General features: G+C 39.5%; 1 protein-coding gene and 6 long non-coding RNA genes across 11 annotated transcripts; 6 read left to right on the forward strand and 1 right to left on the reverse strand.

The window, feature by feature from the left end:
* Positions 1-65,005: 65,005 nt before the first annotated feature.
* LOC146300683 (uncharacterized) lies at positions 65,006-66,026 on the forward strand. The gene is made up of 3 exons (XR_014729669.1): positions 65,006-65,624; positions 65,718-65,791; positions 65,893-66,026. It is a non-coding gene; the product is annotated as an uncharacterized LOC146300683 (long non-coding RNA).
* Positions 66,027-67,281: 1,255 nt separating this feature from the next.
* LOC146300684 (uncharacterized) lies at positions 67,282-68,150 on the forward strand. The gene is made up of 3 exons (XR_014729686.1): positions 67,282-67,776; positions 67,870-67,943; positions 68,046-68,150. It is a non-coding gene; the product is annotated as an uncharacterized LOC146300684 (long non-coding RNA).
* A 2,711-nt stretch (positions 68,151-70,861) lies between these two features.
* On the forward strand, positions 70,862-72,642 carry LOC146300685 (uncharacterized). 2 transcript variants are annotated; one of them, XR_014729671.1, is made up of 4 exons: positions 70,862-70,896; positions 72,051-72,240; positions 72,334-72,407; positions 72,509-72,642. It is a non-coding gene; the product is annotated as an uncharacterized LOC146300685 (long non-coding RNA). The 2 variants fall into 2 exon arrangements; XR_014729670.1 differs by lacking the exon at positions 70,862-70,896 and having other exon boundaries at positions 71,654-72,240.
* A 2,731-nt stretch (positions 72,643-75,373) lies between these two features.
* Positions 75,374-77,148, forward strand: LOC146300686 (uncharacterized). 2 transcript variants are annotated; one of them, XR_014729673.1, is made up of 4 exons: positions 75,374-75,408; positions 76,557-76,746; positions 76,840-76,913; positions 77,015-77,148. It is a non-coding gene; the product is annotated as an uncharacterized LOC146300686 (long non-coding RNA). The 2 variants fall into 2 exon arrangements; XR_014729672.1 differs by lacking the exon at positions 75,374-75,408 and having other exon boundaries at positions 76,248-76,746.
* A 2,927-nt stretch (positions 77,149-80,075) lies between these two features.
* Positions 80,076-81,850, forward strand: LOC146300687 (uncharacterized). 2 transcript variants are annotated; one of them, XR_014729676.1, is made up of 4 exons: positions 80,076-80,110; positions 81,259-81,448; positions 81,542-81,615; positions 81,717-81,850. It is a non-coding gene; the product is annotated as an uncharacterized LOC146300687 (long non-coding RNA). The 2 variants fall into 2 exon arrangements; XR_014729675.1 differs by lacking the exon at positions 80,076-80,110 and having other exon boundaries at positions 80,950-81,448.
* Positions 81,851-84,778: 2,928 nt separating this feature from the next.
* Positions 84,779-86,368, forward strand: LOC146300688 (uncharacterized). 2 transcript variants are annotated; one of them, XR_014729685.1, is made up of 4 exons: positions 84,779-84,813; positions 85,777-85,966; positions 86,060-86,133; positions 86,235-86,368. It is a non-coding gene; the product is annotated as an uncharacterized LOC146300688 (long non-coding RNA). The 2 variants fall into 2 exon arrangements; XR_014729684.1 differs by lacking the exon at positions 84,779-84,813 and having other exon boundaries at positions 85,547-85,966.
* A 24,402-nt stretch (positions 86,369-110,770) lies between these two features.
* On the reverse strand, positions 110,771-117,856 carry tbx20 (T-box transcription factor 20). The gene is made up of 8 exons (XM_084669424.1): positions 117,457-117,856; positions 116,041-116,275; positions 115,395-115,559; positions 114,987-115,095; positions 113,393-113,551; positions 112,858-112,934; positions 111,423-111,535; positions 110,771-111,264 (listed from the first exon to the last, which is right to left on the reverse strand). The coding sequence occupies exons 1-8, from the start codon at positions 117,581-117,583 to the stop codon at positions 110,921-110,923; spliced, it is 1,329 nt and encodes a 442-aa protein (XP_084525550.1). The 5' UTR covers positions 117,584-117,856; the 3' UTR covers positions 110,771-110,920.
* Between the last annotated feature and the right edge of the window lie 26,323 nt (positions 117,857-144,179).

Below are 144,179 nucleotides of genomic sequence, written 5' to 3' on the forward strand. Positions count from 1 at the left end.
AAAAAGGTCTCCAAATCCTGACACATTGACAGTACAGGCCAAGAGTAACTACCACACTTTACCCAAAGCCCATGTGGATCCTGTTGGTATTGCATTTCCGATTTTATATGCAATGGTAAAAAGTTTTTAAAATCCTGAAACATTAATAGTATAGGCCAAGAGTAACTACCACACCACAAATGGTCCACCATTACCCATAGGTGGCGCTACAGGCCACGCCTTAATGCATAAAGATACAAGGCTTTCTGGAATGGATAAGCTCACCAAGCCCCCTTCCTTCACTTACTGGCTTGAAATAAAGGCCCTTGTGGATCTTGATGGTATTGCATTTCAGATTTGGTATGCCATTGGTAATTCTGCAGCATACATTTTTCTATACAGTTACAATTTGTCAAAAATAAACATTTTTCAATGGTTCGCAGTGTTTGGAGGAATCCGCCATTACTGCTTGCAGTTATATTTAGGATTCCTCCGTAAGGAGGAAACCTATTGTTATTGGTGGTTTTATTATTTGTAATTCTTGTACCATGGGAGTCAATGGCAGCCCCTAGACCCCATCGACAACTTTTTGTGAAATTTGGCACACTCATTAAGGACAGTTTCTTCTATACCTACACCAAGTTTCATGTCTCCCATTAGACCACTCTAGCGCCACCAATGGGTCAAAGTTGGACTTGTGTTTACACACGCAACTTTTGAACCGTATGACTCATTTTCAAAAATGAGGTACCATTGGATTCCCTGGATCAAGCCGAGTTCAACGCACACCATGGCGTTAATTTCCGGTTATATAGATTTCCCGCCATTTCCGGTTTTATCAAAAACCTTTGAAAGCCTACTCCTCCTACAATTTTTGTCATATATTCTTCAAAATCACCAGAGATGATCTTCAAACCAAGCCTCACAAAAGTTATCAAAGGAATTTTGATCCTCATAACCGTCTGTCCGGTACAGCCAATCAAATTCATCAGAAAAGCCGCCAAACAGGATGTGAAGTCATGTCTCAGCAAATCTTTGAGATATCAACACTAAACTTGGTAGATCGGAGGAAGACACTACAACATATTACCATGTGCAAAGGCAAATTCATATCTCTAAAAATGATTGATATAAATCAAATTGAACTTATCGCTAACGCTAAAATAATGCTTTGCACATCAGCCAGTCAAAAACTGATACTCTGATTCAATCACAAGTTCATATGAAGACTCTTGAGAATGTTCATAACACAAATCTGTGAAAAAGTTGACTGTAAGATGAAAGGTCGATTTTTGGTGAATATTTGAAACATGCTTGCTTGGCTAATTTCTAGGCAAATTTCCAATGAATGTCTCCCCTGCTCCTCCCCGCGCGTGCTCCAAAATCTCACACACACTCAGCCTTCCCTTGACACACGCGCGGCCAAGACGCACACGCAACATTTCAGGAGAGTGTGGGCTGACCAAGCCCCCACTCATTCCTTGGTCTTTAGCAAAGGCCCATGTGGCTCTTGATGGTATTGCATTTCCGATTTTGTATGCAATGGTAAAAAGGTCTCAAATCCTGAAACATTGATAGTGTAGGCCGAGAAACACTTTAACAAAAGCCCATGTGGATCTTGTTGGTATTGCATTTCCGATTTTGTATGCAATGGTAAAAAGTTATAAAAATCCTGAAACATTGATAGTATAGACCAAGAGTAACTACCACACCACAAATGGCCCACCATTACCCATAGGTGGCGCTACAGGCCACGCCAAAAAGCACAAATATACAAGGCTTTCTGGAATGGATAGGCTCACCAAGCCCCCTCCCTTCACTTATTGGCTTGAAAAAAAGGCCCATGTGGCTCTTGATGGTATTGCATTTCCGATTTTGTATGCAATGGTAAAAAGGTCTCAAAATCCTGAAACATAGATAGTATAGGCAAAGAAACACTTTAACAAAAAGCCCATGTGGATCTTGTTGGTATTGCTTTTCCGATTTTGTATACAATGGTAAAAAGTTATAAAAATCCTGAAACATTGATAGTATAGACCAAGAGTAACTACCACACCACAAATGGCCCACTATTACCCATAGGTCTTCCCTTGACACACGCGCGGGCTTGGCAAGACGCACACGCAACATTTCAGGAGAGTGTTCCTTGGTCTTTTGCAAAGGCCATGTGGATCTTGATGGTATTGCATTTCAGATTTTGTTTGCCATGGTAAAAAGTTATCCAAATCCTGAAACATTGATAGTAAAGGCCAAGAGTAACAACAACACTTTAACAAAAGCCCATGTGGATCTTGTTGGTATTGCATTTCCGATTTTGTATGCAATGGTAAAAAGTTAAAAACATCCTGAAACATTGATAGTATAGGCCAAGAGTAACTACCACACCACAAATGGCCCACCATTACCAATAGGTGTCGCTACAGGCCACGCCCTAAAGCACAAAGCACTTCACTTCTTGTGAAGATTAAAGCGCTTCACTTCTTGGCTTGAAATAAAGGCCCTTGTGGATGTTGATGTTATTGCATTTCAGATTTGGTATCCCATTGGAAATTCTGCAGCATTGATTTTTCTATACAGTTACAATTTGTCAAGAATATACATTTTTCAATGGTTCGCAATGCTTTACACGTAAGCCAGTCAAACAAGTTCATATGAAGACTCTTGAGAATGTTTAGTACACAAATCTGAGAAAAAGTTGACTCTAAGATGAAAGGTCGATTTTTGGTGAATCTTTGAAACATGCATGCTTGGCTAATTTCTAGGGAAATTTACAATGAAATGTGTCCCCTGCTCCTCCCCGCGCATGCTCCAAATTCTCAGACACTCATTCTTCCCTTGACACGCGCGGGCTTGGCAAGACACACACGCAACATATCAGGACTGTGTGGGCTGACCAAGCCCCCACTCATTCCTTGAATATCAGCATAGGCCCTTGAGGACCTTGGTGTCATTGCATTTCCTACTTTGTATGCAATAGTAAAAAGGTCTCCAAATCCTGACACATTGACAGTACAGGCCAAGAGTAACTACCACACTTTACCCAAAGCCCATGTGGATCCTGTTGGTATTGCATTTCCGATTTTATATGCAATGGTAAAAAGTTTTTAAAATCCTGAAACATTAATAGTATAGGCCAAGAGTAACTACCACACCACAAATGGTCCACCATTACCCATAGGTGGCGCTACAGGCCACGCCTTAATGCATAAAGATACAAGGCTTTCTGGAATGGATAAGCTCACCAAGCCCCCTTCCTTCACTTACTGGCTTGAAATAAAGGCCCTTGTGGATCTTGATGGTATTGCATTTCAGATTTGGTATGCCATTGGTAATTCTGCAGCATACATTTTTCTATACAGTTACAATTTGTCAAGAATAAACATTTTTCAATGGTTCGCAGTGTTTGGAGGAATCCGCCATTACTGCTTGCAGTTATATTTAGGATTCCTCCGTAAGGAGGAAACCTATTGTTATTGGTGGTTTTATTATTTGTAATTCTTGTACCATGGGAGTCAATGGCAGCCCCTAGACCCCATCGACAACTTTTTGTGAAATTTGGCACACTCATTAAGGACAGTTTCTTCTATACCTACACCAAGTTTCATGTCTCCCATTAGACCACTCTAGCGCCACCAATGGGTCAAAGTTGGACTTGTGTTTACACACGCAACTTTTGAACCGTATGACTCATTTTCAAAAATGAGGTACCATTGGATTCCCTGGATCAAGCCGAGTTCAACGCACACCATGGCGTTAATTTCCGGTTATATAGATTTCCCGCCATTTCCGGTTTTATCAAAAACCTTTGAAAGCCTACTCCTCCTACAATTTTTGTCATATCTTCTTCAAAATCACCAGAGATGATCTTCAGACCAAGCCTCACAAAAGTTATCAAAGGAATTTTGATCCTCATAACCGTCTGTCCGGTACAGCCAATCAAATTCATCAGAAAAGCCGCCAAACAGGATGTGAAGTCATGTCTCAGCAAATCTTTGAGATATCAACACTAAACTTGGTAGATCGGAGGAAGACACTACAACATGTTACCATGTGCAAAGGCAAATTCATATCTCAAAAAATGATTGATATAAAGCAAATTGAACTTATCGCTAACGCTAAAATTATGCTTTACACATCAGCCATTCAAAAACTGATACTCTGATTCAATCACAAGTTCATATGAAAACTCTTGAGAATGTTCATAACACAAATCTGTGAAAAAGTTGACTGTAAGATGAAAGGTCGATTTTTGGTGAATATTTGAAACATGCTTGCTTGGCTAATTTCTAGGCAAATTTCCAATGAATGTCTCCCTTGCTCCTCCCCGCGCGTGCTCCAAAATCTCACACACACTCAGCCTTCCCTTGACACACGCGCGGCCAAGACGCACACGCAACATTTCAGGAGAGTGGGGGCTTGGTCAGCCCCCACTCATTCCTTGGTCTTTAGCAAAGGCCCATGTGGCTCTTGATGGTATTGCATTTCCGATTTTGTATGCAATGGTAAAAAGGTCTCAAATCCTGAAACATTGATAGTGTAGGCCGAGAAACACTTTAACAAAAGCCCATGTGGATCTTGTTGGTATTGCATTTCCGATTTTGTATGCAATGGTAAAAAGTTATAAAAATCCTGAAACATTGATAGTATAGACCAAGAGTAACTACCACACCACAAATGGCCCACCATTACCCATAGGTGGCGCTACAGGCCACGCCAAAAAGCACAAATATACAAGGCTTTCTGGAATGGATAGGCTCAACAAGCCCCCTCCCTTCACTTATTGGCTTGAAAAAAAGGCCCATGTGGCTCTTGATGGTATTGCATTTCCGATTTTGTATGCAATGGTAAAAAGGTCTCAAAATCCTGAAACATAGATAGTATAGGCAAAGAAACACTTTAACAAAAAGCCCATGTGGATCTTGTTGGTATTGCTTTTCCGATTTTGTATACAATGGTAAAAAGTTATAAAAATCCTGAAACATTGATAGTATAGACCAAGAGTAACTACCACACCACAAATGGCCCACTATTACCCATAGGTCTTCCCTTGACACACGCGCGGGCTTGGCAAGACGCACACGCAACATTTCAGGAGAGTGTTCCTTGGTCTTTTGCAAAGGCCATGTGGATCTTGATGGTATTGCATTTCAGATTTTGTTTGCCATGGTAAAAAGTTCTCCAAATCCTGAAACATTGATAGTAAAGGCCAAGAGTAACAACAACACTTTAACAAAAGCCCATGTGGATCTTGTTGGTATTGCATTTCCAATTTTGTATGCAATGGTAAAAAGTTAAAAACATCCTGAAACATTGATAGTATAGGCCAAGAGTAACTACCACACCACAAATGGCCCACCATTACCAATAGGTGTCGCTACAGGCCACGCCCTAAAGCACAAAGCACTTCACTTCTTGTGAAGATTAAAGCGCTTCACTTCTTGGCTTGAAATAAAGGCCCTTGTGGATCTTGATGTTATTGCATTTCAGATTTGGTATCCCATTGGAAATTCTGCAGCATTGATTTTTCTATACAGTTACAATTTGTCAAGAATATACATTTTTCAATGGTTCGCAATGCTTTACACGTAAGCCAGTCAAACAAGTTCATATGAAGACTCTTGAGAATGTTTAGTACACAAATCTGAGAAAAAGTTGACTCTAAGATGAAAGGTCGATTTTTGGTGAATCTTTGAAACATGCATGCTTGGCTAATTTCTAGGGAAATTTACAATGAAATGTGTCCCCTGCTCCTCCCCGCGCATGCTCCAAATTCTCAGACACTCATTCTTCCCTTGACACGCGCGGGCTTGGCAAGACACACACGCAACATATCAGGACTGTGTGGGCTGACCAAGCCCCCACTCATTCCTTGAATATCAGCATAGGCCCTTGAGGACCTTGGTGTCATTGCATTTCCTACTTTGTATGCAATAGTAAAAAGGTCTCCAAATCCTGACACATTGACAGTACAGGCCAAGAGTAACTACCACACTTTACCCAAAGCCCATGTGGATCCTGTTGGTATTGCATTTCCGATTTTATATGCAATGGTAAAAAGTTTTTAAAATCCTGAAACATTAATAGTATAGGCCAAGAGTAACTACCACACCACAAATGGCCCACCATTACCCATAGGTGGCGCTACAGGCCACGCCTTAATGCATAAAGATACAAGGCTTTCTGGAATGGATAAGCTCACCAAGCCCCCTTCCTTCACTTACTGGCTTGAAATAAAGGCCCTTGTGGATCTTGATGGTATTGCATTTCAGATTTGGTATGCCATTGGTAATTCTGCAGCATACATTTTTCTATACAGTTACAATTTGTCAAAAATAAACATTTTTCAATGGTTCGCAGTGTTTGGAGGAATCCGCCATTACTGCTTGCAGTTATATTTAGGATTCCTCCGTAAGGAGGAAACCTATTGTTATTGGTGGTTTTATTATTTGTAATTCTTGTACCATGGGAGTCAATGGCAGCCCCTAGACCCCATCGACAACTTTTTGTGAAATTTGGCACACTCATTAAGGACAGTTTCTTCTATACCTACACCAAGTTTCATGTCTCCCATTAGACCACTCTAGCGCCACCAATGGGTCAAAGTTGGACTTGTGTTTACACACGCAACTTTTGAACCGTATGACTCATTTTCAAAAATGAGGTACCATTGGATTCCCTGGATCAAGCCGAGTTCAACGCACACCATGGCGTTAATTTCCGGTTATATAGATTTCCCGCCATTTCCGGTTTTATCAAAAACCTTTGAAAGCCTACTCCTCCTACAATTTTTGTCATATCTTCATCAAAATCACCAGAGATGATCTTCAGACCAAGCCTCACAAAAGTTATCAAAGGAATTTTGATCCTCATAACCGTCTGTCCGGTACAGCCAATCAAATTCATCAGAAAAGCCGCAAAACAGGATGTGAAGTCATGTCTCAGCAAATCTTTGAGATATCAACACTAAACTTGGTAGATCGGAGGAAGACACTACAACATGTTACCATGTGCAAAGGCAAATTCATATCTCAAAAAATGATTGATATAAAGCAAATTGAACTTATCGCTAACGCTAAAATTATGCTTTACACATCAGCCATTCAAAAACTGATACTCTGATTCAATCACAAGTTCATATGAAAACTCTTGAGAATGTTCATAACACAAATCTGTGAAAAAGTTGACTGTAAGATGAAAGGTCGATTTTTGGTGAATATTTGAAACATGCTTGCTTGGCTAATTTCTAGGCAAATTTCCAATGAATGTCTCCCTTGCTCCTCCCCGCGCGTGCTCCAAAATCTCACACACACTCAGCCTTCCCTTGACACACGCGCGGCCAAGACGCACACGCAACATTTCAGGAGAGTGTGGGCTGACCAAGCCCCCACTCATTCCTTGGTCTTTAGCAAAGGCCCATGTGGCTCTTGATGGTATTGCATTTCCGATTTTGTATGCAATGGTAAAAAGGTCTCAAATCCTGAAACATTGATAGTGTAGGCCGAGAAACACTTTAACAAAAGCCCATGTGGATCTTGTTGGTATTGCATTTCCGATTTTGTATGCAATGGTAAAAAGTTATAAAAATCCTGAAACATTGATAGTATAGACCAAGAGTAACTACCACACCACAAATGGCCCACCATTACCCATAGGTGGCGCTACAGGCCACGCCAAAAAGCACAAATATACAAGGCTTTCTGGAATGGATAGGCTCACCAAGCCCCCTCCCTTCACTTATTGGCTTGAAAAAAAGGCCCATGTGGCTCTTGATGGTATTGCATTTCCGATTTTGTATGCAATGGTAAAAAGGTCTCAAAATCCTGAAACATAGATAGTATAGGCAAAGAAACACTTTAACAAAAAGCCCATGTGGATCTTGTTGGTATTGCTTTTCCGATTTTGTATACAATGGTAAAAAGTTATAAAAATCCTGAAACATTGATAGTATAGACCAAGAGTAACTACCACACCACAAATGGCCCACTATTACCCATAGGTCTTCCCTTGACACACGCGCGGGCTTGGCAAGACGCACACGCAACATTTCAGGAGAGTGTTCCTTGGTCTTTTGCAAAGGCCATGTGGATCTTGATGGTATTGCATTTCAGATTTTGTTTGCCATGGTAAAAAGTTATCCAAATCCTGAAACATTGATAGTAAAGGCCAAGAGTAACAACAACACTTTAACAAAAGCCCATGTGGATCTTGTTGGTATTGCATTTCCGATTTTGTATGCAATGGTAAAAAGTTAAAAACATCCTGAAACATTGATAGTATAGGCCAAGAGTAACTACCACACCACAAATGGCCCACCATTACCAATAGGTGTCGCTACAGGCCACGCCCTAAAGCACAAAGCACTTCACTTCTTGTGAAGATTAAAGCGCTTCACTTCTTGGCTTGAAATAAAGGCCCTTGTGGATGTTGATGTTATTGCATTTCAGATTTGGTATCCCATTGGAAATTCTGCAGCATTGATTTTTCTATACAGTTACAATTTGTCAAGAATATACATTTTTCAATGGTTCGCAATGCTTTACACGTAAGCCAGTCAAACAAGTTCATATGAAGACTCTTGAGAATGTTTAGTACACAAATCTGAGAAAAAGTTGACTCTAAGATGAAAGGTCGATTTTTGGTGAATCTTTGAAACATGCATTCTTGGCTAATTTCTAGGGAAATTTACTATGAAATGTGTCCCCTGCTCCTCCCCGCGCATGCTCCAAATTCTCAGACACTCATTCTTCCCTTGACACGCGCGGGCTTGGCAAGACACACACGCAACATATCAGGACTGTGTGGGCTGACCAAGCCCCCACTCATTCCTTGAATATCAGCATAGGCCCTTGAGGACCTTGGTGTCATTGCATTTCCTACTTTGTATGCAATAGTAAAAAGGTCTCCAAATCCTGACACATTGACAGTACAGGCCAAGAGTAACTACCACACTTTACCCAAAGCCCATGTGGATCCTGTTGGTATTGCATTTCCGATTTTATATGCAATGGTAAAAAGTTTTTAAAATCCTGAAACATTAATAGTATAGGCCAAGAGTAACTACCACACCACAAATGGTCCACCATTACCCATAGGTGGCGCTACAGGCCACGCCTTAATGCATAAAGATACAAGGCTTTCTGGAATGGATAAGCTCACCAAGCCCCCTTCCTTCACTTACTGGCTTGAAATAAAGGCCCTTGTGGATCTTGATGGTATTGCATTTCAGATTTGGTATGCCATTGGTAATTCTGCAGCATACATTTTTCTATACAGTTACAATTTGTCAAAAATAAACATTTTTCAATGGTTCGCAGTGTTTGGAGGAATCCGCCATTACTGCTTGCAGTTATATTTATTATTATTATTCTTAAGACTGGGTGTCTATGGCAGGCCCTAGAAGCGCTTGGTCGAAAGTTTTGAAATTTGGCACACTCATTGGGGACAGTCCCCTGGTCCAATTCACAAAGTTTCATGTCCTATACTTTGGCACTCTAGCGCCACCAACGGGTCAAAGTTGGAGTTGTGTTTACACACGCAACTTTTGAACCGTATGTCCCATTTTAAAAAATTAGGTACCATTAGATTCCCTGGATCAAGCCGAGTGCAATGCACACCATGGCGTCAATTTCCGGTTATATCGATTTTCCGCTATTTCCGGTTTTATCAAAAACCTTTAAAAGCCTACTCTTCCTACAAATTTTGTCAAATCTTCTTCAAAATTCCCAGACATGATCTTCAGACCAAGCTTCACAAAAGTTATCGAAGGATATTTAATTTTCAAAACCGTTTGTCCGGTACAGCCAATCAAATTCTGCAGAAAAGCAGCCAAACAGGAAGTGAAGCCATATCTCAGCAGTTCTTTGAAGCCGTGACACCAAAGTTGTTAGGCCTACTCGGAACTTTATTCTAAGGATGTTCTCCAAAAATGGTGTCATGTGACTAAAAGGGGGCGTGGCCGGAAGCATAAACGTGTTTTGGCTAATAACTATGGAAGTGTTTACCTTAATAAAGTAATTTCTTTGTCTCTTGATGTCTTGTGAGATATCAAGCCTGGCCATTGATAATATTTCATAATAACCGAATTGACGCGGCCGCCATTTTGGATTTCATGGAAAAGTGTAAAAACCTTTTGCACGCCCCAAATGTTGTCCAATGTTGACTAAATTTGGCACAGATGATCTTCAGACCAAGCTTCACAAAGGTGTTGCATGGATTTTCCATTTTCAAAACCGTTTGTTCGTTAGAGCTGATCAAAGGCGGCAGCGAAGCTGCAAAAGACACGTGAGAGCATAACTCAGCAAAAATGTGTCTGATCATCACCAAACTTCGGTTCCTTCGTTCCCATGAGGAGCAGAGGAGGTCTGTGGTGTTATACCAGAAAAAAATAAAAATTTGAACACTCAGTACTCTTGAACGCAAACAGATATTTCAACCAAACTTGGAGTGTTGCATGAGTGCAACAGGTTACTGTGACTTCATTGTTGCGCATGTGCTATGGAGGCCTTGTCCTGCTCTGGACTGCTTGGCCCCTCCATTGCTGCTTGCAGCTATATTTAGGATTCCTCCGTAAGGAGGAAACCTATTGTTATTGGTGGTTTTATTATTTGTAATTCTTGTACCATGGGAGTCAATGGCAGCCCCTAGACCCCATCGACAACTTTTTGTGAAATTTGGCACACTCATTAAGGACAGTTTCTTCTATACCTACACCAAGTTTCATGTCTCCCATTAGACCACTCTAGCGCCACCAATGGGTCAAAGTTGGACTTGTGTTTACACACGCAACTTTTGAACCGTATGACTCATTTTCAAAAATGAGGTACCATTGGATTCCGTGGATCAAGCCGAGTTCAACGCACACCATGGCGTTAATTTCCGGTTATATAGATTTCCCGCCATTTCCGGTTTTATCAAAAACCTTTGAAAGCCTACTCCTCCTACAATTTTTGTCATATCTTCTTCAAAATCACCAGAGATGATCTTCAGACCAAGCCTCACAAAAGTTATCGAAGGAATTTTGATCCTCATAACCGTCTGTCCGGTACAGCCAATCAAATTCATCAGAAAAGCCGCCAAACAGGATGTGAAGTCATGTCTCAGCAAATCTTTGAGATATCAACACTAAACTTGGTAGATCGGAGGAAGACACTACAACATGTTACCATGTGCAAAAGCAAATTCATATCTCAAAAAATGATTGATATAAAGCAAATTGAACTTATCGCTAACGCTAAAATAATGCTTTACACATCAGCCAGTCAAAAACTGATACTCTGATTCAATCACAAGTTCATATGAAGACTCTTGAGAATGTTCATAACACAAATCTGTGAAAAAGTTGACTGTAAGATGAAAGGTCGATTTTTGGTGAATATTTGAAACATGCTTGCTTGGCTAATTTCTAGGCAAATTTCCAATGAATGTCTCCCCTGCTCCTCCCCGCGCGTGCTCCAAAATCTCACACACACTCAGCCTTCCCTTGACACACGCGCGGCCAAGACGCACACGCAACATTTCAGGAGAGTGTGGGCTGACCAAGCCCCCACTCATTCCTTGGTCTTTAGCAAAGGCCCATGTGGCTCTTGATGGTATTGCATTTCCGATTTTGTATGCAATGGTAAAAAGGTCTCAAATCCTGAAACATTGATAGTGTAGGCCGAGAAACACTTTAACAAAAGCCCATGTGGATCTTGTTGGTATTGCATTTCCGATTTTGTATGCAATGGTAAAAAGTTATAAAAATCCTGAAACATTGATAGTATAGACCAAGAGTAACTACCACACCACAAATGGCCCACCATTACCCATAGGTGGCGCTACAGGCCACGCCAAAAAGCACAAATATACAAGGCTTTCTGGAATGGATAGGCTCACCAAGCCCCCTCCCTTCACTTATTGGCTTGAAAAAAAGGCCCATGTGGCTCTTGATGGTATTGCATTTCCGATTTTGTATGCAACGGTAAAAAGGTCTCAAAATCCTGAAACATAGATAGTATAGGCAAAGAAACACTTTAACAAAAAGCCCATGTGGATCTTGTTGGTATTGCTTTTCCGATTTTGTATACAATGGTAAAAAGTTATAAAAATCCTGAAACATTGATAGTATAGACCAAGAGTAACTACCACACCACAAATGGCCCACTATTACCCATAGGTCTTCCCTTGACACACGCGCGGGCTTGGCAAGACGCACACGCAACATTTCAGGAGAGTGTTCCTTGGTCTTTTGCAAAGGCCATGTGGATCTTGATGGTATTGCATTTCAGATTTTGTTTGCCATGGTAAAAAGTTCTCCAAATCCTGAAACATTGATAGTAAAGGCCAAGAGTAACAACAACACTTTAACAAAAGCCCATGTGGATCTTGTTGGTATTGCATTTCCGATTTTGTATGCAATGGTAAAAAGTTAAAAACATCCTGAAACATTGATAGTATAGGCCAAGAGTAACTACCACACCACAAATGGCCCACCATTACCAATAGGTGTCGCTACAGGCCACGCCCTAAAGCACAAAGCACTTCACTTCTTGTGAAGATTAAAGCGCTTCACTTCTTGGCTTGAAATAAAGGCCCTTGTGGATCTTGATGTTATTGCATTTCAGATTTGGTATCCCATTGGAAATTCTGCAGCATTGATTTTTCTATACAGATACAATTTGTCAAGAATATACATTTTTCAATGGTTCGCAATGCTTTACACGTAAGCCAGTCAAACAAGTTCATATGAAGACTCTTGAGAATGTTTAGTACACAAATCTGAGAAAAAGTTGACTCTAAGATGAAAGGTCGATTTTTGGTGAATCTTTGAAACATGCATGCTTGGCTAATTTCTAGGGAAATTTACAATGAAATGTGTCCCCTGCTCCTCCCCGCGCATGCTCCAAATTCTCAGACACTCATTCTTCCCTTGACACGCGCGGGCTTGGCAAGACACACACGCAACATATCAGGACTGTGTGGGCTGACCAAGCCCCCACTCATTCCTTGAATATCAGCATAGGCCCTTGAGGACCTTGGTGTCATTGCATTTCCTACTTTGTATGCAATAGTAAAAAGGTCTCCAAATCCTGACACATTGACAGTACAGGCCAAGAGTAACTACCACACTTTACCCAAAGCCCATGTGGATCCTGTTGGTATTGCATTTCCGATTTTATATGCAATGGTAAAAAGTTTTTAAAATCCTGAAACATTAATAGTATAGGCCAAGAGTAACTACCACACCACAAATGGCCCACCATTACCCATAGGTGGCGCTACAGGCCACGCCTTAATGCATAAAGATACAAGGCTTTCTGGAATGGATAAGCTCACCAAGCCCCCTTCCTTCACTTACTGGCTTGAAATAAAGGCCCTTGTGGATCTTGATGGTATTGCATTTCAGATTTGGTATGCCATTGGTAATTCTGCAGCATACATTTTTCTATACAGTTACAATTTGTCAAAAATAAACATTTTTCAATGGTTCGCAGTGTTTGGAGGAATCCGCCATTACTGCTTGCAGTTATATTTATTATTATTATTCTTCCGCCATGGGTGTCTATGGCAGCCCCCATAAGCGCTTGATCGAAAGTTTTGAAATTTGGCACACTCATTGGGGACAGTCCCCTGGTCCAATTCACAAAGTTTCATGTCCCATGCTTTGGCACTCTAGCGCCACCAACGGGTCAAAGTTTGAGTTGTGTTTACACACGCAACTCTTGAACCGTATGACCCATTTTCAAAAATGAGGTACCACTGGATTCCCTGGATCACGCCGAGTTCAATGCACACCATGGCGTCAATTTCCGGTATACAGATTTTCCGCTATTTCCTGTTTTATCAAAAACCTTTGAAAGCCTACTTCTCCTACAATTCTTGTCGAATCTTCTTCAAAATTGCCACAGATGATCTTCAGACCAAGCCTCACAAAATTTATCGAAGGATATTTGATTTACCAAACCGTTTGTCCAGTACAGCCAATCAAATTCTGCAGAAAAGCCGCCAAACAGGAAGTGAAGCCATATCTCAGCAGTTCTTTGAAACAGTGACACCAAAGTTGTTAGGCCTACTCGGAACTTTATTCTAAGGATGTCCTCCAAAAATGGTGTCATGTGACTAAAAGGGGGCGTGGCCGGAAGCATAAACGTGTTTTGGCTAATAACTATGGAAGTGTTTACCTTAATAAAGTAATTTCTTTGTCTCTTGATGTCTTGTGAGATATCAAGCCTGGCCATTGATAATATTTCATAATAACCGAATTGACGCGGCCGCCATTTTGGATTTCATGGAAAAGTGTAAAAACCTTTTGCACGCCCCAAATGTTGTCCAATGTTGACTAAATTTGGCACAGATGATCTTCAGACCAAGCTTCACAAAGGTGTTGCATGGATTTTCCATTTTCAAAACCGTTTGTTCGGTAGAGCCGATCAAAGGCGGCGGCGAAGCCACAAAAGACACGTTAGAGCGTAACTCAGCAACCATTTTAGCGATTGTCACCGAACTTGGGTTCCATCATCCCCAAGAGGAGCAGAGGAGGCCTGTGGTGTTATACCAGAAAAAAAAACACTTTAAACACTCAGTACTTTGGAACGCAAACAGATATTTCAACCAAACTTGGTGTGTTGCATGAGTGCAACAGGTTGTTGTGACTTAATTGTTGCGCAAGTGCTATGGAGGCCATGTCCTGCTCTGGACTGCTTGGCCCCTCCATTGCTGCTTGCAGCTATATTATTTATTTGTAATTCTTGTACCATGGGAGTCAATGGCAGCCCCTAGACCCCATCGACAACTTTTTGTGAAATTTGGCACACTCATTAAGGACAGTTTCTTCTATACCTACACCAAGTTTCATGTCTCCCATTAGACCACTCTAGCGCCACCAATGGGTCAAAGTTGGACTTGTGTTTACACACGCAACTTTTGAACCGTATGACTCATTTTCAAAAATGAGGTACCATTGGATTCCCTGTATCAAGCCGAGTTCAACGCACACCATGGCGTTAATTTCCGGTTATATAGATTTCCCGCCATTTCCGGTTTTATCAAAAACCTTTGAAAGCCTACTCCTCCTACAATTTTTGTCATATCTTCTTCAAAATCACCAGAGATGATCTTCAGACCAAGCCTCACAAAAGATATCAAAGGAATTTTGATCCTCACAACTGTCTGTCCGGTACAGCCAATCAAATTCATCAGAAAAGCCGCCAAACAGGATGTGAAGTCATGTCTCAGCAAATCTTTGAGATATCAACACTAAACTTGGTAGATCGGAGGAAGACACTACAACATGTTACCATGTGCAAATCTAAAAATGATTGATATAAAGCAAATTGAACTTATCGCTAACGCTAAAATAATGCTTTACACATCAGCCAGTCAAAAACTGATACTCTGATTCAATCACAAGTTCATATGAAGACTCTTGAGAATGTTCATAACACAAATCTGTGAAAAAGTTGACTGTCAGATGAAAGGTCGATTTTTGGTGAATATTTGAAACATGCTTGCTTGGCTAATTTCTAGGCAAATTTCCAATGAATGTCTCCCCTGCTCCTCCCCGCGCGTGCTCCAAAATCTCACACACACTCAGCCTTCCCTTGACACACGCGCGGCCAAGACGCACACGCAACATTTCAGGAGAGTGTGGGCTGACCAAGCCCCCACTCATTCCTTGGTCTTTAGCAAAGGCCCATGTGGCTCTTGATGGTATTGCATTTCCGATTTTGTATGCAATGGTAAAAAGGTCTCAAATCCTGAAACATTGATAGTGTAGGCCGAGAAACACTTTAACAAAAGCCCATGTGGATCTTGTTGGTATTGCATTTCCGATTTTGTATGCAATGGTAAAAAGTTATAAAAATCCTGAAACATTGATAGTATAGACCAAGAGTAACTACCACACCACAAATGGCCCACCATTACCCAAAGGTGGCGCTACAGGCCACGCCCAAAAGCACAAAGATACAAGGCTTTCTGGAATGGATAGGCTCACCAAGCCCCCTTCCTTCACTTATTGGCTTGAAAAAAAGGCCCATCTGGATCTTGATGGTATTGCATTTCCGATTTTGTATGCAATGGTAAAAAGGTCTAAAAATCCTGAAACATAGATAGTATAGGCAAAGAAACACTTTTACAAAAAGCCCATGTGGATCTTGTTGGTATTGCTTTTCCGATTTTGTATACAATGGTAAAAAGTTATAAAAATCCTGAAACATTGATAGTATAGACCAAGAGTAACTACCACACCACAAATGGCCCACTATTACCCATAGGTCTTCCCTTGACACACGCGCGGGCTTGGCAAGACGCACACGCAACATTTCAGGAGAGTGTGGGCTTACCAAGCCCCCACTCATTCCTTGGTCTTTTGCAAAGGCCTTGTGGATCTTGATGGTTTTGCATTTCAGATTTTGTTTGCCATGGTAAAAAGTTCTCCAAATCCTGAAACATTGATAGTAAAGGCCAACAGTAACAACAACACTTTAACAAAAGCCCATGTGGATCTTGTTGGTATTGCATTTCCGATTTTGTACGCAATGGTAAAAAGTTAAAAACATCCTGAAACATTGATAGTATAGGCCAAGAGTAACTACCACACCACAAATGGCCCACCATTACCAATAGGTGTCGCTACAGGCCACGCCCTAAAGCACAAAGCACTTCACTTCTTGTGAAGATTAAAGCACTTCACTTCTTGGCTTGAAATAAAGGCCCTTGTGGATCTTGATGTTATTGCATTTCAGATTTGGTATCCCATTGGACATTCTGCAGCATTGATTTTTCTATACAGTTACAATTTGTCAAGAATATACATTTTTCAATGGTTCGCAATGCTTTACACGTAAGCCAGTCAAACAAGTTCATATGAAGACTCTTGAGAATGTTTAGTACACAAATCTGAGAAAAAGTTGACTCTAAGATGAAAGGTCGATTTTTGGTGAATCTTTGAAACATGCATGCTCGGCTAATTTCTAGGAAAATTTACAATGAAATATGTCCCCTGCTCCTCCCCGCGCATGCTCCAAATTCTCACACACTCATTCTTCCCTTGACACGCGCGGGCTTGGCAAGACACACACGCAACATATCAGGACTGTGTGGGCTGACCAAGCCCCCACTCATTCCTTGAATATCAGCATAGGCCCTTGAGGACCTTGGTGTCATTGCATTTCCTACTTTGTATGCAATAGTAAAAAGGTCTCCAAATCCTGACAAATTGACAGTACAGGCCAAGAGTAACTACCACACTTTACCCAAAGCCCATGTGGATCCTGTTGGTATTGCATTTCCGATTTTATATGCAATGGTAAAAAGTTTTTAAAATCCTGAAACATTAATAGTATAGGCCAAGAGTAACTACCACACCACAAATGGCCCACCATTACCCATAGGTGGCGCTACAGGCCACGCCTTAATGCATAAAGATACAAGGCTTTCTGGAATGGATAAGCTCACCAAGCCCCCTTCCTTCACTTACTGGCTTGAAATAAAGGCCCTTGTGGATCTTGATGGTATTGCATTTCAGATTTGGTATGCCATTGGTAATTCTGCAGCATACATTTTTCTATACAGTTACAATTTGTCAAGAATAAACATTTTTCAATGGTTCGCAGTGTTTGGAGGAATCCGCCATTACTGCTTGCAGTTATATTTGTTATTCTTGTACCATGGAAGTCAATGGCAGCCCCTAGAACCCTTCGATAACTTTTTGTGAAATTTGGAACACTCATTAAGGACAGTTACTTCTATACTTACACCAAGTTTCATGTCTCTCATTGGAGCACTCTAGCGCCACCAACGGGTCAAAGTTGGACTTGTGTTTACACACGTAACTTTTGAACCGTATGACCGATTTTCAAAAATGAGGTACCATTGGATCAAGACGAGTTCAACACACCCTATGACGTCAATTTCCGGTTATATAGATTTTCCACCATTTTGAATTTTAAGGAAACACGTTTTTTCGCTTCAACTACTTCTATTTTTTTCAAATCTTCCCCAGAATTGGCACACATTATCATCAGACCAACCCTCACAGAAGTCATCAAAGGATATTCGATTTTCAAAACCGTTTGTCCGGTACAGCCAATCAAATTCGGCAACAAAGCAACCAAACAGGAAGTTGGGTCATATCTCAGCTAATCTTTGAGAAATCAACACCAAACTTAATATGATGACTCGGAACTCTCTTCTGAGGCTGTCCAATCAATTTGGTGTCATGTGATCACTGTGCGTGGCCGCAGGAAGCAAAAATGTGTTTTGGCCAATAACTGTTGATCTGTTTGCTTTTATTATGTGATTCTTTTGTCTCATGATATGTTGGGACATCCCTATGTGATACATGATAACTTGTGATAATAGCAGAATTGATCCGGCTGCCATTTTGAATTCATTGAAAAACGTTTTTTCTTTACTCCTCTTACACATGTTGTCCAATCTTCACCAAATTTGGCAGAGAGTATCTTCAGACCAAGCCTCACAAAGGGTTTCACATGATGTTTTGAGAACCGTTTGCCCGGTACAGGCAGTCAAAATTTGCCATTAATCCAGCCAACAGGAAATTGGGTCGTATCTCAGCAAATCTTTGATGGATTCACACCAAACTTGCTGCATGCACTCGGAAACCTGTTCAGAGGATTTCTAAAGTGTTTTATGGGTCATTTGACTGCTTGGCCACCACATTGCTGCTTGCAGCTATATTTCAAATTCAAATTCTGCCTTCATATCCACAATAAAAATTATACATATATGAAATATATATTACTGTACACTATTTACATATTGTTCTCTGCTTTAAAGCTCATTTCTGAAGTGTTTTGCGAGCACCCGTTTATGGCATTTTCAGTATGGAATTACGCCTTGACCTTCATCAATTGCCTGTCAATCAAAATGTGACATCCTTGGTTACGGCGCTGACAAGTGACGTCCATTGTTTTAGAAGTTGGTGGTAAGTAACCAGCTTAAGGTAGACGTGTTTTTAAGCCTGCCGGTAGAGTCGTATTTTCGACCGCACAGACATATAAAGGACATCGCTGGTTTCGGCAGAGTCTTGGGTCTCGGACAATATCCATATTTTGTGGATTGGACGTATAGTTTTGCGTCTAGGTTAACTTGTTTGAGGTGTGGATGCTAGGTAAATGTTGGTTATTTTCTGCCCTCAGCGTGTTAGCAATCATAGCTGCACCATCCCCGTGGCAACCAAACAAACAAGCAAGAATATTCTCTCTGCCCAGCTCGTTAGCGAGTACAGCTGCTCCATTGCAGTGGCAACCAAACAGACACGCACCATGAAAGCAGAATTGGGTAACGTTTTGGAAACTGCAAAAAGAGTTGTATTTCTGACCGCACAGACACATACAGGATATCAATGGTTTCGGCAGAGTCTTGGGTCTCGGAAAATATCCTTATTTTTTGGATTGGACGTGTAGTTTTGCGTATAGGTTAACTTGTTTGAGATATGGATGCTAGGCAAATTTCTGTTATTCTCAACGAACCAATAAAGTTCATCATTCATCAAACCCGACTAGCAATTGTCGGTTAATTAAAAATTTAGCTCCTTCTTGATTTTTATGATTGAGCTGCTCTTTTTCTGATATTCAACTAAATTGTCAACAAATTCCTCTGACGTTCATATAGTTTAACTTACAGAAACAAGTTATACCTTAAAATGTAGGAAAACGTGTCCTCTTTCAGCCAATGTAACTACTAAAGAGCTCACATTGACAGATTTTCAGCTTTGAGCCTTGAAGTGAGAGCAGCCTTTCAAATTCTCTCACTAACTTCAATGGAGAGGTGGGTAAAATTCGTCAGAGAATTTCGAAAGTAGACGTGTTTTTAAACTGCCGGTAGAGTCGTATTTCTGACACATATAAAGGACATGTCTGGTTTCGGGAGAGTCTTGGGTCTCGGAAAATATCCTAATTTTGGGTAGAAATTGGGTAACGTTTTGGAGACTGCAGGTAGAGTCGTTTTTCTGACCGCAGAGACATATAAAGAACTTCTCTGGTTTCGGCAGAGTCTTGTGTCTCGGAAAATATTCTTATATTTTGGATTGGACGTATAGGTTTGCGTCTAGGTTAACTTGTTTGAGGTGTGGATGCTAGCTAAATGTGTCATTCTCTCTGCCCAGCTCGTTAGCGAGTACAGCTGCTCCATTGCCGTGGCAACCAAACAGTAGCGATGGGGGAAACGAAGCTTTTCGAAGCAACAAGCTATTTGACACAATTGTCTCGAAAAAATATCGCTTTTTCGAAGCGTTAGATACGTCTTCTCCACAGGGACATCTGCTGGTCAGTTTATGGTATGGCGACTGTATCGAGCGAAGGAAGGAATCAAGTGACGTCAAGTCCTCGAGACGTCAGTCTCATAATCGTCATTGACAACTTGATAAATAAAGGTTATGTGACAAATGTTTCGATTTGCAAGTGTCAAAAATATGTTATCATATATCTTGTTGTATTATAAACAACATAACGTCTTTGCTACTTTACGTTTATGATATTCATATTTAGGTTCTTCTAACATTAATTACACATCTTCTTCAACTGAGTATGGCCTCATGGTAAGAGCGCAACCCTTCACTCAAAAGTAGTAAGATCGCATCCCCTTACCCTATTTTAGTAGAAGTATATGCTAAAAGAATATATTACTAGATGATAATGTAAGCTAGCGGTTAAGGTTTTGGAACATGCTTTTGCAACCGGGAAAGGGATGGCCACATTTGAAGGCTGGTAAAACTAGAGAAAGATGTAGGCTATGTGCTTGTGTACAATGTTGTGGAAAAAAAACACCATACTGTTGTAATTATGAAGATGGTTAATGATTATTTATTATTCAATGAAACTTGTGATCACCTTTGTAGTACATGCTATATTATTGGAAACCAGATGCAAAGCTGTTGGCTGATTATTGTTATCCCTAAACAATGGTAGGAGACATGAAGCCCAAAATATAAGGTTTAAATAATTAAAGGATGAGTGGGGGAGAGGAGCATGTGTATGCTTTCATAAAGGACCAGGATGCACAGCTGTAACTTATGAGACATATTTGTGGCCTTACGCCCAGAAGCCTAATGCGGCTGGCTGTTCAAGGTCAGAAAGAGCCTAATTGGAAGAAGTGTCTATGTAGGAAAGTACCTGTTTTGAATCCCCTTAGACAAGGGATCCGCTTTGTAGGATTACCTAATGTCTACGAAACCAACAAAATATCGTACCATATTAACATACAATGGGGAGAAGACTATATAAGTTAAATTGTCCGGAGAAAACTTCAGTCTGATCCCGGGATCACGCTCAAGTTCTATTGGCAATCTTTGTTACCTGAGAACCAATAAAACACTTTGCATCAACCCTGCTGAGTTCCAGTGCTGTTTTTAAATTTTGAGAAGTGACTGAAGACGTACAGAACTTTTGTTTCATCAATTGGCGAGCCAGCCAGGAGAAGCTTGAGAGATCCACCACGGGCCTGTGGGAGGAGAGCACCTCGGAACACGCCTTGGCCAAACAAATTTATAAGGTAAGCAGAGTTTTATATACATCTGCTTAAATTCTGTGTGTGTCCGAGGTGTGAGCCCACCCTGCAGGCCAAGTAAACTGGTGCAATCTCTTCTTCAAAAGAACCTATTTCTTTTATTTAAAGTAATAAAACTATCAGAACACTGAAACCCAGGTTTGATGCAAACATATTTTATGTTTGTATGTATTTTGTATGTGAAATTATATGTGGTATGAATGGTCTCCTGAGAAAGTGTATCGAAGGCAGACAAAGGGCAGGAGTGAGTTGTACAAGTGTACATAAACTTGGTGCCCTCACAGAGCAAGTGTAGCTCTGTTATAAGCCGGCAGACTCTCTTAGGGTAGGGAGTCAAAGTACTTTGTCAATTAGATAACAACTGCGCGCATCGCTGGAATAGCGATAGATAACATCATTGGCCAGAACTTAATGCTTGTGAATATGCTTTTGTATCAGAATGAGTAGATATTGGACATATAAAGGACTGTAATTTACTGTAAATAGAGAAAAACACACACAGCGAAGTCTGCACATGCACCAGGAACATTAACATTAAATGTGGTAGAGTAAGGAAAGACAAGAGGCTACAAATTGTCTGCTGGGCTGGGCGATAGCCAGATCTGCGTATTGCTCCTGGAACTCCGCGCCTTCACCTAAACCGTGATAGACGTGGCCGGCAGAGACAAGTGCAGCCTGGTTGTCGATTGGGCAGCGGGTGATAAAAAAAAGAAAAAAAAAAAGAAAAGCCTGTACATCTCTGTGAGCCCGTAAGGCTTGACAGAGAAATGAACCACTAATAACCTGGGCACTCCAACCAGGAATAAAGTGGGGTTGTTACGGAAAGAGGCCCGAAAAAATATATAAGTAAATAGCCACACTTATTCTGCCCAAGACAGAAAACCACATAGTTATAGATAAAGATAAAAACTGTTTTGTAAGCCGATGGCAAGCTCAACTCCAATGTTTCATGATTTTCTTGGATCCTAAGTTGTGAGACATGCAAAGTTGTTGGTTGAACATATCCCTGAATCATTGATATTTGTGGATGGTTAGAAACAGTTATAAGTGATTAGAAAAAATGTGTGATATTTAGAAGGATCAGCGGATCATATCTCATAGACTCTTTTTCTCTCTCCCTCTCAAACACGTACACTCACATTCTGTCTGTCTCTTTTCACTCCCTCACACACACACACACAGTCACTCACTCCCAGTTCCATATACATACATCCACAAAACACGCATCGCACTCACACACACACGCACATTCTCATTACACACACACACATAACCACTGAAAACACACACACATTCACATCCTCTCAGTCTTTGTCTTTTCTCCCCGTTTCAAAAACCTCCACCCTGTCTCTATCTCTCTCTCTCTCTTCTTCTCTCACACACACAAAAACACACACACACACACTCATTCCCAGTCACACACACACACACGCATATATCCACAAACACTTTCACACACACCCACCCACTCATTACACACTCACGTACACACACGTCCACAAACACCCACTCTCATTCACGCACACACATACATTGACAAACACTCTTCAAACACACACACATACACCCACTCATTCCCAGTCACACACACACATACACACACACACACATATATCCACAAACACTAACACACACACACACACACACTAACGTACACACTTCCACAAACACTCACTCTCATTCACGCACACACATACATCCATATACACTCTTACACATATTTAAACTAACGACCGTCTCAGACACACACACACACATACACACACACACACATATATCCACAAACACACCCACACACACACACTCACGTACACATACTTCCACAAACACTCACTCTCATTCACGCACACACACACAAACATTCATTCTCGTTCCCTGCCACACACTTTCGCACCCTCTCCCTGTGTCTCACTATTCCTTGTTGTTACTCGCTGAGTTGTGTTTGAGTTACCGAACGATAGACACAGGCTTGGCGGGGAGTAGCGCCACCTGCAAAAGATAAAAGAACGACTGCTCTCATAACTAGAAGCAAGGTTGTGTGAGCATGAAGCAGGAAGCGGCTCCATAGAGAGACAGGAAGAGAGGCACTAGAGATTGTGTGTAATACTGACGGCAATCAGAAGTATCAGGGGACTGTGATTATTGTAAAGTGCACACAGAACTGAATGAACAAGTAAAGTTATTGTCGAACACATTAAGGATCCCAGAGTTCCAGTTTTGAATACGGTGTGACATTTTATAAATTGGCATATTAGATAACAGTAATATAATATACTACTTCTTACTTATTCTACTTTGATTAATGTACACAGACACAGTAGTATTTTGGATTTTTTTTTTAAACACACATTTGGAAAAGCTGAGAATTGACAGAATGCTCAGCTGTTAAACTTAAAAATTTGGCAGATTGCCTAATAACAAATTCTGCCCTAGAAGAGAATTTTCCCCTGACGTGTCTTAACAGTAACACAATTGGCTCAACTCTACAGGTTGGAGCAGACCACAGTAGCCACTATCTTAGTGACTTTTGTTTAAAAGTGCCAGTAGGGCACACAATAGTAGTACGGGACAGGCCAGCCACACATCCATCTCTCAGTATCATTGTTGTTCCCAGTGGGCTAAGTGGAGATAGGAAGCAACCAGACCTCCATAAACAATAGACAAAAGAGGCTGGTGTAGGACCCCAACTTAGCTCCAGTGAGCTAACTGGGACAACTAATGAGCTATTTTGTAGAAATTAAGAAAACGGACGACCAACCAGAGTTTCCCAGGTCCTTGGTCAGCAGAAAACAACACATTTATACTGGGATCATTCACGGGAAAAACTGTGGGAAGGCTTTGGACAGCCAGGTGACAGCTCCAATGGAGGTAATAAAAAATAAAGATGCCACCCAGACGACAAAAAGTTAATTAAACAGTTCATGACGAAATGGCATGCTCACAATTCAGTTTGGCCGAAAAGAGGATCCTTTGATTTAGCGTGCTGTGAGGAGGTGGAGGTCAACATAAAGCCCCATAAATCTAAAGATTTGAAAGAAGACGAGGGAAAAGGAAGTGCTAGGTTGGTTTAGAAAGGAAGGACACAGACGCCAGCAGATGGCAAGAAAAAGACGGAAAATACGAAGTGATGAAAGAAGACAGAGAAAATAACCAATCCAACAGAGACAGGAATAAAGGAAGCACAGGGACAGAGCCCCACCGCACCAGTGTGGCCATTGGAGCCACCCCCATATTTAGACTAACCCATTCAGAGTAGGACAGTATCATGTATTCATGAACACAGGTCCTGAAGGAGAGACAATGACAGGTCAGCTACAGGGAGATTTCACTTTTAGACAACGGAGGTGGAGCCAACTTAAGAGGGTCTTATCATTGGGACAACATGACCATCCAGACGTCCAACCTAAGGAGTGTGAGGAAACTGACCCAGAACCTTCAATGCAACCATCAACAGATTACACATTAGGGGCATGCCCCAAACAAAGTAGCAAAGAGCAATCGCTGGAAGGGGACAACATCAATCAGAAAAGTCAAGACTGGGAGGAGTCAATACAAAGGATGGAGTATGAAATAAACAACCTGAAGACAAAATTACAAAACCGCAGTGACAAGATGTCCACAACCTGGCTAACACCTGAAGTCAGACCAAACGAGAACCCCCACAGCGCATGGCAACAGGTCAGCGGCAGAGGGGCCGTGCACTCAAGTCATGAAGAACAAAAGCAGCACTGGGTGAGAGATGGAGGAAGACTTGGGAGAAGATCCAGGCTAACCAACAACCTAGATGTGAGGAGAACAGAGGATCCAGATGACCTGATCCAGCATTGCGCACTGGTGGTAAAAGGACCAAATGCACAACTGCCAAGAGTGGTGACCGGAAATCAAGTGGACGGCGTAGGGTTCGGAGGTCACCGCAACCAATTATGGGCAGAGCTAAGGAAACACTACCCAGAGAAGATGGATCCCTCCAAGCTAGACGGCGAATTGCTGAAAGATGACCAATGTCCATCTAAGGTTCTGCATGCTTTTCAACGCAAGTGGAGAATTGAGACTGGGAGTGCCTGGAACACAAACAACACCACACAGAGACTGTTTATGCTAAGGATGATAGAGGCATTGCTTCAAGATGTACAAAAGTGTCTAGACGGTATGGTAGGCCTGATGAGAATGGACTGGCCAAAACACATTCCAACAGTCCATCACGTCAGTAACTGCGGAAAAGAAAAACAGGAAGTGGAGGCCCAGGTTCCCGAGAACCCAACACCCCAGGCCCCAGTGACGTTCCAGCCACAGCCCCAACCTCCTGCTCCACCAGGACCAGTGATGTTCCAGCCACAGCCCCAACTTCCTGCTCCACCAGGACCAGTGATGTTCCAGCCACAGCCCCAAACTCCTGCTCCACCAGGACCAGTGCAGGCAGCACCAGTCAACCCCCCAGATACCACACTGCCTACGATCCAAGTGCATGGCGGCCCCTCAGATGACAACTATCGGTCCTGGAAGGGAAGAGGTGGACCTATGCAATGTGGAGGGAGACCCCGTGGGGGAGGAGGACAAGGCCAACCCCCACAGCAAGATGGACAAACACACCCCAATCTGACGAACAATCAGCCACAAAATGCATGGAGGTGCTGGGGATGTGGACAACAAGGACATTACAAACGAGACTGTCCAACAAACCCGCCTGTGGGGCCAGCGGCAGGCTGGCAATAGAGGTGCCCAGAGAAGCCTGAGGGGGAAACAATGTTGCCAGTTATCTCACTACAACCACGTGAAGAACCCACCCTATCAGTTATAGTGAAAGGACCAGAATATGCCTTCATGATGGACACAGGAGCGACGTACTCATGCATTGGAAAAAATGTCTTCAATCTCCCCCTCTCAAGTTCATCTATCCGAACTGTAGGCTTTTCTGGGAAAACACAAGTGATTCCACTTACGGAGCCACTCACAATGAAAATTGAAGGAAAAACTATTGTAGTGCCTCTACTGTACTTAGCGCATACTCCCATCAATCTATTAAGAAAATACATTCTTTGCATATTAAAAGCCAATATCGTGTGCACCCAAAGCGGCCTCTGCGAGTGGAGTTCCAAGAAGATCCCTCGGCAAACCAGATGATGCCACTGACGGTTGAAAAAAGGAACTACAACATGTCTTAAGTCCACTAATGAATGTAAATACTCAAAAATCCCCAGAGCCAGACACCACCACTAGCGTACTGGCTATAATTGTGGCCCCACAAGAATCTTCATTGATCCAGTCATGGGAAGAATGGGAGCCATGGATCCAAGCACTAGTAGGGAAACCAAGACCACAACAAATGCCGCTCCACTCTTCTATATGACAAACATCAAAGTCAAACGGACTATTTCATTTAATTTATTCATTTATTTTGCAGGGACATAGCGCACCAATCAACAGCAAAACTAAAGAGGCTAATGTTCATCTGCTGTCCCCTGCCAGATGTTTGAAGGCAGCCTAAAATTATGCCGACTGTTGGAATAGAGTTGATAATTATAAAAAAAAAAAAAAGTACTCTATCAACAACCAGGATATCTTTGTAGGCCCCGAAGGAGCTGCCACAGCTTTAACACTCCCACCAGAAAAAAAAATAAAAATAAAAAAAATTATATTAAATACAGGATTCTGCCCCTGCGTTACATTAATGACAATCTTGCGAATTAGGACCAATACTAAGAGTATCTTTACAGGAATTAGAATGGAGGCCCACAAATAATACACATATCCCCTGACACACGTTATTATAGAATTTCAGTAAAGTTAGGGACAGCCTAGACAGTGGTAGTGAATATAAAAACATCAACAAAACTATTTAAATGTAAAACTATAATGTAATGTCAGCTTTGAGAGCATTTGTTAGAACAGAAACCCCCCACGTTATGATTAAAACATAAGACAGATGTAGGTTATATAAAGGAAGCAGAACCCATACATGTAAAAGTAAAGCAAGGAGCAAGATTACCCTACCAGAGACAACACCCTCTCCGACACCACGCTATAGACAGGATTAGATCCACTATTAAGGATTTAGTGAATGCAGGAGCCCTAGAAACAAAAAGCTCCTGTAAAACACCCATCTTTCCAATAAGAAGCCACACTCTAATGATTATCGATTGGTACATGATCTGCGATCTATTAACTCCATTGGAGACGTTCCAATGGGGATTGTTCCTGATAACCACACCATACTATCCAACATTCCGCCAGGCACCAAATGGCACACAGTTGTTGACCTGTGCTTTTTTCTGTTTCCGTACATTCAGACTCACAACACCTGTTTGCTTTCACCTTTGAAGGTAAACTAATTACTTACCACCGATTACCCCAGGGATTCCTGGACAGTCTAGCTGTGTTTCATCAATGTTGGCCCAGGACTTGCAGAATCTGCAGGTTACCAGTACCGTTATCTAGTAGGCTACATAACGTAAGTAGGGACAAGTTATAGTTTGTGTCAGACAACAGTTGATTTTCTGGGCAGGTGGCTTAGTGGGTACAGGAGGAGACAGATAGCCCTGTCACAGATTGACACCATAGCCAAGGCTCCGAAACATCAGACGATAGGGTAAATGCTTACCTTGTTGGGAATGACGGGATACAGCAGACTATGGATTTGTGATTATGCCCTCAAATCAGCACCTTTGCGAGCCCTTACTAGGGCTGCAGGGCAGGCAAGTAATGCTGCTACATTGCAGTGGACCGATGAGGCGGAGGGAGACTTTTTGGCCCTTAAAAGTGACATGCAGTCCACCCTCACCCTTGGCAATCCCGTTTACTCAAAACCATTTGATCTATATTTTGCAGAACGATCTGGATATGCTACTGCTGTGTTGTTGAAAGACACGCCCATGGGGAAACAACCATTAGCCTATTACAGTACAGTGAAATTGGCATTAAAACTGTTAACAATCAAACAAGGTCTGGCAGTGTTTATCATCCCCAGTCACAAGGGACAGTCGGGAGAGCCAACTGTACCTTGAAAACCAAGGTAGCAAAGATCATGGCTGATGGTAAGTTAAACTGGGTAGGCCTACAGACCTTACCGCCGGCACTAATGATAATGCACCCGAGTACTAACCGCCTGAAAACCAACCGCCTGAATACTAACCACCTGAGTACTAACCACCTGACATTTATAACACCGCATGAGATGACTACGGGAAGACTTCTTCCAGTTCCTTATTTAAGAGGACCCATTGAGGGTCCCTCACTTGAAGGAATTGGGAAGGGAGGTAGTGTTTCAACAGGCGAAAGGTGTCAACAAGGAAAGGGAAGCAGAGATTCCAGAGAACCAGCAGACGGTTGCACCTGGAGATTGGGTCTACGCGAAGATGAACATGGAAGACGATCCCAACCGGCTGACTGACCAACAACCCAGACCGCCAGCAGAGACCCATCTCCACCAGCCCCACTGGACCAAGCCCCGGTGTGGCCACCACCTTTCAGCTCACCAGGACCATCACACCGGATCCAGCGGCTCGATGACCCAGGAACCACCAGGCTACGATCCAATGACCAACCACCACCTCCAGGAGTCCAGACCATGGAAGTTGAAGCAGAGGATCCAACGGGAGGAGAATCCCAGATGGAGACATGGATGAAGACACGACGACCTGCTCACTGGACCCTGGACCGCTGAGACCACACGGCGGACTGGAGACCTGTCACTGGCTAAGTTTAAGAGCCTCCAGAGACGGGTGTCCAAAAAGATAACACAATGTTTCAATACTGCATGACGGAGAGGACGAGTACTACAATGGCGGAGGCGTCATTGGAAAAGAGCGTCAGAGAGATGAGGTGATGGCATTTCAGCACCGGAATCAGGTGCTGACTCGCGAGAATGAGAGGCTGAAGATGACGCTGGAGAGCTTGCAGCAACGTTGGGGCAACTACAAACGCATATACCCACTGGGCCCGCCATTACAAGATTATTACACCTAAAAGTAGTTGTACTAGTTCTCCTTCACCACTTAGTAGAAGTCACATTGATTCCCAGTTGCGCAGCTGTTTTATGGCGTGTGAAGAGGTCTGTCCCTAAACCAGTGATCAGTTAACAACAATTAAAGAAAATGACTACCCTATTATTTCTCTACTGTTTAGAATGTTCTGAATATAATAAACAGTGTTTGATCTATACCAAGCAAAATTAAGCTCATGAGCACATAACCCTTGGTCTTATCTATTAATTATGTTTCTTGTATCATCGATGAATTTATATTATTCTATAGTTGTATTATGCCTGCATAGCCATAAGTTGGGTCTATGTAAGGTGGTGTGACTATGAAAGGCCTGTGTAAATGAGACAAGTCAGAGGTCACAATATTTCCAAAGTGTATTATGCCATGCAACTTTGTACGAGGAAAATAGAAGGAATGACAAGGCCATTTCTGGGAGCCCTATCTAAAGACCTAAACAAAAGCTATCTAGCATACAATGTCCTTTTCAGTGCCTGCAAAGGCTATGTTAATCATTTTAGCAATTGGGTATAAGGTAAACGTCTTCAAGTGCATGAAATTACACATCACAAGATCAATTAAAAATGTATGCCATATCCTAGTTTCTGTTCCCCTTTTTGTTTTGTTGTCACCATATTGTATTTGTTTTGCTGTCGTTGCAGCATTTTTGTATTGATGTCATTGTTCGTTTTGTTTGTCTTGTATACTGTTCAGAGATGCCCTTAAAGTTTAGGCCCTCAGCACAGGGATGCAGGGTTATGAGGGATGGGTGGAGGTGTTATTGTTAATTGCAACTTACTTCTGCAGGGTGCAGCAATGATGCATGACCCAGTTGCTCACTAGCCCATCATATGACCAACAGTTCTTGTGTGAGAGATATTTCAGTCATAATGAAACGTAACACACGCTTATGCTAAAGAAACGGACCAATTTTTTAGAGTAGTAGGACCTCAGTGCTAAGCTTCTCAGTGTGGCCGGTGGAGGAGCAGGAAGCTAGCGATGACTCGGTTTGTCTTATATACTCAGGTAATGATGGGAACAGGTGTTCATGTCACATTATGAGCATAGTTTACCCTGATGACTCGCAGTATGTGTGTCATTGGGGCTACGAGGAGTTTCTAGTTACCCCAAACCCTTTTACTTAACACCCCGCTATGCATTGCAATAAATTGATAGCTCAATCGAGTTTTGGAAAGTCGAAAAGTCCACCAGGCTGCCACGGTTTAGCTTTGCACATGATGACATGTTTATGTATTAGATTGAAATTAATAATACCCTGTTCTGTATTTCTGATGGTTCTACTGTAACAATGCACAATTGGGAAGTCTATGATTTTTTTGCCTAAGGTGTTTTTGAAAGTTTTGTGTTCTATCAGAACTTATGTTCGTCCAGTATTGTTTCTGTTGAATAATTACAGTAGTGTTTCCAGTAGGGTTGTGATGGGACTTTGTAAGTCCCACAGGGGGGAATGATCACCTTTGTAGTACATGCTATATTATTGGAAACCAGATGCAAAGCTGTTGGCTGATTATTGTTATCCCTAAACAATGGTAGGAGACATGAAGCCCAAAATATAAGGTTTAAATATTTAAAGGTTGAGTTGGCGGAGAGGAGCACAGCTGTAACTTCTGAGACATATTTGTGAGATTTACGCCCAGAAGCCTAATGCAGCTGGCTGTTCAAGGTCAGAAAGAGCATAATTGGAAGAAGTGTCTATGTAGGAAAGTACCTGTTTTGAATCCCCTGAGACAAGGGATCCGCTTTGTAGGATTACCTAATGTCTACGAAACCAACAAAATATCGTACCATATTAACATACAATGGGGAGAAGACTATATAAGTTAAATTGTCCGGAGAAAACTTCAGTCTGATCCCGGGATCACGCTCATGTTCTATTGGCAATCTTTGTTACCTGAGAACCAATAAAACACTTTGCATCAACCCTGCTGAGTTCCAGTGCTGTTTTTAAATTTTGAGAAGTGACTGAAGACGTACAGAACTTTTGTTTCATCAACACCTACTATCTCATATCTGTATCTATCTCTGTCTATCTAGTTCTGGCAATCTATCTGTATCTCTGGTTCTGTCAATGAATGTAGTGTCCTTAAATAGGCCTATGTCTCCTCTTTATAACCTACGAATATTAGTGATGTCTGATGTCTTGTAAGCGTTTGAATAAAACGCCGTTTGTCTCAGCTGCTCGTGTGACGTCCGATGCTTCGGATGTTTTTGCCCATTTGAAGCCACGCTCGACACGTTTGTATCGGTACAAATTGTTTCGAAAGGTTGATACCGCTTCGTGAGCACGGTATCGAGCGTAACATCACTACCAAACAGACACGCACCATGAAAGCAGAATTGGGTAACGTTTTGGAAACTGCAAAAAGAGTTGTGTTTCTGACCGAACAGACACATAAAGGATATCAATGGTTTCGGCAGAGTCTTGGGTCTCTGAAAATATCCTTATTTTTGGGATTGGACGTGTAGTTTTGCGTCTAGGTTAACTTGTTTGAGGTATGGATGCTAGGCAAATTTCTGTTATTCTCTACGAACCAATAAAGTTCATCATTCATCAAACCCGATTACTAGCAATTGTCGGTTTATGCCAATAATACAATTACTCCGTTTACATGTGTAATTAGTTATGCGATTACTCAATAAACACGTCTACACAATTCTTTTTTATTAATCATTGTATGCTTCACGGACGAAACTTGCACCATCATCCTTCTGCAACAAAGTGTCGCCATGTCTTCTTGTATTGGCCCTACTGCTGTATGTTTGAATCCTACTAAGAAAGCCGAGTAAATGCACTCAATGGTAGGCTACATCTGCTACTGCTATTACTATCTCAACTATAATTTCAGCTGTTAAAACAATAATATTTTTGTTATGACTAGCTAGCCTACTACTTCTCTGTTTAACAGTTCAGCTTTCAGCTTCTCCCGCATTGTAGGCTATTTTAGCTCTTAGCTTTGTTAGATCATGCAGTTCAGCTTCCACATGCCTCTTTTGTGTGACTCACACATTTTTGAAATTCATTTCAGCTTGCGGGTATTTTCTAATTTCTGTATTTTCAGCAATAAAAAAAATTATATATATATATATATATATATATATATATATATATAAAACGTTCAGCTCCTTCAGGAGATGTGTGCTGTGTTTTGGTATTTCTCCCTTTTATACTTAAAAAAATGTTAAGGTTTTTGTGCAAATTATTCTCCCTTTAAAAGTAATGGTAAATCCTTTCAAATCATTAAAAAAGTTTCCTCTTTCAAACTTAACTACTTCAGCATACTTTCAGTCCTCCTCTTTCAAACTTAACTACTTCAGCATACTTTCAGTCCTCCTCTTTCAAACTTAACTACTTCAGCATACTTTCAGATAGAGACACCATTCAACCTTTAAAATGTTCACAAGACATTCAGCTTATAACTTTCTACAACATTTTCACTATTTTCAGCTTTTTTAGCATGGTCAGCTATCCCCATTCAGGTTTTCAGCATTCTCACTGCTGTTTCACAGGAACAGCCTTTTCTAGTTATTCCAACTCTTAGTTCTTCCGCCGTTTTTTGGCCTTTAACTAGTCCAGCATACATTCACCGATTCCTACAATTTTGGTATTAAAACGCAGGAGATGACTTTTGGTATTTCTCACTTTTATACTTTTTAGACAATTAAGGTTTTTGTGCAAATTATTCTCCCATTAAAAGTAATGGTAAATCCTTTCAAATCATTAAAAAGCTTCCTCCTCTTTCAAACTTAACTAGTTCAGCATACTTTCAGCTAGAGACACCATTCAAACTTTAAAATGTTCACAAGACATTCAGCTATTCCCAAATGATTCAGCTTTTTCAAATATTCAGCCAAGTTTGAATCGTGACAGTTTTAAATACATGAAAAATTTAGCTCCTTCTTGATTTTTATGGTTGAGCAGCCAGCAGAGTGGCACACCCTGCTGGCTGCTCTTTTTCTGATATTCAACTAAATTGTCAAACAAATTCCTCTGACGTTCATATAGTTTATCTTAGAGAAACAAGTTACACCTTAAAATGTAGGAAAACTTGCCCTCTTTCAGCCAATGTAACTACTAAAGAGCTCACATTGACAGATTTTCAACTTTGAGCCTTGAAGCGAGAGCAGCCTTTCAAATTCTCTCACTAACTTCAATGGAGAGGTGGGTAAAATTCGTCAGAGAATTTCAAAAGTAGACGTGTTTTTAAACTGCCGGTAGAGTCGTATTTCTGACTGCACAGACATATAAAGGACATGTCTGGTTTTGGGAGAGTCTTGGGTCTCGGAAAATATCCTCATTTTTGGGATTGGACGTACAGTTTTGCGTCTAGGTTAACTTGTTTGAGGTGTGGATGCTAGGTAAATGTTTGTTTTTCTCTTATAATCGAGCTAGCGCGATATGGCTCTCCATTCGACTTTTTCTTCAACTACAGTATCGACCAAATTGGCCTAACAAGGTATGTACATTGAGCTTAAAGTGTACATAATCTAGCTAGATCGTTTTTATTTTAGCAAGTTTCACAGAAATCTGCAAAAATCGAGGCTCAAGACAGTCATAGCTGACCGTCACGAACAGACAAACCAGGGCTGGGGTATGTGTTTGCTGCAGCTGGCGTGAATCCTACGAACAAACGCATCGTAACTGGAAAGTTTTTACTTTTAATTGACGATATTTAACACAGATGTAAAGTAACTTGTCTTTACTCTAAATATCTTCTCCGTTTTCAATTTGAAGTAGTAGATCTAGTTTATGTAGTAAATCTTCATTGCATCCTTTCCATAGCTTCACGCCTTTGGTTATTATTCAAGCCTACGGTGTTAATACCACTTTGACACACTTGCAAGAAATGATCCGCTGGTTAGATGTAGCATGATATTATTATTGACGTATAAAAAACTCACCAGGGACAATGACAACATCGGCAACCCTGCACTATGGAGTATTATTTTGATGTCATCATAAATTAAGTGTCTGAACAGGACTGGGTGTGCAGGCACGCATTATAAGTTTCTCCTCGTCTTGAACCTGAAACCTAGATTCTATTTAAAAATGTTGCCAGTCTGGTGCCATTGGCCAACGGTTGCTACGTTTTTCCAGCAAGTTCAAGTCATTCCAGTGTTGTCCTTTTACCTTCAAATTAGTTCAAACCAGACTTCAGCAACTGTTTTTCTGCTAAATTTTCACATTTTCCTGCAGCTCATCTTTCTGAATTGTTCCCTTTTGTTTAGCATTTTTCTTATTTTCTTTTCTCTTTTCTGCCTTCATCTTGCTCCAGGTCCTTTCAAAAATACCTTTCACAGCAGTACCTTCCAACTGCCAGTACTTTTGCATTTTTCTTCTCTTTTCTGTAATTTTTCTGCCATCATCTCGCTGTAGGTTCTTTCTAACATACATTTCAGGGCTTCTAAAACTCCAGCAAATAATTTTCTCCTACATTTTCACATTTTTATGCATTGTTTCTCTCCTTTCAGATTTTTTTCACTTTTTGTTTTGCATTTTTCTTCTCTTTTCTGTAGTTTCATGCCTTCGTCCAGCTCCAGCCCCTATTTAAAATACCTTTTGGGCGCATTGAAGCTTCAGCTTATAACTTTCTAGACATTTTCACGTTTTTCAGCTTTTTTAGCATGGTCAGCTATCCCCATTCAGGTTTTCAGCATTCTCACTGCTGTTTCGCAGGAACAGCCTTTTCTAGTTAGTTATGCAATTACTCAACAAACACGTCTACATTATTATTTTTTATTAATCGTTGTATGCTTCACGGTAGGGGTGGGCGATATGGCCGAAATCTTCTATCACGGTATGAGTAATTGTATATCACGGTTACGGTTAGGGGTGTCACAATACCAAAAATTCAGTAGTCGGTGCCGATACCAGTAAAATAACACGATTCTCGATGCCAATTTCGATACCATGGTAAAAAAAAAGGATTTTCTAAGACTCCATGTACTTGAACTTGAAACATGAACTTAATTATACAAATATTTGGAAAAATAGCAAAATGTCATAAGACATACAAAACTTGTGCAACAGAGCATAGCACAACATAATACAGTGCAATTTAGCCATTCAGCTAACAACATAAACATGAGTTTACTTTCTAACCAAGGTAGGCTATACGCTAAGTTAAAACTACAGCATAGCTAACCTAAACTATGTAGGCTACACAACATAAGCCATTGTAACTGTAGTGCCCACCATCTCAAACATCGTGTAACGTGTATGACAGGTTAAAAAAACAGAGAGTGCATTTTTGTGATGTATTCAGAACTTTGCCGTGACCATAACGAACATTGATTTATTTGGTATGATGCCAGTTGTTAGCATCGGTGCTGCGCCTCATCTGGAACGGCTCACCTTGAATTCTTTAAACAAATCCGGATGAATATCTTTCAGTTGCTTAGTTAAATTGGAAGTATTACCTCCCTTGATCTGAAGAACACGGTAGCATCTTCTGTATAGTGGCTTCTGCAGATTAATTATAACGCCACGGTCATCTACCTCAAACGCAAAGTACGCTATTTCCAACCACAACTTTTTGTGCCTATGTTGTAAACAAGTCGAGATGGGGCGATCGCTGCAGCTGCAGTTGCTATCTTGGTTTTCTGAATGTAAACGTCGCCTGGAACATTCCTGAATACTGCCCCCAACAGTTCCAGAAGAGGCGCAGCACCGATGCTAACATCTGGCATCGGCGCTTACGGTGCTTTAAAAAAATGGGCATCGTCGGTGTATTGTTATTTTAGTATCGAAAGGTATCGTAAGTATCGGTTCTCGTGACATCCCTAGTTACGGTATATATCACGGTATAGTAATTGTTCTGTAAATTCTATTAAGAAATGGTACAAAATAACCATACCGTACTTCATCATCACACTCGATTATTCATTACAAACAAAATCAACTGCCTCACATGAGACTTCAGTTAAAAACAAATGACTCAAAAAAGTTACGAGTAGCGTTCCGATTGGCTGATGCGCAGTCATGCCATCCGCGTGGTTACCTACCGACAGCTCAATACGGATCCGTAATGTCCTCCAACGAAAAATGAGCGAAAGCGAAGAAGAGTTTTACTATCCATATAACTTTTCGGCGTATCAACCTTGTTAAAGCTCGGTCGATACGTTAAAGCTCAGTTTGATGTTTCCTGGCATGACCTCACTCTCAGTTAGTAAGTAGTTAGCCTTCACCAGTCATCCTAGATTAAGAATGCTAGCAACGCCACCAGTGTAATTTTACAACAATAATTTTACAGCATGAGACATAAATCTTGAACAACAAATCGAATTGGTTACCTGCAGAATGGGTCATCAAATATATAATTAATTCGCATCGGCATGAATGTGGTCCGCTTAGACAAAATACACTCCACATCGAAAATTCCGTTAGACCAACGCAAATGTGCTTCAGGTCAAACGAAAATAGCAAATCAAATAAAAGGTAAACTTCAATTCTAAATATCGCAAGAATGTGATTTATATGATGGCTTATATACAATACAACAACCAGACATTTAATTGACACGTGTAATACAAAAATATAGTATAAAAGTATACCGCGGTTGAAACAGTATAGCCGAATCTCTCTCGGTAGACACATTTCTACCGTCGCACGGTATATACCGTCATACCGCCCAGCCCTACTTCACAGACGAAACTTTCACCATCATCCTTCTGCAACAAAGTGTCGCTGGTCTTATTGTATCGGCCCTACTGCTGTATGTTTGAATCCTACTAAGAAAGCCGAGTAAATGCACTCAATGGTAGGCTACATCTGCTACTGCTATTAGTATCCCAACTATAATTTCAGACTTTCCATTTCTTATTGCAAATATAAGACACTCAAAGCTTCTGCTGTTTTGAGATGCTGTGAACTATGGCTTACACGCAGCGTTCAACGTTCAAATTGGTGCTAACAATAAGTTTATGACTTCCATGCTTCTGTGTCTGTATATATATTGAAAAGGTGTTTTGAGAAGATGTTTAGCCCTTAAATTCACTTTTTGAGACTTTCCATTTGTTATTGCTCTAAAGTACTTTTCAGCTCCTGAATAGCGTTTCCAATGCATTTACAAAGTTTGGCATGTAACTTCTGGCTGGATGGTTTTCTTGATGTTTGAAGTGTTATACAATGCTTCTGTGGCAGTTTAGACATGGAAAAGGTGTTTTGTGAAGATGTTTAAACCTCAGATTCACGTTTTGAGACTTTCCATTTTGTATTGCACTAAAGTGCTTTTAAGCTCCTGAATAGCATTTTCAATGCATTTACAAAGTTTGGCATCCAACTTCTGGCTGAATGGTTTTCTTGATGTTTGAAGTGTTATACAATGCTTCTGTGGCAGTTTAGACATGGAAAAGGTGTTTTGTGAAGATGTTTAGCCCTTAGATTCACTTTTTGAGACTTTCCATTTTGTATTGCACTAAAGTGCTTTTCAGCTCCTGAATAGCATTTTCAATGCATTTACAAAGTTTGGCATCTAACTTCTGGCTGAATGGTTTTCTTGATGTTTGAAGTGTTATAACATGCTTCTGTGGCTGTATATATATTGAAAAGGTGTTTTGTGAAGATGTTTAGCCATTAGATTCCGTTTTTGAGACTTTCATTTGTTCATTGCTCTAAAGTGCTTTTCAGCTCCTGAATAGCGTTTTCAATGCATTTACAAAGTTTGGCATGTAACTTCTGGCTGGATGGTTTTCTTGATGTTTGAAGTGTTATACAATGCTTCTGTGGCAGTTTAGACATGGAAAAGGTGTTTTGTGAAGATGTTTAGCCCTTAGATTCATGTTTTGAGACTTTCCATTTTGTATTGCACTGAAGTGCTGTTCAGCTCCTGAATAGCATTTTCAATGCATTTACAAAGTTTGGCATGTAACTTCTGGCTGAATGTTTTTCTTGATGTTTGAAGTGTTATAAAATGCTTCTGTGGCTGTATATATATTGAAAAGGTGTTTTGTGAAGATGTTTAGCCATTAGATTCTGTTTTTGAGACTTTCATTCGTTCATTGCTTTAAAGTGCTTTTCAGCTCCTGAATAGCGTTTTCAATGCATTTACAAAGTTTGGCATGTAACTTCTGGCTGAGTGGTTTTCTTGATGTTTGAAGTGTTACAACTTGCTTCTGTGGCAGTTTATACATGGAAAATTTGTTTTGTGAAGATGTTTAGCCCTTAGATTCACGTTTTGAGACTTTCCATTTCTTATTGCAAATATAGGACACTCAGAACTTCTGCTGTTTTGAGATGCTGTGAACTATGGCTTACACGCAGCGTTCAACGTTCAAATTGGTGCTAAAAATAAGTTTATGACTTCCATGCTTCTGTGGCTGTATATATATTGAAAAGGTGTTTTGTGAAGATGTTTAGCCCTTAGATTCCGTTTTTGAGACTTTCATTTGTTCATTGCTCTAAAGTGCTTTTCAGCTCCTGAATAGCGTTTTCAATGCATTTACAAAGTTTGGCATGTAACCTCTGGCTGAATGGTTTTCTTGATGTTTGGCTTCTCTGGGTATTTATATATGGTAAAAGGGTTTTGTGAAGATGTTTAGCCATAAGATTCAGTTTTTGAGACTTTCATTTGTTCATTGCTTTAAAGTGCTTTTCAGCTCCTGAATAGCGTTTTCAATGCATTTACAAAGTTTGGCATGTAACTTCTGGCTGAGTGGTTTTCTTGATGTTTGAAGTGTTATAACATGCTTCTGTGGCAGTTTTTACATGGAAAATTTGTTTTGTGAAGATGTTTAGCCCTTAGATTCCCGTTTTGAGACTTTCCATTTTGTATTGCACTAAAGTGCTTTTCAGCTCCTGAATAGCATTTTCAATGCATTTACAAAGTTTGGCATCTAACTTCTGGCTGAATGGTTTTCTTGATGTTTGAAGTGTTATACAATGCTTCTGTGGCAGCTTAGACATGGAAAATTTGTTTTGTGAAGATGTTTAGCCCTTAGATTCCCGTTTTGAGACTTTCCATTTTGTATTGCACTAAAGTGCTTTTCAGCTCCTGAATAGCGTTTTCAATGCATTTACAAAGTTTGGCATGTAACTTCTGGCTGAGTGGTTTTCCTGATGTTTGAAGTGTTATAACATGTTTCTGTGGCAGTTTATACATGGAAATGTGTTTTGTGAAGATGTTTAGCCCTTAGATGTTTAGCTTTTTTTTGTGAAGTGCTTTTCAGCTCCTGAATAGCGTTTTCAATGCATTTACAAAGTTTGGCATCTAACTTCTGGCTGAATGGTTTTCTTGATGTTTGAAGTGTTATAACATGCTTCTGTGGCTGTATATATATTGAAAAGGTGTTTTGTGAAGATGTTTAGCCATTAGATTCCGTTTTTGAGACTTTGATTTGTTCATTGCTTTAAAGTGCTTTTCAGCTCCTGAATAGCGTTTTCAATGCATTTACAAAGTTTGGCATGTAACTTCTGGCTGAGTGGTTTTCTTGATGTTTGAAGTGTTATAACATGCTTCTGTGGCAGTTTATACATGGAAAATTTGTTTTGTGAAGATGTTTAGCCCTTAGATTCACGTTATGAGACTTTCCATTTTTTATTGCAAATATAAGACACTCAAAGCTTCTGCTGTTTTGAGATGCTGTGAACTATGGCTTACACGCAGCAATCAACGTTCAAATTGGTGCTAACAATAAGTTTATGACTTCCATGCTTCTGTGGCTGTATATATATTGAAAAGGTGTTTGGTGAAGATGTTTAGCCCTTAAATTCACTTTTTGAGACTTTCCATTTGTTATTGCTCTAAAATGCTTTTCAGCTCCTGAATAGCGTTTTCAATGCATTTACAAAGTTTGGCATGTAACTTCTGGCTGGATGGTTTTCTTGATGTTTGAAGTGTTATACAATGCTTCTGTGGCAGTTTAGACATGGAAAAGGTGTTTTGTGAAGATGTTTAGCCCTTAGATTCATGTTTTGAGACTTTCCATTTTGTATTGCACTGAAGTGCTGTTCAGCTCCTGAATAGCATTTTCAATGCATTTACAAAGTTTGGCATGTAACTTCTGGCTGAATGTTTTTCTTGATGTTTGAAGTGTTATAAAATGCTTCTGTGGCTGTATATATATTGAAAAGGTGTTTTGTGAAGATGTTTAGCCATTAGATTCTGTTTTTGAGACTTTCATTCGTTCATTGCTTTAAAGTGCTTTTCAGCTCCTGAATAGCGTTTTCAATGCATTTACAAAGTTTGGCATGTAACTTCTGGCTGAGTGGTTTTCTTGATGTTTGAAGTGTTATAACTTGCTTCTGTGGCAGTTTATACATGGAAAATTTGTTTTGTGAAGATGTTTAGCCCTTAGATTCACGTTTTGAGACTTTCCATTTCTTATTGCAAATATAGGACACTCAGAACTTCTGCTGTTTTGAGATGCTGTGAACTATGGCTTACACGCAGCGTTCAACGTTCAAATTGGTGCTAAAAATAAGTTTATGACTTCCATGCTTCTGTGGCTGTATATATATTGAAAAGGTGTTTTGTGAAGATGTTTAGCCCTTAGATTCCGTTTTTGAGACTTTCATTTGTTCATTGCTCTAAAGTGCTTTTCAGCTCCTGAATAGCGTTTTCAATGCATTTACAAAGTTTGGCATGTAACTTCTGGCTGAATGGTTTTCTTGATGTTTGGCTTCTCTGGGTATTTATATATGGTAAAAGGGTTTTGTGAAGATGTTTAGCCATAAGATTCAGTTTTTGAGACTTTCATTTGTTCATTGCTTTAAAGTGCTTTTCAGCTCCTGAATAGCGTTTTCAATGCATTTACAAAGTTTGGCATGTAACTTCTGGCTGAGTGGTTTTCTTGATGTTTGAAGTGTTATAACATGCTTCTGTGGCAGTTTTTACATGGAAAATTTGTTTTGTGAAGATGTTTAGCCCTTAGATTCCCGTTTTGAGACTTTCCATTTTGTATTGCACTAAAGTGCTTTTCAGCTCCTGAATAGCATTTTCAATGCATTTACAAAGTTTGGCATCTAACTTCTGGCTGAATGGTTTTCTTGATGTTTGAAGTGTTATACAATGCTTCTGTGGCAGCTTAGACATGGAAAATTTGTTTTGTGAAGATGTTTAGCCCTTAGATTCCCGTTTTGAGACTTTCCATTTTGTATTGCACTAAAGTGCTTTTCAGCTCCTGAATAGCGTTTTCAATGCATTTACAAAGTTTGGCATGTAACTTCTGGCTGAGTGGTTTTCCTGATGTTTGAAGTGTTATAACATGTTTCTGTGGCAGTTTATACATGGAAATGTGTTTTGTGAAGATGTTTAGCCCTTAGATGTTTAGCTTTTTTTTGTGAAGTGCTTTTCAGCTCCTGAATAGCGTTTTCAATGCATTTACAAAGTTTGGCATCTAACTTCTGGCTGAATGGTTTTCTTGATGTTTGAAGTGTTATAACATGCTTCTGTGGCTGTATATATATTGAAAAGGTGTTTTGTGAAGATGTTTAGCCATTAGATTCCGTTTTTGAGACTTTCATTTGTTCATTGCTTTAAAGTGCTTTTCAGCTCCTGAATAGCGTTTTCAATGCATTTACAAAGTTTGGCATGTAACTTCTGGCTGAGTGGTTTTCTTGATGTTTGAAGTGTTATAACATGCTTCTGTGGCAGTTTATACATGGAAAATTTGTTTTGTGAAGATGTTTAGCCCTTAGATTCACGTTATGAGACTTTCCATTTTTTATTGCAAATATAAGACACTCAAAGCTTCTGCTGTTTTGAGATGCTGTGAACTATGGCTTACACGCAGCAATCAACGTTCAAATTGGTGCTAACAATAAGTTTATGACTTCCATGCTTCTGTGGCTGTATATATATTGAAAAGGTGTTTGGTGAAGATGTTTAGCCCTTAAATTCACTTTTTGAGACTTTCCATTTGTTATTGCTCTAAAATGCTTTTCAGCTCCTGAATAGCGTTTTCAATGCATTTACAAAGTTTGGCATGTAACTTCTGGCTGAATGGTTTTCTTGATGTTTGGCTTCTCTGGGTATTTATATATGGTAAAAGGGTTTTGTGAAGATGTTTAGCCCTTAAATTCACTTTTTGAGACTTTCCATTTGTTATTGCTCTAAAGTGCTTTTCAGCTCCTGAATAGCGTTTTCAATGCATTTACAAAGTTTGGCATGTAACTTCTGGCTGGATGGTTTTCTTGATGTTTGAAGTGTTATACAATGCTTCTCTGGCAGTTTAGACATGGAAAAGGTGTTTCATGAAGATGTTTAGCCCTTAGATTCACGTTTTGAGACTTTCCATTTTGTATTGCACTAAAGTGCTTTTCAGCTCCTGAATAGCATTTTCAATGCATTTACAAAGTTTGGCATCTAACTTCTAGCTGAATGGTTTTCTTGATGTTTGAAGTGTTATAACATGCTTCTGTGGCTATATATATTTTGAAAAGGTATTTTGTGAAGATGTTTAGCCATTAGATTCCGTTTATGAGACTTTCTTTTTTTTATTGCTCTAAAGTGCTTTTCAGCTCCTGAATAGCGTTTTCAATGCATTTACAAAGTTTGGCATATAACTTCTGGCTGGGTGGTTTTCTTGATGTTTGAAGTGTTATACAATGCTTCTTTGGCTGTATATATATTGAAAAGGTGTTTTGTGAAGATGTTTAGCCATTAAATTCTGTTTTTGAGACTTTCATTTGTTCATTGCTTTAAAGTGCATTTCAGCTCCTGAATAGCGTTTTCAATGCATTTACAAAGTTTGGCATCTAACTTCTGGCTGAATGGTTTTCTTGATGTTTGAAGTGTTATAACATGCTTCTGTCCCTGTATATATATTGAAAAGGTGTTTTTTGAAGATGTTTAGCCATTAGATTCTGTTTTTGAGACTTTCATTTGTTCATTGCTTTAAAGTGCTTTTCAGCTCCTGAATAGCGTTTTCAATGCATTTACAAAGTTTGGCATGTAACTTCTGGCTGAGTGGTTTTCTTGATGTTTGAAGTGTTATAACATGCTTCTGTGGCAGTTTTTACATGGAAAATTTGTTTTGTGAAGATGTTTAGCCCTTAGATTCACGTTTTGAGACTTTCCATTTCTTATTGCAAATATAAGACACTCAAAGCTTCTGCTGTTTTGAGATGCTGTGAACTATGGCTTACAAGCAGTGTTCAACGTTCAAATTGGTGCTAACAATAAGTTTATGACTTCCATGCTTCTGTGGCTGTATATATATTGAAAAGGTGTTTTGTGAAGATGTTTAGCCATTAGATTCTATTTTTGAGACTTTCATTTGTTCATTGCTTTAAAGTGCTTTTCAGCTCCTGAATAGCGTTTTCAATGCATTTACAAAGTTTGGCATGTAACTTCTGGCTGAGTGGTTTTCTTGATGTTTGAAGTGTTATAACATGCTTCTGTGGCAGTTTTTACATGGAATTTTTTTTTTGTGAAGATGTTTAGCCCTTAGATTCCCGTTTTGAGACTTTCCATTTCTTATTGCAAATATAAGACACTCAAAGCTTCTGCTGTTTTGAGATGCTGTGAACTATGGCTTACACGCAGCGTTCAACGTTCAAATTGGTGCTAACAATAAGTTTATGACTTCCATGCTTCTGTGGCTGTATTTATATTGAAAAGGTGTTTGGTGAAGATGTTTAGCCCTTAAATTCTCTTTTTGAGACTTTTGATTTGTTATTGCTCTAAAGTGCTTTTCAGCTCCTGAATAGCGTTTTCAATGCATTTACAAAGTTTGGCATGTAACTTCTGGCTGGATGGTTTTCTTGATGTTTGAAGTGTTATAACATGCTTCTGTGGCAGTTTAGACATGGAAAAGGTGTTTTGTGAAGATGTTTAGCCCTTAGATTCACTTTTTGAGACTTTCCACTTTGTACTGCACTAAAGTGCTTTTCAGCTCCTGAATAGCATTTTCAATGCATTTACAAAGTTTGGCATGTAACTTCTGGCTGAGTTGTTTTCTTGATGTTTGAAGTGTTATAACATGCTTCTGTGGCAGTTTTTACATGGAAATTTTTTTTTGTGAAGATTTTTAGCCCTTAGATTCAGGTTTTGAGACTTTCCATTTCTTATTGCAAATATAAGACACTCAAAGCTTCTGCTGTTTTGAGATGCTGTGAACTATGGCTTACACGCAGCGTTCAACGTTCAAATTGGTGCTAACAATAAGTTTATGACTTCCATGCTTCTGTGGCTGTATATATATTGAAAAGGTGTTTTGTGAAGATGTTTAGCCATTAGATTCTGTTTTTGAGACTTTCATTTGTTCATTGCTTTAAAGTGCATTTCAGCTCCTGAATAGCGTTTTCAATGCATTTACAAAGTTTGGCATCTAACTTCTGGCTGAATGGTTTTCTTGATGTTTGAAGTGTTATAACATGCTTCTGTGCCTGTATATATATTGAAAAAGTGTTTTTTGAAGATGTTTAGCCCTTAGATTCACGTTTTGAGACTTTCAATTTCTTATTGCAAATATAAGACACTCAAAGCTTCTGCTGTTTTGAGATGCTGTGAACTATGGCTTACAAGCAGCGTTCAACGTTCAAATTGGTGCTAACAATAAGTTTATGACTTCCATGCTTCTGTGGCTGTATATATATTGAAAAGGTGTTTTGTGAAGATGTTTAGCCATTAGATTCTATTTTTGAGACTTTCATTTGTTCATTGCTTTAAAGTGCTTTTCAGCTCCTGAATAGCGTTTTCAATGCATTTACAAAGTTTGGCATGTATCTTCTGGCTGAGTGGTTTTCTTGATGTTTGAAGTGTTATAACATGCTTCTGTGGCAGTTTTTACATGGACATTTTTTTGTGTGAAGATGTTTAGCCCTTAGATTCCCGTTTTGAGACTTTCCATTTCTTATTGCAAATATAAAACACTCAAAGCTTCTGCTGTTTTGAGATGCTGTGAACTATGGCTTACACGCAGCGTTCAACGTTCAAATTGGTGCTAACAATAAGTTTATGACTTCCATGCTTCTGTGGCTGTATATATATTGAAAAGGTGTTTGGTGAAGATGTTTAGCCCTTAAATTCTCTTTTTGAGACTTTTGATTTGTTATTGCTCTAAAGTGCTTTTCAGCTCCTGAATAGCGTTTTCAATGCATTTACAAAGTTTGGCATGTAACTTCTGGCTGGATGGTTTTCTTGATGTTTGAAGTGTTATAACATGCTTCTGTGGCAGTTTAGACATGGAAAAGGTGTTTTGTGAAGATGTTTAGCCCGTAGATTCACTTTTTGAGACTTTCCATTTTGTATTGCACTAAAGTGCTTTTCAGCTCCTGAATAGCATTTTCAATGCATTTACAAAGTTTGGCATCTAACTTCTGGCTGAATGGTTTTCTTGATGTTTGAAGTGTTATAACATGCTTCTGTGGCTGTATATATATTGAAAAGGTGTTTTGTGAAGATGTTTAGCCATTAGATTCTGTTTTTGAGACTTTCATTTGTTCATTGCTTTAAAGTGCTTTTCAACTCCTGAATAGCGTTTTCAATGCATTTACAAAGTTTGGCATGTAACTTCTGGCTGAGTGGTTTTCTTGATGTTTGAAGTGTTATAACATGCTTCTGTGGCAGTTTTTACATGGAAAATTTGTTTTGTGAAGATGTTTAGCCCTTAGATTCACTTTTTGAGACTTTCCATTTTGTATTGCACTAAAGTGCTTTTCAGCTCCTGAATAGCATTTTCAATGCATTTACAAAGTTTGGCATCTAACTTCTGGCTGAATGGTTTTCTTGATGTTTGAAGTGTTATAACATGCTTCTCTGGCTGTATATATATTGAAAAGGTGTTTTGTGAAGATGTTTAGCCATTAGATTCTGTTTTTGAGACTTTCATTTGTTCATTGCTTTAAAGTGCTTTTCAGCTCCTGAATAGCATTTTCAATGCATTTACAAAGTTTGGCATGTAACTTCTGGCTGAGTTGTTTTCTTGATGTTTGAAGTGTTATAACATGCTTCTGTGGCAGTTTATACATGGAAAATGTGTTTTGTGAAGATGTTTAGCCCTTAGATTCCCGTTTTGAGACTTTCCATTTCTTATTGCAAATATAAGACACTCAAAGCTTCTGCTGTTTTGAGATGCTGTGAACTATGGCTTACACGCAGCGTTCAACGTTCAAATTGGTGCTAACAATAAGTTTATGACTTCCATGCTTCTGTGGCTGTATTTATATTGAAAAGGTGTTTGGTGAAGATGTTTAGCCCTTAAATTCTCTTTTTGAGACTTTTGATTTGTTATTGCTCTAAAGTGCTTTTCAGCTCCTGAATAGCGTTTTCAATGCATTTACAAAGTTTGGCATGTAACTTCTGGCTGGATGGTTTTCTTGATGTTTGAAGTGTTATAACATGCTTCTGTGGCAGTTTAGACATGGAAAAGGTGTTTTGTGAAGATGTTTAGCCCTTAGATTCACTTTTTGAGACTTTCCACTTTGTACTGCACTAAAGTGCTTTTCAGCTCCTGAATAGCATTTTCAATGCATTTACAAAGTTTGGCATGTAACTTCTGGCTGAGTTGTTTTCTTGATGTTTGAAGTGTTATAACATGCTTCTGTGGCAGTTTTTACATGGAAATTTTTTTTTGTGAAGATTTTTAGCCCTTAGATTCAGGTTTTGAGACTTTCCATTTCTTATTGCAAATATAAGACACTCAAAGCTTCTGCTGTTTTGAGATGCTGTGAACTATGGCTTACACGCAGCGTTCAACGTTCAAATTGGTGCTAACAATAAGTTTATGACTTCCATGCTTCTGTGGCTGTATATATATTGAAAAGGTGTTTTGTGAAGATGTTTAGCCATTAGATTCTGTTTTTGAGACTTTCATTTGTTCATTGCTTTAAAGTGCATTTCAGCTCCTGAATAGCGTTTTCAATGCATTTACAAAGTTTGGCATCTAACTTCTGGCTGAATGGTTTTCTTGATGTTTGAAGTGTTATAACATGCTTCTGTGCCTGTATATATATTGAAAAAGTGTTTTTTGAAGATGTTTAGCCCTTAGATTCACGTTTTGAGACTTTCAATTTCTTATTGCAAATATAAGACACTCAAAGCTTCTGCTGTTTTGAGATGCTGTGAACTATGGCTTACAAGCAGCGTTCAACGTTCAAATTGGTGCTAACAATAAGTTTATGACTTCCATGCTTCTGTGGCTGTATATATATTGAAAAGGTGTTTTGTGAAGATGTTTAGCCATTTGATTCTATTTTTGAGACTTTCATTTGTTCATTGCTTTAAAGTGCTTTTCAGCTCCTGAATAGCGTTTTCAATGCATTTACAAAGTTTGGCATGTATCTTCTGGCTGAGTGGTTTTCTTGATGTTTGAAGTGTTATAACATGCTTCTGTGGCAGTTTTTACATGGACATTTTTTTTTGTGAAGATGTTTAGCCCTTAGATTCCCGTTTTGAGACTTTCCATTTCTTATTGCAAATATAAAACACTCAAAGCTTCTGCTGTTTTGAGATGCTGTGAACTATGGCTTACACGCAGCGTTCAACGTTCAAATTGGTGCTAACAATAAGTTTATGACTTCCATGCTTCTGTGGCTGTATATATATTGAAAAGGTGTTTGGTGAAGATGTTTAGCCCTTAAATTCTCTTTTTGAGACTTTTGATTTGTTATTGCTCTAAAGTGCTTTTCAGCTCCTGAATAGCGTTTTCAATGCATTTACAAAGTTTGGCATGTAACTTCTGGCTGGATGGTTTTCTTGATGTTTGAAGTGTTATAACATGCTTCTGTGGCAGTTTAGACATGGAAAAGGTGTTTTGTGAAGATGTTTAGCCCTTAGATTCACTTTTTGAGACTTTCCATTTTGTATTGCACTAAAGTGCTTTTCAGCTCCTGAATAGCATTTTCAATGCATTTACAAAGTTTGGCATCTAACTTCTGGCTGAATGGTTTTCTTGATGTTTGAAGTGTTATAACATGCTTCTGTGGCTGTATATATATTGAAAAGGTGTTTTGTGAAGATGTTTAGCCATTAGATTCTGTTTTTGAGACTTTCATTTGTTCATTGCTTTAAAGTGCTTTTCAACTCCTGAATAGCGTTTTCAATGCATTTACAAAGTTTGGCATGTAACTTCTGGCTGAGTGGTTTTCTTGATGTTTGAAGTGTTATAACATGCTTCTGTGGCAGTTTTTACATGGAAAATTTGTTTTGTGAAGATGTTTAGCCCTTAGATTCACTTTTTGAGACTTTCCATTTTGTATTGCACTAAAGTGCTTTTCAGCTCCTGAATAGCATTTTCAATGCATTTACAAAGTTTGGCATCTAACTTCTGGCTGAATGGTTTTCTTGATGTTTGAAGTGTTATAACATGCTTCTCTGGCTGTATATATATTGAAAAGGTGTTTTGTGAAGATGTTTAGCCATTAGATTCTGTTTTTGAGACTTTCATTTGTTCATTGCTTTAAAGTGCTTTTCAGCTCCTGAATAGCATTTTCAATGCATTTACAAAGTTTGGCATGTAACTTCTGGCTGAGTTGTTTTCTTGATGTTTGAAGTGTTATAACATGCTTCTGTGGCAGTTTATACATGGAAAATGTGTTTTGTGAAGATGTTTAGCCCTTAGATTCCCGTTTTGAGACTTTCCATTTCTTATTGCAAATATAAGACACTCAAAGCTTCTGCTGTTTTGAGATGCTGTGAACTATGGCTTACACGCAGCGTTCAACGTTCAAATTGGTGCTAACAATAAGTTTATGACTTCCATGCTTCTGTGGCTGTATTTATATTGAAAAGGTGTTTGGTGAAGATGTTTAGCCCTTAAATTCTCTTTTTGAGACTTTTGATTTGTTATTGCTCTAAAGTGCTTTTCAGCTCCTGAATAGCGTTTTCAATGCATTTACAAAGTTTGGCATGTAACTTCTGGCTGGATGGTTTTCTTGATGTTTGAAGTGTTATAACATGCTTCTGTGGCAGTTTAGACATGGAAAAGGTGTTTTGTGAAGATGTTTAGCCCTTAGATTCACTTTTTGAGACTTTCCACTTTGTACTGCACTAAAGTGCTTTTCAGCTCCTGAATAGCATTTTCAATGCATTTACAAAGTTTGGCATGTAACTTCTGGCTGAGTTGTTTTCTTGATGTTTGAAGTGTTATAACATGCTTCTGTGGCAGTTTTTACATGGAAATTTTTTTTTGTGAAGATTTTTAGCCCTTAGATTCAGGTTTTGAGACTTTCCATTTCTTATTGCAAATATAAGACACTCAAAGCTTCTGCTGTTTTGAGATGCTGTGAACTATGGCTTACACGCAGCGTTCAACGTTCAAATTGGTGCTAACAATAAGTTTATGACTTCCATGCTTCTGTGGCTGTATATATATTGAAAAGGTGTTTTGTGAAGATGTTTAGCCATTAGATTCTGTTTTTGAGACTTTCATTTGTTCATTGCTTTAAAGTGCATTTCAGCTCCTGAATAGCGTTTTCAATGCATTTACAAAGTTTGGCATCTAACTTCTGGCTGAATGGTTTTCTTGATGTTTGAAGTGTTATAACATGCTTCTGTGCCTGTATATATATTGAAAAAGTGTTTTTTGAAGATGTTTAGCCCTTAGATTCACGTTTTGAGACTTTCAATTTCTTATTGCAAATATAAGACACTCAAAGCTTCTGCTGTTTTGAGATGCTGTGAACTATGGCTTACAAGCAGCGTTCAACGTTCAAATTGGTGCTAACAATAAGTTTATGACTTCCATGCTTCTGTGGCTGTATATATATTGAAAAGGTGTTTTGTGAAGATGTTTAGCCATTTGATTCTATTTTTGAGACTTTCATTTGTTCATTGCTTTAAAGTGCTTTTCAGCTCCTGAATAGCGTTTTCAATGCATTTACAAAGTTTGGCATGTATCTTCTGGCTGAGTGGTTTTCTTGATGTTTGAAGTGTTATAACATGCTTCTGTGGCAGTTTTTACATGGACATTTTTTTTGTGAAGATGTTTAGCCCTTAGATTCCCGTTTTGAGACTTTCCATTTCTTATTGCAAATATAAAACACTCAAAGCTTCTGCTGTTTTGAGATGCTGTGAACTATGGCTTACACGCAGCGTTCAACGTTCAAATTGGTGCTAACAATAAGTTTATGACTTCCATGCTTCTGTGGCTGTATATATATTGAAAAGGTGTTTGGTGAAGATGTTTAGCCCTTAAATTCTCTTTTTGAGACTTTTGATTTGTTATTGCTCTAAAGTGCTTTTCAGCTCCTGAATAGCGTTTTCAATGCATTTACAAAGTTTGGCATGTAACTTCTGGCTGGATGGTTTTCTTGATGTTTGAAGTGTTATAACATGCTTCTGTGGCAGTTTAGACATGGAAAAGGTGTTTTGTGAAGATGTTTAGCCCTTAGATTCACTTTTTGAGACTTTCCATTTTGTATTGCACTAAAGTGCTTTTCAGCTCCTGAATAGCATTTTCAATGCATTTACAAAGTTTGGCATCTAACTTCTGGCTGAATGGTTTTCTTGATGTTTGAAGTGTTATAACATGCTTCTGTGGCTGTATATATATATTGAAAAGGTGTTTTGTGAAGATGTTTAGCCATTAGATTCTGTTTTTGAGACTTTCATTTGTTCATTGCTTTAAAGTGCTTTTCAACTCCTGAATAGCGTTTTCAATGCATTTACAAAGTTTGGCATGTAACTTCTGGCTGAGTGGTTTTCTTGATGTTTGAAGTGTTATAACATGCTTCTGTGGCAGTTTTTACATGGAAAATTTGTTTTGTGAAGATGTTTAGCCCTTAGATTCACTTTTTGAGACTTTCCATTTTGTATTGCACTAAAGTGCTTTTCAGCTCCTGAATAGCATTTTCAATGCATTTACAAAGTTTGGCATCTAACTTCTGGCTGAATGGTTTTCTTGATGTTTGAAGTGTTATAACATGCTTCTCTGGCTGTATATATATTGAAAAGGTGTTTTGTGAAGATGTTTAGCCATTAGATTCTGTTTTTGAGACTTTCATTTGTTCATTGCTTTAAAGTGCTTTTCAGCTCCTGAATAGCATTTTCAATGCATTTACAAAGTTTGGCATGTAACTTCTGGCTGAGTTGTTTTCTTGATGTTTGAAGTGTTATAACATGCTTCTGTGGCAGTTTATACATGGAAAATGTGTTTTGTGAAGATGTTTAGCCCTTAGATTCCCGTTTTGAGACTTTCCATTTCTTATTGCAAATATAAGACACTCAAAGCTTCTGCTGTTTTGAGATGCTGTGAACTATGGCTTACACGCAGCGTTCAACGTTCAAATTGGTGCTAACAATAAGTTTATGACTTCCATGCTTCTGTGGCTGTATATATATTGAAAAGGTGTTTTGTGAAGATGTTTAGCCATTAGATTCTGTTTTTGAGACTTTCATTTGTTCATTGCTTTAAAGTGCATTTCAGCTCCTGAATAGCGTTTTCAATGCATTTACAAAGTTTGGCATCTAACTTCTGGCTGAATGGTTTTCTTGATGTTTGAAGTGTTATAACATGCTTCTGTGCCTGTATATATATTGAAAAAGTGTTTTTTGAAGATGTTTAGCCATTAGATTCTGTTTTTGAGACTTACATTTGTTCATTGCTTTAAAGTGCTTTTCAGCTCCTGAATAGCGTTTTCAATGCATTTACAAAGTTTGGCATGTAACTTCTGGCTGAGTGGTTTTCTTGATGTTTGAAGTGTTATAACATGCTTCTGTGGCAGTTTTTACATGGAAAATTTGTTTTGTGAAGATGTTTAGCCCTTAGATTCACATTTTGAGACTTTCCATTTCTTATTGCAAATATAAGACACTCAAAGCTTCTGCTGTTTTGAGATGCTGTGAACTATGGCTGACAAGCAGCGTTCAACGTTCAAATTGGTGCTAACAATAAGTTTATGACTTCCATGCTTCTGTGGCTGTATATATATTGAAAAGGTGTTTTGTGAAGATGTTTAGCCATTAGATTCTATTTTTGAGACTTTCATTTGTTCATTGCTTTAAAGTGCTTTTCAGCTCCTGAATAGCGTTTTCAATGCATTTACAAAGTTTGGCATGTAACTTCTGGCTGAGTGGTTTTCTTGATGTTTGAAGTGTTATAACATGCTTCTGTGGCAGTTTTTACATGGAAAAATTTTTTTGTGAAGATGTTTAGCCCTTAGATTCCCGTTTTGAGACTTTCCATTTCTTATTGCAAATATAAGACACTCAAAGCTTCTGCTGTTTTGAGATGCTGTGAACTATGGCTTACACGCAGCGTTCAACGTTCAAATTGGTGCTAACAATAAGTTTATGACTTCCATGCTTCTGTGGCTGTATATATATTGAAAAGGTGTTTGGTGAAGATGTTTAGCCCTTAAATTCTCTTTTTGAGACTTTTGATTTGTTATTGCTCTAAAGTGCTTTTCAGCTCCTGAATAGCGTTTTCAATGCATTTACAAAGTTTGGCATGTAACTTCTGGCTGGATGGTTTTCTTGATGTTTGAAGTGTTATAACATGCTTCTGTGGCAGTTTAGACATGGAAAAGGTGTTTTGTGAAGATGTTTAGCCCTTAGATTCACTTTTTGAGACTTTCCATTTTGTATTGCACTAAAGTGCTTTTCAGCTCCTGAATAGCATTTTCAATGCATTTACAAAGTTTGGCATCTAACTTCTGGCTGAATGGTTTTCTTGATGTTTGAAGTGTTATAACATGCTTCTGTGGCTGTATATATATTGAAAAGGTGTTTTGTGAAGATGTTTAGCCATTAGATTCTGTTTTTGAGACTTTCATTTGTTCATTGCTTTAAAGTGCTTTTCAACTCCTGAATAGCGTTTTCAATGCATTTACAAAGTTTGGCATGTAACTTCTGGCTGAGTGGTTTTCTTGATGTTTGAAGTGTTATAACATGCTTCTGTGGCAGTTTTTACATGGAAAATTTGTTTTGTGAAGATGTTTAGCCCTTAGATTCACGTTTTGAGACTTTCCATTTCTTATTGCAAATATAAGACACTCAAAGCTTCTGCTGTTTTGAGATGCTGTGAACTATGGCTTACAAGCAGCGTTCAACGTTCAAATTGGTGCTAACAATAAGTTTATGACTTCCATGCTTCTGTGGCTGTATATATATTGAAAAGGTGTTTTGTGAAGATGTTTAGCCATTAGATTCTATTTTTGAGACTTTCATTTGTTCATTGCTTTAAAGTGCTTTTCAGCTCCTGAATAGCGTTTTCAATGCATTTACAAAGTTTGGCATGTAACTTCTGGCTGAGTTGTTTTCTTGATGTTTGAAGTGTTATAACATGCTTCTGTGGCAGTTTTTACATGGAAAATTTGTTTTGTGAAGATTTTTAGCCCTTAGATTCAGGTTTTGAGACTTTCCATTTCTTATTGCAAATATAAGACACTCAAAGCTTCTGCTGTTTTGAGATGCTGTGAACTATGGCTTACACGCAGCGTTCAACGTTCAAATTGGTGCTAACAATAAGTTTATGACTTCCATGCTTCTGTGGCTGTATATATATTGAAAAGGTGTTTTGTGAAGATGTTTAGCCATTAGATTCTGTTTTTGAGACTTTCATTTGTTCATTGCTTTAAAGTGCATTTCAGCTCCTGAATAGCGTTTTCAATGCATTTACAAAGTTTGGCATCTAACTTCTGGCTGAATGGTTTTCTTGATGTTTGAAGTGTTATAACATGCTTCTGTGCCTGTATATATATTGAAAAAGTGTTTTTTGAAGATGTTTAGCCATTAGATTCTGTTTTTGAGACTTACATTTGTTCATTGCTTTAAAGTGCTTTTCAGCTCCTGAATAGCGTTTTCAATGCATTTACAAAGTTTGGCATGTAACTTCTGGCTGAGTGGTTTTCTTGATGTTTGAAGTGTTATAACATGCTTCTGTGGCAGTTTTTACATGGAAAATTTGTTTTGTGAAGATGTTTAGCCCTTAGATTCACGTTTTGAGACTTTCCATTTCTTATTGCAAATATAAGACACTCAAAGCTTCTGCTGTTTTGAGATGCTGTGAACTATGGCTTACAAGCAGCGTTCAACGTTCAAATTGGTGCTAACAATAAGTTTATGACTTCCATGCTTCTGTGGCTGTATATATATTGAAAAGGTGTTTTGTGAAGATGTTTAGCCATTAGATTCTATTTTTGAGACTTTCATTTGTTCATTGCTTTAAAGTGCTTTTCAGCTCCTGAATAGCGTTTTCAATGCATTTACAAAGTTTGGCATGTAACTTCTGGCTGAGTGGTTTTCTTGATGTTTGAAGTGTTATAACATGCTTCTGTGGCAGTTTTTACATGGAAAATTTTTTTTGTGAAGATGTTTAGCCCTTAGATTCACGTTTTGAGACTTTCAATTTCTTATTGCAAATATAAGACACTCAAAGCTTCTGCTGTTTTGAGATGCTGTGAACTATGGCTTACACGCAGCGTTCAACGTTCAAATTGGTGCTAACAATAAGTTTATGACTTCCATGCTTCTGTTGCTGTATATATATTGAAAAGGTGTTTGGTGAAGATGTTTAGCCCTTAAATTCTCTTTTTGAGACTTTTGATTTGTTATTGCTCTAAAGTGCTTTTCAGCTCCTGAATAGCGTTTTCAATGCATTTACAAAGTTTGGCATGTAACTTCTGGCTGGATGGTTTTCTTGATGTTTGAAGTGTTATAACATGCTTCTGTGGCAGTTTAGACATGGAAAAGGTGTTTTGTGAAGATGTTTAGCCCTTAGATTCACTTTTTGAGACTTTCCATTTTGTATTGCACTAAAGTGCTTTTCAGCTCCTGAATAGCATTTTCAATGCATTTACAAAGTTTGGCATCTAACTTCTGGCTGAATGGTTTTCTTGATGTTTGAAGTGTTATAACATGCTTCTGTGGCTGTATATATATTGAAAAGGTGTTTTGTGAAGATGTTTAGCCATTAGATTCTGTTTTTGAGACTTTCATTTGTTCATTGCTTTAAAGTGCTTTTCAGCTCCTGAATAGCATTTTCAATGCATTTACAAAGTTTGGCATGTAACTTCTGGCTGAGTTGTTTTCTTGATGTTTGAAGTGTTATAACATGCTTCTGTGGCAGTTTATACATGGAAAATGTGTTTTGTGAAGATGTTTAGCCCTTAGATTCCCGTTTTGAGACTTTCCATTTCTTATTGCAAATATAAGACACTCAAAGCTTCTGCTGTTTTGAGATGCTGTGAACTATGGCTTACACGCAGCGTTCAACGTTCAAATTGGTGCCAACAATAAGTTTATGACTTCCATGCTTCTGTGGCTGTATATATATTGAAAAGGTGTTTTGTGAAGATGTTTAGCCCTTAAATTCACTTTTTGAGACTTTCCATTTGTTATTGCTCTAAAGTGCTTTTCAGCTCCTGAATAGCGTTTTCAATGCATTTACAAAGTTTGGCATGTAACTTCTGGCTGGATGGTTTTCTTAATGTTTGAAGTGTTATACAATGCTTCTGTGGCAGTTTAGACATGGAAAAGGTGTTTTGTGAAGATGTTTAGCCCTTAGATTCACTTTTTGAGACTTTCCATTTTGTATTGCACTAAAGTGCTTTTCAGCTCCTGAATAGCGTTTTCAAGCATTTACAAAGTTTGGCATGTAACTTCTGGCTGAGTGGTTTTCTTGATGTTTGAAGTGTTATAACATGCTTCTGTGGCAGTTTATACTTGGAAAATGTGTTTTGTGAAGATGTTTAGCCCTTAGATGTTTAGCTTTTTTTGTGAAGTGCTTTTCAGCTCCTGAATAGCGTTTTCAATGCATTTACAAAGTCTGGCATATAACTTCTGACTGAATGGTTTTCTTGATGTTTGAAGTGTTATAACATGCTTCTGTGGCTGTATATATATTGAAAAGGTGTTTTGTGAAGATGTTTAGCCATTAGATTCCGTTTATGAGACTTTCTTTTTTTTTATTGCTCAAAGTGCTTTTCAGCTCCTGAATAGCGTTTTCAATGCATTTACAAAGTTTGACATGTAACTTCTGGCTGGATGGTTTTCTTGATGTTTGAAGTGTTATACAATGATTCTGTGGCAGTTTAGACATGGAAAAGGTGTTTTGTGAAGATGTTTAGCCCTTAGATTCACTTTTTGAGACTTTCCACTTTGTACTGCACTAAAGTGCTTTTCAGCTCCTGAATAGCATTTTCAATGCATTTACAAAGTTTGGCATGTAACTTCTGGCTGAGTTGTTTTCTTGATGTTTGAAGTGTTATAACATGCTTCTGTGGCAGTTTTTACATGGAAAATTTGTTTTGTGAAGATTTTTAGCCCTTAGATTCACGTTTTGAGACTTTCCATTTCTTATTGCAAATATAAGACACTCAAAGCTTCTGCTGTTTTGAGATGCTGTGAACTATGGCTTACACGCAGCGTTCAACGTTCAAATTGGTGCTAACAATAAGTTTATGACTTCCATGCTTCTGTGGCTGTATATATATTGAAAAGGTGTTTTGTGAAGATGTTTAGCCATTTGATTCTGTTTTTGAGACTTTCATTTGTTCATTGCTTTAAAGTGCATTTCAGCTCCTGAATAGCGTTTTCAATGCATTTACAAAGTTTGGCATCTAACTTCTGGCTGAATGGTTTTCTTGATGTTTGAAGTGTTATAACATGCTTCTGTGCCTGTATATATATTGAAAAGGTGTTTTTTGAAGATGTTTAGCCATTAGATTCTGTTTTTGAGACTTACATTTGTTCATTGCTTTAAAGTGCTTTTCAGCTCCTGAATAGCGTTTTCAATGCATTTACAAAGTTTGGCATGTAACTTCTGGCTGAGTGGTTTTCTTGATGTTTGAAGTGTTATAACATGCTTCTGTGGCAGTTTAGACATGGAAAATTTGTTTTGTGAAGATGTTTAGCCCTTAGATTCCCGTTTTGAGACTTTCCATTTCTTATTGCAAATATAAGACACTCAAAGCTTCTGCTGTTTTGAGATGCTGTGAACTATGGCTTACACGCAGCGTTCAACGTTCAAATTGGTGCTAACAATAAGTTTATGAGTTCCATGCTTCTGTGGCTGTATATATATTGAAAAGGTGTTTGGTGAAGATGTTTAGCCCTTAAATTCACTTTTTGAGACTTTCCATTTGTTATTGCTCTAAAGTGCTTTTCAGCTCCTGAATAGCGTTTTCAATGCATTTACAAATTTTGGCATGTAACTTCTGGCTGGATGGTTTTCTTGATGTTTGAAGTGTTATACAATGCTTCTGTGGCAGTTTAGACATGGAAAAGGTGTTTTGTGAAGATGTTTAGCCCTTAGATTCACTTTTTGAGACTTTCCATTTTGTATTGCACTAAAGTGCTTTTCAGCTCCTGAATAGCATTTTCAATGCATTTACAAAGTTTGGCATCTAACTTCTGGCTGAATGGTTTTCTTGATGTTTGAAGTGTTATAACATGCTTCTGTGGCTGTATATATATTGAAAAGGTGTTTTGTGAAGATGTTTAGCCATTAGATTCTGTTTTTGAGACTTTCATTTGTTCATTGCTTTAAAGTGCTTTTCAACTCCTGAATAGCGTTTTCAATGCATTTACAAAGTTTGGCATGTAACTTCTGGCTGAGTGGTTTTCTTGATGTTTGAAGTGTTATAACATGCTTCTGTGGCAGTTTTTACATGGAAAATTTGTTTTGTGAAGATGTTTAGCCCTTAGATTCCCGTTTTGAGACTTTCCATTTCTTATTGCAAATATAAGACACTCAAAGCTTCTGCTGTTTTGAGATGCTGTGAACTATGGCTTACACGCAGCGTTCAACGTTCAAATTGGTGCTAACAATAAGTTTATGACTTCCATGCTTCTGTGGCTGTATATATATTGAAAAGGTGTTTTGTGAAGATGTTTAGCCCTTAAATTCACTTTTTGAGACTTTCCATTTGTTATTGCTCTAAAGTGCTTTTCAGCTCCTGAATAGCGTTTTCAATGCATTTACAAAGTTTGGCATGTAACTTCTGGCTGGATGGTTTTCTTAATGTTTGAAGTGTTATACAATGCTTCTGTGGCAGTTTAGACATGGAAAAGGTGTTTTGTGAAGATGTTTAGCCCTTAGATTCACTTTTTGAGACTTTCAATTTTGTATTGCACTAAAGTGCTTTTCAGCTCCTGAATAGCGTTTTCAAGCATTTACAAAGTTTGGCATGTAACTTCTGGCTGAGTGGTTTTCTTGATGTTTGAAGTGTTATAACATGCTTCTGTGGCAGTTTATACATGGAAAATGTGTTTTGTGAAGATGTTTAGCCCTTAGATGTTTAGCTTTTATTTTGTGAAGTGCTTTTCAGCTCCTGAATAGCGTTTTCAATGCATTTACAAAGTCTGGCATATAACTTCTGACTGAATGGTTTTCTTGATGTTTGAAGTGTTATAACATGCTTCTGTGGCTGTATATATATTGAAAAGGTGTTTTGTGAAGATGTTCAGCCATTAGATTCCGTTTATGAGACTTTCTTTTTTTTATTGCTCTAAAGTGCTTTTCAGCTCCTGAATAGCGTTTTCAAGCATTTACAAAGTTTGGCATGTAACTTCTGGCTGAGTGGTTTTCTTGATGTTTGAAGTGTTATAACATGCTTCTGTGGCAGTTTTTACATGGAAAATTTGTTTTGTGAAGATTTTTAGCCCTTAGATTCACGTTTTGAGACTTTCCATTTCTTATTGCAAATATAAGACACTCAAAGCTTCTGCTGTTTTGAGATGCTGTGAACTATGGCTTACACGCAGCGTTCAACGTTCAAATTGGTGCTAACAATAAGTTTATGACTTCCATGCTTCTGTGGCTGTATATATATTGAAAAGGTGTTTTGTGAAGATGTTTAGCCATTTGATTCTGTTTTTGAGACTTTCATTTGTTCATTGCTTTAAAGTGCATTTCAGCTCCTGAATAGCGTTTTCAATGCATTTACAAAGTTTGGCATCTAACTTCTGGCTGAATGGTTTTCTTGATGTTTGAAGTGTTATAACATGCTTCTGTGCCTGTATATATATTGAAAAGGTGTTTTTTGAAGATGTTTAGCCATTAGATTCTGTTTTTGAGACTTACATTTGTTCATTGCTTTAAAGTGCTTTTCAGCTCCTGAATAGCGTTTTCAATGCATTTACAAAGTTTGGCATGTAACTTCTGGCTGAGTGGTTTTCTTGATGTTTGAAGTGTTATAACATGCTTCTGTGGCAGTTTAGACATGGAAAATTTGTTTTGTGAAGATGTTTAGCCCTTAGATTCCCGTTTTGAGACTTTCCATTTCTTATTGCAAATATAAGACACTCAAAGCTTCTGCTGTTTTGAGATGCTGTGAACTATGGCTTACACGCAGCGTTCAACGTTCAAATTGGTGCTAACAATAAGTTTATGAGTTCCATGCTTCTGTGGCTGTATATATATTGAAAAGGTGTTTGGTGAAGATGTTTAGCCCTTAAATTCACTTTTTGAGACTTTCCATTTGTTATTGCTCTAAAGTGCTTTTCAGCTCCTGAATAGCGTTTTCAATGCATTTACAAATTTTGGCATGTAACTTCTGGCTGGATGGTTTTCTTGATGTTTGAAGTGTTATACAATGCTTCTGTGGCAGTTTAGACATGGAAAAGGTGTTTTGTGAAGATGTTTAGCCCTTAGATTCACTTTTTGAGACTTTCCATTTTGTATTGCACTAAAGTGCTTTTCAGCTCCTGAATAGCATTTTCAATGCATTTACAAAGTTTGGCATCTAACTTCTGGCTGAATGGTTTTCTTGATGTTTGAAGTGTTATAACATGCTTCTGTGGCTGTATATATATTGAAAAGGTGTTTTGTGAAGATGTTTAGCCATTAGATTCTGTTTTTGAGACTTTCATTTGTTCATTGCTTTAAAGTGCTTTTCAACTCCTGAATAGCGTTTTCAATGCATTTACAAAGTTTGGCATGTAACTTCTGGCTGAGTGGTTTTCTTGATGTTTGAAGTGTTATAACATGCTTCTGTGGCAGTTTTTACATGGAAAATTTGTTTTGTGAAGATGTTTAGCCCTTAGATTCCCGTTTTGAGACTTTCCATTTCTTATTGCAAATATAAGACACTCAAAGCTTCTGCTGTTTTGAGATGCTGTGAACTATGGCTTACACGCAGCGTTCAACGTTCAAATTGGTGCTAACAATAAGTTTATGACTTCCATGCTTCTGTGGCTGTATATATATTGAAAAGGTGTTTTGTGAAGATGTTTAGCCCTTAAATTCACTTTTTGAGACTTTCCATTTGTTATTGCTCTAAAGTGCTTTTCAGCTCCTGAATAGCGTTTTCAATGCATTTACAAAGTTTGGCATGTAACTTCTGGCTGGATGGTTTTCTTAATGTTTGAAGTGTTATACAATGCTTCTGTGGCAGTTTAGACATGGAAAAGGTGTTTTGTGAAGATGTTTAGCCCTTAGATTCACTTTTTGAGACTTTCCATTTTGTATTGCACTAAAGTGCTTTTCAGCTCCTGAATAGCGTTTTCAAGCATTTACAAAGTTTGGCATGTAACTTCTGGCTGAGTGGTTTTCTTGATGTTTGAAGTGTTATAACATGCTTCTGTGGCAGTTTATACATGGAAAATGTGTTTTGTGAAGATGTTTAGCCCTTAGATGTTTAGCTTTTATTTTGTGAAGTGCTTTTCAGCTCCTGAATAGCGTTTTCAATGCATTTACAAAGTCTGGCATATAACTTCTGACTGAATGGTTTTCTTGATGTTTGAAGTGTTATAACATGCTTCTGTGGCTGTATATATATTGAAAAGGTGTTTTGTGAAGATGTTCAGCCATTAGATTCCGTTTATGAGACTTTCTTTTTTTTATTGCTCTAAAGTGCTTTTCAGCTCCTGAATAGCGTTTTCAAGCATTTACAAAGTTTGGCATGTAACTTCTGGCTGAGTGGTTTTCTTGATGTTTGAAGTGTTATAACATGCTTCTGTGGCAGTTTATACATGGAAAATGTGTTTTGTGAAGATGTTTAGCCCTTAGATGTTTAGCTTTTTTTTGTGAAGTGCTTTTCAGCTCCTGAATAGCGTTTTCAATGCATTTACAAAGTCTGGCATATAACTTCTGACTGAATGGTTTTCTTGATGTTTGAAGTGTTATAACATGCTTCTGTGGCTGTATATATATTGAAAAGTTGTTTTGTGAAGATGTTTAGCCCTTAGATTCACTTTTTGAGACTTTCCACTTTGTACTGCACTAAAGTGCTTTTCAGCTCCTGAATAGCATTTTCAATGCATTTACAAAGTTTGGCATGTAACTTCTGGCTGAGTTGTTTTCTTGATGTTTGAAGTGTTATAACATGCTTCTGTGGCAGTTTTTACATGGAAAATTTGTTTTGTGAAGATGTTTAGCCCTTAGATTCCCGTTTTGAGACTTTCCATTTCTTATTGCAAATATAAGACACTCAAAGCTTCTGCTGTTTTGAGATGCTGTGAACTATGGCTTCCACGCTGCGTTCAACGTTCAAATTGGTGCTAACAATAAGTTTATGACTTCCATGCTTCTGTGGCTGTATATATATTGAAAAGGTGTTTGGTGAAGATGTTTAGCCCTTAAATTCACTTTTTGAGACTTTCCATTTGTTATTGCTCTAAAGTGCTTTTCAGCTCCTGAATAGCGTTTTCAATGCATTTACAAAGTTTGGCATGTAACTTCTGGCTGGATGGTTTTCTTAATGTTTGAAGTGTTATACAATGCTTCTGTTGCAGTTTAGACATGGAAAAGGTGTTTTGTGAAGATGTTTAGCCCTTAGATTCACTTTTTGAGACTTTCCATTTTGTATTGCACTAAAGTGCTTTTCAGCTCCTGAATAGCGTTTTCAATGTATTTACAATGTTTGGCATGTAACTTCTGGCTGAATGGTTTTCTTGATGTTTCAAGTGTTATAACATGCTTCTGTGGCAGTTTATACTTGGAAAATGTGTTTTGTGAAGATGTTTAGCCCTTAGATGTTTAGCTTTTTTTTGTGAAGTGCTTTTCAGCTCCTGAATAGCGTTTTCAATGCATTTACAAAGTCTGGCATATAACTTCTGACTGAATGGTTTTCTTGATGTTTGAAGTGTTATAACATGCTTCTGTGGCTGTATATATATTGAAAAGGTGTTTTGTGAAGATGTTTAGCCATTAGATTCCGTTTATGAGACTTTCTTTTTTTTTATTGCTCAAAGTGCTTTTCAGCTCCTGAATAGCGTTTTCAATGCATTTACAATGTCTGGAATATAACTTCTGACTGAATGGTTTTCTTGATGTTTGAAGTGTTATAACATGCTTCTGTGGCTGTATATATATTGAAAAGGTGTTTTGTGAAGATGTTTAGCCATTAGATTCCGTTTATGAGACTTTCTTTTTTTTTATTGCTCAAAGTGCTTTTTAGCTCCTGAATAGCGTTTTCAATGCATTTACAAAGTTTGACATGTAACTTCTGGCTGGATGGTTTTCTTGATGTTTGAAGTGTTATACAATGCTTCTGTGGCAGTTTAGACATGGAAAAGGTGTTTTGTGAAGATGTTTAGCCCTTAGATTCACTTTTTGAGACTTTCCACTTTGTACTGCACTAAAGTGCTTTTCAGCTCCTGAATAGCATTTTCAATGCATTTACAAAGTTTGGCATGTAACTTCTGGCTGAGTTGTTTTCTTGATGTTTGAAGTGTTATAACATGCTTCTGTGGCAGTTTTTACATGGAAAATTTGTTTTGTGAAGATGTTTAGCCCTTAGATTCCCGTTTTGAGACTTTCCATTTCTTATTGCAAATATAAGACACTCAAAGCTTCTGCTGTTTTGAGATGCTGTGAACTATGGCTTCCACGCTGCGTTCGACGTTCAAATTGGTGCTAACAATAAGTTTATGACTTCCATGCTTCTGTGGCTGTATATATATTGAAAAGGTGTTTGGTGAAGATGTTTAGCCCTTAAATTCACTTTTTGAGACTTTCCATTTGTTATTGCTCTAAAGTGCTTTTCAGCTCCTGAATAACAATTTCAATGCATTTACAAAGTTTGGCATGTAACTTCTGGCTGGATGGTTTTCTTAATGTTTGAAGTGTTATACAATGCTTCTGTTGCAGTTTAGACATGGAAAAGGTGTTTTGTGAAGATGTTTAGCCCTTAGATTCACTTTTTGAGACTTTCCATTTTGTATTGCACTAAAGTGCTTTTCAGCTCCTGAATAGCGTTTTCAAGCATTTACAAAGTTTGGCATGTAACTTCTGGCTGAGTGGTTTTCTTGATGTTTGAAGTGTTATAACATGCTTCTGTGGCAGTTTATACATGGAAAATGTGTTTTGTGAAGATGTTTAGCTTTTTTTTGTGAAGTGCTTTTCAGCTCCTGAATAGCGTTTTCAATGCATTTACAAAGTCTGGCATATAACTTCTGACTGAATGGTTTTCTTGATGTTTGAAGTGTTATAACATGCTTCTGTGGCTGTATATATATTGAAAAGGTGTTTTGTGAAGATGTTTAGCCATTAGATTCCGTTTATGAGACTTTCTTTTTTTTTATTGCTCAAAGTGCTTTTCAGCTCCTGAATAGCGTTTTCAATGCATTTACAAAGTTTGACATGTAACTTCTGGCTGGATGGTTTTCTTGATGTTTGAAGTGTTATACAATGATTCTGTGGCAGTTTAGACATGGAAAAGGTGTTTTGTGAAGATGTTTAGCCCTTAGATTCACTTTTTGAGACTTTCCACTTTGTACTGCACTAAAGTGCTTTTCAACTCCTGAATAGCATTTTCAATGCATTTACAAAGTTTGGCATGTAACTTCTGGCTGAGTTGTTTTCTTGATGTTTGAAGTGTTATAACATGCTTCTGTGGCAGTTTTTACATGGAAAATTTGTTTTGTGAAGATTTTTAGCCCTTAGATTCACGTTTTGAGACTTTCCATTTCTTATTGCAAATATAAGACACTCAAAGCTTCTGCTGTTTTGAGATGCTGTGAACTATGGCTTACACGCAGCGTTCAACGTTCAAATTGGTGCTAACAATAAGTTTATGACTTCCATGCTTCTGTGGCTGTATATATATTGAAAAGGTGTTTTGTGAAGATGTTTAGCCATTAGATTCTGTTTTTGAGACTTTCATTTGTTCATTGCTTTAAAGTGCATTTCAGCTCCTGAATAGCGTTTTCAATGCATTTACAAAGTTTGGCATCTAACTTCTGGCTGAATGGTTTTCTTGATGTTTGAAGTGTTATAACATGCTTCTGTGCCTGTATATATATTGAAAAGGTGTTTTTTGAAGATGTTTAGCCATTAGATTCTGTTTTTGAGACTTACATTTGTTCATTGCTTTAAAGTGCTTTTCAGCTCCTGAATAGCGTTTTCAATGCATTTACAAAGTTTGGCATGTAACTTCTGGCTGAGTGGTTTTCTTGATGTTTGAAGTGTTATAACATGCTTCTGTGGCAGTTTTTACGTGGAAAATTTGTTTTGTGAAGATGTTTAGCCCTTAGATGTTAAGCTTTTTTTGTGAAGTGCTTTTCAGCTCCTGAATAGCGTTTTCAATGCATTTACAAAGTTTGGCATGTAACTTCTGGCTGGATGGTTTTCTTGATGTTTGAAGTGTTATACAACTGTGGCAGTTTAGACATGGAAAAGGTGTTTTGTGAAGATGTTTAGCCATTAGATTCTGTTTTTGAGACTTTCATTTGTTCATTGCTTTAAAGTGCTTTTCAGCCTCCTGAATAGCGTTTTCAATGCATTTACAAAGTTTGGCATGTAACTTCTGGCTGAATGGTTTTCTTGATGTTTGAAGTGTTATAACATGCTTCTGTGGCAGTTTTTACATGGAAAATTTGTTTTGTGAAAATGTTTAGCCCTTAGATTCACGTTTTGAGACTTTCCATTTTTTATTGCAAATATAAGACACTCAAAGCTTCTCAATAGCATTGCCAACTCATTGTAAGGCATACTTAAGTTGTTCTGATCGTGGCAGGGGGATACATATTTGTCGTAACAACAAATGTTGTCTTACTAATGCTTTGTATACAACCATTCAAGGTAACGTGTTATTTACATCAATGTTACAGCTAATGTAGAAGAACCACAGTGTATGCCAATCATGTTAACTCTTGTAAACGTGTTTTACTTGTCTTTACTGACAGACACATTACAGGTTATGTTCCAGAAAGATGGAGACATTGGAGGAGAACCAGCGAGAGGCTCTCCTATTCAGGCGACGACAGGGTAAACACGCTAAAGAGGTGCCAGTGATGGACCTACAGGTGGCCCAAACACAGGCTGAACTCCAAGACCTTGAGGAGCACCTTTAGGTGCTGGAGTTCCGAAAGTGTGGTAGGTGTTTTGAGATGCTGTGAACTATGGCTTACACGCAGCGTTCAACGTTCAAATTGGTGCTAACAATAAGTTTATGACTTCTAATTGCAGATGCTGTGATGAAGTGGAAGACGGGACTAGGAGAGAAGGCTGTGGAGCTCTTCAGAGCATAGACACTCAAACACGTATATTATTCTAGATGTGATATTTTAATGACTTGTATAGCCCCTTTCATACGTGCAATTATGTTGATAGGACACTAACTTATTTTGTGCTTCATTGTCAGGGCCAACAGACAGGACCTGTAGCAGGAACTGGCAGAAGATGTTCATTCACTGTTTGGCACTTTGTTTGAAATAAAATTACTGAATGTTACATGGAAATCCTGCCTTGTTTATGATTAGCTTGAGTTAGGCTACACACCACACAAATATAGACCTCCTGAAGTTGGCTATGTAACCTATTATACAAGAACAAGTAGCATTTGGAGCAAATGAGGTCTGCATATGAACCGCCCAAATATAAGCAATAGAATTGAAAAATATAGGTTAGTAATTAACGTCGCAGTTACGGACTGGCAACGTCGGAAAATGTAATTGCTAGGAGGTCGCAGTTACGGATGGGCAACGTAGGAAAATAACGTTGCTAGGTCGCGGTTACGGACGGACAACGTCGGAAAATAACATTGCGACGACGTCGCGGTTACGGACTGGCAACGTCAGAAAGTTACGTTGCTAGGAGGTTGCGGTTACGGACTGGCAACGTCGGAAAATAACGTTGCCACGACGTTGCGGTTTCGGACTGGCAACGTCACAAGATGACGTTGCGGCAACCTACTGGCGCCCCACAGATGCATGGTCCCGCAACGTCGCCAAAGACATTGCGGCAACTTATGTTTGGTCAACGAGTGACGTTGCGGCAACGTAAGGGCAACTTAACTGTGTTAGCTGGGAAATTGCTTTTCAGCTCCTGAATAGCGTTTTCAATGCATTTACAAATTTTGGCATGTATCTTCTGGCTGAATGGTTTTATTGATGTTTGAAGTGTTATAACATACTTCTATGGGTATTTATACATGGTAAAGGGGTTTTGAGTAGATGTTTGGCCATTAGATTCCGTTTTTGAGACTTTCATTTTTTTATTGCTCTAAATGCTTTTCAGCTCCTGAATAGCGTTTTCAATGCATTTACAATGTTTGGCATGTAACTTGTGGCTGAATGGTTTTCTTGATGTTTGAAGTGTTATAACATGCTTCTGTGGCTGTATATATATTAAAAAGGGGTTTTGTGAAGATGTTTAGCCTTTAGATTCCGTTTTTGAGACTTTCCATTTTGTATTGCTCTAAAGTGCTTTTCAGCTCCTGAATAGCATTTTCAATGCATTTACAATGTTTGGCATGTAACTTCTGGCTGAATGGTTTTCTTGATGTTTGAAGTGTTATATAATGCTTCTGTGGTAGTTTAGACATGGAAAAGGTGTTTTGTGAAGATCTTTAGCCCTTAGATTCACTTTTTGAGACTTTCCATTTTGTATTGCTCTACAGTGCTTTTCAGCTCCTGAATAGCATTTTCAATGCATTTACAAAGTTTGGCATGTAACTTCTGGCTGAATGGTTTTCTTGATGTTTGAAGTGTTATAACATGCTTCTGTGGCAGTTTTTACATGGAAAATTTGTTTTGTGAAAATGTTTAGCCCTTAGATTCACGTTTTGAGACTTTCCATTTTTTATTGCAAATATAAGACACTCAAAGCTTCTCAATAGCATTGCCAACTCATTGTAAGGCATACTTAAGTTGTTCTGATCGTGGCAGGGGGATACATATTTGTCGTAACAACAAATGTTGTCTTACTAATGCTTTGTATACAACCATTCAAGGTAACGTGTTATTTACATCAATGTTACAGCTAATGTAGAAGAACCACAGTGTATGCCAATCATGTTAACTCTTGTAAACGTGTTTTACTTGTCTTTACTGACAGACACATTACAGGTTATGTTCCAGAAAGATGGAGACATTGGAGGAGAACCAGCGAGAGGCTCTCCTATTCAGGCGACGACAGGGTAAACACGCTAAAGAGGTGCCAGTGATGGACCTACAGGTGGCCCAAACACAGGCTGAACTCCAAGACCTTGAGGAGCACCTTTAGGTGCTGGAGTTCCCAAAGTGTGGTAGGTGTTTTGAGATGCTGTGAACTATGGCTTACACGCAGCGTTCAACGTTCAAATTGGTGCTAACAATAAGTTTATGACTTCTAATTGCAGATGCTGTGATGAAGTGGAAGACGGGACTAGGAGAGAAGGCTGTGGAGCTCTTCAGAGCATAGACACTCAAACACGTATATTATTCTAGATGTGATATTTAAATTGACTTGTATAGCCCCTTTCATACGTGCAATTATGTTGATAGGACACTAACTTATTTTGTGCTTCATTGTCAGGGCCAACAGACAGGACCTGTAGCAGGAACTGGCAGAAGATGTTCATTCACTGTTTGGCACTTTGTTTGAAATAAAATTACTGAATGTTACATGGAAATCCTGCCTTGTTTATGATTAGCTTGAGTTAGGCTACACACCACACAAATATAGACCTCCTGAAGTTGGCTATGTAACCTATTATACAAGAACAAGTAGCATTTGGAGCAAATGAGGTCTGCATATGAACCGCCCAAATATAAGCAATAGAATTGAAAAATATAGGTTAGTAATTAACGTCGCAGTTACGGACTGGCAACGTCGGAAAATGTAATTGCTAGGAGGTCGCAGTTACGGATGGGCAACGTAGGAAAATAACGTTGCTAGGTCGCGGTTACGGACGGACAACGTCGGAAAATAACATTGCGACGACGTCGCGGTTACGGACTGGCAACGTCAGAAAGTTACGTTGCTAGGAGGTTGCGGTTACGGACTGGCAACGTCGGAAAATAACGTTGCCACGACGTTGCGGTTTCGGACTGGCAACGTCACAAGATGACGTTGCGGCAACCTACTGGCGCCCCACAGATGCATGGTCCCGCAACGTCGCCAAAGACATTGCGGCAACTTATGTTTGGTCAACGAGTGACGTTGCGGCAACGTAAGGGCAACTTAACTGTGTTAGCTGGGAAATTGCTTTTCAGCTCCTGAATAGCGTTTTCAATGCATTTACAAAGTTTGGCATGTATCTTCTGGCTGAATGGTTTTATTGATGTTTGAAGTGTTATAACATACTTCTATGGGTATTAATACATGGTAAAGGGGTTTTGAGTAGATGTTTGGCCATTAGATTCCGTTTTTGAGACTTTCATTTTTTTATTGCTCTAAATGCTTTTCAGCTCCTGAATAGCGTTTTCAATGCATTTACAATGTTTGGCATGTAACTTGTGGCTGAATGGTTTTCTTGATGTTTGAAGTGTTATAACATGCTTCTGTGGCTGTATATATATTAAAAAGGGGTTTTGTGAAGATGTTTAGCCTTTAGATTCCGTTTTTGAGACTTTCCATTTTGTATTGCTCTAAAGTGCTTTTCAGCTCCTGAATAGCGTTTTCAATGCATTTACAATGTTTGGCATGTAACTTCTGGCTGAATGGTTTTCTTGATGTTTGAAGTGTTATATAATGCTTCTGTGGTAGTTTAGACATGGAAAAGGTGTTTTGTGAAGATCTTTAGCCCTTAGATTCACTTTTTGAGACTTTCCATTTTGTATTGCTCTACAGTGCTTTTCAGCTCCTGAATAGCATTTTCAATGCATTTACAAAGTTTGGCATGTAACTTCTGGCTGAGTTGTTTTCTTGATGTTTGAAGTGTTATAACATGCTTCTGTGGCAGTTTATACATGGAAAATTTGTTTTGTGAAGATGTTTAGCCCTTAGATTCACGTTTTGAGACTTTCCATTTCTTATTGCAAATATAAGACACTCAAAGCTTCAGCTGTTTTGAGATGCTGTGAACTATGGCTTACACGCAGCGTTCAACGTTCAAATTGGTGCTAACAATAAGTTTATGACTTCCATGCTTCTGTGGCTGTCGTAAATGGTCATGCCAAGGCAAAATACAGGAACTTCCGTTTCTTCGCTCACTTAGTTGCTTATCACGATATAAACTCTGTATTTTATAAGCCAATGTAATATACACATGGATACCTGTCACAAGACTCACAAGACAAGAGTGTTTTTGATTTAACTGCCAGGGTAAGATACTTACAAACGACTCATGTTTGGGATGTTTGGTGTTGAATGCCAGCGAGTAGGCTAAGCTAACGCTAGATGTGTTTATTGTTGCTAGGTTACGTATTAGTTCAATTGAAACCGTAACTCCATTTGAACATTTTTGAGTGCCGCAAAACAAAGGCAAAGAACCGTAACTGATGTTACAGCATTCTGCATTGGATTTCTAAAGCCAAAGCAGGCTTTTGGAAGGTACGGTGAAGACAACAACCTTATTTTCTCTGAAAAACAGACGAGTTCATTTAAGATATTTGGCCACATGATAAAGCAGACCTTAACTGTTCCGAAAATGAAAAAAAATCATTTTCGACAAAATTGAAGTTACGGTCTTTTGCCTTTGCACGGCAGAATAGACTTCTGCTCATTCTAAGGATTTTAGTTAATACATTTTGGGAAAATAATAAAATAAAATAGATGTAAATACTTAATTATAAAATATGCCATGATTCATTTCTGTGAGTGTACCCTTGAACTCTATCTGCCGTATCCACCGTGGATCCACCTGTCTCTTCTTGATCCCACAATGCAGTGCAGTTCAAGTGCAATTCAAGTTTTACAGTAATGTATTGGGTTATCTCAAAAGATAATTTGAATTGAGTATTTTACTGTGAAATAACCAAACAAAATGCTGTGAAATCCCGGTATCGATTTGTTCACAGTAACTTACTGTGTATACATTGATTTCACAGTAAATTCTACATTACAACATGATATCGTTATTATTACAGTTAAAGCCTGTAAAGTTATAATACAATGATTTATTGTGAAATATTGCAGTTAAATATTGTAAAATCCTGGTAACATTTTACGGTGAGGTTCATGCTAGGGGACGCGAGACCTAGCGCGTCAGCAAATCGTCATCACGTGTCAAGGTACACCCTCCTAATAGGGCGGGGTATATGGCAGGGATCCCAGGTCCTGCATTGCTAGTGCGACACAGACACTCTCGGTCTCCTGCGGCCTCCACCTCCCCGGCCTCCTCCATTTTGTCTGGTTTTTCTTTTTCTTCTTCCTCAGGGGGAATGCGTCGCTGCTCTCTGCCCGGATGTCAAGACGGTGTCTCAGGAGACAGTGTCTCAGTTGGGTGCGGCAGGGAGCCGTTGCGAGCACAACCATACGCCAAATCAAATATTACAATAATGTATTGTAACGTGTAATAATGTATCAAGTAACATAACATTACTGAGTCCTCCTGCCTGAACCATTTTGTATTGCACTAACGTGCTTTTCAGCTCCTGAATAGCATTTTCAATGCATTTACAAAGTTTGGCATCTAACTTCTGGCTGAATGGTTTTCTTGATGTTTGAAGTGTTATAACATGCTTCTGTGGCTGTATATATATTGAAAAGGTGTTTTGTGAAGATGTTTAGCCATTAGATTCAGTTTTTGAGACTTTCTTTTTTTTATTGCTATAAAGTGCTTTTCAGCTCCTGAATAGCGTTTTCAATGCATTTACAAAGTTTGGCATGTAACTTCTGGCTGGATGGTTTTCTTGATGTTTGAAGTGTTATACAACTGTGGCAGTTTAGACATGGAAAAGGTGTTTTGTGAAGATGTTTAGCCATTAGATTCCGTTTTTGAGACTTTCTTTTTTTTATTGCTATGAAGTGCTTTTCAGCTCCTGAATAGCGTTTTCAATGCATTTACAAAGTTTGGCATGTAACTTCTGGCTGGATGGTTTTCTTGATGTTTGAAGTGTTATACAACTGTGGCAGTTTAGACATGGAAAAGGTGTTTTGTGAAGATGTTTAGCCATTAGATTCTGTTTTTGAGACTTTCATTTGTTCATTGCTTTAAAGTGCTTTTCAGCCTCCTGAATAGCGTTTTCAATGCATTTACAAAGTTTGGCATGTAACTTCTGGCTGAATGGTTTTCTTGATGTTTGAAGTGTTATAACATGCTTCTGTGGCAGTTTTTACATGGAAAATTTGTTTTGTGAAAATGTTTAGCCCTTAGATTCACGTTTTGAGACTTTCCATTTTTTATTGCAAATATAAGACACTCAAAGCTTCTCAATAGCATTGCCAACTCATTGTAAGGCATACTTAAGTTGTTCTGATCGTGGCAGGGGGATACATATTTGTCGTAACAACAAATGTTGTCTTACTAATGCTTTGTATACAACCATTCAAGGTAACGTGTTATTTACATCAATGTTACAGCTAATGTAGAAGAACCACAGTGTATGCCAATCATGTTAACTCTTGTAAACGTGTTTTACTTGTCTTTACTGACAGACACATTACAGGTTATGTTCCAGAAAGATGGAGACATTGGAGGAGAACCAGCGAGAGGCTCTCCTATTCAGGCGACGACAGGGTAAACACGCTAAAGAGGTGCCAGTGATGGACCTACAGGTGGCCCAAACACAGGCTGAACTCCAAGACCTTGAGGAGCACCTTTAGGTGCTGGAGTTCCCAAAGTGTGGTAGGTGTTTTGAGATGCTGTGAACTATGGCTTACACGCAGCGTTCAACGTTCAAATTGGTGCTAACAATAAGTTTATGACTTCTAATTGCAGATGCTGTGATGAAGTGGAAGACGGGACTAGGAGAGAAGGCTGTGGAGCTCTTCAGAGCATAGACACTCAAACACGTATATTATTCTAGATGTGATATTTTTATGACTTGTATAGCCCCTTTCATACGTGCAATTATGTTGATAGGACACTAACTTATTTTGTGCTTCATTGTCAGGGCCAACAGACAGGACCTGTAGCAGGAACTGGCAGAAGATGTTCATTCACTGTTTGGCACTTTGTTTGAAATAAAATTACTGAATGTTACATGGAAATCCTGCCTTGTTTATGATTAGCTTGAGTTAGGCTACACACCACACAAATATAGACCTCCTGAAGTTGGCTATGTAACCTATTATACAAGAACAAGTAGCATTTGGAGCAAATGAGGTCTGCATATGAACCGCCCAAATATAAGCAATAGAATTGAAAAATATAGGTTAGTAATTAACGTCGCAGTTACGGACTGGCAACGTCGGAAAATGTAATTGCTAGGAGGTCGCAGTTACGGATGGGCAACGTAGGAAAATAACGTTGCTAGGTCGCGGTTACGGACGGACAACGTCGGAAAATAACATTGCGACGACGTCGCGGTTACGGACTGGCAACGTCAGAAAGTTACGTTGCTAGGAGGTTGCGGTTACGGACTGGCAACGTCGGAAAATAACGTTGCCACGACGTTGCGGTTTCGGACTGGCAACGTCACAAGATGACGTTGCGGCAACCTACTGGCGCCCCACAGATGCATGGTCCCGCAACGTCGCCAAAGACATTGCGGCAACTTATGTTTGGTCAACGAGTGACGTTGCGGCGACGTTGTATATATATTGAAAAGGTGTTTGGTGAAGATGTTTAGCCCTTAAATTCACTTTTTGAGACTTTCCATTTGTTATTGCTCTAAAGTGCTTTTCAGCTCCTGAATAGCGTTTTCAATGCATTTACAAAGTTTGGCATGTATCTTCTGGCTGAATGGTTTTATTGATGTTTGAAGTGTTATAACATACTTCTATGGGTATTTATACATGGTAAAGGGGTTTTGAGTAGATGTTTGGCCATTAGATTCCGTTTTTGAGACTTTCATTTTTTTATTGCTCTAAATGCTTTTCAGCTCCTGAATAGCGTTTTCAATGCATTTACAATGTTTGGCATGTAACTTGTGGCTGAATGGTTTTCTTGATGTTTGAAGTGTTATAACATGCTTCTGTGGCTGTATATATATTAAAAAGGGGTTTTGTGAAGATGTTTAGCCTTTAGATTCCGTTTTTGAGACTTTCCATTTTGTATTGCTCTAAAGTGCTTTTCAGCTCCTGAATAGCGTTTTCAATGCATTTACAATGTTTGGCATGTAACTTCTGGCTGAATGGTTTTCTTGATGTTTGAAGTGTTATATAATGCTTCTGTGGTAGTTTAGACATGGAAAAGGTGTTTTGTGAAGATCTTTAGCCCTTAGATTCACTTTTTGAGACTTTCCATTTTGTATTGCTCTACAGTGCTTTTCAGCTCCTGAATAGCATTTTCAATGCATTTACAAAGTTTGGCATGTAACTTCTGGCTGAGTTGTTTTCTTGATGTTTGAAGTGTTATAACATGCTTCTGTGGCAGTTTATACATGGAAAATTTGTTTTGTGAAGATGTTTAGCCCTTAGATTCACGTTTTGAGACTTTCCATTTCTTATTGCAAATATAAGACACTCAAAGCTTCAGCTGTTTTGAGATGCTGTGAACTATGGCTTACACGCAGCGTTCAACGTTCAAATTGGTGCTAACAATAAGTTTATGACTTCCATGCTTCTGTCGTAAATGGTCATGCCAAGGCAAAATACAGGAACTTCCGTTTCTTCGCTCACTTAGTTGCTTATCACGATATAAACTCTGTATTTTATAAGCCAATGTAACATACACATGGATACCTGTCACAAGACTCACAAGACAAGAGTGTTTTTGATTTAACTGCCAGGGTAAGATACTTACAAACGACTGATGTTTGGGATGTTTGGTGTTGAATGCCAGCGAGTAGGCTAAGCTAACGCTAGATGTGTTTATTGTTGCTAGGTTACGTATTAGTTCAATTGAAACCGTAACTCCATTTGAACATTTTTGAGTGCCGCAAAACAAAGGCAAAGAACCGTAACTGATGTTACAGCATTCTGCATTGGATTTCTAAAGCCAAAGCAGGCTTTTGGAAGGTACGGTGAAGACAACAACCTTATTTTCTCTGAAAAACAGACGAGTTCATTTAAGATATTTGGCCACATGATAAAGCAGACCTTAACTGTTCCGAAAATGAAAAAAAATCATTTTCGACAAAATTGAAGTTACGGTCTTTTGCCTTTGCACGGCAGAATAGACTTCTGCTCATTCTAAGGATTTTAGTTAATACATTTTGGGAAAATAATAAAATAAAATAGATGTAAATACTTAATTATAAAATATGCCATGATTCATTTCTGTGAGTGTACCCTTGAACTCTATCTGCCGTATCCACCGTGGATCCACCTGTCTCTTCTTGATCCCACAATGCAGTGCAGATCAAGTGCAATTCAAGTTTTACAGTAATGTATTGGGTTATCTCAAAAGATAATTTGAATTGAGTATTTTACTGTGAAATAACCAAACAAAATGCTGTGAAATCCCGGTATCGATTTGTTCACAGTAACTTACTGTGTATACATTGATTTCACAGTAAATTCTACATTACAACATGATATCGTTATTATTACAGTTAAAGCCTGTAAAGTTATAATACAATGATTTATTGTGAAATATTGCAGTTAAATATTGTAAAATCCTGGTAACATTTTACGGTGAGGTTCATGCTAGGGGACGCGAGACCTAGCGCGTCAGCAAATCGTCATCACGTGTCAAGGTACACCCTCCTAATAGGGCGGGGTATATGGCAGGGATCCCAGGTCCTGCATTGCTAGTGCGACACAGACACTCTCGGTCTCCTGCGGCCTCCACCTCCCCGGCCTCCTCCATTTTGTCTGGTTTTTCTTTTTCTTCTTCCTCAGGGGGAATGCGTCGCTGCTCTCTGCCCTGATGTCAAGACGGTGTCTCAGGAGACAGTGTCTCAGTTGGGTGCGGCAGGGAGCCGTTGCGAGCACAACCATACGCCAAATCAAATATTACAATCATGTATTGTAACGTGTAATAATGTATCAAGTAACATAACATTACTGAGTCCTCCTGCCTGAACCATTTTGTATTGCACTAACGTGCTTTTCAGCTCCTGAATAGCATTTTCAATGCATTTACAAAGTTTGGCATCTAACTTCTGGCTGAATGGTTTTCTTGATGTTTGAAGTGTTATAACATGCTTCTGTGGCTGTATATATATTGAAAAGGTGTTTTGTGAAGATGTTTAGCCATTAGATTCCGTTTTTGAGACTTTCTTTTTTTTATTGCTATGAAGTGCTTTTCAGCTCCTGAATAGCGTTTTCAATGCATTTACAAAGTTTGGCATGTAACTTCTGGCTGGATGGTTTTCTTGATGTTTGAAGTGTTATACAACTGTGGCAGTTTAGACATGGAAAAGGTGTTTTGTGAAGATGTTTAGCCATTAGATTCCGTTTTTGAGACTTTCTTTTTTTTTATTGCTATGAAGTGCTTATCAGCTCCTGAATAGCGTTTTCAATGCATTTACAAAGTTTGGCATGTAACTTCTGGCTGGATGGTTTTCTTGATGTTTGAAGTGTTATACAACTGTGGCAGTTTAGACATGGAAAAGGTGTTTTGTGAAGATGTTTAGCCATTAGATTCTGTTTTTGAGACTTTCATTTGTTCATTAGTGCTTTTCAGCCTCCTGAATAGCGTTTTCAATGCATTTACAAAGTTTGGCATGTAACTTCTGGCTGAATGGTTTTCTTGATGTTTGAAGTGTTATAACATGCTTCTGTGGCAGTTTTTACATGGAAAATTTGTTTTGTGAAAATGTTTAGCCCTTAGATTCACGTTTTGAGACTTTCCATTTTTTATTGCAAATATAAGACACTCAAAGCTTCTCAATAGCATTGCCAACTCATTGTAAGGCATACTTAAGTTGTTCTGATCGTGGCAGGGGGATACATATTTGTCGTAACAACAAATGTTGTCTTACTAATGCTTTGTATACAACCATTCAAGGTAACGTGTTATTTACATCAATGTTACAGCTAATGTAGAAGAACCACAGTGTATGCCAATCATGTTAACTCTTGTAAACGTGTTTTACTTGTCTTTACTGACAGACACATTACAGGTTATGTTCCAGAAAGATGGAGACATTGGAGGAGAACCAGCGAGAGGCTCTCCTATTCAGGCGACGACAGGGTAAACACGCTAAAGAGGTGCCAGTGATGGACCTACAGGTGGCCCAAACACAGGCTGAACTCCAAGACCTTGAGGAGCACCTTTAGGTGCTGGAGTTCCGAAAGTGTGGTAGGTGTTTTGAGATGCTGTGAACTATGGCTTACACGCAGCGTTCAACGTTCAAATTGGTGCTAACAATAAGTTTATGACTTCTAATTGCAGATGCTGTGATGAAGTGGAAGACGGGACTAGGAGAGAAGGCTGTGGAGCTCTTCAGAGCATAGACACTCAAACACGTATATTATTCTAGATGTGATATTTTTATGACTTGTATAGCCCCTTTCATACGTGCAATTATGTTGATAGGACACTAACTTATTTTGTGCTTCATTGTCAGGGCCAACAGACAGGACCTGTAGCAGGAACTGGCAGAAGATGTTCATTCACTGTTTGGCACTTTGTTTGAAATAAAATTACTGAATGTTACATGGAAATCCTGCCTTGTTTATGATTAGCTTGAGTTAGGCTACACACCACACAAATATAGACCTCCTGAAGTTGGCTATGTAACCTATTATACAAGAACAAGTAGCATTTGGAGCAAATGAGGTCTGCATATGAACCGCCCAAATATAAGCAATAGAATTGAAAAATATAGGTTAGTAATTAACGTCGCAGTTACGGACTGGCAACGTCGGAAAATGTAATTGCTAGGAGGTCGCAGTTACGGATGGGCAACGTAGGAAAATAACGTTGCTAGGTCGCGGTTACGGACGGACAACGTCGGAAAATAACATTGCGACGACGTCGCGGTTACGGACTGGCAACGTCAGAAAGTTACGTTGCTAGGAGGTTGCGGTTACGGACTGGCAACGTCGGAAAATAACGTTGCCACGACGTTGCGGTTTCGGACTGGCAACGTCACAAGATGACGTTGCGGCAACCTACTGGCGCCCCACAGATGCATGGTCCCGCAACGTCGCCAAAGACATTGCGGCAACTTATGTTTGGTCAACGAGTGACGTTGCGGCGACGTTGTATATATATTGAAAAGGTGTTTGGTGAAGATGTTTAGCCCTTAAATTCACTTTTTGAGACTTTCCATTTGTTATTGCTCTAAAGTGCTTTTCAGCTCCTGAATAGCGTTTTCAATGCATTTACAAAGTTTGGCATGTATCTTCTGGCTGAATGGTTTTATTGATGTTTGAAGTGTTATAACATACTTCTATGGGTATTTATACATGGTAAAGGGGTTTTGAGTAGATGTTTGGCCATTAGATTCCGTTTTTGAGACTTTCATTTTTTTATTGCTCTAAATGCTTTTCAGCTCCTGAATAGCGTTTTCAATGCATTTACAATGTTTGGCATGTAACTTGTGGCTGAATGGTTTTCTTGATGTTTGAAGTGTTATAACATGCTTCTGTGGCTGTATATATATTAAAAAGGGGTTTTGTGAAGATGTTTAGCCTTTAGATTCCGTTTTTGAGACTTTCCATTTTGTATTGCTCTAAAGTGCTTTTCAGCTCCTGAATAGCGTTTTCAATGCATTTACAATGTTTGGCATGTAACTTGTGGCTGAATGGTTTTCTTGATGTTTGAAGTGTTATAACATGCTTCTGTGGCTGTATATATGTTAAAAAGGGGTTTTGTGAAGATGTTTAGCCTTTAGATTCCGTTTTTGAGACTTTCCATTTTGTATTGCTCTAAAGTGCTTTTCAGCTCCTGAATAGCGTTTTCAATGCATTTACAATGTTTGGCATGTAACTTCTGGCTGAATGGTTTTCTTGATGTTTGAAGTGTTATATAATGCTTCTGTGGTAGTTTAGACATGGAAAAGGTGTTTTGTGAAGATCTTTAGCCCTTAGATTCACTTTTTGAGACTTTCCATTTTGTATTGCTCTACAGTGCTTTTCAGCTCCTGAATAGCATTTTCAATGCATTTACAAAGTTTGGCATGTAACTTCTGGCTGAGTTGTTTTCTTGATGTTTGAAGTGTTATAACATGCTTCTGTGGCAGTTTATACATGGAAAATTTGTTTTGTGAAGATGTTTAGCCCTTAGATTCACGTTTTGAGACTTTCCATTTCTTATTGCAAATATAAGACACTCAAAGCTTCAGCTGTTTTGAGATGCTGTGAACTATGGCTTACACGCAGCGTTCAACGTTCAAATTGGTGCTAACAATAAGTTTATGACTTCCATGCTTCTGTCGTAAATGGTCATGCCAAGGCAAAATACAGGAACTTCCGTTTCTTCGCTCACTTAGTTGCTTATCACGATATAAACTCTGTATTTTATAAGCCAATGTAACATACACATGGATACCTGTCACAAGACTCACAAGACAAGAGTGTTTTTGATTTAACTGCCAGGGTAAGATACTTACAAACGACTGATGTTTGGGATGTTTGGTGTTGAATGCCAGCGAGTAGGCTAAGCTAACGCTAGATGTGTTTATTGTTGCTAGGTTACGTATTAGTTCAATTGAAACCGTAACTCCATTTGAACATTTTTGAGTGCCGCAAAACAAAGGCAAAGAACCGTAACTGATGTTACAGCATTCTGCATTGGATTTCTAAAGCCAAAGCAGGCTTTTGGAAGGTACGGTGAAGACAACAACCTTATTTTCTCTGAAAAACAGACGAGTTCATTTAAGATATTTGGCCACATGATAAAGCAGACCTTAACTGTTCCGAAAATGAAAAAAAATCATTTTCGACAAAATTGAAGTTACGGTCTTTTGCCTTTGCACGGCAGAATAGACTTCTGCTCATTCTAAGGATTTTAGTTAATACATTTTGGGAAAATAATAAAATAAAATAGATGTAAATACTTAATTATAAAATATGCCATGATTCATTTCTGTGAGTGTACCCTTGAACTCTATCTGCCGTATCCACCGTGGATCCACCTGTCTCTTCTTGATCCCACAATGCAGTGCAGATCAAGTGCAATTCAAGTTTTACAGTAATGTATTGGGTTATCTCAAAAGATAATTTGAATTGAGTATTTTACTGTGAAATAACCAAACAAAATGCTGTGAAATCCCGGTATCGATTTGTTCACAGTAACTTACTGTGTATACATTGATTTCACAGTAAATTCTACATTACAACATGATATCGTTATTATTACAGTTAAAGCCTGTAAAGTTATAATACAATGATTTATTGTGAAATATTGCAGTTAAATATTGTAAAATCCTGGTAACATTTTACGGTGAGGTTCATGCTAGGGGACGCGAGACCTAGCGCGTCAGCAAATCGTCATCACGTGTCAAGGTACACCCTCCTAATAGGGCGGGGTATATGGCAGGGATCCCAGGTCCTGCATTGCTAGTGCGACACAGACACTCTCGGTCTCCTGCGGCCTCCACCTCCCCGGCCTCCTCCATTTTGTCTGGTTTTTCTTTTTCTTCTTCCTCAGGGGGAATGCGTCGCTGCTCTCTGCCCGGATGTCAAGACGGTGTCTCAGGAGACAGTGTCTCAGTTGGGTGCGGCAGGGAGCCGTTGCGAGCACAACCATACGCCAAATCAAATATTACAATCATGTATTGTAACGTGTAATAATGTATCAAGTAACATAACATTACTGAGTCCTCCTGCCTGAACCATTTTGTATTGCACTAACGTGCTTTTCAGCTCCTGAATAGCATTTTCAATGCATTTACAAAGTTTGGCATCTAACTTCTGGCTGAATGGTTTTCTTGATGTTTGAAGTGTTATAACATGCTTCTGTGGCTGTATATATATTGAAAAGGTGTTTTGTGAAGATGTTTAGCCATTAGATTCCGTTTTTGAGACTTTCTTTTTTTTATTGCTATGAAGTGCTTTTCAGCTCCTGAATAGCGTTTTCAATGCATTTACAAAGTTTGGCATGTAACTTCTGGCTGGATGGTTTTCTTGATGTTTGAAGTGTTATACAACTGTGGCAGTTTAGACATGGAAAAGGTGTTTTGTGAAGATGTTTAGCCATTAGATTCCGTTTTTGAGACTTTCTTTTTTTTTATTGCTATGAAGTGCTTATCAGCTCCTGAATAGCGTTTTCAATGCATTTACAAAGTTTGGCATGTAACTTCTGGCTGGATGGTTTTCTTGATGTTTGAAGTGTTATACAACTGTGGCAGTTTAGACATGGAAAAGGTGTTTTGTGAAGATGTTTAGCCATTAGATTCTGTTTTTGAGACTTTCATTTGTTCATTAGTGCTTTTCAGCCTCCTGAATAGCGTTTTCAATGCATTTACAAAGTTTGGCATGTAACTTCTGGCTGAATGGTTTTCTTGATGTTTGAAGTGTTATAACATGCTTCTGTGGCAGTTTTTACATGGAAAATTTGTTTTGTGAAAATGTTTAGCCCTTAGATTCACGTTTTGAGACTTTCCATTTTTTATTGCAAATATAAGACACTCAAAGCTTCTCAATAGCATTGCCAACTCATTGTAAGGCATACTTAAGTTGTTCTGATCGTGGCAGGGGGATACATATTTGTCGTAACAACAAATGTTGTCTTACTAATGCTTTGTATACAACCATTCAAGGTAACGTGTTATTTACATCAATGTTACAGCTAATGTAGAAGAACCACAGTGTATGCCAATCATGTTAACTCTTGTAAACGTGTTTTACTTGTCTTTACTGACAGACACATTACAGGTTATGTTCCAGAAAGATGGAGACATTGGAGGAGAACCAGCGAGAGGCTCTCCTATTCAGGCGACGACAGGGTAAACACGCTAAAGAGGTGCCAGTGATGGACCTACAGGTGGCCCAAACACAGGCTGAACTCCAAGACCTTGAGGAGCACCTTTAGGTGCTGGAGTTCCGAAAGTGTGGTAGGTGTTTTGAGATGCTGTGAACTATGGCTTACACGCAGCGTTCAACGTTCAAATTGGTGCTAACAATAAGTTTATGACTTCTAATTGCAGATGCTGTGATGAAGTGGAAGACGGGACTAGGAGAGAAGGCTGTGGAGCTCTTCAGAGCATAGACACTCAAACACGTATATTATTCTAGATGTGATATTTTTATGACTTGTATAGCCCCTTTCATACGTGCAATTATGTTGATAGGACACTAACTTATTTTGTGCTTCATTGTCAGGGCCAACAGACAGGACCTGTAGCAGGAACTGGCAGAAGATGTTCATTCACTGTTTGGCACTTTGTTTGAAATAAAATTACTGAATGTTACATGGAAATCCTGCCTTGTTTATGATTAGCTTGAGTTAGGCTACACACCACACAAATATAGACCTCCTGAAGTTGGCTATGTAACCTATTATACAAGAACAAGTAGCATTTGGAGCAAATGAGGTCTGCATATGAACCGCCCAAATATAAGCAATAGAATTGAAAAATATAGGTTAGTAATTAACGTCGCAGTTACGGACTGGCAACGTCGGAAAATGTAATTGCTAGGAGGTCGCAGTTACGGATGGGCAACGTAGGAAAATAACGTTGCTAGGTCGCGGTTACGGACGGACAACGTCGGAAAATAACATTGCGACGACGTCGCGGTTACGGACTGGCAACGTCAGAAAGTTACGTTGCTAGGAGGTTGCGGTTACGGACTGGCAACGTCGGAAAATAACGTTGCCACGACGTTGCGGTTTCGGACTGGCAACGTCACAAGATGACGTTGCGGCAACCTACTGGCGCCCCACAGATGCATGGTCCCGCAACGTCGCCAAAGACATTGCGGCAACTTATGTTTGGTCAACGAGTGACGTTGCGGCGACGTTGTATATATATTGAAAAGGTGTTTGGTGAAGATGTTTAGCCCTTAAATTCACTTTTTGAGACTTTCCATTTGTTATTGCTCTAAAGTGCTTTTCAGCTCCTGAATAGCGTTTTCAATGCATTTACAAAGTTTGGCATGTATCTTCTGGCTGAATGGTTTTATTGATGTTTGAAGTGTTATAACATACTTCTATGGGTATTTATACATGGTAAAGGGGTTTTGAGTAGATGTTTGGCCATTAGATTCCGTTTTTGAGACTTTCATTTTTTTATTGCTCTAAATGCTTTTCAGCTCCTGAATAGCGTTTTCAATGCATTTACAATGTTTGGCATGTAACTTGTGGCTGAATGGTTTTCTTGATGTTTGAAGTGTTATAACATGCTTCTGTGGCTGTATATATATTAAAAAGGGGTTTTGTGAAGATGTTTAGCCTTTAGATTCCGTTTTTGAGACTTTCCATTTTGTATTGCTCTAAAGTGCTTTTCAGCTCCTGAATAGCGTTTTCAATGCATTTACAATGTTTGGCATGTAACTTGTGGCTGAATGGTTTTCTTGATGTTTGAAGTGTTATAACATGCTTCTGTGGCTGTATATATGTTAAAAAGGGGTTTTGTGAAGATGTTTAGCCTTTAGATTCCGTTTTTGAGACTTTCCATTTTGTATTGCTCTAAAGTGCTTTTCAGCTCCTGAATAGCGTTTTCAATGCATTTACAATGTTTGGCATGTAACTTCTGGCTGAATGGTTTTCTTGATGTTTGAAGTGTTATATAATGCTTCTGTGGTAGTTTAGACATGGAAAAGGTGTTTTGTGAAGATCTTTAGCCCTTAGATTCACTTTTTGAGACTTTCCATTTTGTATTGCTCTACAGTGCTTTTCAGCTCCTGAATAGCATTTTCAATGCATTTACAAAGTTTGGCATGTAACTTCTGGCTGAGTTGTTTTCTTGATGTTTGAAGTGTTATAACATGCTTCTGTGGCAGTTTATACATGGAAAATTTGTTTTGTGAAGATGTTTAGCCCTTAGATTCACGTTTTGAGACTTTCCATTTCTTATTGCAAATATAAGACACTCAAAGCTTCAGCTGTTTTGAGATGCTGTGAACTATGGCTTACACGCAGCGTTCAACGTTCAAATTGGTGCTAACAATAAGTTTATGACTTCCATGCTTCTGTCGTAAATGGTCATGCCAAGGCAAAATACAGGAACTTCCGTTTCTTCGCTCACTTAGTTGCTTATCACGATATAAACTCTGTATTTTATAAGCCAATGTAACATACACATGGATACCTGTCACAAGACTCACAAGACAAGAGTGTTTTTGATTTAACTGCCAGGGTAAGATACTTACAAACGACTGATGTTTGGGATGTTTGGTGTTGAATGCCAGCGAGTAGGCTAAGCTAACGCTAGATGTGTTTATTGTTGCTAGGTTACGTATTAGTTCAATTGAAACCGTAACTCCATTTGAACATTTTTGAGTGCCGCAAAACAAAGGCAAAGAACCGTAACTGATGTTACAGCATTCTGCATTGGATTTCTAAAGCCAAAGCAGGCTTTTGGAAGGTACGGTGAAGACAACAACCTTATTTTCTCTGAAAAACAGACGAGTTCATTTAAGATATTTGGCCACATGATAAAGCAGACCTTAACTGTTCCGAAAATGAAAAAAAAATCATTTTCGACAAAATGGAAGTTACGGTCTTTTGCCTTTGCACGGCAGAATAGACTTCTGCTCATTCTAAGGATTTTAGTTAATACATTTTGGGAAAATAATAAAATAAAATAGATGTAAATACTTAATTATAAAATATGCCATGATTCATTTCTGTGAGTGTACCCTTGAACTCTATCTGCCGTATCCACCGTGGATCCACCTGTCTCTTCTTGATCCCACAATGCAGTGCAGATCAAGTGCAATTCAAGTTTTACAGTAATGTATTGGGTTATCTCAAAAGATAATTTGAATTGAGTATTTTACTGTGAAATAACCAAACAAAATGCTGTGAAATCCCGGTATCGATTTGTTCACAGTAACTTACTGTGTATACATTGATTTCACAGTAAATTCTACATTACAACATGATATCGTTATTATTACAGTTAAAGCCTGTAAAGTTATAATACAATGATTTATTGTGAAATATTGCAGTTAAATATTGTAAAATCCTGGTAACATTTTACGGTGAGGTTCATGCTAGGGGACGCGAGACCTAGCGCGTCAGCAAATCGTCATCACGTGTCAAGGTACACCCTCCTAATAGGGCGGGGTATATGGCAGGGATCCCAGGTCCTGCATTGCTAGTGCGACACAGACACTCTCGGTCTCCTGCGGCCTCCACCTCCCCGGCCTCCTCCATTTTGTCTGGTTTTTCTTTTTCTTCTTCCTCAGGGGGAATGCGTCGCTGCTCTCTGCCCGGATGTCAAGACGGTGTCTCAGGAGACAGTGTCTCAGTTGGGTGCGGCAGGGAGCCGTTGCGAGCACAACCATACGCCAAATCAAATATTACAATAATGTATTGTAACGTGTAATAATGTATCAAGTAACATAACATTACTGAGTCCTCCTGCCTGAACCATTTTGTATTGCACTAACGTGCTTTTCAGCTCCTGAATAGCATTTTCAATGCATTTACAAAGTTTGGCATCTAACTTCTGGCTGAATGGTTTTCTTGATGTTTGAAGTGTTATAACATGCTTCTGTGGCTGTATATATATTGAAAAGGTGTTTTGTGAAGATGTTTAGCCATTAGATTCCGTTTTTGAGACTTTCTTTTTTTTATTGCTATGAAGTGCTTTTCAGCTCCTGAATAGCGTTTTCAATGCATTTACAAAGTTTGGCATGTAACTTCTGGCTGGATGGTTTTCTTGATGTTTGAAGTGTTATACAACTGTGGCAGTTTAGACATGGAAAAGGTGTTTTGTGAAGATGTTTAGCCATTAGATTCTGTTTTTGAGACTTTCATTTGTTCATTGCTTTAAAGTGCTTTTCAGCCTCCTGAATAGCGTTTTCAATGCATTTACAAAGTTTGGCATGTAACTTCTGGCTGAATGGTTTTCTTGATGTTTGAAGTGTTATAACATGCTTCTGTGGCAGTTTTTACATGGAAAATGTGTTTTGTGAAAATGTTTAGCCCTTAGATTCACGTTTTGAGACTTTCCATTTTTTATTGCAAATATAAGATACTCAAAGCTTCTCAATAGCATTGCCAACTCATTGTAAGGCATACTTAAGTTGTTCTGATCGTGGCAGGGGGATACATATTTGTCGTAACAACAAATGTTGTCTTACTAATGCTTTGTATACAACCATTCAAGGTAACGTGTTATTTACATCAATGTTACAGCTAATGTAGAAGAACCACAGTGTATGCCAATCATGTTAACTCTTGTAAACGTGTTTTACTTGTCTTTACTGACAGACACATTACAGGTTATGTTCCAGAAAGATGGAGACATTGGAGGAGAACCAGCGAGAGGCTCTCCTATTCAGGCGACGACAGGGTAAACACGCTAAAGAGGTGCCAGTGATGGACCTACAGGTGGCCCAAACACAGGCTGAACTCCAAGACCTTGAGGAGCACCTTTAGGTGCTGGAGTTCCGAAAGTGTGGTAGGTGTTTTGAGATGCTGTGAACTATGGCTTACACGCAGCGTTCAACGTTCAAATTGGTGCTAACAATAAGTTTATGACTTCTAATTGCAGATGCTGTGATGAAGTGGAAGACGGGACTAGGAGAGAAGGCTGTGGAGCTCTTCAGAGCATAGACACTCAAACACGTATATTATTCTAGATGTGATATTTTTATGACTTGTATAGCCCCTTTCATACGTGCAATTATGTTGATAGGACACTAACTTATTTTGTGCTTCATTGTCAGGGCCAACAGACAGGACCTGTAGCAGGAACTGGCAGAAGATGTTCATTCACTGTTTGGCACTTTGTTTGAAATAAAATTACTGAATGTTACATGGAAATCCTGCCTTGTTTATGATTAGCTTGAGTTAGGCTACACACCACACAAATATAGACCTCCTGAAGTTGGCTATGTAACCTATTATACAAGAACAAGTAGCATTTGGAGCAAATGAGGTCTGCATATGAACCGCCCAAATATAAGCAATAGAATTGAAAAATATAGGTTAGTAATTAACGTCGCAGTTACGGACTGGCAACGTCGGAAAATGTAATTGCTAGGAGGTCGCAGTTACGGATTGGCAACGTAGGAAAATAACGTTGCTAGGTCGCGGTTACGGACGGACAACGTCGGAAAATAACATTGCGACGACGTCGCGGTTACGGACTGGCAACGTCAGAAAGTTACGTTGCTAGGAGGTTGCGGTTACGGACTGGCAACGTCGGAAAATAACGTTGCCACGACGTTGCGGTTTCGGACTGGCAACGTCACAAGATGACGTTGCGGCAACCTACTGGCGCCCCACAGATGCATGGTCCCGCAACGTCGCCAAAGACATTGCGGCAACTTATGTTTGGTCAACGAGTGACGTTGCGGCAACGTAAGGGCAACTTCACTGTGTTAGCTGGGAAATTGCTTTTCAGCTCCTGAATAGCGTTTTCAATGCATTTACAAAGTTTGGCATGTATCTTCTGGCTGAATGGTTTTATTGATGTTTGAAGTGTTATAACATACTTCTATGGGTATTTATACATGGTAAAGGGGTTTTGAGTAGATGTTTGGCCATTAGATTCCGTTTTTGAGACTTTCATTTTTTTATTGCTCTAAATGGTTTTCAGCTCCTGAATAGCGTTTTCAATGCATTTACAATGTTTAGCATGTAACTTGTGGCTGAATGGTTTTCTTGATGTTTGAAGTGTTATAACATGCTTCTGTGGCTGTATATATATTAAAAAGGGGTTTTGTGAAGATGTTTAGCCTTTAGATTCCGTTTTTGAGACTTTCCATTTTGTATTGCTCTAAAGTGCTTTTCAGCTCCTGAATAGCGTTTTCAATGCATTTACAATGTTTGGCATGTAACTTCTGGCTGAATGGTTTTCTTGATGTTTGAAGTGTTATATAATGCTTCTGTGGTAGTTTAGACATGGAAAAGGTGTTTTGTGAAGATGTTTAGCCCTTACATTCACTTTTTGAGACTTTCCATTTTGTATTGCTCTACAGTGCTTTTCAGCTCCTGAATAGCGTTTTCAATGCATTTACAAAGTTTGGCATGTAACTTATGGCTGGATGGTTTTCTTTATGTTTGAAGTGTTATACAAGGCTTCTGTGGCAGTTAAAACATGGAAAAGGTGTTTTGTGAAGATGTTTAGCCCTTACATTCACTTTTTGAGACTTTCCATTTTGTATTGCTCTAAAGTGCTTTTCAGCTCCTGAATAGCGTTTTCAATGCATTTACAATGTTTGGCATGTAACTTCTGGCTGAATGGTTTTCTTGATGTTTCAAGTGTTATACAATGCTTCTGTGGCAGTTTAGACATGGAAAAGGTGTTTTGTGAAGATGTTTAGCCCTTACATTCACTTTTTGAGACTTTCCATTTTGTATTGCTCTAAAGTGCTTTTCAGCTCCTGAGAAGCGTTTTCAATGCATTTACAAAGTTTGGCAAATAACTTCTGGCTGAATGGTTTTCTTGATGTTTGAAGTGTTAAAACATGCTTCTGTGGCTGTATATATATTAAAAGGTGTTTTGTGAAGATGTCTGGCCGTTATATTCACTTTTTGAGACTTTCCATTTTGTATTGCTCTAAAAAGCTTTCCAGCTCCTGAATGGCGTTTTCAATGCATTTACAATGTTTGGCATGTAACTTCTGGCTGAATGGTTTTCTTGATGTTTAAAGTGTTAAAACATGCTTGTGTGGCTGTATATATATTGAAAAGGGGTTTTGTGAAGATGTTTAGCCCTTAAATTCACTTTTTGAGACTTTCCATTTTGTATTGCTCTAAAGTGCTTTCCAGCTCCTGAATAGCGTTTTCAATGAATTTACAATGTTTGGCATGTAACTTCTGGCTGAATGGTTTTCTTGATGTTTGAAGTGATAAAACATGCTTCTGTGGCTGTATATATATTGAAAAGGGGTTTTGGGAAGATGTTTAGCCGTTATATTCACTTTTTGAGACTTTCCATTTTGTATTGCTCTAAAGTGCTTTCCAGCTCCTGAATAGCGTTTTCAATGCATTTACAATGTTTGGCATGTAACTTCTGGCTGAATGCTTTCTTGATGTTTGAAGTGTTATACGATGCTTCTGTGGCAGTTTAGACATGGAAAAGGTGTTTTTTGAAGATGTTTAGCCCTTAGATTCACTTTTTGAGACTTTCCATTTGTTATTGATCTAAAGTGCTTTTCAGCTCCTGAATAGCGTTTTCAATGCATTTACAAAGTTTGGCATGTAACTTCTGGCTGGATGGTTTTCTTTATGTTTGAAGTGTTATACAAGGCTTCTGTGGCAGTTAAAACATGGAAAAGGTGTTTTGTGAAGATGTTTAGCCCTTACATTCACTTTTTGAGACTTTCCATTTTGTATTGCTCTACAGTGCTTTTCAGCTCCTGAATAGCGTTTTCAATGCATTTACAAAGTTTGGCATGTAACTTCTGGCTGGATGGTTTTCTTTATGTTTGAAGTGTTATACAAGGCTTCTGTGGCAGTTAAAACATGGAAAAGGTGTTTTGTGAAGATGTTTAGCCCTTACATTCACTTTTTGAGACTTTCCATTTTTTATTGCTCTAAAGTGCTTTTCAGCTCCTGAATAGCGTTTTCAATGCATTTACAATGTTTGGCATGTAACTTCTGGCTGAATGGTTTTCTTGATGTTTCAAGTGTTATACAATGCTTCTGTGGCAGTTTAGACATGGAAAAGGTGTTTTGTGAAGATGTTTAGCCCTTACATTCACTTTTTGAGACTTTCCATTTTGTATTGCTCTAAAGTGCTTTTCAGCTCCTGAGAAGCGTTTTCAATGCATTTACAAAGTTTGGCAAATAACTTCTGGCTGAATGGTTTTCTTGATGTTTGAAGTGTTAAAACATGCTTCTGTGGCTGTATATATATTAAAAGGTGTTTTGTGAAGATGTCTGGCCGTTATATTCACTTTTTGAGACTTTCCATTTTGTATTGCTCTAAAAAGCTTTCCAGCTCCTGAATGGCGTTTTCAATGCATTTACAATGTTTGGCATGTAACTTCTGGCTGAATGGTTTTCTTGATGTTTAAAGTGTTAAAACATGCTTGTGTGGCTGTATATATATTGAAAAGGGGTTTTGTGAAGATGTTTAGCCCTTAAATTCACTTTTTGAGACTTTCCATTTTGTATTGCTCTAAAGTGCTTTCCAGCTCCTGAATAGCGTTTTCAATGCATTTACAAAGTTTGGCATGTAACTTCTGGCTGGATGGTTTTCTTGATGTTTCAAGTGTTATACAATGCTTCTGTGGCAGTTTAGACATGGAAAAGGTGTTTTGTGAAGATGTTTAGCCCTTACATTCACTTTTTGAGACTTTCCATTTTGTATTGCTCTAAAGTGCTTTTCAGCTCCTGAGAAGCGTTTTCAATGCATTTACAAAGTTTGGCAAATAACTTCTGGCTGAATGGTTTTCTTGATGTTTGAAGTGTTATAACATGCTTCTGTGGCTGTATATATATTAAAAAGGGGTTTTGTGAAGATGTTTAGCCCTTAGATTCACATTGTTTGACTTTCCATTTTCTATTGCTCTAAAGTGCTTTTCAGCTCCTGAATAGCGTTTTCAATGCATTTACAATGTTTGGCATGTAACTTCTGGCTGAATGGTTTTCTTGATGTTTCAAGTGTTATGCAATGCTTCTGTGGCAGTTTAGACATGTAAAAGGTGTTTTGTGAAGATGTTTAGCCCGTACATTCACTTTTTGAGACTTTCCATTTTGTATTGCTCTAAAGTGCTTTTCAGCTCCTGAGAAGCGTTTTCAATGCATTTACAATGTTTGGCATGTAACTTCTGGCTGAATGGTTTTCTTGATGTTTCAAGTGTTATACAATGCTTCTGTGGCAGTTTAGACATGGAAAAGGTGTTTTGTGAAGATGTTTAGCCCTTACATTCACTTTTTGAGACTTTCCATTTTGTATTGCTCTAAAGTGCTTTTCAGCTCCTGAGAAGCGTTTTCAATGCATTTACAAAGTTTGGCAAATAACTTCTGGCTGAATGGTTTTCTTGATGTTTGAAGTGTTAAAACATGCTTCTGTGGCTGTATATATATTAAAAGGTGTTTTGTGAAGATGTCTGGCCGTTATATTCACTTTTTGAGACTTTCCATTTTGTATTGCTCTAAAAAGCTTTCCAGCTCCTGAATGGCGTTTTCAATGCATTTACAATGTTTGGCATGTAACTTCTGGCTGAATGGTTTTCTTGATGTTTAAAGTGTTAAAACATGCTTGTGTGGCTGTATATATATTGAAAAGGGGTTTTGTGAAGATGTTTAGCCCTTAAATTCACTTTTTGAGACTTTCCATTTTGTATTGCTCTAAAGTGCTTTCCAGCTCCTGAATAGCGTTTTCAATGCATTTACAAAGTTTGGCATGTAACTTCTGGCTGGATGGTTTTCTTTATGTTTGAAGTGTTATACAAGGCTTCTGTGGCAGTTAAAACATGGAAAAGGTGTTTTGTGAAGATGTTTAGCCCTTACATTCACTTTTTGAGACTTTCCATTTTGTATTGCTCTAAAGTGCTTTTCAGCTCCTGAACAGCGTTTTCAATGCATTTACAATGTTTGGCATGTAACTTCTGGCTGAATGGTTTTCTTGATGTTTCAAGTGTTATACAATGCTTCTGTGGCAGTTTAGACATGGAAAAGGTGTTTTGTGAAGATGTTTAGCCCTTACATTCACTTTTTGAGACTTTCCATTTTGTATTGCTCTAAAGTGCTTTTCAGCTCCTGAGAAGCGTTTTCAATGCATTTACAAAGTTTGGCAAATAACTTCTGGCTGAATGGTTTTCTTGATGTTTGAAGTGTTATAACATGCTTCTGTGGCTGTATATATATTAAAAAGGGGTTTTGTGAAGATGTTTAGCCCTTAGATTCACATTGTTTGACTTTCCATTTTCTATTGCTCTAAAGTGCTTTTCAGCTCCTGAATAGCGTTTTCAATGCATTTACAATGTTTGGCATGTAACTTCTGGCTGAATGGTTTTCTTGATGTTTCAAGTGTTATGCAATGCTTCTGTGGCAGTTTAGACATGGAAAAGGTGTTTTGTGAAGATGTTTAGCCCGTACATTCACTTTTTGAGACTTTCCATTTTGTATTGCTCTAAAGTGCTTTTCAGCTCCTGAGAAGCGTTTTCAATGCATTTACAAAGTTTGGCAAATAACTTCTGGCTGAATAGTTTTCTTGATGTTTGAAGTGTTATAACATGCTTCTGTGGCTGTATATATATTAAAAAGGGGTTTTGTGAAGATGTTTAGCCCTTAGATTCACATTGTTTGACTTTCCATTTTGGATTGCTCTAAAGTGCTTTTCAGCTCCTGATAGCGTTTTCAATGCATTTACAAAGTTTAGCATGTAACTTCTGGCTGAATGGTTTTCTTGATGTTTGAAGTGTTATAACATGCTTCTGTGGCTGTATATATATTAAAAAGGGGTTTTGTGAAGATGTTTAGCCCTTAGATTCACATTGTTTGACTTTCCATTTTCTATTGCTCTAAAGTGCTTTTCAGCTCCTGAATAGCGTTTTCAATGCATTTACAATGTTTGGCATGTAACTTCTGGCTGAATGGTTTTCTTGATGTTTCAAGTGTTATGCAATGCTTCTGTGGCAGTATATATATTGAAAAGGGGTTTTGTGAAGATGTCTGGCCGTTATATTCACTTTTTGAGACTTTCCATTTTGTATTGCTCTAAAAAGCTTTCCAGCTCCTGAATGGCGTTTTCAATGCATTTACAATTTTTGGCATGTAACTTCTGGCTGAATGGTTTTCTTGATGTTTGAAGTGTTATACGATGCTTCTGTGGCAGTTTAGACATGGAAAAGGTGTTTTGTGAAGATGTTTAGCCCGTACATTCACTTTTTGAGACTTTCCATTTGTTATTGATCTAAAGTGCTTTTCAGCTCCTGAATAGCGTTTTCAATGCATTTACAAAGTTTGGCATGTAACTTCTGGCTGGATGGTTTTCTTTATGTTTGAAGTGTTATACAAGGCTTCTGTGGCAGTTAAAACATGGAAAATTTGTTTTGTGAAGATGTTTAGCCCTTACATTCACTTTTTGAGACTTTCCATTTTTTATTGCTCTAAATTGCTTTTCAGCTCCTGAATAGCGTTTTCAATGCATTTACAATGTTTGGCATGTAACTTCTAGCTGAATGGTTTTCTTGATGTTTCAAGTGTTATACAATGCTTCTGTGGCAGTTTAGACATGGAAAAGGTGTTTTGCGAAGATGTTTAGCCCTTACATTCACTTTTTGAGACTTTCCATTTTGTATTGCTCTAAAGTGCTTTTCAGCTCCTGAATAGCGTTTTCAATGAATTTACAATGTTTGGCATGTAACTTCTGGCTGAATGGTTTTCTTGATGTTTGAAGTGATAAAACATGCTTCTGTGGCTGTATATATATTAAAAAGGGGTTTTGTGAAGAAGATGTTTAGCCCTTAGATTCACATTTTTTGACTTTCCATTTTGGATTGCTCTAAAGTGCTTTTCAGCTCCGGAATAGCGTTTTCAATGCATTTACAAAGTTTAGCATGTAACTTCTGGCTGAATGGTTTTCTTGATGTTTGAAGTGTTAAAACATGCTTCTGTGGCTGTATATATCGAAAAGGGTTTTTGTGAAGATGTTTAGCCCTTAAATTCACTTTTTGAGACTTTCCATTTTGTATTGCTCTAAAGTGCTTTTCAGCTCCTGAATAGCGTTTTCAATGAATTTACAATGTTTGGCATGTAACTTCTGGCTGAATGGTTTTCTTGATGTTTGAAGTGATAAAACATGCTTCTGTGGCTGTATATATATTGAAAAGGGGTTTTGTGAAGATGTTTAGCCGTTGTATTCACTTTTTGAGACTTTCCATTTTGTATTGCTCTAAAGTGCTTTCCAGCTCCTGAATAGCGTTTTCAATGCATTTACAATGTTTGGCATGTAACTTCTGGCTGAATGGTTTTCTTGATGTTTGAAGTGTTATACGATGCTTCTGTGGCAGTTTAGACATGGAAAAGTTGTTTTGTGAAGATGTTTAGCCCTTACATTCACTTTTTGAGACTTTCCATTTTGTATTGCTCTACAGTGCTTTTCAGCTCCTGAGAAGCGTTTTCAATGCATTTACAAAGTTTGGCAAATAACTTCTGGCTGAATGGTTTTCTTGATGTTTGAAGTGTTATAACATGCTTCTGTGGCTGTATATATATTAAAAAGGGGTTTTGTGAAGATGTTTGGCCATTAGATTCCGTTTTTGAGACTTTCATTTTTTTATTGCTCTAAATGGTTTTCAGCTCCTGAATAGCGTTTTCAATGCATTTACAATGTTTGGCATGTAACTTGTGGCTGAATGGTTTTCTTGATGTTTGAAGTGTTATAACATGCTTCTGTGGCTGTATATATATTAAAAAGGGGTTTTGTGAAGATGTTTAGCCTTTAGATTCCGTTTTTGAGACTTTCCATTTTGTATTGCTCTAAAGTGCTTTTCAGCTCCTGAATAGCGTTTTCAATGCATTTACAATGTTTGGCATGTAACTTCTGGCTGAATGGTTTTCTTGATGTTTGAAGTGTTATATAATGCTTCTGTGGTAGTTTAGACATGGAAAAGGTGTTTTGTGAAGATCTTTAGCCCTTAGATTCACTTTTTGAGACTTTCCATTTTGTATTGCTCTACAGTGCTTTTCAGCTCCTGAATAGCGTTTTCAATGCATTTACAAAGTTTGGCATGTAACTTCTGGCTGGATGGTTTTCTTTATGTTTGAAGTGTTATACAAGGCTTCTGTGGCAGTTAAAACATGGAAAAGGTGTTTTGTGAAGATGTTTAGCCCTTACATTCACTTTTTGAGACTTTCCATTTTGTATTGCTCTAAAGTGCTTTTCAGCTCCTGAATAGCGTTTTCAATGCATTTACAATGTTTGGCATGTAACTTCTGGCTGAATGGTTTTCTTGATGTTTCAAGTGTTATACAATGCTTCTGTGGCAGTTTAGACATGGAAAAGGTGTTTTGTGAAGATGTTTAGCCCTTACATTCACTTTTTGAGACTTTCCATTTTGTATTGCTCTAAAGTGCTTTTCAGCTCCTGAGAAGCGTTTTCAATGCATTTACAAAGTTTGGCAAATAACTTCTGGCTGAATGGTTTTCTTGATGTTTGAAGTGTTAAAACATGCTTCTGTGGCTGTATATATATTAAAAGGTGTTTTGTGAAGATGTCTGGCCGTTATATTCACTTTTTGAGACTTTCCATTTTGTATTGCTCTAAAAAGCTTTCCAGCTCCTGAATGGCGTTTTCAATGCATTTACAATGTTTGGCATGTAACTTCTGGCTGAATGGTTTTCTTGATGTTTAAAGTGTTAAAACATGCTTGTGTGGCTGTATATATATTGAAAAGGGGTTTTGTGAAGATGTTTAGCCCTTAAATTCACTTTTTGAGACTTTCCATTTTGTATTGCTCTAAAGTGCTTTCCAGCTTCTGAATAGTGTTTTCAATGCATTTACAAAGTTTGGCATGTAACTTCTGGCTGGATGGTTTTCTTGATGTTTCAAGTGTTATACAATGCTTCTGTGGCAGTTTAGACATGGAAAAGGTGTTTTGTGAAGATGTTTAGCCCTTACATTCACTTTTTGAGACTTTCCATTTTGTATTGCTCTAAAGTGCTTTTCAGCTCCTGAGAAGCGTTTTCAATGCATTTACAAAGTTTGGCAAATAACTTCTGGCTGAATGGTTTTCTTGATGTTTGAAGTGTTATAACATGCTTCTGTGGCTGTATATATATTAAAAAGGGGTTTTGTGAAGATGTTTAGCCCTTAGATTCACATTGTTTGACTTTCCATTTTCTATTGCTCTAAAGTGCTTTTCAGCTCCTGAATAGCGTTTTCAATGCATTTACAATGTTTGGCATGTAACTTCTGGCTGAATGGTTTTCTTGATGTTTCAAGTGTTATGCAATGCTTCTGTGGCAGTTTAGACATGTAAAAGGTGTTTTGTGAAGATGTTTAGCCCGTACATTCACTTTTTGAGACTTTCCATTTTGTATTGCTCTAAAGTGCTTTTCAGCTCCTGAGAAGCGTTTTCAATGCATTTACAATGTTTGGCATGTAACTTCTGGCTGAATGGTTTTCTTGATGTTTAAAGTGTTAAAACATGCTTGTGTGGCTGTATATATATTGAAAAGGGGTTTTGTGAAGATGTTTAGCCCTTAAATTCACTTTTTGAGACTTTCCATTTTGTATTGCTCTAAAGTGCTTTCCAGCTCCTGAATAGCGTTTTCAATGCATTTACAAAGTTTGGCATGTAACTTCTGGCTGGATGGTTTTCTTTATGTTTGAAGTGTTATACAAGGCTTCTGTGGCAGTTAAAACATGGAAAAGGTGTTTTGTGAAGATGATTAGCCCTTACATTCACTTTTTGAGACTTTCCATTTTTTATTGCTCTAAAGTGCTTTTCAGCTCCTGAACAGCGTTTTCAATGCATTTACAATGTTTGGCATGTAACTTCTGGCTGAATGGTTTTCTTGATGTTTCAAGTGTTATACAATGCTTCTGTGGCAGTTTAGACATGGAAAAGGTGTTTTGTGAAGATGTTTAGCCCTTACATTCACTTTTTGAGACTTTCCATTTTGTATTGCTCTAAAGTGCTTTTCAGCTCCTGAGAAGCGTTTTCAATGCATTTACAAAGTTTGGCATGTAACTTCTGGCTGGATGGTTTTCTTTATGTTTGAAGTGTTATAACATGCTTCTGTGGCTGTATATATATTAAAAAGGGGTTTTGTGAAGATGTTTAGCCCTTAGATTCACATTGTTTGACTTTCCATTTTCTATTGCTCTAAAGTGCTTTTCAGCTCCTGAATAGCGTTTTCAATGCATTTACAATGTTTGGCATGTAACTTCTGGCTGAATGGTTTTCTTGATGTTTCAAGTGTTATGCAATGCTTCTGTGGCAGTTTAGACATGGAAAAGGTGTTTTGTGAAGATGTTTAGCCTGTACATTCACTTTTTGAGACTTTCCATTTGTTATTGATCTAAAGTGCTTTTCAGCTCCTGAATAGCGTTTTCAATGCATTTACAAAGTTTGGCATGTAACTTCTGGCTGGATGGTTTTCTTTATGTTTGAAGTGTTATACAAGGCTTCTGTGGCAGTTAAAACATGGAAAATTTGTTTTGTGAAGATGTTTAGCCCTTACATTCACTTTTTGAGACGTTCCATTTTTTATTGCTCTAAATTGCTTTTCAGCTCCTGAATAGCGTTTTCAATGCATTTACAATGTTTGGCATGTAACTTCTAGCTGAATGGTTTTCTTGATGTTTCAAGTGTTATACAATGCTTCTGTGGCAGTTTAGACATGGAAAAGGTGTTTTGTGAAGATGTTTAGCCCTTACATTCACTTTTTGAGACTTTCCATTTTGTATTGCTCTAAAGTGCTTTTCAGCTCCTGAATAGCGTTTTCAATGAATTTACAATGTTTGGCATGTAACTTCTGGCTGAATGGTTTTCTTGATGTTTGAAGTGATAAAACATGCTTCTGTGGCTGTATATATATTAAAAAGGGGTTTTGTGAAGAAGATGTTTAGCCCTTAGATTCACATTTTTTGACTTTCCATTTCGGATTGCTCTAAAGTGCTTTTCAGCTCCGGAATAGCGTTTTCAATGCATTTACAAAGTTTAGCATGTAACTTCTGGCTGAATGGTTTTCTTGATGTTTGAAGTGTTAAAACATGCTTCTGTGGCTGTATATATCGAAAAGGGGTTTTGTGAAGATGTTTAGCCCTTAAATTCACTTTTTGAGACTTTCCATTTTGTATTGCTCTAAAGTGCTTTTCAGCTCCTGAATAGCGTTTTCAATGAATTTACAATGTTTGGCATGTAACTTCTGGCTGAATGGTTTTCTTGATGTTTGAAGTGATAAAACATGCTTCTGTGGCTGTATATATATTAAAAAGGGGTTTTGTGAAGATGTTTAGCCGTTATATTCACTTTTTGAGACTTTCCATTTTGTATTGCTCTAAAGTGCTTTCCAGCTCCTGAATAGCGTTTTCAATGCATTTACAATGTTTGGCATGTAACTTCTGGCTGAATGGTTTTCTTGATGTTTGAAGTGTTATACGATGCTTCTGTGGCAGTTTAGAAATGGAAAAGTTGTTTTGTGAAGATGTTTAGCCCTTACATTCACTTTTTGAGACTTTCCATTTTGTATTGCTCTACAGTGCTTTTCAGCTCCTGAGAAGCGTTTTCAATGCATTTACAAAGTTTGGCAAATAACTTCTGGCTGAATGGTTTTCTTGATGTTTGAAGTGTTATAACATGCTTATGTGGCTGTATATATATTAAAAAGGGGTTTTGTGAAGATGTTTAGCCCTTAGATTCACATTGTTTGACTTTCCATTTTGGATTGCTCTAAAGTGCTTTTCAGCTCCTGAATAGCGTTTTCAATGCATTTATAAAGTTTAGCATGTAACTTCTGGCTGAATGGTTTTCTTGATGTTTAAAGTGTTAAAACATGCTTCTGTGGCTGTATATATATTGAAAAGGGGTTTTGTGAAGATGTTTAGCCCTTAAATTCACTTTTTGAGACTTTCCATTTTGTATTGCTCTAAAGTGCTTTTCAGCTCCTGAATAGCGTTTTCAATGCATTTACAAAGTTTGGCATGTAACTTCTGGCTGAATGGTTTTCTTGATGTTTGAAGTGATAAAACATGCTTCTGTGGCTGTATATATATTGAAAAGGGGTTTTGTGAAGATGTTTAGCCGTTATATTCACTTTTTGAGACTTTCCATTTTGTATTGCTCTAAAGTGCTTTCCAGCTCCTGAATAGCGTTTTCAATGCATTTACAATGTTTGGCATGTAACTTCTGGCTGAATGGTTTTCTTGATGTTTGAAGTGTTATACGATGCTTCTGTGGCAGTTTAGACATGGAAAAGGTGTTTTTTGAAGATGTTTAGCCCTTAGATTCACTTTTTGAGACTTTCCATTTGTTATTGATCTAAAGTGCTTTTCAGCTCCTGAATAGCGTTTTCAATGCATTTACAATGTTTGGCATGTAACTTCTGGCTGAATGGTTTTCTTGATGTTTGAAGTGATAAAACATGCTTCTGTGGCTGTATATATATTGAAAAGGGGTTTTGTGAAGATGTTTAGCCGTTATATTCACTTTTTGAGACTTTCCATTTTGTATTGCTCTAAAGTGCTTTCCAGCTCCTGAATAGCGTTTTCAATGCATTTACAATGTTTGGCATGTAACTTCTGGCTGAATGGTTTTCTTGATGTTTGAAGTGTTATACGATGCTTCTGTGGCAGTTTAGACATGGAAAAGTTGTTTTGTGAAGATCTTTAGCCCTTAGATTCACTTTTTGAGACTTTCCATTTTGTATTGCTCTACAGTGCTTTTCAGCTCCTGAATAGCGTTTTCAATGCATTTACAAAGTTTGGCATGTAACTTCTGGCTGGATGGTTTTCTTTATGTTTGAAGTGTTATACAAGGCTTCTGTGGCAGTTAAAACATGGAAAAGGTGTTTTGTGAAGATGTTTAGCCCTTACATTCACTTTTTGAGACTTTCCATTTTTTATTGCTCTTAAGTGCTTTTCAGCTCCTGAATAGCGTTTTCAATGCATTTACAATGTTTGGCATGTAACTTCTAGCTGAATGGTTTTCTTGATGTTTCAAGTGTTATACAATGCTTCTGTGGCAGTTTAGACATGGAAAAGGTGTTTTGTGAAGATGTTTACCCCTTACATTCACTTTTTGAGACTTTCCATTTTGTATTGCTCTAAAGTGCTTTTCAGCTCCTGAGAAGCGTTTTCAATGCATTTACAAAGTTTGGCAAATAACTTCTGGCTGAATGGTTTTCTTGATGTTTGAAGTGTTATAACATGCTTCTGTGGCTGTATATATATTAAAAAGGGGTTTTGTGAAGATGTTTAGCCCTTAGATTCACATTTTTTGACTTTCCATTTTGGATTGCTCTAAAGTGCTTTTCAGCTCCGGAATAGCGTTTTCAAAGCATTTACAAAGTTTAGCATGTAACTTCTGGCTGAATGGTTTTCTTGATGTTTGAAGTGTTATAACATGCTTCTGTGGCTGTATATATATTAAAAAGGGGTTTTGTGAAGATGTTTAGCCCTTAGATTCACATTGTTTGACTTTCCATTTTGGATTGCTCTAAAGTGCTTTTCAGCTCCTGAATAGCGTTTTCAATGAATTTACAATGTTTGGCATGTAACTTCTGGCTGAATGGTTTTCTTGATGTTTGAAGTGATAAAACATGCTTCTGTGGCTGTATATATATTGAAAAGGGGTTTTGTGAAGATGTTTAGCCGTTATATTCACTTTTTGAGACTTTCCATTTTGTATTGCTCTAAAGTGCTTTTCAGCTCCTGAATAGCGTTTTCAATGCATTTACAAAGTTTAGCATGTAACTTCTGGCTGAATGGTTTTCTTGATGTTTGAAGTGTTATAACATGCTTCTGTGGCTGTATATATATTAAAAAGGGGTTTTGTGAAGATGTTTAGCCCTTAGATTCACATTGTTTGACTTTCCATTTTTTATTGCTCTAAAGTGCTTTTCAGCTCCTGAATAGCGTTTTCAATGCATTTACAATGTTTGGCATGTAACTTCTGGCTGAATGGTTTTCTTGATGTTTGAAGTGATAAAACATGCTTCTGTGGCTGTATATATATTGAAAAGGGGTTTTGTGAAGATGTTTAGCCGTTATATTCACTTTTTGAGACTTTCCATTTTGTATTGCTCTAAAGTGCTTTTCAGCTCCTGAGAAGCGTTTTCAATGCATTTACAAAGTTTGGCAAATAACTTCTGGCTGAATGGTTTTCTTGATGTTTGAAGTGTTATAACATGCTTCTGTGGCTGTATATATATTAAAAAGGGGTTTTGTGAAGATGTTTAGCCCTTACATTCACTTTTTGAGACTTTCCATTTGTTATTGATCTAAAGTGTTTTTCAGCTCCTGAATAGCGTTTTCAATGCATTTACAATGTTTGGCATATAGCTTCTGGCTGAGTGGTTTTCTTGATGTTTGAAGTGTTAAAACATGCTTCCGTGGCAGTTTAGACTTGGAAAAGGTGTTTTGTGAAGATGTTTAGCCCTTACATTCACTTTTTGAGACTTTCCATTTTGTATTGCTCTAAAGTGCTTTTCAGCTCCTGAATAGGGTTTTCAATGCATTTACAATGTTTGTCATTTAACTTCTGGCTGAGTGGTTTTCTTGATGTTTGAAGGGATAAAACATGCTTCTGTGGCTGTATATATATTGAAAAGGTGTTTTGTGAAGATGTTTAGCCCTTAGATTCACATTGTTTGACTTTCCATTTTGGATTGCTCTAAAGTGCTTTTCAACTCCTGAATAGCGTTTTCAATGCATTTACAATGTTTGGCATGTAACTTCTGGCTGAATGGTTTTCTTGATGTTTCAAGTGTTATACAATGCTTCTGTGGCAGTTTAGACATGGAAAAGGTGTTTTGTGAAGATGTTTAGCCCTTACATTCACTTTTTGAGACTTTCCATTTTGTATTGCTCTAAAGTGCTTTTCAGCTCCTGAGAAGCGTTTTCAATGCATTTACAAAGTTTGGCAAATAACTTCTGGCTGAATGGTTTTCTTGATGTTTGAAGTGTTAAAACATGCTTCTGTGGCTGTATATATATTGAAAAGGGGTTTTGTGAAGATGTTTAGCCCTTAGATTCACTTTTTGAGACTTTCCATTTTGGATTGCTCTAAAGTGCTTTTCAGCTCCTGAATAGCGTTTTCAATGCATTTACAAAGTTTGGCATGTAACTTCTGGCTGAATGGTTTTCTTGATGTTTGAAGTGATAAAACATGCTTCTGTGGCTGTATATATATTGAAAAGGGGTTTTGTGAAGATGTTTAGCCGTTATATTCACTTTTTGAGACTTTCCATTTTGTATTGCTCTAAAGTGCTTTCCAGCTCCTGAATAGCGTTTTCAATGCATTTACAATGTTTGGCATGTAACTTCTGGCTGAATGGTTTTCTTGATGTTTGAAGTGTTATACGATGCTTCTGTGGCAGTTTAGACATGGAAAAGGTGTTTTTTGAAGATGTTTAGCCCTTAGATTCACTTTTTGAGACTTTCCATTTGTTATTGATCTAAAGTGCTTTTCAGCTCCTGAATAGCGTTTTCAATGCATTTACAATGTTTGGCATGTAACTTCTGGCTGAATGGTTTTCTTGATGTTTGAAGTGATAAAACATGCTTCTGTGGCTGTATATATATTGAAAAGGGGTTTTGTGAAGATGTTTAGCCGTTATATTCACTTTTTGAGACTTTCCATTTTGTATTGCTCTAAAGTGCTTTCCAGCTCCTGAATAGCGTTTTCAATGCATTTACAATGTTTGGCATGTAACTTCTGGCTGAATGGTTTTCTTGATGTTTGAAGTGTTATACGATGCTTCTGTGGCAGTTTAGACATGGAAAAGTTGTTTTGTGAAGATCTTTAGCCCTTAGATTCACTTTTTGAGACTTTCCATTTTGTATTGCTCTACAGTGCTTTTCAGCTCCTGAATAGCGTTTTCAATGCATTTACAAAGTTTGGCATGTAACTTCTGGCTGGATGGTTTTCTTTATGTTTGAAGTGTTATACAAGGCTTCTGTGGCAGTTAAAACATGGAAAAGGTGTTTTGTGAAGATGTTTAGCCCTTACATTCACTTTTTGAGACTTTCCATTTTTTATTGCTCTTAAGTGCTTTTCAGCTCCTGAATAGCGTTTTCAATGCATTTACAATGTTTGGCATGTAACTTCTAGCTGAATGGTTTTCTTGATGTTTCAAGTGTTATACAATGCTTCTGTGGCAGTTTAGACATGGAAAAGGTGTTTTGTGAAGATGTTTACCCCTTACATTCACTTTTTGAGACTTTCCATTTTGTATTGCTCTAAAGTGCTTTTCAGCTCCTGAGAAGCGTTTTCAATGCATTTACAAAGTTTGGCAAATAACTTCTGGCTGAATGGTTTTCTTGATGTTTGAAGTGTTATAACATGCTTCTGTGGCTGTATATATATTAAAAAGGGGTTTTGTGAAGATGTTTAGCCCTTAGATTCACATTTTTTGACTTTCCATTTTGGATTGCTCTAAAGTGCTTTTCAGCTCCGGAATAGCGTTTTCAAAGCATTTACAAAGTTTAGCATGTAACTTCTGGCTGAATGGTTTTCTTGATGTTTGAAGTGTTATAACATGCTTCTGTGGCTGTATATATATTAAAAAGGGGTTTTGTGAAGATGTTTAGCCCTTAGATTCACATTGTTTGACTTTCCATTTTGGATTGCTCTAAAGTGCTTTTCAGCTCCTGAATAGCGTTTTCAATGAATTTACAATGTTTGGCATGTAACTTCTGGCTGAATGGTTTTCTTGATGTTTGAAGTGATAAAACATGCTTCTGTGGCTGTATATATATTGAAAAGGGGTTTTGTGAAGATGTTTAGCCGTTATATTCACTTTTTGAGACTTTCCATTTTGTATTGCTCTAAAGTGCTTTTCAGCTCCTGAATAGCGTTTTCAATGCATTTACAAAGTTTAGCATGTAACTTCTGGCTGAATGGTTTTCTTGATGTTTGAAGTGTTATAACATGCTTCTGTGGCTGTATATATATTAAAAAGGGGTTTTGTGAAGATGTTTAGCCCTTAGATTCACATTGTTTGACTTTCCATTTTTTATTGCTCTAAAGTGCTTTTCAGCTCCTGAATAGCGTTTTCAATGCATTTACAATGTTTGGCATGTAACTTCTGGCTGAATGGTTTTCTTGATGTTTGAAGTGATAAAACATGCTTCTGTGGCTGTATATATATTGAAAAGGGGTTTTGTGAAGATGTTTAGCCGTTATATTCACTTTTTGAGACTTTCCATTTTGTATTGCTCTAAAGTGCTTTTCAGCTCCTGAGAAGCGTTTTCAATGCATTTACAAAGTTTGGCAAATAACTTCTGGCTGAATGGTTTTCTTGATGTTTGAAGTGTTATAACATGCTTCTGTGGCTGTATATATATTAAAAAGGGGTTTTGTGAAGATGTTTAGCCCTTACATTCACTTTTTGAGACTTTCCATTTGTTATTGATCTAAAGTGTTTTTCAGCTCCTGAATAGCGTTTTCAATGCATTTACAATGTTTGGCATATAGCTTCTGGCTGAGTGGTTTTCTTGATGTTTGAAGTGTTAAAACATGCTTCCGTGGCAGTTTAGACTTGGAAAAGGTGTTTTGTGAAGATGTTTAGCCCTTACATTCACTTTTTGAGACTTTCCATTTTGTATTGCTCTAAAGTGCTTTTCAGCTCCTGAATAGGGTTTTCAATGCATTTACAATGTTTGTCATTTAACTTCTGGCTGAGTGGTTTTCTTGATGTTTGAAGGGATAAAACATGCTTCTGTGGCTGTATATATATTGAAAAGGTGTTTTGTGAAGATGTTTAGCCCTTAGATTCACATTGTTTGACTTTCCATTTTGGATTGCTCTAAAGTGCTTTTCAACTCCTGAATAGCGTTTTCAATGCATTTACAATGTTTGGCATGTAACTTCTGGCTGAATGGTTTTCTTGATGTTTCAAGTGTTATACAATGCTTCTGTGGCAGTTTAGACATGGAAAAGGTGTTTTGTGAAGATGTTTAGCCCTTACATTCACTTTTTGAGACTTTCCATTTTGTATTGCTCTAAAGTGCTTTTCAGCTCCTGAGAAGCGTTTTCAATGCATTTACAAAGTTTGGCAAATAACTTCTGGCTGAATGGTTTTCTTGATGTTTGAAGTGTTATAACATGCTTCTGTGGCTGTATATATATTAAAAAGGGGTTTTGTGAAGATGTTTAGCCCTTAGATTCACATTGTTTGACTTTCCATTTTGGATTGCTCTAAAGTGCTTTTCAGCTCCTGAATAGCGTTTTCAATGCATTTACAAAGTTTAGCATGTAACTTCTGGCTGAATGGTTTTCTTGATGTTTGAAGTGTTATACGATGCTTCTGTGGCAGTTTAGAAATGGAAAAGTTGTTTTGTGAAGATGTTTAGCCCTTACATTCACTTTTTGAGACTTTCCATTTTGTATTGCTCTACAGTGCTTTTCAGCTCCTGAGAAGCGTTTTCAATGCATTTACAAAGTTTGGCAAATAACTTCTGGCTGAATGGTTTTCTTGATGTTTGAAGTGTTAAAACATGCTTCTGTGGCTGTATATATCGAAAAGGGGTTTTGTGAAGATGTTTAGCCCTTAAATTCACTTTTTGAGACTTTCCATTTTGTATTGCTCTAAAGTGCTTTTCAGCTCCTGAATAGCGTTTTCAATGAATTTACAATGTTTGGCATGTAACTTCTGGCTGAATGGTTTTCTTGATGTTTGAAGTGATAAAACATGCTTCTGTGGCTGTATATATATTAAAAAGGGGTTTTGTGAAGATGTTTAGCCGTTATATTCACTTTTTGAGACTTTCCATTTTGTATTGCTCTAAAGTGCTTTCCAGCTCCTGAATAGCGTTTTCAATGCATTTACAATGTTTGGCATGTAACTTCTGGCTGAATGGTTTTCTTGATGTTTGAAGTGTTATACGATGCTTCTGTGGCAGTTTAGAAATGGAAAAGTTGTTTTGTGAAGATGTTTAGCCCTTACATTCACTTTTTGAGACTTTCCATTTTGTATTGCTCTACAGTGCTTTTCAGCTCCTGAGAAGCGTTTTCAATGCATATACAAAGTTTGGCAAATAACTTCTGGCTGAATGGTTTTCTTGATGTTTGAAGTGTTATAACATGCTTATGTGGCTGTATATATATTAAAAAGGGGTTTTGTGAAGATGTTTAGCCCTTAGATTCACATTGTTTGACTTTCCATTTTGGATTGCTCTAAAGTGCTTTTCAGCTCCTGAATAGCGTTTTCAATGCATTTATAAAGTTTAGCATGTAACTTCTGGCTGAATGGTTTTCTTGATGTTTAAAGTGTTAAAACATGCTTCTGTGGCTGTATATATATTGAAAAGGGGTTTTGTGAAGATGTTTAGCCCTTAAATTCACTTTTTGAGACTTTCCATTTTGTATTGCTCTAAAGTGCTTTTCAGCTCCTGAATAGCGTTTTCAATGCATTTACAAAGTTTGGCATGTAACTTTGGCTGAATGGTTTTCTTGATGTTTGAAGTGATAAAACATGCTTCTGTGGCTGTATATATATTGAAAAGGGGTTTTGTGAAGATGTTTAGCCGTTATATTCACTTTTTGAGACTTTCCATTTTGTATTGCTCTAAAGTGCTTTCCAGCTCCTGAATAGCGTTTTCAATGCATTTACAATGTTTGGCATGTAACTTCTGGCTGAATGGTTTTCTTGATGTTTGAAGTGTTATACGATGCTTCTGTGGCAGTTTAGACATGGAAAAGGTGTTTTTTGAAGATGTTTAGCCCTTAGATTCACTTTTTGAGACTTTCCATTTGTTATTGATCTAAAGTGCTTTTCAGCTCCTGAATAGCGTTTTCAATGCATTTACAATGTTTGGCATGTAACTTCTGGCTGAATGGTTTTCTTGATGTTTGAAGTGATAAAACATGCTTCTGTGGCTGTATATATATTGAAAAGGGGTTTTGTGAAGATGTTTAGCCGTTATATTCACTTTTTGAGACTTTCCATTTTGTATTGCTCTAAAGTGCTTTCCAGCTCCTGAATAGCGTTTTCAATGCATTTACAATGTTTGGCATGTAACTTCTGGCTGAATGGTTTTCTTGATGTTTGAAGTGTTATACGATGCTTCTGTGGCAGTTTAGACATGGAAAAGTTGTTTTGTGAAGATCTTTAGCCCTTAGATTCACTTTTTGAGACTTTCCATTTTGTATTGCTCTACAGTGCTTTTCAGCTCCTGAATAGCGTTTTCAATGCATTTACAAAGTTTGGCATGTAACTTCTGGCTGGATGGTTTTCTTTATGTTTGAAGTGTTATACAAGGCTTCTGTGGCAGTTAAAACATGGAAAAGGTGTTTTGTGAAGATGTTTAGCCCTTACATTCACTTTTTGAGACTTTCCATTTTTTATTGCTCTTAAGTGCTTTTCAGCTCCTGAATAGCGTTTTCAATGCATTTACAATGTTTGGCATGTAACTTCTAGCTGAATGGTTTTCTTGATGTTTCAAGTGTTATACAATGCTTCTGTGGCAGTTTAGACATGGAAAAGGTGTTTTGTGAAGATGTTTACCCCTTACATTCACTTTTTGAGACTTTCCATTTTGTATTGCTCTAAAGTGCTTTTCAGCTCCTGAGAAGCGTTTTCAATGCATTTACAAAGTTTGGCAAATAACTTCTGGCTGAATGGTTTTCTTGATGTTTGAAGTGTTATAACATGCTTCTGTGGCTGTATATATATTAAAAAGGGGTTTTGTGAAGATGTTTAGCCCTTAGATTCACATTGTGTGACTTTCCATTTTGGATTGCTCTAAAGTGCTTTTCAGCTCCTGAATAGCGTTTTCAATGAATTTACAATGTTTGGCATGTAACTTCTGGCTGAATGGTTTTCTTGATGTTTGAAGTGATAAAACATGCTTCTGTGGCTGTATATATATTGAAAAGGGGTTTTGTGAAGATGTTTAGCCGTTATATTCACTTTTTGAGACTTTCCATTTTGTATTGCTCTAAAGTGCTTTTCAGCTCCTGAATAGCGTTTTCAATGCATTTACAAAGTTTAGCATGTAACTTCTGGCTGAATGGTTTTCTTGATGTTTGAAGTGTTATAACATGCTTCTGTGGCTGTATATATATTAAAAAGGGGTTTTGTGAAGATGTTTAGCCCTTAGATTCACATTGTTTGACTTTCCATTTTTTATTGCTCTAAAGTGCTTTTCAGCTCCTGAATAGCGTTTTCAATGCATTTACAATGTTTGGCATGTAACTTCTGGCTGAATGGTTTTCTTGATGTTTGAAGTGATAAAACATGCTTCTGTGGCTGTATATATATTGAAAAGGGGTTTTGTGAAGATGTTTAGCCGTTATATTCACTTTTTGAGACTTTCCATTTTGTATTGCTCTAAAGTGCTTTTCAGCTCCTGAGAAGCGTTTTCAATGCATTTACAAAGTTTGGCAAATAACTTCTGGCTGAATGGTTTTCTTGATGTTTGAAGTGTTATAACATGCTTCTGTGGCTGTATATATATTAAAAAGGGGTTTTGTGAAGATGTTTAGCCCTTATATTCACATTGTTTGACTTTCCATTTTGGATTGCTCTAAAGTGCTTTTCAGCTCCTGAATAGCGTTTTCAATGCATTTACAAAGTTTAGCATGTAACTTCTGGCTGAATGGTTTTCTTGATGTTTAAAGTGTTATATAATGCTTCTGTGGTAGTTTAGACATGATAAAGTTGTTTTGTGAAGATCTTTAGCCCTTAGATTCACTTTTTGAGACTTTCCATTTTGTATTGCTCTACAGTGCTTTTCAACTCCTGAATAGCGTTTTCAATGCATTTACAATGTTTGGCATGTAACTTCTGGCTGAATGGTTTTCTTGATGTTTCAAGTGTTATACAATGCTTCTGTGGCAGTTTAGACATGGAAAAGGTGTTTTGTGAAGATGTTTAGCCCTTACATTCACTTTTTGAGACTTTCCATTTTGTATTGCTCTAAAGTGCTTTTCAGCTCCTGAGAAGCGTTTTCAATGCATTTACAAAGTTTGGCAAATAACTTCTGGCTGAATGGTTTTCTTGATGTTTGAAGTGTTATAACATGCTTCTGTGGCTGTATATATATTAAAAAGGGGTTTTGTGAAGATGTTTAGCCCTTAGATTCACATTGTTTGACTTTCCATTTTGGATTGCTCTAAAGTGCTTTTCAGCTCCTGAATAGCGTTTTCAATGCATTTACAAAGTTTAGCATGTAACTTCTGGCTGAATGGTTTTCTTGATGTTTAAAGTGTTAAAACATGCTTCTGTGGCTGTATATATATTAAAAAGGGGTTTTGTGAAGATGTTTAGCCCTTAGATTCACATTGTTTGACTTTCCATTTTGGATTGCTCTAAAGTGCTTTTCAGCTCCTGAATAGCGTTTTCAATGCATTTACAATGTTTGGCATGTAACTTCTGGCTGAATGTTTTTTTTGATGTTTCAAGTGTTATACAATGCTTCTGTGGCAGTTTAGACATGGAAAAGGTGTTTTGTGAAGATGTTTAGCCCTTACATTCACTTTTTGAGACTTTCCATTTTTTATTGCTCTAAAGTGCTTTTCAGCTCCTGAATAGCGTTTTCAATGCATTTACAATGTTTGGCATGTAACTTCTGGCTGAATGTTTTTTTTGATGTTTCAAGTGTTATACAATGCTTCTGTGGCAGTTTAGACATGGAAAAGGTGTTTTGTGAAGATGTTTAGCCCTTACATTCACTTTTTGAGACTTTCCATTTTTTATTGCTCTAAAGTGCTTTTCAGCTCCTGAATAGCGTTTTCAATGCATTTACAATGTTTGGCATGTAACTTCTGGCTGAATGTTTTTTTTGATGTTTCAAGTGTTATACAATGCTTCTGTGGCAGTTAAAACATGGAAAAGGTGTTTTGTGAAGATGTTTAGCCCTTACATTCACTTTTTGAGACTTTCCATTTTTTATTGCTCTAAAGTGCTTTTCAGCTCCTGAATAGCGTTTTCAATGCATTTACAATGTTTGGCATGTAACTTCTGGCTGAATGTTTTTTTTGATGTTTCAAGTGTTATACAATGCTTCTGTGGCAGTTTAGACATGGAAAAGGTGTTTTGTGAAGATGTTTAGCCCTTACATTCACTTTTTGAGACTTTCCATTTTGTATTGCTCTAAAGTGCTTTTCAGCTCCTGAGAAGCGTTTTCAATGCATTTACAAAGTTTGGCAAATAACTTCTGGCTGAATGGTTTTCTTGATGTTTGAAGTGTTATAACATGCTTCTGTGGCTGTATATATATTGAAAAGGGGTTTTGTGAAGATGTTTAGCCCTTAGATTCACATTGTTTGACTTTCCATTTTGGATTGCTTTAAAGTGCTTTTCAGCTCCTGAATAGCGTTTTCAATGCATTTACAAAGTTTGGCATGTAACTTCTGGCTGAATGGTTTTCTTGATGTTTGAAGTGATAAAACATGCTTCTGTGGCTGTATATATATTGAAAAGGGGTTTTGTGAAGATGTTTAGCCGTTATATTCACTTTTTGAGACTTTCCATTTTGTATTGCTCTAAAGTGCTTTCCAGCTCCTGAATAGCGTTTTCAATGCATTTACAATGTTTGGCATGTAACTTCTGGCTGAATGGTTTTCTTGATGTTTGAAGTGTTATACGATGCTTCTGTGGCAGTTTAGACATGGAAAAGGTGTTTTTTGAAGATGTTTAGCCCTTAGATTCACTTTTTGAGACTTTCCATTTGTTATTGATCTAAAGTGCTTTTCAGCTCCTGAATAGCGTTTTCAATGCATTTAAAATGTTTGGCATGTAACTTCTGGCTGAATGGTTTTCTTGATGTTTGAAGTGTTATATAATGCTTCTGTGGTAGTTTAGACATGGAAAAGTTGTTTTGTGAAGATCTTTAGCCCTTAGATTCACTTTTGGAGACTTTCCATTTTGTATTGCTCTACAGTGCTTTTCAGCTCCTGAATAGCGTTTTCAATGCATTTACAAAGTTTGGCATGTAACTTCTGGCTGGATGGTTTTCTTTATGTTTGAAGTGTTATACAAGGCTTCTGTGGCAGTCAAAACGTGGAAAAGGTGTTTTGTGAAGATGTTTCGCCCTTAAATTCACTTTTTGAGACTTTCCATTTTTTATTGCTCTAAAGTGCTTTTCAGCTCCTGAATAGCGTTTTCAATGCATTTACAATGTTTGGCATGTAACTTCTGGCTGAATGGTTTTCTTGATGTTTGAAGTGATAAAACATGCTTCTGTGGCTGTATATATATTGAAAAGGGGTTTTGTGAAGATGTTTAGCCGTTATATTCACTTTTTGAGACTTTCCATTTTGTATTGCTCTAAAGTGCTTTTCAGCTCCTGAGAAGCGTTTTCAATGCATTTACAAAGTTTGGCAAATAACTTCTGGCTGAATGGTTTTCTTGATGTTTGAAGTGTTATAACATGCTTCTGTGGCTGTATATATATTAAAAAGGGGTTTTGTGAAGATGTTTAGCCCTTACATTCACTTTTTGAGACTTTCCATTTGTTATTGATCTAAAGTGTTTTTCAGCTCCTGAATAGCGTTTTCAATGCATTTACAATGTTTGGCATATAGCTTCTGGCTGAGTGGTTTTCTTGATGTTTGAAGTGTTAAAACATGCTTCCGTGGCAGTTTAGACTTGGAAAATGTGTTTTGTGAAGATGTTAGCGCCCCAGGTGCATTATATACAAAAAACAACATAAAGGGGAGGGGTGACGATTCTGAATGGGAGTAGGTGGGAGATATTTGGGTGTTTACATACATGTCTATGAGCTGGCATTGGGGTTTAGAAATGGAAGTCTGGTTCTGACCTCGTGCCCCGGGTTGAGTTATACAAAGGGAGTCATGACCGTTGAGGAGTGGCGTAGTCCTTGGATGGCGGCATAGGGGCCTTGCTGGAAGTAGTGGTGGTAACGTGGCATGTGGAAGGAGGGGAAGGAGGGCCCGCTGCCCTGCATGGTGCCTGCTAGGGCTGAGGGTGTCAGGGGCATGCCCAGGCGGCTGTAGGGAGGCAGGGAGCCCTGGATGGGGTGGGGCAGGGAGCCGGCAGCCAGCGAAGCACTGCTGGTGCCCATGGCAGAGAGGGACTGGGGGTGCTGGAAGCCTGAGAAGCCGGAGGTGGTGGTGACCCAGGAGGTGAGGGACAGATTGTCTGAGGCTGTGAACGCAGAACCTGGGAGAGAGAGGGAGCCAAGAATAAGTAGGTAAGACTGCTGGTCTTTTTAACAAAAATAAATCACTTTGTAAAACTGTGTACATACATTTGTTTATCAAATCGTTCGTAAGAATTTGCTTGAAACAAAACATGAATTGGGGGCCACGTCCTCTTACCCCGAGTGTGTGCGGAGTGGCCGTCCTCCCCCAGGGTCTCTTCCTCACCTGCGTAGGTGCGGATAGGAGACCGGGCATACGAGTGCTTGTGGATCAAACTCTCAACACTTTCCCTGCAGCAAAAGCCAAAGAGAGACGCCCAAAATATATCTCTACGTTCATTCAATGTTTGATTTCATGCTATTTTTCACACAGAAATAAAATATAAACGACACAGTAACTTAGGGAAATACATAAAAATGCATGTCCTTGCACCCATGCAGAAAGGTATACTCACACACAAATTCTGTATTTATATGTCACGCAGTGACTGTTAGAATCAGAATCAGAAGGTTCTGATTCTAACAGCATTCTAAAAGCCTAGTGTTCAGCATTGTTCTTTGTATGTTCAGAAATTTGTGTTTCTGTTTCCACTGTCACGCTAAGTGCATTATTTACTATTATTCTTGCCAGAAAGCACCTCACAGGGACAGAAATGGTCAGGTTGGCTTGTGTGTGTGTGTGTATAGGAGGATAGGCAGGAGTGGTCTGCATCACAACAGCCATGCGTACACATTACCCCCCCCCACCCAATTAGGTTAGGAAAGTGCAATATCTGTCAGCGACGCAGTACAAATGTGTGTGTTTTTATCAGCGCTGCCCCTGTCCAGCTCAGAAGCCAACCCGACCCCCCAATACAGCAACAAGGGGGGCTGGTTTCAATCAGTCACCACAGCCAATCGAATTACATCGTGTTTTAGTGCAGTGACCGACTCCAGACTAATGTGATTTCTGCAGCTCCCTGAAGATCAATTGATCAGATCTAATTCACAGCCCGCAAAAAGAAAAAGACAGAAAAATGGGAGGAAGAGCTGTCTGCTTCCCTTTTTTCCAGCAGGTGACTTTGTCTGTTTGGTTGATTTGAGGAAATGTGTCTGAATGGTTTGATTTTGTCAACTGATTTTGGCCCCAGTGGCGGAATTGAAGGGATAAATAAAAAGTTGTATTTGGCTAGGGGATATAAATCCTTTGGCAGGACCTGCCTTTTGTGGGTCTGTGTCAAGACAGTGAGTCTGTGCACTGTGTGCTTATGTGTGTGTGTTTGTGTGTGTGTGTGTGAGAGAGAGAGAGAGAGAGAGAGAGAGAGAGAGAGAGAGAGAAGTGCTGCTCATCCATACAATCCATGTGTCCTCTCCTATACTCAAAGAAATCTTGGCCTGAAGTGCAGTGTTAGTAGTATGCAGTAGTAAATAAACACATCACAGCTTTTGTTCCTATTATTGAGTACTCAGTGTAAGAGGCTAACATGCACCGCCATTTTCTGCCCCCCTCCTTTCTCTCTGCCGCTTTCTCTAACATACACACACTCACTCTCTTTGGTTCCATTCCCTGTGTTTATCTAATCAACATAGGAACAGAAATAAACCAACTGTGGAGGACACAGAATTCCCTGTACCTCTCCATGTCTGTCAGCCGTGAGGAGTCACGGAAGCCTTTGGCGAATGGGTTACTGTCGATCTTCAGCTTGGTTATCTGGAAAACAACGGAGGGGGTTGAGGGGGGGGGAGAAGAATCACATCAGACACCACTCTCCATTCTTTCTCTTCATTCTCTTGTCTCAGACTCTTCAATCCCTCTCCCGGCCCATCTGTCACATTCTATCTATGTTGTACAGACTAAACACACAAAGGGAGTCAGGCAGTGTGGGCAGAGCTGGATTTAGGCTGTGCTGGACACACTTGTCTCACACTTTAATCCCAGCTCTGCTTTAACAGTTAGTGTATTTTACTACCTCCAAGAAGATATTTTTGTTTGGCTTTAGATGCTAACATTTAGAGCTAATTCCTTTCCAGCTGCATACACAAGATGGAACTACAATGCTTGCTAACCCCATACTAGGCCTACTCTCACAAAACAAACATGGGACCCTCGGAAGACAGTTTATTATTTTGCATAAAGCTACGTCTGGATGTCAACTGCCAGTCACTCACCAGCTGGTTCTGGTAGGCAGTGACAGCAGTGAAGACAGTCTCTGTGAAGACGAAGGTGCGGAATTCCTCTGACTTCAGGTTGAGGAGCGAGGCAGTGTGCTCCTTCTTCTTGATGATGTGGACACGGGGCTGGTATTTGTGCATGGAGTTTAGGATAATCTGTATGGGGAGAAACAGACACATAAAGAAAGACTCAGGTAGATAGAGGGGGCGGGATGGGTGAGAAAAAAGACAAAAATAAAATTTTGGGATACTTTAGAAAGGATGTATGGAGATAAAAATATAAAACAGAACAAAGAATGAAAAGCAACAAAAGGAATTTAAGGAGTGAAAACAAAGGGGAGAGGACAATTGAAAGATACACAAAATACCTTGATAGGAGGGAAAACTAAAACGTGCAGAAAAAATAAAGAGTAAGATAATGAGGTGCTCGGAGAAAGATGGTTGTTGGAAGAGTGAGTGAGAGAGGATGGCTAGGATGGCATGAGGGGAGAGTGTGAAAAGATCAACTTGTTAACACTACAAGGTCAGAGACAAACTTTCCCCTTGGTTCTCAGCTTCTGGCTCAATCAAAAGCATTTCTCATTCATCTGACTGCGGATGCTAATGCAGGGTAGCCAAGAAGCACTACACCAAAATTATTTTGACAAAAGAGGCATATATGCTATGCAAAATGTTCTCAAACAATCATAAAGTTAAATAAAAAATTTGAAATGAAACCGATGAAAATGTAGGATATGGGACGTTTTAGATCAATCATTTTCAAGGGCTAGTGCACGCCATAATAGGGACATCTATACAGGATCACACAAACACACACCATTGAAACTTAAAGTTATTTGATCCTATCCAGTCGGCTTTTATTAGACTGCAAACCCCATGACACTCTTTTTAAACCATTGTTTTGTGTCGTAATCTATCGAATATAGGATAGTTCGGGCTAACTTTTTTATTTTGTAACTGACTGTGGTAGGTCTTCAATCCACCATATTCAACCCATGCTAATTTTAAAACAGACTGGATGCATAGATGTTCTTTTTGTATAGGCACATGACCTGCAAAAACTACTTTTGTTAACTAGTTTAAAGGCCTACAATATGTACTGATATGCATGACAACAAATGATTTAAATTATGTTCTTTCCTTGCTAGAGAAAAATGCTTTAGAGGGAAAAAAAACCCCACAACATTATTTATATACTTCAGTATCGGAATGAACATTTTTTGTTTTCTCTGAGTAGCCTTGACAGTCTATAATTACACATATGTACAATAATTACCCACATGGGAGAAGGCTATGTCAACATTTCACACATTGAGATGTTCATCTTTCTGTTAGACTCATCCCAGGATATGAATAAAGTAGCTTTGAATAAAGCTTTAAAATGAATAAAGTAGCTTTATTCATCTACCCAATGTTAATTAATCATCGCTGTTAATATCACCTTTTCAGTTCGTATAGCCTACACAAACATTCATTCGTCGATTAGAAGTCGCATGTAGCCAAACAAAAATAGTGTAAGTCTCAACTTTGCTTGTTAAATAGCATTCATCACGTGTGTTATTGTGAAAAATGTGTAAACAACATAGCCTACATGTCCATGTTGATCCAGTTCATTGTTGGTTAGCTTGACTTTCTCGAAAGAGACCATTTGCTTTAGCAGTTGTTCCCCAGTGAACGGGGAGTCAGGATGGACATATAACCTGTAAACACAATCGAAATAAATCGCTTTAATAAATAGGGCCTACAGCAATTCTAGTTTCAGCATCATTCAAAAAACTTAACTGAAGATAATTTAAATGTACGTGAATATCATTCGAATATTCTCAGATTGTTGTATCAATGGCTATAAACATTCATTATTTAAAAAAACGTTTTATTACTGATGTTTGCTGATTATTATTTAGCCTACGTACAATTTTGTCATGTCTAAGCTTAAATGTGGCGTAGGCCTAATACATTTAGGAAGATGAGCTAGGCAGGCAGAGAAGGGTCGGCATACCGTGCAGGCAGAGGAGGGTCGGCCTTGCCCGCCACGAGCCAGGATGACCTATGGTAGGCATATCGGTAACGTTTGTTGTCCACTGGAACAATATCCATCAGCACGATATATTTGGCGTCCGGGTCTACCCCAGAGAAGGACACACGGATAGTGGGGAACATTCTTCTGTTGGGGGAATGTGGACAGTAAACATTAAGTCTACAAGAACACGGCACGTTGCCAACCATTCTTCTTTAGAAAGAAATATTTACCCAAAGCCCACCACTAGTTCAAGACGAGATCATTTGTGTCATAGGCCTTTCTAGCAAATTCCTCTTCCATAAATCCCTCGACTATATTTTTGTGCATGCTCCAAACATGCCAGAGCATCCAATCCCTTCATAGTTTGTGATTTGTTCTGTCAATTTTACTAAGCAGTCTTTTGTTATAATAGTGGCCAAAAAACTGCTAATGTGTAATCAAGATGTATTTGCAACAGGTCAACAAGGATAGGCTACATCTGCCTTCGTAGACCTAAAGCTAACTTAACCGACGACGACCTATAGATACAGAGGGATATATGGAACACACTCACATGACATTAGGATTTAATGGGGCTCCAGTGAAGACCGCACACTAAATGTTTCACCCTGAAACTGAAATTTACCTTCCAGATTTTGTAATGATCATCTCTGTCCCGAGTTCATGGAATTTGTCCCATAGTTCTTTGGTCTCCAAACTACAGGAGATTTTGGCCATCTCCTCGCTGGGTACGCCAGGGGTAGTTGGGATGAGAGGCTCTGTGCACACCGCAGGCGCGCTTCCTCCGTAGTCTCCATGTGCATCGAGAGAAGACAGCTCTCCCAAGCCTTGGTTACAGGATGATTTTTCTACAAATTGCTCTAAGAATGGAAAAATACATATAATCATAATTAATGTCGATTTTTTTGTGGCCTATGTTTATGCAGGTACAAGCCTACTTATTTACAAGAAAATTAAACGAAATAGCTCAATGAGTGTAAGGCCGAATACAGGGCAGCATAATGTTTATTATTTTATTTTTTAATAATTGATGTTGTTAAGCTGTTAAGCTATAATTGTTGTAAATATGATGGGTAAACAATATTCTTTTACTAAATCTATCTATATTTTTGGGTTAGGTGTTGTTTTAATTATCAAAACTGTATTTGGGTTAGGCTATATGTTTAGCCTTGTAATTACAATACGGCAACTACTACAACTACCACCACCACCACCACTACTACTACTAATACTACTACTACTACTACTACTACTACTACTACTACTAATAATAATAATAATAATAATAATCACCATCATCATTATCATTATCAAAAAAAGGACCACACTTACTGAATTCAATTGTTTAATAAAATATATAATATCTTATATTGTGTATTAGTTATTATTATTAGCCCATAGAGTAGGCTATTAACTAGGCAATTTAAAATGTGAATGGCCAATATCGAAGTACTGTGAAATCACTTGAATCAAAAGTATGATTCGTTTGAAGCAAAACCATAATGTCATCAAGTTTCAATTAGGCTACACGTGAAATAACCAAACAAACTGTTTTCAGAATGGCGCAAAATAGAAACGCTGAGTCCTTTATATAACCGACGATAAATGTCGGGAATGCATTTGGAGATATCCTTTTTTTGTATGGCACATGAAAAGTGTCTTATAATAGGCTACCCCAAAAGACACTTATGAGTTGAGCAAAATATTGTTTTGTGATAGGCTACATTTTATTTGGGATGAAGTCTATACCGACTAGGTAAGCTATAAAAAAGTTCCCCGTCCATATTGCCTATATGCTGCAGTTTCCTGACATTTTTTAAGTTTAAATCTTAATGTTGTAACTGTGATCAAATCTCGGCCTATATACGTCTACCAACCTATCCGTCATGACACCTGTCGTCTAGAATTGTAGCCCGAAGGTGCAGAATCAGGTTTAGCCTACAGTTATCCAACAAATAACCTAGATTTGCCTATGCAATTGAAATAAATCAGACTATGCCTCAGAATCCAGAACTTTGTTGTCATTCAAACGTTAACTTACCGAGGGGTTTGATTGTGTTTTCCTCCGTTTCCTTGTCTTTTGTTTTCCCACTAGACATCAGAGCGGCTATTGAGAACGCATTTGCCCGAGAAGAGAGCTGCGGCTTCGGAGACGAGGTGTACTCCATATTGGGGATATTTGAACGAAATTTTACGAAGTTCCGTTTGTCTCCTCTTGTGTCCTCTTGAAACTGCACACAAAACCGACTAGCTCAATGGAAGCTTTGTAGCGGGTTTTTAGCAGGCAGACTATATACGCTCAAGGAAACTCTTACAGCACTTGCAATCTTTGACTTGTTGGATACATTGCTGAAAGACCAAGATCGTTCTGTGGTTCTGTCCTGCGGCCAAATAGTCATTGGGACTCCAGATTTCTCGCACTCACTTTTAGACTCCCATCCATCGCCATCTCGAACAACCAATCACTGCTTCGGTTTCGACGTCACATTTTCGACTGTCCCACAAACCCGAGCCGATCGGCCAATTAAAAGCAACTTCAGTTTTCTACCATTAACCCCAATTTTGTGGGAACCAATTTCAGCCCGACACTTCACTCATCGGGGTCAGAAACGTTAATATTGGAATTGATCAATTAATTGAAAGAGATTTATAGGCAACGTGTCATCTATTTAAGAATGTGTTTTCTAGACATAGGCCCTATGTCAATATAAAATAGGCTACTCGAATTTATTAATTATTATTTTCCATAGTAATTAGTCCACTTTTTGTGTTAAATAGGCCACAAACAGGGAGAGAAAAAGAGACACAAAAAGAAAGAGTGTATGAGATTTTACCTTTCGACTAGTGCTGTGACATGTATTGAAATATCCTTTTAGTCAAATGTATACCAAAAATCATGAGGATCCAGTCTACTAATAATACAATCACACGTTTTTACAATGATTGTAGAAATCTGTAGGCTAACGAACGGGGCATCGCAGTTTAAGGGCATTGCTGGGTTAATCCGCCTGTGACACACACCAGTGCCTAACCGTTCACCTCTCACTCACTCACAGCTTTGAAAAAACAACTCGCGCTAAGGTTTGCCCAAGATCCAACAGACTGTTCGTAGGACCGAATATGAAAAGTGTGTTTTACATTCGATGAATAAAATGTTTAACCATTGTGTGATCTACATGTAGGCCTATTGTAATAACATCCTAATACAATTATGATAGGCCTACAACTACTATACAATAGCGTCAATCACACAATGGTTTACGATTTTTAAACATAACGCATTTAAAAAATATATATATTTGTTGCAGTAGCCTATTGGTAGGATATTATTTAAACTATCATTAGTGTTTATTTTTATTGTCAAAGGTCTGTCAGTAGGCTATTATTAATCATATTAATTTTATTGTTAATAAAACTGTTTTAATCCCCGTTGAAAACGGTTTCAGTATCGGAACCAGAACCACAAACCTTTAAACATATCGAAATAATATAGGCCTATAACTCTTTCAATTGATCAGGAATGAAAACTTGAAAGAAACCAAACACTAATAAGTAGTCTACATGCAGTGCCACCAACAAAAAAGGCTTGCGAAGTCTACCAATAAATCAATGGAACTATAGTAGCCTTTTGTGTTTTTTCAATTTATTATGTTATATTTTTTGCCTTTTAAGAGTTCACACAACAGCTAATTTAACCGTGCTATGTACATTCAAAATACTACAGACACTTATCTTGCTTTTTACTCCAAAAGCATCCGGCTTTATTCTATTGGAACAAAACAAAACTACTTTTCCATCTCTTGCTTAATTCTGTCTTTTCCTCCGCCCATCTCGTTTGCGAGATCCTATTTTCGCATATCCATTCTCACTTGTCGCATCCACTGACGCATGTCGGCCGCCCGTATATATAAATATAGCTTATTTCAAAAGCGCTGACTCCTGTGTTTTCCTGGGTGCAGCGGATCACCTCTCATCCTCAATGTCACTCACTCAAAGAGATATGGGTGGTTACAGAAACACGAGCAGGGATTCACGGGGCCACTAAACCCATTAGGCGACTCTAGAATGCAAATTCGACGCTGCAAGATATTTAATAAGGGACCTGTGCCGGCAAATTAGATTACCTTGCGCAACTGCCAGTGGATAATGTGCTAAAAGCTTTCCCACTTAGCGTAACTCCTTACCGAATATTATTCACACTTTGGGGGCCGGTATGGCGGTGGTCAAAGGCACACCTTAAAGACACAGCAAACCTGAAAGATAAATGCATAGGCTGTTTGTGGCTTGTAGAGACCTGAGTTAGAGTGATAGGGGACCATAATAAAGTTTACTCTCACTTTATTGGAATTTTCAGGCAAAGCATTCATTTATCCATCTTTCTGATTAGATGACGAATAAACAAACAAGTAATCTATTTAAAGTGTAAAATCCTGACTGAGATTAGGTACACTTGGAACTGTAGCTTCTAAACTGATGGTGAAACAATCGTTTCTTCGCTTCCTTTCTTTTAAAACTACATCGACTGCTATCCCCAATCTCAGAACACCTAAAGTAATAATTGACAGAGAAACGTTTATAATTCTGTATTAGGCAGATATGAAGCATATTGTATAGACAAAATATAGGCCTATCCACTTAGCAAAGATCGCAAACTGAATATGACATAGGCTATAATCATACATAGCCTATTGAATTTGGAGAGCACTTTCAGTTTTTTAAATATATCTTCAGGAGTGAGGCTACGTATTCAATTGTTTCACGAAACAATACCGTTTAATTAGGACTCTAACACGCAACCTCTGGTCCCAGCCGTTCCAAAGATGTAGGCAACATTTTCTCCCTCCACAGTATAGGCTACCAACACACATTCACTGGACTTTGCAGATAACAAGATATAATGTGATACACAGGCCGATGCAGCATATGCCACTTAAGGATATGAAGATTAAACGATTTCCACCTTTATTATGGTTGGAAAGCCAGGGGCACAGTGAAGGTCAGGGCCCATGATCGTCAATCCCCGGCGGAGAGGAATTGGAGAAAAATAATCGCCAGTTAATTGAATTGGAACTTGCAACGGTAGAGACACTGTAATGAAATGGCTGTCGTGACCGACACCCGACCCGTTCGCCGCCCTGACGAATTGTTACCCGATTATACACAGACGCGGAGACCGGGGTGAATATTTGCCTGCAGATGAAATACATTTCAACTGTCACCCTATTCCACTCGTGAAGGCACATATCCACGTAAATCCCCATTATCGATGAGACCCGTAAAACACGTTATATTTCAATGTTCACCTCAGTTCTCAGTCAAAGAGGATGTCAAATTGGATAACTTGCAACAATCTGTTATTTGCATTGACGCATTTTCATTAATAGAGTATGTCAATTTCTGTGAATAAATGTAACCTAACACGTTTAAAGTTGAAAAATTGATGTACTATTAATTAAGTAACAGAGAAATAGATCAGGAATTATAACTCAATTTCGTAATTTGGGATTATTGAATGCATGAGATTGATTGAATGGAAATGTGAGATCTTTTCCAATGAGAGCAACACAAGTTTTCAAGTTAACAATTGATGCTCATGGACCAGCTTTCAGTTTGCAGCAGGTGCATCTTCTACAAAACGGAGAATAAAGTTGGTCTACAACTAAACAAATACTTTTCAAAAATGAACTGTCACCTCTGATGCAAAACCCATCTAGGTATTATATTCTAAATTGTAGCAAGTAGATTTGAAATTTGCAATCCTCCGGTGAAAGGCAGGCATCCCCCTCCTCCCCTCTATCTGTCTTTCTCTCTCCCCCTTTCTATTTTTCCTCTCATCTCCTGTTCTCCTCTCAGCCCCCCCCCCCCCTCCCCCCCAGACTAAGGCATGTGGTGGCTGGGCGGCTGCCTCTGTTCATATGACTAATTAGAGGCGCTTCACGCTGCGCCATTTCTTTTGATGCAGAGCCTTGGGTGCTAATTGCTACGTCCGTCCCGGGGCACGGCCGGGTTAAGTTCAAATGCGGGACCTTCTCAGTCAACCGGTCTGAAACTCCCAAAACCCCAACCCCCTTATAAGCACCCTCCAACCCCCACCCACCCTATTCAATCCCTTTAGACCCTGTAACCAGTACCTTGGATGGCCTCAACTTTCTAAAACCAGCCTTTGCTCACCACTCCCGCCTGCCTCTCCTCTCCTGCCGACCTGTGAGTCATAAGGATTACACTGGGCCCCAGTTGGGGGGGGGGGGGGGGGGGGGGGTTGTTGTAAGAGGGGGTATGTGGCAGATCAAGAGTTTGATGAGACAAGAACAAAGTTGAAGAGAAAGTTCTGTGGGTACATGTGTGTGGGTGTTTGTGCATGACTGTGTGGGTGGGTGTAGGTGCGTGGGTGTGTGTGTGTCCGGGGACAGAAGCCAAAGGACAGATGTCATCTGGGCTCATGGTGAGAAGGGTGTGCTAGTGAACATGGTTAAAGGGATGATGACATTGAGAAGTCCCTTTTAACCTCTCCTGGAGTTGGGACCCTGTGAAGCAGCAGCACCTATCTGTGGTCTCACAGGTCAAACTGGATCAATAACGGAGCAGCGAACCTCAAAGCTGTCCTTCTCAAACGCCCCTCACTTTCATTGGATTTGCTCTCTTATCCCTCTCGCTTCTCCCTCTTTGTCATTCCGTGTCCTTCTCTCTTCTACCTTTTCCACTTTCTCCCCCCCTCTTTCTTCCCCCTCTCTCTCCCTCTCTCTTAGACTTTCTTTTCATCAAGCAGGTTACTTACAGGACAGCGCACCCTCCTGCCCCTCACCCAGCTTCTCCCTCTGCTCCTCACACAACTATCAGACCTTCTCCTGGTCAAACAAGTGTACTGTCTCTAAATGGGAATGTTTGACTCCACAGCCTTATGAATAATAGAGAAGCTGAGTGGTTAAAGCTGATTCATGTGGTTCTACAGGCACTGAGTATGTGTGTGTGTGTGTCTGTAATGTGACAGACGCCCAAGTGGGACGCGTCGCATCACAGCTACACCCCAAGCCTTTTCGCAGTCTCATTGTCCATCCCTGAGGTTTTAGCAGTAAAGGGTGTGGTGCTAAAAGCCAGCAGTTAGATGTACGTTTTAGACACGCCTGATCCCCGTGGGGTCAACCACAGTTGACATCCCTTTAAGGAGCCCCGTAATTGTGGTTGTGGTCCTTGGAGATCTCGAGTCCCTAAGGAGCAGGGGTTGTGACGAATCACGTCTCCATGGCGGAGGTAGGATTCCCGCTCCACTTGTTCGACTGTAGGCTTCGCCACAGCGTCCTTCCATTCATTTGACTTCTGCTTCAGAACTCCACACTTCACTTCCACAGATTTTCACTTTGACAAGGAGACATTCTCTTGCAGATGACTTGTCTTAGAATCATAATACTGGAACAGTGGTCTGCAAATAAATACTAAAATTATTGTTGGATTAAATGTCCGTCCACAAAATAATGTGATTTTACTTCCCTACGTGCATGTCCTGTCTGTGACTGGATTTTTTTGGTATACTTGTTTCTTATTTATTTTATTCCTTCATAACACTTGGTAACTAAATACACAGGGCATGGCTTGTTATTTGGTAAATTTGTCATAGCAAAAAAAATACTTAAAAGACTATTGGTCATACAGTTTTTTGACAAGAAGTTGAGATGAAATGACATGAATGAATTCCTTCATACAGTTTGGCATCATAGACCCAGAAATATAAGATAATGTCTTGATTCAGCTATGGTGTGTTTAAGTCAGAATATGTGGTAAAGACGCATACCAGGAATATGTGTGTGTGTGTTTGTGTGTGTAAATGCAAGCACGCAGGGAGCCAGGGTGCTAACAGCTGTCCCGGTGAGAGGAGGCAGAGGCATCGCATGTGCTAAGAGCTCCTGTTAGGAGTGCTGACTTTAACCTTTATTCACTTAAAGACCCCCCTCCCCACACACACACACACAAGCACACAAACACAGGCACACACACACCTTCCCCGGAGCCTCCCCCCTCTGGCCCCTTTCACCTGGAGGCTCTCCAGGAACAAGTCCTGGTTCTGTGCTCCGGGCCGGTACCTTCCTGGAACTGCCTGCTAACCTGTTTATCCTCATGTCCTTGCTGCAGGTGCAGACTGAATGTGCAGTCACTGGACACACCATGTATGTGCGAGTGTGAGTGTGAGTGCATGTGTGTGTGTTTAGAAGTATTTTCTTGTGTAATAGCTGGATTCAGCATAAACAGATCTGGAGGATATGTCAACACCTTACAATCACAGCTGTGAAATGTAAATTGCGAGCAAAGATCGATTTTACCTGATTTTGACAGGATTTAGTTACACTTATAATAACCCTTACTGCCCTCTTAACACACTTCAACACACATACGCACACCCACATGCATGCAAACACACACATTTGCGTGCAGGCATGCACACACACACCGTGTGGAACAGAGAAGAGACTTGTAAACCGCAATCGCTTTCCTGGCTTTAGTCTCATGGCCTAAGTTCCCTTCTGACCCACCGATTGGCTGAAAGGGGGCAGAATCAGGATTAACAATACTGCTAAAATAACAGTGAAGAAACTGGACAGGAGCCAACTGGCTCAAAGAAAAGGACCATTGTTATCCTCATGTTGTTATTGCCAGGTATTAGCTGCTGTAGGTTACACCATCATTGATACACACACACACACACTCATGTAGACACACACACACACATGCTCACACACATGCTCACACACACACACACACACATAAACATGCTCTTAGACATGCACTCACACACAGACAAAAGTCTTAACCCCACACTGCTATTTTTGTGCAATTCGAATTCACTTGTTACACCGCTAATATATGCTACCCATTGGCCTTCCCCTTTATAAAACCTGTGGCCCCCTGGGAAACTGAGTAAGACACACACTCTGACTCTCTGAGCAATCACGTACCTTGTTGGGCTGTGTCCCCATCAATAATATTGATTTCCCAGGGTTTAATCCGCATGTTTATCCACTGCAGGTACATAATTGCAGAGGTGTCATTGAAAACTGGCTGTGTTGCATGTGCGTGTGTCTGTGTATATGTGTCAGAGTTTCAGAGTGGTGTATCCGCGAGTGTCTCTGCCTGCGAGTGTGAGATTAACATGAACGTGTGTGAGCCTGTGGGGGTGTGTGGGTGTGTGAGTGCAGGCAGAAGGTGTGAAATGCTTGAAAAGCCCTGGTTCTCTTCGTTCCGTTGACACGCGGTCGGCAGAGGTGTTGTGGTCAGGATGTGACCTCGCCCCACTCCCCCTCCTCTCCATATTCTCCCCCATTACAGAGCTACCAGAGGTCAGGGTTCAAGCACAGGATTATGGGCCTCAGCAGTGTCTCTATTTGAACCCCAAAGGCTGCAAGAAATCTTATTAGTAAACATTTAAATGGAGGGGAAATACATAAAAGTGTCTGAAATGTACATTACACATAAATTATTTGGACAATCAACACCAGTCAAAAAGCTTCTAGAACTACTCCACGAAAAGTCAATTATCGTCAAGTTCAAGTTCGTATTCCAAAGAAGATACATCTTAAGGTTACAAAAGAATTAAAGTAATGAAAATGACTAGAGTTTTTAGAAAATAAACACATTCAACTGATTGTCTGTATCAAACACTGCCACAACAGTCGAGGAATATTCCAGTGAAGAAAAACGTTTGTCATAAAAGAGTTTTTCCAGAGTGGATAGACAGAGGGCATAGAGAGAGAGACGGGAGGGATGTGGGTTGGTGGTGGGGGAGCTTCCTCGTGCCTCTGGCCGAGCGGAAAATCTCTGCAAATTAGTTACTGCGACGACGGCAGTCAGGGGAGCTTTCATCCAGCGTGGCGGGGGGCCGGCATGGGATGGGCACAGGCGCAACACCCCCCTTACCCCCTACACACACACACACACACACTTTCATTCCCCCCTTCAACCATTACCTCCCCTCCTCCCCCTTTCACTCTATCCCCCCAACCCATCTCTCCCCCTCTCCCCCTCTCCCTCCTCGTCCATTACCATTACAGCTAGTTCTTGGCAGCAGCGGAAGGGCGGAGGAGGAGAGGGGTGGATGGGGCTTGTAGCGGGCGTCTCCCCCGGCGACCCGAGCGCTGACCGTTTAGCTGTCAAATGCTCATACGGCATTAGCACTCCGCCAGAGGCGCCAAATAAATACTCACACTGTGGATATTCACTGGAGTCCAGGGGGTACTGAAGTGGAATAATATTACACTGTTGTAATTATGAAGATGAAGAATGTGTATGGATTATATGATGAAGAATGCCATTTAATCACTTTTATACTTTATACTTTTATACTTTATACTTATACACTTTATATTTATATGTTATATCTTATACCTTTATATGTTACACTATTGAAAAAGCCTGATGCAAAGTTGTTGACTGTTTAGTATTTCCCCTAAGATATAGAAGGAAAATAAAGCCCAAAAGTGTTAATCTGGATGATTGTGGATGGGTGTGAGATAAATCTATGTGAGCAAGTTCCTATCATAAGAAAAACTACAAGACCCAGCAGTAATGAGGCCGGAGCCCAGTGTAACTGGCCGTCAAGGTCAGAATAGGTCTACAAAAAATAGATGAATTCTCAATGCACCTGCAATCTGAATCTCTCAGAGAGAGAGATCCAATAAGAAGTTAAATGAATTGTGACAAAACAAATATTGTACCAATAGTAAACTTACAGAACTGATAAGGTTTTGATATAAAAGAGAGTGTTTGGAGAGAATTTCTTCAGTCTGGTTCTGCAGAATCACACTCACGTTTTTTTGGAATCACCCTGCCTTTTTGGATTCTAATAAAACTCTTTGCACCAAACTCTGTCGGATTTCCTGTGCTGTTTCAAACTTAGAGCATTTTTTGATCCAAGACTTAGACATAGTACGTTGAATTTTAACTTCTTCAGTACGCACACACACATCTACACACACACACACACACACATACATACACACACACACACACACACACACACACACACACACTGATTTGATCAAACACTCGTGGATTTACCCACAAATAAGACAAAATATACACTTACAAAATGTTCATTCACACAGGTTTGCATGCACTTACACATGCATGGGCACACTCATACAGACACACACACAGACACACCCATATACTGAGTTGATCAAACACTCAGGGGATGCACACCACTAAAATATATGGAACACTCAACATACTAAATTACACCTCTAAAAGTAATTCAGCACCCCTGGGGACACACAAACACCACTCTCTCAGATCTACACAGTTACACTGCTAGTACCAGTCAAACACCATCACAAATGAAATCCATGTTGAGTATGTTAGCCAACATATTTTCCACCTTCTGATAAATGTCCATCTGACTTCAATAAAAATCAATGGGATACAGTGTCTTCATGGATTTGTTGTAGAGATGTTTTGTGTGTCTGTTTTTGATGGGTTAGCTTCTCCTTGATGTCAAAAGAGGATACAAACAGTTTTGGCTTTGCTTCTTTTAGTTGTGTTGGATAATACTAGATACAGCTATGCTAGATAAACCACAGTATATATTTAATGGGAATACGTTGTAAATTGTGAGTATTTTGCAGACAAGTCAGCATTGATCAAGCCACATCATTGGTTTGTAGATGCTTCTGACTTCCACCCCCCTGGAACAGGGAGGTGCAGAATGATGGAGTGCTGAAAGAAAGAGGGGGCTGAAGCCTTCTGTCTGACTGACCTTTGACCCCATCTCATTCTCAATCTGTACAGAATGTGTGTTACTGCAGCCTGTTTGACTATAATGACAATGGATGGGCACGTTTGTTTACACATAGGTACAGATGCACACACAGGCACACAGACGCATACAGACAGACACACACACACACACACCCTCGCACAAAGACATAGACTCAGTCTCACACACGCACTTTCAAGGCACAATCTAGAAATGCACACACATTTTCTCCATGCTTCCTTCTGGGTGCCCTGGCCTTGGGGAGGTCAGGGCAGGAGGCAGGATTAGCCCTCAGACAGACAGGCTGACCCCCAGGTCTGGTCTTGACAGACCCCCCTTCATTCCCTGGCAGGCCCAGGGACACACTCCTGTGACCAAAGCTATAGGGCCCCAGCGCCCAGAGAAAGGGGCTTAGAGGGCAGATAAGGGCCTCATACCTCCAACCAGAGCTGTGAAAGCACAGGGGTCAACATACTTTGAGATCCAGACATTGAGTTGCTGCCAAGTGGGTGTAGAAGTTCAACAGCAGCTCATGTTTTGGTTAGAATGTGTTTTCCACTAATAAGACTTCTGTGGAGTTTAGATTTTCTTTTGACTGACCTAAACCTGTTTTCTATTCATGTGTAAGTGTCGTTGTGCGTGCAAGTGTGTGTGTGCATGTGTGCATGCACGTTTCCCAACATTCAAAGCATGGGGTCGGGGTTTTGCCACGTGGCTGGTTGCCAGTCTTCATACTTTGAAGCCTAACACTTATTCTGCACCACTTGTTCTGTTACCCTCACAAGGATCTCTTACTGTGTGCCACAACAACAGGACAATGTTTGCCTAACTGCAGTGCTGGCCTGATTGGCAAGTCCACTATGTCCTGTATTAGAGTTCTGTGGTGGGATGCATTGCTGACCAAAAATGTAATATGTACTATGTAATGCTCTTGAATAGAATTTAAACTGTCATGCAAATGGAGATTCTGCAGTGCAAATTGCAGTGCATTTGCAGTGCAAATGTATAGCTAATTATAGGATAAATATCTCTCAAACAAAAAAGACATAAACATGATTCAGTTCACAGGCCCCATATAGAGACCCACACATCCTTGCCTGGAGTGGAACCCCGGGGAGTGTGTGTGTGCACGCGCGTGTGTGCGTGTTATCTCCCTCCATACTCTGAGTGGTATGTTACAGATATCAGAGATGGGCCCATGTCTTCTCACCCTTTCCCAGGGAGGGCGGGGTGGGGGAGGGGGTACGAGACAGCAAGGGAGGGGGTGGAGGGTGGGGGTGCAGGCCGTATCGCCAGGGATGGTGTTGACAATGCCTGGGCTCGCCATATTTGTAGCTAGTTAGAGTCTCAAGATGCCGCCGGCCCTGGAAGATAAGGACGGAGACTGCAGGTCGGGGTCGGGGGCTCGCTGTCTGAGTGTGTGTCACTGTGTGCGATGTGTATGGATCTGTGTTCATGAGTAATGTGTGGAAAATGAGCTTGTTTATTAGAGTATGAATCTGAGCTGCTTTGTGTTTTTTATGGGCAACTTGAATGTGTGTTTTTAAATGACAGTGTGTGTGTGGGATTGTATCCAAATGATCCTGTAATGGTCTGCTCCTCGCTGATTAGGGGAAGAAAATGCCCTGTTTGGAGACAGGCTCCCCTCTGCTCTCCTCCCCTATCAATACCCCGTTCTGAACGATCCCCCTCACCCCCACACTTCCTATCGCCCGGCCTCTCTTATCCATGCAGGTAATGAAATCAACCATGACAGTGCACCATGACATTCTACAGTTCTGTCGCCTTATTGGCTAATAAACTCTCAGACAGACAGGAAGTGCATTACGCAATAGGCCTTTATGAAACGGGACGCCGCGAAGTCAGAGCTCTGATGTTGCCGGCCAGTGTCACACACACACGACAAATGCACGTGTGAGCACACATGCACAAGTACGTACACATACACAAAGACTTATGTACACACACACCACACATGCACACACACTATTAATATCATGGGAATACGGGAACCACTCTTAAATGGATGGATGGCTTGGTTAACTTATTTACCCTTATTTTACCATCTAGCTCTGCTTCCTAAAGTCTTAAGTTATTTATTTTCAGTTTTAAAAGCTCTTGGGTGATAAGCCTCAAGTTTAGTTCAATGGGGGGAGGGGGGGGGTGCTGTTGTCATGGCAATCCACAGATTCCCAGTTCTGATGATGTCACTCAGGACCAGGAGACTGTTAGGGGCAACTGTAGGAAATCTCCCTCCCTCCCTCCCTCCCTCCCTCCCTCCCTCCCTCCCTCCCTCCCTCCCTCCCTCCCTCCCTCCCTCCCTCCCTCCCTCCCTCCCTCCCTCCCTCCCTCCCTCCCTCCCTCCCTCCCTCCCTCCCTCCCTCCCTCCCTCTTTCTGTCTCTCTGACCCCTCTCCCTCTCTTTCTCTCTGTATCTGTCTCTCTTTTTTGTCTTTCTCATGCACTTCTCAGAGTTGGTGGACGTGTGTGGGGAAGGTGGTAGGAGGGTTGGGCTGAGTGAGGGATGCTGGAGCCAGGGGGGTTGATAAGGGGGCCCGAGGACATTGGGTTGGGGAGCCGGGGCTATCTGGACCCCCATGGGTGACTGGGAGGTACGTTCGACTAGGCCAGCAGGCTTCGGACGTGGCAGATAGAGCCGTATGCGTAATGTGTGTGTGAATGTCTGTACAAGTTCCCTGAAGTTCCCTGCCTCATTTTGTTAGCTGAAACACACAAATTATTTCCCACACACCTGGTGTGAGCAGGGTGAGGTGATAGGCTGATGGCAGGTTTTCTCGCCACAGTGACGCATCACAGGAAGACTTGTGGCGGCGTGATTTGTGTTTGACTGCGTCGGTCTGTGTGGGGCCGGAATCATGTTAGTGCGTGTGTGTGTGTGGCGAGTGGGGACACAACCGGTTAAACTGCTGTGGGTGTGTTTGTACTGTATCTGTGTGTGTCGGGGAGGCAATGGGGGTGGGGGCAATGTGGGGAAAGGGGGGGGGGCATAGTGTTTGTGTACTTGTGTGTGTGCCCATAGGTGCAGAACAGAGATACGGGTCAGAACCAGACCTGCATTGCTGCCCTCACACGCTGATAAAGTGACAAGCAGGCGAGAGAGCCGGCGAGAAAGCCAGTGGCCGACCAATCATGCGAGAGTCTGAGGATTCATGGTCAGCCCCCTGACCAGGAAGTGAGAAATAGATGAAAGGAGAGACAAAGAGAGGAAGAGAACTACCAATACTGTTGGGGATGGAGACACTGGAATGACAAAGAATCGAGAGAATAAGAAATAAACAAATAACAAGGACAAAGGGGTCCGAAAGTTGTGTGTGTGCAAGGGTGTGTGAGGGAAGAATGGGAGGGCGGGGGGGGGGGGGGGGGGTTGTGATAAGGGGAAGAGACAGGCAGGCTACAGGGGATAGGATACACTGATACACCACACTTCCTGATTGTGGTGGATTGGCGTTAATGGGGATGTTTCCCAGGCTCATGGCTGGACTCTACCAGGAGGAAGCCTGTCTTCCACTATGACCACAGTAGAACTATGAAACCATGAAATGAAGGTTTTGACTTTTGTCTCAAAATACTGTTCACCTAGTGATCATTGATATCACCATTGGTCTAATGCCGTAATACTTACAATATCTACATATACAACATATATATATACAATATACAACATAATCTAATTCCATTACACCACATATTATTGTGACAAATTATTCAGCACAAAACATTAAAATGAAATCATATAAAACTCTTTGAATGACAACTTTAATGACCAACATTTTTTGGGGTGATCTCTGTAAGTGGGTAGGCCTGACAGAACACGCCCTGTTATCTCCCTTTGACCCCTCCCTCCAGTGGGAAAGGCCTCACAAGTGCTCTCTCACTTTTCAAATTAGTCTTCATTAGGAGATAACTAATGGTGTGTGTGTGATAGAGAGGAACCATCTCTATCCATCTCCCTCCCCCTCCCTCCCCCTCAGTCTCTCTCTCTTCTCTCTCTCTCTCTCTCTCTCTCTCTCTCTCTCTCTCTCTCTCTCACTCTCTCTCGTTCTCGCTCACTCTTTCTTTTTTACACTCACTATCTCTGTCACACACACACACCTTGTACCCCTTGTCACCATCTCTGGTTATGAAATGAAGATAGATGGAATCACAGAGCATTCTCAACTCATACATACAGGACTCCATCCCCAATGACACCCTGGAGAACAGAACCTGAGACTGAATGAAGAATTTACTCCTGCATGAGCACTGTGGTGTCTCCAACATCTAAAGTTGTGTTTTTTGCATCTATAACAGTATAATACATGTTTATTTTCCTGAATTTCTAACACAACACATTCAGGTCAAAAGGAACTGTCTGTTTTGTTGTCTTTGACACTTGCTTAGAGTAAAAAGAGAGTGTACTTGTTGCTGGATAGAGTTGTGCGTAAATTACTATGACACAATAGATGAAAAGAAACCAGAGAGTTAAAAATAAAGCAGATGAGAGTAGGGAAGAGTAGGAACAGAAGAAGCGGAGAAAGAAAAAAAGTGTAGTAGAGAAAGGGAGACAAAGAAAGCAAGAAAGAGCCTGGGTAGGGGTGGGAACAAAAGAGATAGAGAAGGAGAAAAAGTGAGGAAGAAGCTCTAAAGCAAATATCGATGGAGAGAGAAAAACAAGGAGAGCATAATGGATGGACAGACCGACAGAGAGAGAGGTGGAAACAGGCAGTCCTATTTCCCAGACTGGTGATAGAGTTATCTACCATAGAGCTGTCATGCTGGCAGAGGACGGGCTTACGGACTCTCCTCAGAAGGAGCCAACCAATAAAAGATAAGCTCCACGGAGGAGCCAGCCAATAAAAGATAAGCCTTCAAGGAGCCAGCCAATGAAAGATAAGACCCCGGGCATGTCTGTGACTTCCTCGCTGATCTTCCTTCTGGAGATACGAGGCTCGACGCTGATATCCCTGGCGTCTCTCTGGCATTCACAGGGACCTCTCGTGTCCTGGTTAGTCAAACACACACACAAACACGTCACACACACAAGCATGCAAAAATAACTTTACTTGTTCTTTACATTTTTATCTGACTTTTCCTTTGTCTGTAAAACTGCAAAGCTAAGTTGATTTTGGATGAAGGAGAGATATCCCTCCTCACTCACACTCCTCCTAAATCGATAAACAGACAAGCATGGCTGAAATGACCACAAAACTATCCAGTAGTATCTTCTGTCTTGTCTTTGATGGGATATCCATCTGTCTCTGTCTCTGTTTGACTCTCTCTCTCTCTCTCTCTCTATCTCTCTATCTCTCTATCTCTCTATCTCTCTATCTCTCTCTCTCTCTCTCTTGAACGCACACATTAAGTGAATCAACACAAACACTCTAATGTGGAAACAAATGTAGAAACATGGTAAAATACATTCTCTCTCTCTCTCTCTCTCTCTCTCTCTCTCTCTCTCTCTCTCTCTCTCTCTCTCTCTCTCTCTTCTCTCTCACAAACACACACACACACTTTCCCCCCTCCCCTCCCTTCACCGCTAACAGCACCCTGAGCTAGCCCCTCTGTTCTCCAGCTGCTAATGACAGACAGCTGAAGGCACACTCCTGGGGGCACCAATCGAATTTGCTGGCCCGTAATTGGATTACGACGGGCAGGGGGGGGGGCTTTTATCTCTTCCTTTGCCTCTCTCTCTCTCCCTCTCCCTCTGTCTTTCTCTCCTCCTGTTTGTGCTCTCGTCTGTGGGTGAGTGATGGACAAAAGAGAGTGCTGTCAGCGTCAGCTTTGGGCAGAGGGTGTGTGTATTTGTGTTCTGGTGTGTGTGTGTGTGCAATAGGGGATGAAACCAGCTCAAAGGGCCGCTGAGTGTATTGAGATGGGTGACAGTGACAGTGTGTGTTTGTGTGTGTTTATATGTGGGTGTATGAGTGTGTGTGTGTGTTTGTGTGTGTGTGCGTTGGGGAAGGCAAAGAGCAAAATATCACTTAGCTCATTCCCTCATCCCTGTTGCTTTTCAGTAGAGTTCAACACCAGTCCAGACACAAAGGGCTGCATCTCTCTGTCTGTCCTCCAGCCAAGCTACTGAGAAGGAACGCAAGTTCAACGCGTGTGTGTGCATACAGTATGTAGTGTGTATCTTAGTGTGTGTGTGCACAGTATGTGATGTTGGTGTCAGAGTGTATGCACAGTATGTGGTGTCTGTGAGTTAGTGTGTGTGCGTGTGTGTGTGTGTGTGTGTGTGTGTGTGTAGTACATGGCATGTGTACACACAATATGTGGTGTGTGTTAGTGTTATGTGTGTATATTATGTGGTGTGTATATGTACAGTATTCGGTGTGTGTTAGCATGTGTGTGTGTACAGTATGTGGTGTTTGTGCTGGTGGTCTTTCTGAATGCTTTCCATGTAGACAGTCATGAATACATAAATTCTTTTTATCATCAGACATCAGACTATCAAGCTTTGTCAATCATGAAGGTAGGTGTCCTTCAATAATTTTTTTAGATAGTTGTACATGTTATTTAAAATTTGCAATGTTGGCGTAGGCTGTGATTCTTATTGTAGACATTTGCCATGCCTTCTTCCTTGTATCCATGTCAACATTCCACATGGAGAGTTCAGGTTTGTTTCAGAGATTCTCACATAGTCTTGATAGGGTGACTGACAACAGGCACACTTGTCACCTGCCATGCTGTCAGCGTCAGGGACAACGACAGTTCCCCCATCCACACCCACACCAACACACACAATCCCCTCCCCTCCACACACACACACACTCTTCCCCTCCACACAGACACACACACTTCCCTTCCACACAGACACACACACACACACACCTTCCCATCCACTCACACACTCTTCCCTTCCACACACGCATGCATCATTCCCGACTTTGCGGCGGTCCGTGGGAACAGTCAGGAATAGCGTCCTGTATCGGCTCCATCACACAAGGCCCTGTCACCTTCCTCAGCCGACACCCCCCCCCCAATGACACCAGCGCAGGGGGATGGTGGGTCTAGTGTGGCGTGGTGAGAAACATCCCTGTTCTCCTGTCACCTCGAGTGGAGGGTCTGTCGGTCGGGCTCTCACATACTGTGTGTGGTTGTGTCTCTTCCCTTCATGAGCCGTAATGGAGGTGAGATCTGTGATTCACATTTATTTTAGCCTATGAAACCCCTGTTTGAGAAAGAACCATTGCAATGACTGTGTTTGGATGTGCTTAGTGCAAGTGGTTTTGTGTGTATTTGCTCTATGTGTGTGTGCACATGTGTGGCTAGGTTTGTTTGTGTGTGTGAACGTTTGCGTGTGTAAGTGTGTGTGTGTGTGTATAAGAGTGTGTGCGTGCATGAGAAAGTGTGTGTTTGTGCGTGTGTGTGTGTGTTAACAGGGCTGTAGACAGGCCGTCTGGACTGTGGTGAGATCTAGCAGAGCCTGAGAGCAGAGAGCCTGTCCCTCAGCCATGCAGCCCCTGAGACAAACCCAAGACACGTTAATCCTCCACCTTGCTTATCTGCATTCACCCCACTCCTTCACTCTACCTCTCTCCCTCTCTCCCTCCCCACCTCTGTCTTTCTCTCCATCACTGTCCTTCACTCACACACTTTCCCTCCATCTCTGTCTGTACTTCTCTCATCCATCACTCACTTATTTTTCCTCATCCACTTCCATCCCTCTTTTCCAGACTCCACATGCTCATTATGCCCCTGGCTATCCCTCCCTCCTTCCCCTCCGCCACTGCTGCTCCTCTTTTCATTTATCCTTTTTTGTTATTACCTCTATCACTCTATCACTCACCAATTGCACAATTATCCTTTCTCAGGCTCTCACTCCTTCTCTCTACTTGACTCTCTCTCTTTACGTCTGTCTTTGTCTGTCTGTCTGTCTGTCTGTCTGTATCTCTCTCTCTCATTCGGTCTCTTGCTTTCCCTCATACACACAGGTCCCTACAGGTCAAACTCTAAAGTCTATGGTTCTAAGGAAAGATCAGTCAGTCGACCCCTGGGTGGACCTATCACACACCTGAGAGGGAGTGGCAGCCTGCCATAGGTCCAGTATGGAAAGGAGGACAGGAGAAGGATGTCCACATTAAGGGCTCCGCATTTCTGCTGTGTGTGTGTGTGTGGGGGGAGGGTGGTGGGGAGGCTGTGGGGTCACACGGCCCAGTGGCCTCACCCGAGGCTTGCCTGTGACCGCAGTGGGACTGTAGACGGAGCCAGCAGATCCAGACCCTCTCACACGATCGCAGAGCTGGATGCCTGGGGATTAGAGAGCATGCTGAGTGGCGGATCTGTTTTGTTTCTCTAATGCGTTAAGTACCTGTAAGAAGGGTGTGTGTGTGTGTACTTGTGTGTGTGTGTCTGTGAGAGAGAGAGAGACAGAGAGAGAGAGAGAGAGAGAGAGAGAGAGAGAGAGAGAGAGAGAGAGAGAATGTTAGTGCATGTTTTAACATGTTTCTACATTTGTTTCCACATTAGAGTGTTTTTGTTGATTCACTTAATGTGCGCGTTCAAGTTTGTCTGCTTATGCATGTGTGTGTGTGGGTGCTTGTGTGTAACAGGGATGCTTGCTTTGGTCATAAATACAGATGGGCTTTAGGGGTGTGTAAACACGTCTGCTGTACCAGAGGGTGGAACGCACACACCCTCCGGGCCAAAGGGAGGAAGGAAGATTGAGTGTGTTCAGAGTGTGTCTCCACCTCACCTCTTTATGGTCTGTTTGTGAGCCCTGTGATGCTTACCGGAACACTTTGCACGAGGTGGGGTGTGTGTGTGTGTATGTGTATGTGTATGTGTGTATCTTCCTGTGTCTTACTAAACATAATGTGATCACTGACTTCTTTTAGTCACAAAATAATGAGAACTATTTGACCATATCATCCCTCTATTTTCTTTGATTTGTCTCCATTGTAAGGAAATTAAAAGATTGTCTGGTGTATGATCTGTATCACCAGATTGCGTCAGAGAATTGCGACATTACAGACAGCCATTGTACATTACTTTGTGACCCCTCAGTACGTGATGACAAGTGAGCCAACCTCTTTTCCTTTGATTTGTTATGATGCCAAAGTGATGATCTATGGTGTCATGATATTATCTTCTAATGTGTCACGCAAGGTTCAATGTATTTAACCTGGTTCTAGTGTGAGATCACTGCCTGAAGGCACAGAACGTTGGCTGATTGGACAATGTAGCCATCCAATTAGGGAAACACCATTCTCACTCAACCAGTTTCAAAAACGAGTATCAGTTCCAATATGTGAAAGAGTTTTTTTTTTTATGTTCTCATACCTTCCTTTACACCTAACCTACAGTACAAACCCAAGGGCCAAAAAGAAGGTAGTGCAGTGATTTCACGTGGAAAAAACATCAAAATAAACAATGTATACCTCATACACATGTATCCGAAAATCTTTTTTTTTTTTTGTGTAGATGGCTCAAATGTTTCCAATATGTATGTTTTGGATTTCATAAATTACAATGACGTGCATTTTAAACTTTATGGATATCCATCCCAGCCTGCTTGTCCATTTCCAGTAGAGCCTTTTTTTATCTCAATGTTATGGAGATACTGCATGTGTTGATATTCAAACAGGTACGGATAATTTTTAATCTTGTTGGCATTTTGTTTGATGAGCAGGTTTTGAATGAACGCAGGTTTATACATGTTGGCTCAAGTATATTCTTCTAAGGCCAATTAAATGCTTACAAAAGGGTTTAGACAAATCATCATTGGTTCCTTTTGGCTAAACCACTCCACTTAAGTAGATATGGAATCTGTGTTCATTCAGTGAAGAGAGCTTCTTTAGATGAGGGTAATACATCCAAAATCAAGGGTGTTAAAATGAATTTGATTTATTAGGCAAGGAGACGCAATTGTTAAGTTGAAAGTATAAGATTCCTGAATTTGAATACAAACGCATGGTATTATGTTTGTACAAAAATAAAAACACTTTGCTGTAGTCTTCCTCTACTTCAGATTTCCAAGACAGCCCATTTCTTCTAACTTTACACGAGCATTCTTCCTTTCTAATTTGAAAAATCTGAGCAGGTAAACAATTCTTTTCAGTAGCTTCCTGGACACTAATCCCGAGGCCATTCACAATGAAGAGAAACAAACTCAGGAGATGACGGTTCAAAGCCCCGGTTCACTTAAGAGGGGGTCATAAATTTGGGCCTCTGTGTTAGCATGATGGTCTGTAATGTGCGTGTGCATTGAAGTTTACATGCACCTATGACATACTTGTGCCTACTGTGTACAGTAGGTACCTCCTTGTGTGTGTTTCAGCAATGCTTGCATGTGGCTGCCGGGTGTGCTGGTTGGGCTGTGTGTGTGTGTGTGTGTGTGTGCTGGGGTGGATCAAGGCTCATGGGAACTAATGGCTGATGGGTTATGGAATGTTCCCTGACCCCAGTGATGACCCCATCCCATAACCCCCTGCTGCTCCTCCAGTCTCAGCTGATTTGTTGAGTTATCTCTGTGATGCCCTCAAGGGCTCTATTTGGAGTTTTTATCTATACAATTTGTATAAGGTAAAACTCAGTTGTGGAGAAGCACAATGGAGTTTTTCTAAGAGAAACCCCTTCACTCTCCTATGTCCACACCATCTACAGTTCTTAAAATCACAGATGAATTACAATCCCAACAGTGAGAGTACAGCAAATGGACAGGCCCCACCACTCTACTGAGTGCCTGTGTGCACACCTGCTCTTTCAGTTTTCTCCCTCAGCATGTTTTAATCAGATGGAGGGGGTGATAACCTCTGCGCTAATACTAATTAGCTCCAGACATAAGTAATGAAGAGAGAAAGCCCGCCGATCGCATTACACACCTCCCTCTCTCTCTCTGATGAGCTGATAGCTATCTCAGCGGAGGCTGAAGTTGATTAACCCAACCAGAGTACACACACACGTACGCATATGCGTGCAGAGACACACGCACGCACGCATACACCTGCTTAATGTATTCTGTTATATGTGATTGAATAAAGTGGAAGTGTTTGCTTGCGCCAATTTTGTACTTATACGGTTATGTATGTGTACAGTACACAAGCATGTGCATGCACCTATTTGTGCATGTGTGTGTGTGTGTGTGTGTCATCTTCAGTATGAACAGCTGCTTTTATGCCAGCACACTTGTACATTTGGCTTTTAAAGTCAACCTCTGTCCGTTCCCCCAGGGCCCACTGATGCCTGCCCCATTCAGACTTCCAGTGTCTAAAAGGTGCAAAGTGGGTTGCCATTATTGTTCAAATCCCCCCAAAGCTGTGCCTCTTTTTCCATCAGAGCAATAGTGCTCTAGACCAGTCCCTACAGGTGCAGCCTGGAAAGGATGACAGACTCTCCTCACTAGGGCTTAACTGCTCATGTGTGGCTTTGACGGGGGCAGATCCTCCACTCTGTCTCCCCCTGGGGCAGGTTCTGCTGCTACACCCCCTCACACAGTTAGACTTCTGTGTTTGGTCCTCACTGTTTCAATCCCCAGAGACAAAGAGATACTCTGACATGTGACGTGTGTAGGAAGATGCACCTCCCTGTTCGGGCCATGTTTTCAGTCTTTGAACTGACTCAACTCACAACAAGCCTTAGGAAACCGTCAACAACTCTTTTTCTCTTCACGTTCAGCTCATCTGTTAACACCAGTGATTTACCAGGCGTGAGCGCCAAGGTATTGTGGGGATCAAAGGCAAATTGGCATTCTGGGGATTTGAGTTTTGACATGAGGGACGGACATGCAACTTGATGGTTGGCTTTGATTACAGTGGTGATCTCAAGTTGGTTCTCAACACAAAACAGAGATTTGAGCTATGTGCGTGTATGAAAGGGTGGTGTGGCCGTTGTTTCTTGAATGAATTTATAGATTGAAAAGTATTTAAAAAATGTGTGCCCATGAAAAGGTTGGGTTAGCAACCAGTGCTCAACTACTGTAGTCATCTGGTAACTTTACTTCAATTTGGACCGTGCTTGACCCGTTAGCTAGTGGTCTGGGGGAGGAAATGGCCTTTCCTTTGTTTACACCCCAAAACCAACACACCCAAAACAGGCAGAACACAACAAACAGCATCCTTCTTCCCGTGGTGTGAATGAACCCAAGTGTGAGAAGTCATTTGCGCTGTTCTGAGCCGGTGTTTCAAGTAAATTGTTGCCCTGGTTGTTGTCTTTGCTGTTTTCTGTTTTCCTTAGGAAGGGAAAGTATTCTGTGTCAACAACATGTTGGGAGCTGTTGGCAGTTTCTTACTCTAAGGCTTTTGTCCTGACAGCTTCTCATCCATCTGGATCTGGACAAGTGATAGGTGATATTTATCCATGGGGATGAATTTTCCTTCACCAAACAGGAGGTCCAAGTTATTGACTTCCTGTTGGCCTCAGACAGGAACTATAAAGTCTAAATAAGAGCAATGGTGAAAGGGAAAGTTGTTGGCTTCTTTGGCACGCTTGACAACAATGGTTAAACGAGAGAAGAGTGCTACCAATGAGTTTCTCTGTTCATGTTTAGGGTTAAGGTTAGCCATTATCGTGTGGAAACGTCTGTGTGGTGTACATGTCTGAGAGTACATTTGTCTCTCTTTTATCGTCTGAGCAAGTCTTCACAGATGTCTATGTTTGTGATTGTGCAGAGGGGGTTTATGTGTATGTACTGTATATGTAATTTCCCTTGTGTGTGCTGTCATATGTCTTTGTCTGCAGTAGCTGGTATCAAGCGATGTAAGGAATGCTAACATTCTGCTTGCCTTTATTAGTCTCTGGCACCAGGCTTTATCTTCCTCTGCTCAACTTCACAGTATATTAGGATGTATAATCTAACGTTAAACACAACAAAAGCCAATGACTATGCGGTATTAAGCTTCTGCAAGTAACGGCAGCCAAAAATGCCCCTTTCAGATTGGGTGCAATAGCCATCCAGCAACCGGTGGTTCCCCCGTGAACTGGCAATATGATGTTGGGACTGACAGGAAGATATGGCTTCTGACTGGAAAGTTGTGTGAATGACTTGCTGTTTCCAAATCTCCAAAAGTGGGGAACTGAAGTACCATCCAATTTTAACAATCATGTGAAATATAGCCTATTGTGTTACATTTCGCATTCGTAACATTCGTAAATGAATAAATGACAAAAGATAAAGCTAGTCATGATAATTACAAAGTTGAGTTGCCCCCTGTTTCCCTTTCCAGCCATTGGAAAAATCTGCTGCTGATGACATCATCAGCTGAGGCCAGCTGTAATCTGGGTTTGTTGTCTGTGACCAGCGCGTCAGACCAGAGGCTGCCTGCCTGGCTGATGAGAGCAGGGGCTGGGAGTAGCAAGGCTTCTCTGGCTCTGGTTCTGTCCCTGGCTCTGCTAGGCCACAAACTGTTTATGGAGCCAGACTGGAGATTAGGCTGACTGCTGCCCTCTCTCTCTGGGTTTCCGCTTGTTTTTTCTTCTTTTAGCTCCGTCCCCCATTTCCTCCTTCCCTCCACTCAACCATCTTCCTCCATCAGTGTTTTACAGGCAAGTAGTCCCAACAACCCCTCCTCCTTTTTTTAGGGGTCCCTTATCAAAGAGCTGGAGACGAGAGTAATGTCATTATCTACAGCTGGGGAGCCGGGCGTGTGTATGTGCATGTGTGTGTGCATGTGTGTGTGTATGTGTGTGTGTAGCGGGGGAGTGAAGTTGTAGCGATTGACTTGAAAGGGTTCACAACCATAGATATGGCTGTCGCCAGTGTTGTAATGCTTTGGAAACTCCAGCGCTTGCAGCCTTGTGGGAGGGAATGCTAGCCTTATCATAACAGTTCCATCACATACGCTAATGATCTACAAACCTACAATGCGCATGAGGTTACTCAAGATAGCTTATGTCTGTTGACATGACCACTGGGTAACAAACACTATCAGGATGTCAAAGGGTACATTTTGTGGATTTGTTTGTGTTTGTCTATCTGTCTGTGTGAGGAAAGGCTTGATGGCACCACATAGATATTTATTTCAGCAGGAATTGAGCCGTTTACACATTTTGCCCAGTGTATAATGGAGTGAAGACACTAAAGTGAGTGTGTATGTGTGTTTTTGTGTGTGTGTGTATTTAAGGTAAGATGTTAGTCCCTGGAGAAGGACATTGTAATGCCATTGTTAGTGAAATCTAATCTGTTCTGTGTGAGTTGTACTGTGTGTGTGTATGTGTGTGTGTGTATATGCGTCTGTATGAGAGTGTGTGTTTGTGTATGTGTGTGTGTGGAGAGGGCCGCATTGTGCTGAGCTTGGGGCTTCAGCAGTCTCTTTCTCCATTAATGCTCCATTAGCCAAATTAGAGCCCTAATTGGGGAGGCGAGGAGAGCTCGGCACTCTTAAAGGGACGGGCCGCTGGAAGCTGAGGACCATGAAAAGTGGAGATCAGTTTTATGTGTGTCACGAATGTGTGTGTGGAGGGAGGGAGGGAGGGAGGGAGGGAGGGAGGGAGGGAGGGAGGGAGGGAGGGAGGGAGGGAGGGAGGGAGGGAGGGAGGGAGGGAGGGAGGGAGGGAGGGAGGGAGGGAGGGAGGGAGGGAGGGAGGGAGGGAGGGAGGGAGGGAGGGAGGGAGGGAGGGAGGGAGGGAGGGAGGGAGGGAGGGAGGGAGGGAGGGAGGGAGGGAGGGAGGGAGGGAGGGAGGGAGGCTGTATCAGTGGAATGGTAGCCTTATGAGGGAGCTTTCTTTTAATGTGATGGTAAAAAAGAGTTCTCTGGTTTGAAACAGCTTTTTTGTGAGACATTACTTCCATGACAAAATGGATGTGCTCGTTTGTCAAAGGGGTGGTCGCAGTCAATTTAATTAGCTGGTTATTAGCTAATTAGCTCACTGGTGTTGCCCTCTGTAGGTCACACCAGCATCTGAGGAGAAAACCTTGAAGTGAGGAAGAGAGAGAGAGTGGGTGAGTGATTGAGTGAGCAAGTGAGTGTGAGAGCGAGAGAGGTAGAGAGGGGTAGAAAGGTAAAGAAGGAGTGAATCTGTCGGAAATTCCCCAGGACTGACCTCTTCGTTGAAAGTGTTCTAAAGTTGCTGGCAGAAATGGACTTTCCTTGATAAGCTGTAAATGACTGAAAGCTATCTTAGACTAATCCCCATTTAGGGGCCTCTGATCGTTGCTCTAGCAACCTGATAGACTCCTGTCCTGAGATTTCTCCACTTCACTGAATGTAGCGTCATAATCACTGAGGTATTATTAGGAGGTGACCAGTCCAAATCTTCCTTCTTCATATTGTGGAAGTCCAATGGCAGCTGTAGCCAACATCTTCACATGAGTTTCAACATTTTGAATCAGGAAAGACCAGCTATCCACCAGTTTTGGGGATTAAGGGGAAGATCAATGGTTAACATTTTTGATTAGAGCGATCAGAGCGAACAGATGATGATCTGTATTCACAGTATGAGATGGATGTCTATGTTAAAATGTCCAATCTTGCAGATGGGACTTTTGGATTGAGCTTCAGACAACATATCAACCTTGGCGACACAGCATATTATGGTCTGTGTGGTGGTTATTTGTAAGATCAACAAACTCTGTGATGACCATTTATGTATTCATGTAAATGGCATGTGGAGCACATTCCTAGATCCAACTCTAGACAGGAACCGATAGGAGCTAAAAATAGTCCCTTTTGAGGCTTTGGCCCAGTTGTCCATGACTGAGGCCTGCTTTGTCTTAGCCTGCTGCTGATTCATGCTCTGTTTTCTGTGTAAACAGAGGAGCATCCAGGTATTGTGCTGTAGAATAGGGACGGTTGACCTGGGAGTGAGGGATGGAAGACTGGTAGTCAGGATTTCTGCTTCTCCAAGACAACGAGTTGAGACAGACGGACAATGTTGGTGTGTGGTCACGCTGTCTGGCCACGATAGGACAGCCAAAATCAGCTGTTTATTTGTTTAAAAGGACAGTAGGCTACTTTTACTGAGTGGCATGTTTGACTGCTTGTTTTATAGTTAAATAGTGAATCAGTCTGTCAGTGTTTAAGACCGAGAGTTAATCTAGCGTGTCAATAACAGTAGTAGTAATAACAGTTAGTTTGGGTATGCCTTATGTCCTGACATGAAAGTTTACTTCACTTTTAGAGTCTGCTCTGTCTATAGTGATTACCAATGTAGTCACCAACTATAAAATCCACAACCAATGTTTCTGCTTGGCAATGTGGACAAATTCCACACATTACTGGCACTTCATCCTTTTTTGGAAACATTTCACATCTTCAAACATTGATGAGCTGCTGAGGGGATTAAAGGAGTAGGGAGGTCATTCTATTAAGACTAAAACACCACACACTGCCGCCCAGCAGTACGGCAAGGTGTTAACTCCCATTGTGGTTCAATAGGACCTCTATTAGATGGAGCAGTCACACGTGCCCTTACACTACCACCATACATCAACACCCTACCCAGGGGCATGATGGGACATTATCTACAGGCACACCTCCCCAGGTCACTCTTCCAGCGGCAGCGGGGCAACGTTGCCTTGTGTCTGATGATCAATAATTTTCATAGGGATTCTGTCTGCATTTTTTCTCGGGGTTGACACATGAGTATTGATCATAGAACAACACTGACACAAGAGCAAGGTTTAACTATTTGAAAGTGATGATTTTGTCGGCCTGTGCCGTCAATGTAATTTTTATATGTTAGAGGTCCGCCTGTGCGTAATATAATCTCATTTCATGCTGAAAAACTTTCATGCTGAAAATTTCAGGATCAGTTGATCCTGAAAATATCTGACAGACATCTAGCCCTTGCTATCAACAATAACAAATGCACCATGATTTTCTCTATTTGCAGGTCTATGGTAACTAAAATGAAGAGTACCACAGTGCACTGCAATTTGCCCTTGGATTAAAGTCTGTTCCTGGAAACTGCTCTGCTCCAGATTTCTAGAAGAATCATATGTGCATGTTTCTAAAGTGGGTTACAGTGCCTGTAATTCGTAAGCAGCAGAAGTTGTCCTGAGTAAGGGCACATAGATATGGTCCGCTAATGTTTATTAAACGAGGGAGGGAGTGAGTGAGGAGGAACTCTGAAAAAACTCTCCACTTC

Source organism: Hypomesus nipponensis, chromosome 2, assembly GCF_054491055.1.
Source record: "Hypomesus nipponensis isolate SF chromosome 2, ASM5449105v1, whole genome shotgun sequence".
Classification (NCBI taxonomy): domain Eukaryota; kingdom Metazoa; phylum Chordata; class Actinopteri; order Osmeriformes; family Osmeridae; genus Hypomesus; species Hypomesus nipponensis.

Excerpts from the sequence above, each read along its gene's own strand:
- tbx20 (XM_084669424.1), bottom strand. The coding sequence starts at position 117,583 with ATGGAGTACACCTCGTCTCCGAAGCCGCAGCTCTCTTCTCGGGCAAAT. Across the intron at positions 115,096-115,394 it reads GACCCTCCTCTGCCTGCACG|GTTATATGTCCATCCTGACT; the intron begins GTATGCCGACCC and ends TTGTGTTTACAG. Across the intron at positions 112,935-113,392 it reads CTGCCTACCAGAACCAGCTG|ATAACCAAGCTGAAGATCGA; the intron begins GTGAGTGACTGG and ends GTTGTTTTCCAG.